The 144,179-nt window shown below is 42.3% G+C and overlaps 1 protein-coding gene across 1 annotated transcript; it reads right to left on the bottom strand.

Moving 5' to 3' along the window:
* Window positions 1-7,651: 7,651 nt before the first annotated feature.
* On the bottom strand, window positions 7,652-116,102 carry SERTAD2 (SERTA domain containing 2). Its single transcript, XM_057309039.1, is given in 3 exon segments — window positions 7,652-12,330; window positions 12,332-12,922; window positions 115,404-116,102. Coding segments are annotated over 2 exon segments (930 nt in total). The 5' UTR covers window positions 12,919-12,922; window positions 115,404-116,102; the 3' UTR covers window positions 7,652-11,987.
* Window positions 116,103-144,179: the final 28,077 nt, after the last annotated feature.

Raw genomic sequence — 144,179 nt, forward strand, 5'->3', positions numbered from 1 at the left:
GCTCAACCCTCCCCAGCCAAAGCCCTTCAGGGGAGGAGGGCTGCAGGAAGAGCCCAAAACTCCCTCAGCTGGGAAAGGGAAGAATCTCCCACCTGGAAGCAAGACCAGCACACACCGCGTTCTCCCAATCAGTTACCTGGCCCAGAATGATGGTCCTTGGGCCTACTCCCTCCAGGCTGGAGCCAGTGGGACCACCCCCCCCCCCAGGCCATCCCTCAGCACTGCGTGTGGTGGGGGGTGAGGACAGGGGGTGGACGGAGGCTGGACACGTGCCCAGGGCCAGGGTGCGGTCCCCCAGCCCGAGAGCACAAGGCCGTGGAGGGGGTGCAGGGCTGGCCTCTTCTGCTCTCTGCAGGTTGCCCCAGCTTTGCCCGTGAGGGACGACAGGGTGAGGAAGTCAGGTCAGTGACCCAGGGAGAGAAAGCGCGTCCCCCAAGGGCGAGCAGAAGGCTGCCCGAACTCGGTGCTGATGAGAGCGCTACCTCACCGCGCTGCAGTGGGGGTTAAACGAGAGACTTCACGGAAAACCTTTCGCCCAGGGCAGGCCCAAGAGGAGACTGACGAGTACCCACTGACCACAAGCACTTGGTTACTCACCCCCGTGCCGTCCTCCTGGGGGGACAAGGCTGTGGATCGCCCCAGGCCAGGCGCCATGTGCTCGGCCGTCCTGGAGGCGGGGGCCTGGCGGGGTCTAGACCGTCCGCTCCACCCGCAAGGAGTTACGGAGAGTCGGTCCCCTCCGCCAGGCGCTGGAGATGCAGCCACAGCGGCACGAACGCCAGCCCCCGGGGCCTCTACAATCCAGCGAGGGAGCCACGGTCATCCAATAAACACTAGAAAGCTATTAGGCAGCTATGTGTGCTGGAAGAATGAGCAGGCGGGATGGTGGGCGTGCTGGAGCAGAGTGAGTGGGGAGAGGGGAGATGCGGGGTCGGAGAAGGAGCCGGAGCCTCAGAGGCCATGAGAACTTCGGCTTTTATTGGAGGAAAGCCCGCGGAGCCCTTGGAGCCCAGGAGTAACATAACCCAACCCTCGGCTCCTCGACGTGTGGTCGATGGAGGTGAACCCCAGAAGCCTGTTAGACATGCAGGTGCCCAGTCCCCGCTCCAGACCTGCTCCCCAGGGGATTCATGGGTACGTCTTGGGGAGCACAGTGACGATGTCTATTTCTAAAGGATCATTGTACTGCTCTGTTGCAGACAGACGATGCAGACAAGGGTGGGAACAGGGAGAGGGCGGGAGGCAGAGCCTGGAGCCCGCTCTATGTGGAAGGCAGAGTACACAGGGTCCGCAATTGATGAATTGATGCGGGGGGGGGGGGGGGGGACAAGGTGGGGGTCAAGAAGGACGCGGAGGATGTGGGGCTCATCAGTTAGGGGGGTGCTGGTACCATCTACTGCACTGGGGACACTGGGGATGAGCCCATAAAGGCGAATTGAATGAAAAAACAAATGAGCCGCGAGGGCTCCCTGACCTGAGCTGCCCCTGAGGTCTTCCTGCTGCCGCCGGCCGTCAGACAAGCTCACAGGTTGTTTCTAGCTGGCAAGGGTTCTGTCCCCTGGTTTGTTAAGACCCACAGGGATCAGTTTCGTGGGGTGGGAGCCCTTCTGGCCTCCGAAGTTTCTCTCTTGCCCATCCTATTCTTCCCTGGAGCCCAGCTGAGGGGGTTGGCAGGCCAGGGAGGCGAACGGCTAGGATTTGGGGATGAGAACCTACTCCTGGCCCCACATTGCCCTGAGCCAGCCCGGAGGCAGCTACAGCACCGCATGGCAGCATCCCCACAAGGACCCACAGTGTGGCCCGGGCCCGCTGGACAGTAGTGGGCTATGTCCCCACTGTGCAGAACAGAGTCCTACAGCCGCACACGGAACCCCACCCTGAAACCCCCGTTACCAGCCATACCATGCCTAACTTTTCAGGACCTCAGTTTCCCCATATGGATTAGTGACAGGGTGACCAGAGAGTCCAGCGTCCAGCAGCGATCCCAAGGGCCTCACTGTGCAGACCACTTGGAACAGAATGACCCGACTCCTCCACTGTCCTTTCCCTGCCAGCGCCACTGGCTCCCGTCCTCTGCCAGGCAGACAGCCTCCTCAGAGCCCACCTCACCCCGCGCTGATGCCCCACCAGCTCAGCCAGCCCTCCCTCTGCTTAGACTCTCTCTCCATGCCCGCAGGCCGACTGTACTTAGTCCCCTCAGAGTCGTTCAGACCAACCTGGAAAACAGTCTTACTCCAACTGGCCCCACAGCCAGCTGGCTGGGTGGCCCCAGGTAGGAAGCTGGGGACTCAGGGGCAGCCCCAAGGCTCTTGATGAGCAGGTGAGGCCCACTCAGGAGACGCCCCCCCCCGCCCCGCAATCCCACCAGGATCACTCAGGGGCTGTACCCAGTTCCCCAGAGCCAAGTCAGAGAGACCTGTACCATCAGCAGACTGTGTGCAGCAAAGCTTGCTCTCAAGGACTAATGTAGGAGACAGACAGACGGAGGCAGACAGGCTGACTGAAACCAAACAGCAAAGAAGGGAGACAGAGGGAGTCAGAGATTGAGGGAGGCAGTGAAACAGAGAGAGAGTGGGAGAGAGAGGTGGAGAGATGGAGAGACAGAGAGACTAAGAGCCAGCCCTTGGGCAGGTGACAGCAGGAGCTCAGTGCTGGTAAGGCTTCCGGTCATCATTTTGGTTGGGGGCGGGGGGATGGGCTTGGGATTTGTCTCCAAACTGGGACAACTCAGCAAGCGCCTCACTTTCTTTTAGGTTCAATGTTTGGGATGGCAGCGTGGGTCCCAATCAGGCCTGGGCCTGATAAGCCCAACTGGGGAAGACCCCCTTCGCTGAGCTGCTTCTGCCCCCCTCAACTCTGGGGAGTGTGTGTGTGAGTTTGGGGAAAGAGGAGGGAGGCTCTCAGAGAGAAAGGACGGTTGGAAGCTCTGAGTGACTTCAGTTACCCCGAGGCTGTTACAAAGCTCCAGCAAACACACTGTGAGACTTCTAGCTCCCTGCCTTACTGTGGATCGTTATTCTTTCCTAACTAAGTTCTGGCCAGTTTCTGTAGGCTCTGAAATGCCAGGAGATAATAAAAGTTGGAGTCCAGAGTTTAAGACGTCCGTTCCCCCCCCCCACCACACACACACTGCAGCTAGCAGCCTGGGGCTCCTCCGTGTACCTCAGTTTCCCTAGGTCTGCTCAGCCCCCCCATTGCCATCCCCTTCAGAATCGTCCTGAGGATCACATAAAGGGACTGCCCGACAGCACCAAGCTGCACACAAATCACCGTCACTGGAACCCGTCCAGACCCCAGGACGCGGTCCCCGCGACGAGCGTGCGGAATGCATTGACTCGAAACAACACCATTTCAAAAGCACTCAGCCACCTGGCACTGTTTTCAGGCATTTGGCTGGGCGAGAAGTGACCCAAACTCCTTTTCTAGAGGCGGCCTGACTCTGCACATTCACCCACAAAACCGGGGACACGCACGTCCAGCGAGGATCACATCCTGAGAAGACGAGCGAGGCAGCAGTGGGCTCGGAGTGTTTGCGCCTGGGCTCCTGCAGGCCGGCCAGCAAGGCGCGGACCGGAGCCATTTCCCCAGCTCGCCCCACCCCTCCCCCTTCCCCTCCAGCCTCGGGGCCTGTGCTCCTGCAGCCATTGCTTGTCACTGCGGAACAATAGGCCCTGCGAGCAGCTGGCAGCGCGGCCGCCCAGCCTGGCTGGGGGGGCGGGGGGAGGCCGCTGCGGGCTGTGGGGCTGGGGCAGCCGGCGGGGGGAGGCCGCTGCGGGCTGTGGGGCTGGGGCAGCCGGCGGGCCGAGGGGCTTCCCGGCTCCAGGGACAATGCCGGCGTGTGCGCCTCCGGGCCGTGCAGGCACTGCGCCATCCCAGAAGCCCCGAAGGCTGGCACGGGTGCCCTCCAAGCTGCGGGCTCCTCCCACCCAGTGTTTCCGTAAAATCCCCGAGGCCTGCCCCCCCCCCCCCGCACCCGGAGATGCCGGTGGAGCCCCCAGGATTCTAAGTTGCAGCGGAGAGCCATGGTCCCCGGGGTGGATGTAGGCCTACCCCCTTCCATTGCCACTGAACCAACTAAGTCTCTGAGACCAGGAGTGGCTGGCCTGAGGTCACAGAGAGCCAGGACCAGAGAACCTAGGGGGTTTTCAGCCCTGCAGAGCAGCCCTAACTCCTGGTTCCCTGCTGCCCTCAAGGGCCGTCTTCCTCTTGTCCCTCTGGGCAATGCCTCAGTGAGCCAGAGAGATCCACACCCCAGTGAAGAAGAGGAGAGGTGAAGGGCTTGTTGGAGGTCAGGCGGGTGAAAGAGATAAAGCTCAGATTGGTACGAGGTCTCCTGCCTCCCTCACCTTGCCCAGCCTCGGGGTCTTGGCCTGACCCCACCTCCCCCAGGACACCAGATGGGCCCTAGGCGAGGGTGCCCAAGCGGTTATGGTTATAAGAGTCACAATCCCAGCTCTGCCACTTTCTAGCTGTGTGAGCTTTGAGAAGTTTCTTAACCTCTCTGAGCCTGGACTCCTTGCTCTGCAAAGCTGAGGTGGTGAGATACACCTGCGAGGACGGGGGCAGAGTCCAGGAGATCCCACACGCCAGAGCTCGCGGGTGTCTGGTACATGTGAGCACTCGGCAAGTGGTAACCCTGGAGACTGGGACTCGCGAGTCAGTCACAGCTTCCTTTCCAAGAGGAGCAAAAGGAAATGAAAAGCAAAGATGAAAGAGGCAACAGGCACTCTGGGTCCCCAGATTGCCACACAGGCTGGGAGCACAGTCCTCAGTAAACAAACAACTGACCACCATGACGACAAGTATGCTGTGAGGAAATGGTGGTGTCCCCACAGAACATGCCTTCAGCATCAAGACGCCTCAGCTTTGCTTTATGGCTCAACTAGCCCACCACACCGAGCGGAGCTGTGGATTTGAGCCTTGCCCACTGTTGTGTTAAAGCTACAGTTAACATTTGTGGACTTCTTTTTTTAATGTCCTAGAACTAAGCGCTTTACACGTATGGACTCATTGAATCCCCACCACTGCGTGAAGTAAGTTCAGTTGCTACCCTCGTCTTACAGATGAGAAAGCGGAGGCACAGAGATTGGAGCGTGCCCAAGGCTAAGGCTACAAACGGTGCAGCTGGAATTCGAACCCCGGCGGTCTGGTTGCAGGGCCAAACTCTGAACCCCGATGCTGTAAACCGTGTCTTGCAATAGACAATAATCCCTTTCCCTCTGTGTCAGTTTTCATTTCTGTAAAATGGGGCCTTTTCACCGCAAGCTTCGTGTCTCAGCCTCTTCCCACATCTTTAGCTCTCAGAAGGCGTCCACTCCTGTGTGACTTTGCTGACTGCTCTGCCTCCTCTGGCCCTTGCAGCCCCACCTCCAGCACCCCGTACCCCAAGACTCCTGCCCCAGAACGTGCGCCCTATTCAGTCTATGTGCGCCTTTGAGCACAGGGGCTGTGGCCTGCCTCACTATGGGGCCCCGGCTAGGATCGGACACCGTCCTAAGCATTACATGGTTTGCAAAGATCAGGGTCTGGCAAACTTCTGCGAAGGGCCAATTATTTTAGATCTTGAGAGACGTATGGTCTCGGCGCCATTGTAGTAGGACAGCAGCTACGGACAGCACACAGATGAACGAATGTGGCTGTATTCCAACAAAACTTTAGACAAACAGGCAGTTGGCAGGATTTGGCCCAAGGGCCGTAGTTTGCCAACCTCTGGCAAAGATGAACACCACGTGGTCACAGAACAGCAGAAGGGAGGGGGGAAACACACGGTGCAGGACTTGCCGAGAGCATTTACAGAGGTTTGCAGAGCCCTCTGGCAGAGGAAGAGGTTCGTTCAGACTCGGGGGGTTGCAGAGAAAGCTCATGGACAGGCACTTGAGCTTGGCCGTGGAAGGGTGGGTAGAATTTCTACAAGCAGTAGGGGCATGAGCAAGGGCACACAGTGTGTTGGGAACGGGGTCTCGAGAGGCTTGGGAGAGGATAGGTCTGGGACCCAGACAAGGAAGGCTGAGCTCTGGGCTTCTCCCATATGGTAGAGAACTATAGCGCTTTTTTCTTCTTTCAATTCAACAGGTATTTTAAGTGCCTACTATGTGCTAGGCACAGCTGTGGGATGAGGATAGACAATATTCGTAACCTGCAATTTCACTGCACTGTGAACACTTTGGAAAAGATTTAGGAGCTCTGACTTTATCTTGCCCTCACAAGCACGGAGAGAGTGACTGATTTGCCAAAGTTATATCTCTAATTAATAGCAGATGCTCATATTCCGGAGACAAACCACTCTGCTGGGCAGCCGATTCTTACTTCTAGCTGCCTAATGAGTATCTTCCACCACGACGTCTGGAAAGAGCTCATCTGCCTGCCCTCCTCCCCTGTAGGAGTTTGCTACGGCAGCTGAACTGAGTGGCTTCAACAACAGAAATGTGCTGTTCTGGAGCCTAGAAGTCAGAGATCCAGGTGTGAGCAGAGTGGGTTCCTGCTGAGGGCTGGGGGGTGGGGGGTGGTGGAGGGGCAGATCTGCTCCACGCCTGTCCCCTCGCCTCTCGTGGTCTGCGGGCGGTCTTCGGTGTTTGTTGGCCTGTAGACACATCGCCCTGTTCTCTGCTTCATCTCACATGGTGTTCTCCCCGTGTGCTTGTCCGTGTCAGCATCTCCGTGTCTTATAAGGCCGTGAGTTGTATTGCATATTGCTCAGCCTAATAACCTCATTTGAACTTGACTATCTCTGTGAAGACCCCATTTCCAGATTAAGGTCACATTCTGAGGTACTGGGGGTTAGGACATCAACAGAAATTTTGGAGCACACAATTCAACCCCTAAAACCTCCCCAACACCAACCCCCAAGTATTCAACTGCTGGCCGAATGGAACCCTCATTATACAGGCCCCTCACATCTAGCTCCCTTCCCTCACCAGCTGGTATGGTGGGCCAGTCATGCCTGGACTGGGCAAGGCTGGACCCCATGACTCCCATCAAAGCTGGCCCAAGAAGGTTGCACGGGATCTCCTCCATGAACCTGTGGAAGACGATGATGAGGGCGGGCCAGACTGTGTAAGGTGGGCAGGGAGGGGAGCTGGTGGAGGACGTGGAACACACCGGTGAGCCACTGGTCCTCTGTAATGAGAGCAGCAAGGATGTTAAAGACACCGCTGCGGCAGTTACAGTAAGATAGGAAGCAGCTGCAGTAGTCGAGGCAAGTAGGGAAGAGGGCCGGGGTTGGGGAGGCTGTGGCAGGATGGAAAGGAGGCAGCCAGGGAGCATGGACATTGGGGAACAGAGTGGCTGGGACCGGAGGGAGGCCCAAGGGAAACACGGTGAGTGTGAGATGGCCAAGCGTGGCAAATACTTAACTCCAGAGCTTGGGAGAGAGGCAGGAGCTGCGAACAAGTTGTCGTCATCCTGAGTGGATTGGATCCCACTGGGAAAGAGAGAGCTGGGGAAGAGAAGTGAGAACCAGGAGGTCAAGAAGGGTCCAGGAGGCAGGGGGAGAAACGGGAGGAAAAGATGCTCCTGAGGCCAAGACAGTGCGAGAAGGTCAACGGCACCAACCCCGATACAGGCCGAGTGTGGGCTGTTCCTTCACACAAGCTAATTGTGACACCCGAGCTGGTTGTGCTCCAGTCAGAAGCAAACTGCAAACACACCTCTCTCATCTTTTAACTGTTTATTGTATAATATAAAACTACAAAAGTAAGACTGCTCATTTCCATGTACATTTCATCTGTCCAATTGTTTAGATTACAGCCCAAACCTACATGTGAGTACAGCTATCTGGGTTCTGATGTAACGTCTGTAATATTGCATAGAAAAGGCACAGCTCTCAGGTCTGTGGGGGAAAGGTTACACCTCCTTTTTGACAAAAGCCTTCCTCAAAAACCATGCACCAAACATGTCACTATGTACATCTTTTCCAAAATCTTGTTTGCGTGTCTGGACTGCACTTTCTTCCAAACTTGTTATCCCTAAAACATGTCCGAAATTTTTATTGGCTTTGTCTGCAATAGCATTTGATCCTGGCTAATTTTCAAGAACCATTTAGACTCATTCTTAGAAGCACTAAGAACAATCGTACACAAGCAGGACGCACACACCTCGCTGCCTTCGGCAATTACAGGAAATTAACCATTCACAACCAGAACAGGTTAAATATGCTCTTTTCAGTATTTTCAGAAAATGTATAAAGGTCCAATTTGTAACAGCAAGGTTTTGAAATTAAGACAATTCATATAGAGGGTAACAATCGCTGCACAAAGTAGAGTCTTTTTTTTTTTTTTACATCTGTCATTTAAGAAGGCTGCCCTGTGGTATTCATAATTCATTGTTTACCACAAAGGTGGTTAATAAATTTAAGCTTTAAAAACGATCTGTAAGATGATACTTTGGCTCTTTGGAGCTTATTTATTTAAGAAATTTTCCTTGATCGACCTCAGGGCAGTTGGGATACTCCACGGGGATACAGCAATAAAAAGCTCAATTGATCAAGACACTCAAGGTGTAGCGGAGGCTCTGCTAGTTCTCACCCTTCGGTGTGAACGAGGGTGTCAGTGTGGCTGCCCCTTCTGTCATCAAGAGAAAGTGTTACTAAAAAAAGTTTAAAAATATCAACCCTTTGATGCTTGATTTTCTTAAAAATTTGGAGGTATTAAAACATTCCTTATCCATACCCTTTGCATATTTCGAATAGACCTACATTAGAGAAGAGGAGAAAACTCAATGTGGACGGTGCATACAGTGAGAAGATCCAGGGGTCTGGCTCGGACCCCCTTGGAACACAGACTGACATTCCTACAAGAGAATACATTCCTACCATACATTCTGCACATGGTACGATCCAGATGTTGTTAGAGCTCCACAGTAAAATAAATATATTTACACAGAAAAAAAAAAGGAATAAATAACTTATGAAAAAAATCACTTCAAATTCAAAGCTCTTATGATTCTGCTCTCATCTTGTCATTTCATTGCACATCACTGTCAATAATTTTCCTCTCCCAGCCCCACCCAGCACGTCTTTCTCATAAAGGCACCTCAAACTGCCTGCCTGACTCCGAATGCCACACCACGTCCTTTAGAAAGGGGGAAGGCACGACAGCCAGGTGGCATCTGGAAGCACATCCCACACTCAGACTGGGGCTTGGAGATCGCACCCAGGCCCGCATTCTTCCCCACTGGGCCGTCGCTTTGTGAAAATAAGACAATGGTAACTTGAACACTTGATGTTTTTGTTCGTTGAAAATGGGCCCCTAATTTCCCACGTCTTCCTCAACAGACCTTGAATATCGAGCATGTACGGCAAGGGTGTCCAGCGTTAAAAAGCATTTACTTAACTGCTGTTGTTGGGGGGTTTTGTTTTGATTTTGAAGCCCAGCCTTACAAATACGAGAGAGTCAGAGAACCATGTTTGGGCAACACTTTGCTGCGCTTATTTGAACTGTTGCCCAACATATGGGATTTGTTTAAACACACGATTTGCTAATCCAACCAAAGTACAGTTGTTCTAAGTTACTGTAAATCAGTTTTTAACAATGGCAAATCAACCGCCTTACCCTGTTATTGTTCAGAATAATCAACACTATTGTGTCTGTATACGTATGAATGTGTGTGCGGCGTGCGGGGGAGTTTGCCGGGGCCTCCGGTTATCAGAAGCACGGTGCCTGGGCTGACTTGTTCTCCACAGGAAAAGGAAGCTCTTAGAATGGACAGGCACAGTGACACCGGAAGCATCTACAACAGGCCTCACCTCGACTAGATAGTCCCTGGTCCTATCGAAGGAAATGCCACATCTGCGGCAGGGAGAGGTGTCCAGGTGGAGGCCGCTTGTAGGAGAACAAGAGCAACTTGATGCATTTCTCACTGCTCTACTGAGTGGACGATTAGCCTTTGAAAACACATTCAAGTGGGGGGGAAAGTAAATTCAAATATACAAAAATTTAATCATATCATACACGAATCTTTTGCTTAAATGAGCAGTTCCTTCATCACAAATGTATTTGCTTTGCCATGTGCACTATAAAAATAAAACTATCTATGGCTTGTTTAAAGTGCCATTTTATAAAGCTGTCTTTTTTTAATTGGCCAGAAAGACTCAATTTTATCCATGGCAAGAAGTGAGCAGAACTGGTGACTGAATATTGACAAATGACCAACAACAAAGACAACAACAATAACACAAATCCCATAATTTAAAAATTCTTAAATAAATATAAAAGTTATTCCTAAAGAAGCCATCTGCATTTCAACAATATAGGTTGTAACCAGCTAAAGTACCATTGGAAGAAAGAAAAAAACTGAAACGAAAAGGCCATCAACAATTTCCGCAACAAGCATGATACATTGCAAATGTTTTAAAATTAAATGTACACCACTAGGAGTAAAAAGCTACTTCTCAAGTGTCCTGGGGGTGGGGATGGGGGTGGGGTGGAGGGGAAGCAGGGGGAAGGAAGAGGAACATGCATAGAAAGTCCTGTCTGTGTATTTGGGTAAAAGAGCCTTGTAAAGTGTAGCTAAAGCAGTTGATTCAAGGAAGCAACCAGATTGGAAGCTGTGACATAATGGTACCAACTCCAGGTTCAAGAGCCAACGGATGTTACACGACAGCATCCCAGGCTGGGCCGAGGTGAGCTGTGCTCACTGCGGTGATCATGAAGATGCCATTTTCAGCACTTAGCAACAGAGGGAACAAAAGCTCTAGGGAAGGGAAGCTGGAAAAGACAATTGAGCAACACAGTGGATGCCTTCTGGGGTAGTTTCTTCCTTGTGAGCCCTAGGCATTGCAAATAGGGTTTAGTTCTACGAAGAGGTCGGTTACTTTTCAGAAAATTTTGTTCTCATGTAAAATTTCAGGTCATCGTAAAAATTATGCCAAAAGGGAAAGATCTGGGTTTCTGTTTAAAAAAATAAGAACAATTAAAAGCACAAACTTGGCATAAATACAGTGAGTATTTGGTAGCCTTCCCCTCAAGAGAGGGAGCTAAAGAGAACCATCACTTCAACCCCTTCTCCCCCAGCTCCACGGCCATCTCCCGCCAACTGCTTAATGCAAGTTTGATGAGCAGACGTGGCTCTGGCTTTGGAAGTCACAGTGCTGGCGGGTGTTCATGCCAGGGGGTCGGTGCCTGTGAAATTTGGGTGTGATATCGCCTGGCCCTTTCTTAAAGCAGTGTGTGTGTGTGTGTGTGTGTGTGTGTGTGTGTGTATGTGTGTGTGTGTGTGTGTTTGCATTTGGGGACATCAACTGCGGATTAATTTGATCCAATTTTCTCTTTGCACCAAACACATATAAAACATTACAACTCTATAAAAGTACAAGTGCAACTTGTACATGTGAAGTTTGCAGGAACTATGTGAGCAAATCCTATCAAAATAGCTATCTCATATGTATAAACAGCATTTGTTTTTAGAAAAACAATATCATAAACTGCAGAATCTGTACAAAAATATAAAATAAATTTGGGCAGCAGTTTCTAAACAGCCACATAAATGCAACACTTAGGAGGAGTAGTTAATGCCTCTAAAAAGGCTGAATTGCCAAGTCAACCTATACAGGGCGAAAATGCCAGAAAAGGTACTGAGATTATCTAAATAATATATATATATATAATTTTCTCTTTTTACCTCTTGCAATAAAACTTATAGAAAAAATAGACAAATATGCACATGCAATTTACAGCTTTTCCAACTTATTCCTTGTGCTTCGCTTGGACTGTTTATTTTTGTCATTCAGCACAGCAACATAGTCTTCCAATGTATTCTTTCCTATTCCAGGGCAGTAGGTCTCTGAGAACCACTCACAAAAGCATATTAAAAGTGGTCATACGTGGATGAAGGCACTCCAACTCTGCTCAAAGCAAAAACTAGTGTGATCCTTGTGTAAAACGATCCTTTTCTCTGAAAAAGGCAAGCAAGGGTGCATGCACAGTGCGGAGAGCTGTGGGGTGCGGGGACACTCGCAGGGTCTGGGCGGCGCGGGCACCGGTCCGGGGCTCTTAGGAGCCGACCAGCACCTCCATGATGTGGTCCAGCTCCGTGAGGTCCATTTTGAAAGGCTGACTCGGGGCCACCGGCTGACTGCTGTAGGGCGCCAGAGTCTTGAGGAGGTCGTCGGCCGACACCGGGGCCATCTTGGAGGCCGTCCCCGCCGCCGACGTGCAGGGGTCGAAGTCATACATGGACGTGTCGATGTCGGCAAACAGGATGTCGTCCAGGGTCAGGTCCGTCAGAAAGCCCGTGGACGTCGTGATTTCAAAGTTCCCGGGCAGAGAGTCCATCAGCTTCGGGTCGTCGGGCCTCGGGCCGCCCGGCGCGCCGGCGCCCCCTCTGGAGCTGTCGGGCCGCGGCCGCGGCGGCCCCTGGGGAGGTAGATGTGGGACAGAGCTCCTCGATCTCGTCCAGGGCGGAGGAGAAGCTGTCCTTCTCCGGCGGCGGCGCTGGCGCCGACAGTCTGGCGGGAGCCGCGGGCGGCGCGGCCGGGGAAGTGCAAAACGTGTCGTCGTCGTCGTCCTCGAGCAGCGAGGCGGGCGTGAGGCAGGCCTCCAGGGGCGTAGTGCTTCCGAGGTCGCCGGCGAGCGCGGGCGGCGGCGGCGCGGGGGCGCTGAGGGCGGGCGGCGCCTCCCGGTAGCTGTCGCTCAGCGAGTCGGGCGGGGGCGAGGCGGCGGCGGCGAACACCGGCCTCAGGCTGCCTTCCTGTTTGAGCTCCTCCTGGATCCGCCGCAACATGTTGTTGATCAGAACGGTCTTTTGCAAGCTGGGCTCGGTGAGGGGCCTGTGGTTGTAGAGTTTCATAAGGGAAATGTTGAAGATAGTCTGGCGCTGTAAGGTGTAAGACACCTTGGATGGACCATCGGAGGGAGACATGATTTTGCCTTCCAGCCCATCTTCATGCTCATCAAACTTCCGTTTTTCTCCTTTACCCAACATATATCTGCACAGGAGGAAGGAAGGAAGTGGAATTAATCACATGAAAACTAATTTCTAGCCTAAACAAGACGCTGATTCGGAGGTCAGGAGTTGGACTGGAGTTCCTAGCCCAAGGTTGGTTAGAAGAGATGCATTAATTGGGGGAAGAGCTTTTAGAATGCGAGAGCAGTGGGAAATCTACCTTTGTATGCTGGTGGAGCAATTTTTATCACTAGGTAGTCTGGTGAATGTATTTCTTGAGAAATGTGTACGACACAGACAAGTTAAACGTTACCATGGAAACCATGATTTTGACTTTCTCCACTCGTGCGCTTGCGTTCGCTTGCCTAACATTACCATGCAGGTTCAATTTCCCTCCCCCAAACAGATTTATTTTTAACGCCCAAGAAAACACTTGCAATGCTATGACCTAACAGATAAAGGTGTCACAGATTACAGCTTGAACACATCCTGAACGATTAAAAGAACCAAGGTGGAGAAGGAGGGAGGAGGGCACGGACAATTTTGGTAGAACCATGTGTGCTTTCAAAATGCCTTTTCCTTCCTCATTATGCACAGAGCTTTTCTGCCTGTTTGGTGACATGTGGTGAAGCACTTGGCCTGTGTTAAATGACCACAGTGAAGGAGCTGCCACTGCTTTTCAGCCTAGAAGAAAGTGGAGGAATGTGGCTTTCCCAGCCCAAGTTCCAATGCCTCAATTTGATTGCATACTGTTACGTCTGAACGCAAGTGGACGAATTTAAAAGTAATTTGTTCTGATTATAAGCATTACTGTTTGAGTAACGTGAGCCATTTCGTAACAAAATACCTACTGTGATTCCAGAGATATATACATATTTCAAAAAAACAACCACCTCATATCTCAGACCTTGAGCATTTGGGAATGGCTCGAATTTTAACTCCTGCCCCACCTCGCCTGCTGCCCCCACCTCCTTGCCTGCTCTGGCCTCAGTGAAGACCCCCTCGGCTGGTTACACCTTCTGGAGAGTGGTCCTTCCTTTCAGAACTTCTACCGTCTAAACAAAACAACTGCAAGCCCACTGGTCTTCGCCCCATAGAGCTCACTTGCTAACCATTTAATCAAGAAAGTTGTTCTTCTGCCGTCCAGACCAGGAGATGTGGTTCTCATTACACCAGGCCTGTGCCTGCTCCCCGCCCCCCCCACCTCTGTAGCACTTCCCCATAGGCAAGAGTTAATCCCCTCCTCAGTGCCACTCACTCACTGATATCTTCATATACACAAGTAGTTTGTACTTATCCAATTTTTCTTCTAAAAGCGACTTGCCTTTTTACTGAATTGCTTCTGCTGATTTTCATGAAGCCTCATTCAGTCCTTTATATTTTACTCATTCTGCATCTATGCTGTCTTGGGCACTCTGCCAGAAAGTGGGAGAAAGTGGGTAGTCCCGCAAATGAATAAAGCCTGGTCTTCAAGGGGCTGAATATCGTCTCCTACACCTCATTATCATTTTGAGTTGAGACTCATCCTAAAGGAATAAGGCTGACCATAATAAAACTTCACAGATCTTCCCTGCCACACTTTGTTAAGGAAGGCCACGCTGCCCGGCCTCCCCCCTCACCCCCACCGCCACCACCAAGCAGACAAACACATGAGTTCCACCTGCAGTGACCGCCTTCACACGCCTCAGTCCCCAGGAGAGAAGGACAGCTGAAACCCAGCAACGTCAGAGTCAGCTTGAGGATTTGTTAATGTTCATAAAGAATGTACAGTTACTTGTATGGAACACTTTCCCTCATGGAAACATTAAGAAAATGGATGTCAATCACAAGAACCAAAGACCAGTCCCACAATGTTCTCTGAGGCAAGGAAGATATGGTGGTAATAACTCTTGTATCTACCACTTCACATGACAAAAACATTTCCTACTGTTTCATGCTAAAAAGTCTCATTTGTAAATATACTTTGCATAGAACATTTCCTATCTAAAGTATCTGTGCTCATTTAAACTTGAGTGTGAATCAGAGAGGAGGTGATTTCATTTCACATTACAAAACACTTTCTCCTTTATGCCTGAGAAGTGTTACAGGACGACTGTGTTTTGAAACAGTTATACTGTTTGTATCTGCCTAAAACTTAAGCATTTAAATATTCATTTCTAGGAAAATTTCACTTTTGCCAAAGAGCTCACCAAGTGCATTTAATTCTTACTATAAAGCTGTTAGATGGTTTATGGTATGGGTTATAATGTAATCGTACCCAATACATGTAAATCTCTGTGAGAGGACACAAATGCAGACAAGCCACCCTAAAACAGCGTTGCTCAAAGTGTGGTCTGTAGAAGGTGCCAGTCTGTGAACTGTTACTGGCCCATGATGAGTTAAACAGAGATACTGTATTATTTAGAAACATTTACAGCAAATTTGCAGAGTAATTGTAAGTCTGTAAATCTAATTTCTAAAACGACGCTTCTATTTTTGTCTTTGCACTTTAATTTCATTTCTCTAGTATTTTTATATTTTACTGAAGTATTTATCTATGAAGAAGGAAAAAACAAACAAGAAGGTTCTTCATCACAAAAAGTTTGAGAAGCACTGTCCCAAAATGTAAACCAAAAACAAATAACAAACAACTAAAAACAAACCAGCAAGCTCACTGCCACTTGGAATTTTTACTGGTTTTCTGGAGGAGAGGGAACAGCTAAGACGGTGTAGACTTTCTTTTTCTTTTAGCCATCAATATAGGGTTGTCTTTTAAAGAGTTGTTGCCAGAATAAACAATAGAACTCTCTCAATAACTTTCTCAATAAGGATTACTTCTCTAGAAATTATCACTGAATCCATAAAACTTGAATATTTACCAAGCATGCAGTACTAGGCATTTAGCAGAACTCCCACAGCTGAAGGAGATCAGTGGCGATGTTTTCGGAGAGATTTCAATGTGAGAAGCACTTAATTTCCAATTAGAATGATCCAGCTGGTCATAGCTGTATGATAATCCTGATGATTTAGGAACAGCCTGATAAGATGTTGTAATGCTGGAAGGGGAAGGAGGAGGACCCTTGTAAGCAAAATTTGTGAGCAGGATAGACAAATCGAAGCTTGGATGCTTTTCAGACGTGTAAATAAGAACCCATGATAGAGTGTCTGAAAGCAGGTTTGCCTTCATTTCTCTATAGCATTTTATGAGGCAAAACTGGCTCCACACACCCAGTGAGATTGCAAAACGCACACAATCCCGATTTGTAATCCTGATTCTATCGAAATTTTTATAGAAAGGAAAAAAATGCAACATAATAAAATCAAGTCCACATTTTCACTTAAAGACTTTAGATTTAAAACATTTTTAAAGGTTCAAGTTTTTCCAGAATTTGCTTAACACATTGTCTGAGTCAAGTCTTCCCACTGACCACGCTGGAAAGGGGCCTCCAGCTCCTGGGGGGGGGGTTTGAGAACTCTCACTCTCCTTGCGGGTGTTAATGACCACCTCCTGGAGCAGGGCACGGTTCAAAGAAGAAAAGACAAGCCACTCAAGAACCCGAGGGCAAAAAGCCAAATGGTGTCTCTGGGCCTGGAGCTTGGCTGGCCGGCTGGCCGAAGCCAGGCTCGGCAGCTCCTCAGAAGCCTCTTTCCTCGGGCAGGCTACGAAAATCACAATAGCTCTTTAAAGCAGGCTATTGGAGAGGCACGTGACCTTTTAAAAGGCCTCACTAGGCTGCAGCTCAAAGCGGTGGCTGGGCCTCATTAAGGGCTTCAAGGTAACACTGGAGAAGAGGGTGTTCGGCTGTTCCTGCCCCGGAGGCCCTGTGGCTGTGGAGCACTGACACCGACACCGGGAATATGCACCTGAAGTTCACCGAAAGGAGGGGCTTGTGACAAGTGTGGCTTCTAGGCCATCTGGAGACCTGACACCCCTCTTTGTCTCCTCTCTTGGCTTGGGAAGACTTCAGCTCAAAACACACGTCTTCTACCCAATTTTTCAAAGATCCAAAACAGACCCTCAACTTCAGAGCTGGTGAGAGACCCCCCCCACACATGGAGGAAGGATGTGGTTGCTTCCTCCATTTTCTGCCTCTCCGGACAGGAGCCTAAAGCCTAAAACCAACCACTTCTCTTGGATATTTGGTGGTTCTTAATATAAGGTTCATGATAAAACACCCTTCTTTCCAATAAACCTGTTAGGAACGAACTCCTAGCATCCTGATTTTCTTAGCATAAATTTTAGCAAGTATTTACTACAGCAAACTGAGCTTTGAAAATAAAGAGCAAAACTCATAAGTAGCAATATGAATGAAAACTTCTCTTCCGGAGTTTTCTAGTAAGTTTAATACCGAATACAACTCTATATACCAAACCTGGCTTTCAATTGCACAACTTTCTTCAGAAAGGACCCTGCCCTCAAAAGCTACAATCTACTTGTGCAAATGATCAAAAGTAACAAAGGGTCACTAGAACACTCCTCAGAAGAAAAAGGACAACACAGGGGCCTATATTACCTCACTATGGGGGGGGTGTTTGCACTTCCAGATTTTTTTTTTAAGATTTATTTATTTATTTAAGAGAAAGGGGGGGTGCGGGCAGGCGGAGGGGGAGGGAGAGAGAATCTTTAAGCAGACTCCCCGCTAAGCCTAGAGCTGGATGTGGTGCTGATCCCAGGACCCTAAGATCGTGAACTGAGCTAAAATCAAGCATTGGCTGCTTACCCGACTGAGCCACCCAGGCGCCCCTACACTTCCAGATTTTGACTGACTCCCCATAGCAAGGCGTCTGAGGTTATTATGAGCTGGGGTGATCAGAAAAGATTTCTGGAGACAGGATTTGAGATTTAAATTTAAGGTGTAATTGTCACTTAATGCCTGTTTCCTAATCCAGACAGTAAGCCCCATGAGGGCATAGACTCAGTCTCATTCATCTCTGTATCCTCAGGACTGGGCAGTCCCGGACACACAGAAGATGCCCCATAAACAGTAGCTGACTAAATGAGTGGAAATGGAAAGAATGAGGAAAGACTCTGAGGGACAGCCAGAGAACTGTAAGACACAGAGATGTGTGTTGTCTTTGTCCCTGAGTGTGAACTGTGCATGGGAGGGAGGGTCTGAGAAAGAGGAGAACTGAACAGACCTCAGAGGTGACAGCTGTACGGGGTGGGACGTGGGTAAGGCAAAGTGGTGGGACTGAGGCACATCCGGTAGGCAGGGAAGCCTTAGCTCAGAAGGCTGTGAATGCCTTTCACACTCCTCAAACTTGGGTGAGTATCCGACTCATCTCAAGGGCTTGTAACAAAGAATGCTGACGCCCTAGCCCCAAGATTCTCATTCAGCAGGTCTAGTGGGGGACCCAAGAATGCCTTTCCAGGTTTCCAGGTAATGCTGGTCTGGGGACCCTATTTCCAGAACCACAACTTCCTCTTTTTCGCATCCAGCCATTTCATGTTTAAGCCTGTGGATATTTTTACCCAATTAATCTGGAGTCCAAAGGTCTTCCCTATTTGTGTCTAAGCAAGTAAGAAAAAAAAAAAAAAAGAAATGAACAGAGTTTTTGCAATGGCAACTGACAACTGACATTTAAAAAAAAAAAAAAAGCTCTATGCAGAATTAAGGTGTCTTCAGCTCAATTTTCATGGTAAAGCCCAGGTTCTCAGCCTGATACATCAGATCCCACTGGCTCAGTGGGACCCAGATTCTTCTTGCTGTGATCTTAGAGTGCAAGGTAGTGACGCCTTAAGCCCAGCGTCCAAAAAGGAACTGAAACAATACCTATGTGTTACCTGTGTGTTAAAAGGCTAACATTTCATAGCTTTTAAGGCATTAAGGACAAAATGCAAACTTAAAAAAAAACCCAAAAAGTTCTCTTTAACTCAATGTTTCAACTTTTTAAAAGCTATGCCTTAAAATTAAAAAAAAAAAAAACCCTCTCCCCTATTTAAACTGTCAAAAATAAGTGTTAAATTTAAATTAAGAATATTAAATCTACTTTTGCAAACTACTACGTCTGTCATCCCCCCACCCCCACAACCCGTTGCTTTAACCTGCAGGCTTTCCACAGCCCTCTGTGGCCTCCCAAAGACAGGCCCACGGAAGGCAGTGCTGCTCCTGTGGGCAGCATCCCTGCTGGGTCCTGTGGGGGCCTGAATGGGAAGCCTCCTCAGCCCACCGTGAGGGCTGACTTTCTGACTATGTGCTGGTCAAAAAAGGGTGTAAATCATTACTTCAAAACACCTCAAGGCCCAATGGGTTCAAACCTGTGCACATTTTCAAGAGCCTGTTCCAATTTCCTTTTGTACCGGTAAATAAAAACTAGAAAGCCACCGTTTTCCCTTCTCGGGAGTGTAGCAGGCTTCACGATTAAGTGACATGTTGTTTTAAAAGTCGGTTAACGAGGCAGAGCTAAGCCATGGTGTCTGCAGTCAGGAAAGGGTAGTTCCAAGGGGGCCGCGGCTTCCGGGGAGCTGGTCACCAGCCTATAGGCTTAGGATCTGTGCATGTTTCTGTATGCATGCTGTACTTTAATAAAAATGTTTTAAAAACACGAGTTAATAGCTCTCAAGAAAAAGGCTCCCAGTTCAAAGGGGAGCTGTGAGAAGCCATATCCTTAATCTCTTCAACTACATCCTCCAATGTGACCAGTGGCTGCTGAAGGGTACAGAAGTACCAATGCTGACACTAAAAATCATAAAAATGAGACATATACAGTGATGCCAACAATTCAGAACAATGGTTTGTCCTCATGGATCAACCTCATTTGAAGAAAAAAGCAGCTAAGAGAAAATGTGTGACAAGTGTCTTCGAAAAGGCTAGCAGGGGCTATTTCCTCATCTGACATCCTGTGCTGCCAAAACCCACAGCCCTTTGAGTGGAAACACACACATTCTTTCAGTTTCTTTTGGGGGTAGTGGTAGAAGGAAGGAGTGCCCCTGGCAAAATTATTGTGTGTGACAGACTTCCAAGACCCAGAGAGAGGCCGGCCAGAGAACTGGCTCTGAAACAACTTCTGAGACACGGAATATTCTCATTTCTCTTCTCACCCCAAATACTTGCCTTAAGATGCATTCTGAATCCTGTGTTTGAGGTGGTCCAAACAGAGAGCTTCTGTGCCTGAGAGAGGACACCTCCCACCAGCCACAGGGCAGAACTCTGAGAAATGGTTCTTCCGCTGTCAGATTGTCACACAGCAACTCCCAGGCAGGAAGGAAAAGCCCGATCCAACTTCAATGGGGGGAAGCCACATTTGCTTAGACAACTTTCTACACTGTTAAAATATTACACCTTAAAAAACACACAGGACTCAGAAATCTGATAATGTCTATGCTTCTAACACCCCCCCCCCCCCCGTAACAACAAAACACACCCGGAGAACAAAAAGGCCACCCTGAAAAGGACGTGGTAGAGGGGGGTGGGGGGTTGGGGGGGGAGGATCACAGAAACAGCGAACAGAAACAGGCCCAGTCGTCCAAGGGCTCACTATCCACGGCTGTGCCATGCACCACGCGGCTCCCCGCAGTGGGGACAGACCCCCCAGTGCGGGCGTGGGTGGGGGCGTGGGTGGGGGAGATCGGGAGGGTGCAGAAAGGGGGGCATGTGTGTGGAATCAGCCCTCCCAAAGGCTGCCTTCAGACCCCAAAGTGACTGCCTCTGGCCTCAGGGAATGGCGGAAACAGGGGCAAAATTCCAATGGGGAGAAAGCCTCTCTGCTTATTTACAGACAGGGTAAGGACTCCCAGAAGCCCGGGGGAGTGTTAGTAACAGAACCCCTAAAGCTGCCTGCTTCGGGAAAGGTTTTTTTTTTTTTTTTTAAACAGACCAAAACAAAACAAAACAAAAAAAAAAACGACCAAAGCTCATCCAGGATGAGGTCCCTGCAGTAACATCCATGCTAATTGGTAAGTAAGACAAAGCCTTCCCTAACAAATCAGCAATGTAATTATGAAGCCAGTCACTAGATGAAGCCAGTTAGGCGCGCTCGGGCGCTATTCTGCAGCTGTAACCCGACACCACTGTTTGCGGCGGCGCCTCCTCCCGGCTCTCCCCGCTGCGCAGGGGGCTCGGGGCCGCGGGGCACCGCACCGGCTGCTCGCCGCTCATCACGCCGCCGCATTTCCACGGAGACCCAGGGAACAATCCGCTCTGCTTTGCTGACAGCGCCTTAAAGCCCAGAGAGAAAACCGAAATTCGGCCAGGAAGTCCACCTCTAACTAAACTAAACTAACTAAATAAATAAAAACAAAAACACTTTTACTGTTTGGGAATGTCTCCTAAAGTCCACGTTTCAAGACACTCTAGCTTTCCCTCTCAGGATTTTTGCTTCCATGCTCCCATTAAACTGAAGACCGTTTCAGACACTGCTGGTTTGTCAAATATCATCTTTTCTCTTGGAAAAGGAAAAGGAAAAATTTAAACGTTAACAACTAACTGCATTTAGTAGGCAAACCAGACTCAAATTCTGGGAGAGAATGTTTCAAGTAACTATTTCTTTGGACTATATTATGGCCTTGTTAATAAACATCTGGAAAGAAAAATGGGCTTTGTCGAATGTAACTGTTAAGTAGGATAAAATGTTTCTAATATCCTGTCTAATTGGTTCCTCTACCAGTTGGGAATTTTAGGTTTTAAAGCTAACTCTTAAGCTGGGACACCAGTCGCCTTCTTCCAAAGACAGTGGAAATGCTAACAATTATTTCATTTTACCTAAGGATTCTGGCTAAAAGCACCATACCCTTAAAGTAAAAGATCAAGCCAAAATATACGGATTCTGAACTTCAGTTTAACAAAAACATAATCAATATATGATGCCTGGATTTGCTTTTAAATCCTCTAGAAAAACAAAACTGGCCACATAGATGAAACAAAACTGACAAAATGTTGACAACTGTTGAAACTGGGTAATAAGTACAAGGGGATGCATTACACTCTTCCTCTACTTTTGAGTGTTTGGAATTTTCCATAATAAAAAGTTAAAAACGCAACACATCAATACATATGTTTAAAATGCTACGAATTCAAAAAATTGAATAAGCACAATAAATTATCTACACCCTCAGCGAGAACTATTCTATAACTTGATAGTTTAGTTTACACAGAAGAAAGCTACTAATGCTCCATGTAAACAAGCAAGCCCAGTACACGCCAACCCCTTTCAAACTCTGAAAGACAGCACATCACATCCAGCCACAAGGGGGCGCAGCAGAGCAATAAGGCGCGCCTGAAGTCTGATTACTACTGCAATTCCACCTATAGATCTCTCAAAGTATACACCCCTCCGAGACTGTTCCCAAATTCCAGTCTCCACAGGACAGTGCTAAGCAAGCCAAGAGCCTTGCTAAGACCAAACTAAATTATGTTATACTATGGTTCAGACTCTGAAAATACCGTACATAGAAAAGGCTGCTGCCTATGTATGTGACAATGATGTTTCAAAAACCATGGTTAAAACCCCTGGAGGATTCCTGAAGGGAGAATACACAACAACAACAACAAATATACAAACCCAAGTCATAAGGTGAGGACTTGGAAAAGCCAACAGTTCAAAATTGCCAGTGGAGGTCCTAAAGTGGACTCCCAACCACACAGTGAGTTCGTCTCAATGTTAGCATTAAGAATTTTACCACTATTGAAAAGCCTTCAATAATCCTATTGCTTCTTAAGAAAAGGAAAGTACTTCCACACTGAACAGATACGGCTTCAGGCAGTTATTTGGGAAAACTTCATAAAGGATATCGGGGAGGAGCCATTTAATTGTAAAATGTAACAAAGTTGACCTTAGAGAGATAATGAAACCAGTTACTGTGTAACTACCTGCTGAAATTTTTTTCTACTGAAATTACAAGTTGAGGTTCTATGTTGTTGTATGTTCCATAATAATGTCCATAAGCAATTAACTATTATCACCGATCTTTCCATTTGAAACTTTGTAAATATAAACATACTATTTATAATAATTTATTATAATCATTTAAATTATGATGCTAATTCATGCTAATTTGGTGTCAGGAACATCTTTAACATGCTGAATCTAAAGACTCATTATCAATTAAGGAAAAAAAACTCTTAGATTTTAATTTCTTTCTTTCTCTTAAGATAATGTGCCTGTAAAGGCTAGCCAGCCTTGCCCCACCCCCATTCCCGTGCATAATGAAAATATTTTTTTCTCCTGTATTTATAATTGCTTGGATGGGATTCTGGTTTCAACCCTTCTGTAGCGTCTTTTCCCCAAAGATACCTTGTTTTTCCCCTCACATTGGAGACCCATAATAAACAATGTCAGGGGGAATAAAAGGCTTAGGGTAGAAACCAAATGCTTTGCCAAAAGTAAGTGACAGTTTTCTGTATTTTTAAAAAAGAGGGCCATCAGATCTATAAAAGTCACACTAACACAGGCTAATGTAATTTGTTAGAATGAATCTGCATAAAATAACACTGTACGTTTAGTTATACAAAAGGTTGCCTTCCAGGTTTTGTTAGCCAACTACTTGCCACTGAATGAAACTAACAGAAACTAAGTATGTATACTACATCAGGAAGCGTTTTTATAGAAGTGTTTCTTACAGACAATGAGTAGTTTTTAATCTTCTTTGTGTTCAAATTCAGAATGCTTTATTACTGTGAAAAATCATTTTAAAGAAGACATGTTATAAAATATAGAACATATTTCATCTTTTAACTTCCACATGCAGTCTAGTTATTTTTTTTATTTCCTTAATGAGTAAAACTGAACATTGTACTGTATGGTCCAAATCTGGATTCTTTAAAAGAAATGTCTACAACATAACATACATGAGAGTATAAAAATTGAAGGTATAGGATAATAGAAGTAGACTTAAGAGACACATAAAAGATAGGATAATAGAAATACACGTAAGACACACAGTATTCAACTGTGTATGTTGCAGTCCCATATAAGGGGAATCCATACTCAGAATCAGCATGTGTATTTTAGTTATTCCTAAGAATTAGGGAGGCTAGTGATAAGGTTTTACAAAGACAATTTAAACTTTATATCATATACTCAAATAATTCACAAAGTAGAGAAAAGAAAATGAGGATACAAACTAAACTTGAGAACAGTGAATGATACTTTGTAAATATGCCAGCCATTCATTTTTAAAAATAATTACTTTGGGTCTACTTTGAGATAAAATATTTCTTTCTGAGGACTTCTGCATATTGATAATTAATGACCCATGGAACACAAAATCACTTAGTCAAAGACAATAAAAATATTCAGAGTACCACACTGAATGTTATAAATATTTATTTTCTAAGGAACCAACCTCTTAACACTTCAAAGCTCTTCAATGATCCCTAAGGAGAGCCGGCCTCCAGCCTACCACACTCGCTACCCCTAACATTCCATTCAGCCTGCCTATCTTCAGGAGTTTCTGAAGAAGGCAGGTGCCACTTGAAGAATCCACACTTTTAATTTGTAAACCAGTGACCATTAGACCGCTAACAATCATCATCAGGTGAAATCTATTTTATTTTACATTTCTGGATGTGGTAAAAAATATTTTTAAAAAAATCAGCCTGTTTTAAAAACTACTCTGAAGAGACCATCACCAAGTTCATGACAAGCAGAGAGGCAGCACAAAAATTTCTTCTTCAGCTGCAGACCACAGAGCTGAAATACCTCTGCTGTATCACTTCTCTGTGACAGCAGGGAACACACCGAACAGCACATGGAGGTTCTCTCCTCAAAAAAGGTCAGAAATCTGAAAAGCAAATCTGTATCACGTACTATTATAAAACGGGATAACCACTCAGGGAGGATCAGTGTAAAACAGTTGCCACGTCATTATCTCGTTCGTGTGGCTAGAATTTTATGCAAACCTGCTCTGGTGTAGAGATGACCTTGGGACTTTGAGATTCACTGAGTTTAACTCCGGCAACACTTCTAAACACCAGGGTGGGGTACTCCGGCAGCCCTGCTCGAAGCCCCAGGAGCTGCGGCGTGGCGTGGAACGATAAGCAGCCAGCCAGGAGAGGAGAGCAAGGAGCTGAAGGTTGATCTGCAGCAAGTGGCATATCCGCGTGTAACTTTCTGACCATGGCACATCCAAGTAGTTCTTTTTACTTCTGTTCAACAGATTCACAGAGCCCACTACAAACATGAGTGTTCATGTTTAAGAGCCAGAATCCCTTCCCCTTCACTACTCTACATGAAACTCCTAGAACCACAAAAAATGCTTGGTTTGGGGGCTTCTTGTCAGTTACCAGCCTATGAAGGTTGTTACAGCAAAAACCTGAGAACCACTTAGTACCTCTGCAAAGTTACAGGTTTTTGCAGAGAGACAAAAAGATAGTAATGCAGACATGAATTAGTTTTAAGAACTTAGGTTTGCAGCTACCTGGAGTCACTAGAGAAACAAAGCTGCCTTTGGGCACCTAAAACTAGTCAGACCTGCTGTAGCAGTTGCACGGTGGCTCCAGCCCTGCCCTCCACTCTCCTCCCTCCAGCCCCCACCCCACGCATCCGCATAGCTCGCTCCACTCAGGGCGGCGCCGGGCCGGGCACACTCACCCCTCGTTCTGCCGTCCCTGCTCAGAGGCAGGGCCAGCACTGCACACGCAGAGTGCAAGTGTAAGGGGAAAGCCAGACAGGCGAGCCGATGCCGACTCCATTCTGAACAGAGAGCGGCCATGGGTAGAGACCACGGCTTATGTGACCCCGGATTTCTAAAATACATAAATCAAAGTGTGATGTCTGTGTCAGTGAATCCTGGCAGGTATTTCCAATTAAGTTCAGATGAGGGACAGAAGACCTTGAGAGGAGACAAATGAGCCTTTCCAGCTTTGGGAGCCCTCAGACCACAAAGAGAGCAGAATTTCCAAAAGGGAGTTTGCATTGTCTATATGAAGTGCTTCGTTTAAATGATAAGCATTTGTTTTGTCCTGTTAAAAGTCATGTTTTTTGAAGATATTGTGATGTTTTTATTTTGAAATTTATTTGTGTTTCAATGAAAATTTTTAGACAGCCAAGCATGTTTTGTTTGTCTCATGATCTTCAAGAAAAAAAAAAAGAAAGAAAAAGAAAAAAAAAAAAAACACAAGGCATCTATTTATTACCCAGAATAGGAATGTCGTCTTATTGGCCTGACATATGCCATTCACAGATTCATACAAAGAATGAACTGCCACACAGTGCTCGTGGAGAAAGACACTGCTCCACACAATGAGTGATGGGCGCTCCAGGGGACAGTTCTGTTCACAGGGTTTCCCAGCATCTGCACGGAGGGTAGAAGTTTGCTTTTCATACCAATTGCACTGGCCATTGGAGACAATTTTTTTTTTAAGACACGCCAACTCTGGTTAGTAGCTGTTTCCTTCGAGAATATTAAAACTAAATTAAATATCCACATACTTTTTAAGCAGGAGTCCTAGGTTATGGGTTTCTATCATTTGTGTAAGTAATGATATTCACAGGAGACAGAAAATTATGGTTTCTGCATGTGCAAGTGGCCGCAGAATTTTGTATGTTCTGTTGGTCAGCGATAATTAATGGAAAGACCTAAGAAGGGAGGTGTTACCCTTCCTGCAAGGCCACTTTTCGCTTAAAACTGAAGCTTGCCCTCTGGTACCTTTGGCATATATGTGATCTTTGGACTCAGTCGTCAAAGAGACCTCTCTCTTTCTCTTTCTGTCCTTGGCCAAGAAACTACTGCAACTAGAGCCATCTCCTACAATAAATACGAACTTTCTGTAGCAACAAAGTTTTCAAACAATTCTACAAGTGAATTAAAGTTCACACTCCTAAATACCATATTTATCTCTACGTGTTTTTAATCTACATATATAGTGACAGTGATCTTGATTTTTCTGATATAAATGAAATATAAAGCTCCATGCTTTTACTAGTGTTCTTTAACAAGAAACCACAGCAAAAACAAACTCAAAAAGTTTCTGTTGTAGCTTTTACCTTTCTGAGTTAATTAAAATGTGAAGTATTTTGACAGACGGTAGCCTTGTAGTATAATTTGATACTGATAATTTGTAGTAAGCTACTTTATTTGACCCCCCCCAAAAAACCTTTATGCATGTGTCTGTATTTTTTACCTCCCCCATACCTTTTTTATGTTTTGTGTATGTGTCTTTCTAAAGTACTGTTGTACTTTTATTCTGCCACTGGAGCATTATTTAAAATAGTGGATGCCAAAAGTACCAGTTGTTACATAAATTTGAGTGAGTTTTAAAATAGCAAAACTTTTACTTTTTTCTATATGCTCATTATTAATAATTCAGTGCATGGCAACTGGGTAAAATTTATATCTCAGTTTCTCACTAAAAAAGTTTCCAAGGGGGACAATTCAGTAAACAGGAGCCTAAAGAATTTCAAAACCTGAATGAATATCCTTCCCTTAGTTCTTAAGGGAAACAAGCCTGAGCAGCTGTTACCTAAGAAGTTGTGACACTTGCCCGACAATAACACTGTTCCTTAGGACACAGCTTTTTGTACACTTGGTTGGTATTCTAAAATGTGAGTCCTCTCTCCTACCTGTTGTTATAAAGCAAGGAACAGACTAAGTGTCAAAAAAGGAAAAAAAAAAAAGGCTGTCTAATCCATTTTATTGGATTTCTCACCTGACAGCAAGCAACACGGCTATGTACATCTTAATGGGGGGGGGGGACTAAAAATTATTTTCAGGGCTTCCAAACTTGATGAACGACATAAACAACTTTACATTAACATATAATTCCTCTAAGTAAATCAGTGAGGCAAGGAAAACTTTCTAACACATGTCTTTTTTTTCTACAAAAAAAACCTGATAAAATTAACATGAAAGCAGAGATCCATGAACAAGCTATTCTTGCTCAGGCCAGAAGCTGGGTCTTCTGATGGGTATTTTCACCCTCACAGCACACCCTCGCTTGCTCAAATCAGAATAGACTGCTATAAAAAGTGGGAGCAATGGGAGGAGCTCCTGGAGTGAGGCATGCCTTCTGGTTAGCTGAGCAACTATCCCCTTCACCCTCCTCAGCAAAACAATGAAGAGGCTCTCAGGTGGACTGTCCTCCAGGGGTTGAGTGGAGCCAAGAGCCCACTTCAATCTTGTCAGAGACTAGTCCCTAATTATAAAATGCTACTTTGAAAACTTAAGGCCTCAGGGATCCTATTGGCTGCTACGACTTCTAGGTTCTTTACACACATTATAGACATTTCTTAACATATATTGGGAAATCAAAAAGCATATTTCAAGAACAAAGCTTGAAAACATTTACTGTCTTCCTTAAGACTAACTGGGGCTACCCAATTCGATTCAGACAAAAACTGCTATAGTCTGAGGCTGTATGTCTCACCCTGCTGACTGCCCTTCCCCATTCAGTGCCTGTAAAAACTTACTTTCTACCACCCAAAACATCCTGAAACTAAACAGTTTGAGAGCAAAAAGTTATTCTAAGACAAACTATACCTAATCTTTTTGTGAAATTTAAGACTAAACCCAAAACACTACTCCCATCTTAATCTATTACCACTACTTCTGCTAAAGGTAAACTAACTGATGGCCGAGAATAAAAATAAGAACTTACGATTTTCTCTAGATGCAATGGCCCTCTGACGGCACCCTCTGTCTTAATGGTACAAAGTCCAGGGCCAGGGACAGCTGGCTCCCCTCAGCCCCCTCCCTTTCAGTCATAGGCGGTTACCACCAAGATGACTTGTAGATTTCTAACTTAAAAGCCAGTGAGACGTTAAGTTTAACACACACATATATTCAAAATCAATTCACTTGTCACGGGCGAAAGGAGGGTACAGAGGGATGTTTTCAAGCTAAAAACACAGGGAAACTCACAGAAACACACTATATCAAGTTGGATGCAAACCCGGTCACGGAACCCAAAAGTGAACCAGCCTTCACTCAAGCAATCCGAGCTTTAAAAAAAAAAAAAAAAAAAAAAAGTCTCCTACGTTCACAACAACACAACGGCCACAACACGCACACACATCCCAGCTGGAAAAGCGACAGCTCCAAGCTCCCTCCGCCCCATTGCTGGGCTCCGGTTAGCTCCCGACCCCCTCCTGACCCGGGTCCGTGACTGCCCGTCCCCTGCCCTTCCCCCAGCAGATCTGTCCGCGTACGCTGGGGGTCCCCGGCCCCCGGCCGGGAGGTCTAAGGGTTGCGGGGCCGGGAAGCAGTGGGAGGGAGCGCTCCTCCGGGTACCTGCACCAGGCCAGGTCCCTCTAGCCGAGGCGCCCGCGACCCTCGCCGCCGCTCGGGCCCCTCCTCCGCCCTCCAGGCTCTCCCGGCCCTGGCCAGGTCCCAACGCCGCCCCCCACCCATCGGGAGCCCGGCGCATCCGAGGATCCCCTCCAGCCTGGCGCCCGGAGAACTTACCACATGCAGCTCCACCTGGGAACTAACGCATCAGGAGGGGTTTCTGCCCACTCCTCAAGCTACTCCCTCTCCATGCGGAGTCCCCGCTCCGGGGGCCCGAGGGTGGCGCCGGGGAGCGGGCAGGAGACGAGTACCCAAGCTAAGACTCCGCAGTCCTCTGCCGGCGCGCTCGGAGCATTATACAATGGTGGAGGCGGCGGCGGCGGCGGCGGCGGCGGCAGGCAGGCAGCGGAGGAGGAAGCGGGAGGCGGGCGGAGGGGGCGCCCTGACCGAGCGAGCGGCAGCTCGTGCTCCAGCACTCGCTGTGCAGGAGTGACGTGCGGCCAGCGAGCCTCCCGCGAGCTCCGGGCCCCGGGCTCAGCAGGCCCCGCCCCTCCCCCGGCCCCGCCCCCTCCCCCGGCGGTCCCGGGAGGCGAGATAAATGCCGAGCCGGGCCCCGGCCGCCGCAGGAGCAGGAAGGGGCAGGCAGAGCACGGGAGACGTCGGGTGGCAGCGCCGCCCACGGCTCCCTCTCCGGCCGGCGCGCCCTTTATTTTCTCTTAAGGAAAGGTTTAAGGAGATGGTGAGAGGAAAAGAGACACTCCGGCCAGGGGACCACAACTAACCATCAATAATCCCCTCACACACCAGAAAATACTCATGCAAATAACCGAGCGGCTAGTGACAAAGGCGGCGGCGAGTGCAGCGCGCGCACAGCCCGCTGAGTCGCGCGACCGCAAATATGACAAGCATCTAAGCTATTCGGCAACTTGGGGCCGGTCAGCAGGGCGGGCAGGGTCCCGCGGGGGAGGGGGGACAGGAGGTGAGGGGCAAAAATTCGACCCCGAGGCACGGCGTCCACGCTGCCTGCGCGGCTTTCGAGACGGGCGTCCCTGGAGAGCGGGGGGGCAGCATCGTCCGCAGCTGGGACACTCCCAGACGCCCCCGTCTCCGGACGCACCAGTGGCCTGCAGAGATGTCCGAACGGCTGGACGGGGGCTCCAGCTGGAGCCGGGGTCAGAAAACGCCCCTTGCGCGCGGCGGCCTCGGCCCAACACTCGAAATGGGTCACCAAGTCAACAGTACTTTCGGAGTAGGACGGAGCCGAGTTACATTCTTCGTGGCCGGCCGCGACACGGTGCAGAGCCGGCAGCCCGCTGTCCGCGCTGGCAGAGCCCACGCAGGTAGGGAAGCCAGGCTTGGAGACGCAGCGGGGTCAGAGGCCCCGTCCTCTGCCCAGAAGCTTCATGTGGATAACCTCTTCCCTCTCTTTAGGAAGGCATGGGCTTTGAACTACTTACATGTAGCAGGGAAATTTATACTAATTGGGAAAGGTGTGTATGCCTAAGTGGTGCGAATTTTAAAACACTAAGAAAAGAGAGAGAGCTCCCCTGGAAAATTAATGATTATTTTAAAAATCACATGCGCGTTCAGTGCAAAGATGCGAGGAAAAGTAATTCAGGCTCCTTAAAATTTTGGCTGCCACCCCAATCAATATCATCTCAGATATTTGGCATTTAATGGTTCACTGTACTAGTTATATTTAAAGATAATAAAGCTTTAAGACCTAACATAAAGGTGATTACAAGTCGTTAACATCAAGACAAGTTTAGACCTATTCAACTCTTCCGTAATGATTTGTTATCAATCAAATTGATGGTCTTACTGAAATTAAGCCTGGGCAAAATGCTGGTGGAGAAGACCGTGTTTCTTGTTTTATCTTGAAGGAAAATAACAAAGGTTTTTACTTGGCCCTCAGTATAATTAAAATCTTATAGATTTTTCTTCAAGTATAACCGATGCCAAAAGCTAATTATTTGTGATATCTCTGGGACGTGTCATTATAGTGGCGCTCCAAATTACATGCTCAGGGCCCTCCGCAGGTCCGGCTCAGTCTGTGCCTGGGTGGCAGAGCTGCGAAGCCAAGATATTTTTCATTTCCATAGTTCTGCCTTTTAGAAACAACACTAACTACTAACAGTTTCCTAACCACCCACTCACTTATACTTTCAGCGCTCACTTTAAGGAAAAACCATTGAAATAGAAGCTGCAATAATCTCTTCCTGTGATATCTTTGCAGCAGAGGCCAGAGGCTCTGTTGAATCTAAAATGAATTTAAACTGTTATGCATGAATTGAAGTTAGCAGTGAGTTAGACTTGCAGAATTTTGTGACACTTCGATATTTTCCTAGCAGATGGATTACCAAGTGCCGTGCTCCTGTACAAAAGAACTAAGATCAAAGTGACAAGTTTTCTGTCTCCAGAGTGGACCTGTGATGCTGCTAAGGGATGTTGTTCAGGAAAGGTCTGACTTCTTAGGAGAGCAACCTGAGTTTTCGAGTGACAAGGTTTTCACCTTTCCATACTTTTGAAGGCAGTAACCTCTTAACAGTGTACACATTACATACGAGTTCCACTTCCCCCACTTTCAGATTCTGGTATCTTTCATCAAAGCATGAAGTGGCAGCGTCCACAGCTGCTAATGTGGTCCCACACAAGCTGGTTAACCACCCCTGCCCCAGGCGGAGCCCCCACAAGCCGGCCCAGCAACCCCTGCCTGGCCCTGGGAACCCAACTCCACAAAGATAAGGAAAAGCCCTCCCTGAGCTTTTGAAGTCAACTCCCTTCAGTATGCAATGGCATGATTTAAAAAAAAAAAAAAATCATTGCTTATTCCTAGCAAATGAACAAGAAATGTTTCGTAAAAATGTAAGTGTGGTTTTCACTCTCACTCTGTGGGACATTTAAAAGCCCATTTAAAATAATCCTACCCTCAGGATTTAGAGTTTAGAGTTTCTCCTTCTCACTTTCACATATAAGAAATTGGGCCAGGCATCCACATTTAACTATCGGGAACATATCTGTTTAGGGAGAAAACAAACATGGCTTTTGTAAGTATAGAACGGTGATGGTAATTTGCAAAAATACTCATTAGTTTAGTTTCAGAGAGGTACTTCTCAACATTGCTTTGTATTCTGGGTACTAGTTTGCACTTCACTGCTTCTCTTTGAAAGTTTCTGGGCCTTCACATGTCTTGCAAACTACTAGAAGACTTCACTAACTGAAGGCCACTTTTAGCACTTAATTAGCATGCACCCAAGAAATGACACCAGGACGAGCTGGCTATATAAACTGAGAAACAAAGACTTTAAAATAGTTTTAAACTTCACTTTTTCTTTCTCTTTTACTATATTTTATCTCTCAGGTTCCACTTGAAATACTAGTAGTAATCATCCACGTCTGTACCTTGGAAATATTGGTCTTATGGCAATAAATAAATAAATAAATATCAGATAAAATAAACATTTCAGTTCTTGAAACACATTGTCTGCAGCCAGCTGGGCTCAATCATCTTTTCATGGAAAATACAGCCATCCTTACTGAACCTGGACTTCCCATTCACTGATAACTTAAAACCGTTAGCTTCAAAATAAAGTTCTGGAAGTCACATCACCTAACTGATTACCAAGGCGTTGATACTGGACGTGGTGATTTGGAAGACTCAACTCTCTCACGAAGATGGCACGGACAGGTTCCGTACTTTGCACCACTGGTCACTGAAAACTCCATTCTAGCAATGGAGTGTGTTAACACATCTCCTTCTGTGGACGCCTTTCCGGCTCTTCCTCCACCTACTTCTGTCAGGTTTTTTCCCCCTCTTTCTCCCTAAGGTCACGGTTCACACAAACAGAACTTTAACTCCAGGGAAGGGCTGCTTTTGCACAGCTTCCCTAATTACTACTGGCCTGCTTTGCATCGACAGCCCCTTATGTTCTTCTGAGAGAGGGCTATTCTTCTGTTAGAGATATGCCGCCTTCTCTTTTAAAAATCTGACAATATTTAAGTCCCAATTTGGGACAAAATCTTGAGGATAGTATTTGAAGAAAATGCTTTTAAAACCATTTTCCCCCCTAACATTGGTGGTTAGTCCCTGGTAACCATGACTAGAAAAGACAGCTTCTGTGGGGCATTAATGTCCTTCCTATTTCAATTGCCACTATTTTCCATTAAAATCTTCAGATAAACTGTGAGGTCCAGTTGGAGCAGCCCTTCCTAGAGACTCCAGCTTTTGCTCTCCCCCTTTTCTCAGCGGCAAAGCGAAGGCCCTTGCTGGTAACAACTCCAGTGTTGCCTTCCTGCTGGACGCTGCTCCACTAAGGACGGGGTGTCCGCCAGCGTCTCTCCTTGTCCCAGGTCCCCTCACAGCACTACCCTCTCAGAGGCCTCTGCATGTCGGCTCTATACGACTCGAGTATAAACCTGCTTCCTTTCTTGAGGAGTTCATACTCTTCTCAAGACACTTGGCACTACCAGTATCCACAGAAAACATCAATACACGTTAGAAATCGTATGGCCTCCAGGCCTTCCTTGTCCTTGGGGACCAGCCTGCTGAGAGGATGAGACCTGGAGTAGGAGTATGAAGATCTTGTACAAATAAATCACTTAACTATGATTGATTGTTGACTTTCTAGTTTCTTAATCTGCTATGTCACAGATTTAGGGTCAGCCCCGGTTCTGGGGGAAAGAGCACAGGTTGTCGGTCAGGAGATTTCGGGTCTGGTTCCTCAGCCACAGCCAGCAGGGAGGCTGAATCAGGCCCTTGGCATCACGGGGCCTGCTGTCACGCCCTTCAGAAGGAGGTGCTCAGGCTCAAAGATGTCTGGAACCCCCTCCCAGAGCTAGGAGTCTATAAAAAAGTGATCACAATGTAGACTACCCCCATGGGGGCTTTTTAGGCTCAAATGAGATAATCTGCTCAAACTGGTAGAATATAAAACCATGTTCACATTCACACATTTCTAAAAGAAAAGAGAAGTACAAATAACAATAATATGCTCTATCCAATAGGCTATGTTCTTGGAATTATTTTCTTATCTAGAAGACAGATTTGAGCAATCTATCCATATTCTCCCGGATCTGTTACCCATTATGGTTCAAGTCACCGAGCTGGGAAATCTGTAGCCCCTTCCCCCTCCCCCAGTGCTTGGCTAGAAGCAGGATGGTTTAGAAGGCATTTTCACGTGGGTTTACATGTTCACTCTTCATAGCACCTTCCCTGTGCCGAGGCACAAGGTACTCCTTCTCACATCTTACAGAGGAGGAAACAGGCTTGGAGATGGACCTGCCAACTGAACGCCTTTATCAAGCTGACTCCCAGGCACAGAGAAGGTCTGGAGGCTGTGAGGTTTCTAACATTCACGGAAATTGTTGTGGAAGCCAGGAAAGACCAAGCTGAGGGTCTTGAGAAGAGTATGAACTCCTCAAGCAGGGAGGATGGTTTGCAGGCAGGATGTCCAAAGTTGACATGCGGAGGCCACCAGGAGGGTAGCAATGTGCCAGGATCTGGACGCCACTTTACTTCAACTTTACCCTAGAGTCATGAAGTAACAACTGTACTCCTCATACAAAGAACTCCAGACCTGCCTGTCCTCGGCTTTGTCAGCATCCTAGTTTAGCCCACAGAATTAATAAACCATAAACACAACGAAAAAGAAATAAAACTCATCACACCCTTCAGACCCCTCACTTATTTCTAATATGGTTCATAAAACTGGCATTCTTGTTTATCACTTTGTCTCTAGCTTCTAGAACAGCAGCTGACACAGTAGGTATTTGTAAGTTTTCACTAAATGAATAATTTCAAGAATGCTGAAGAGTTTATAACCCCTTCATAAACTCAAGGGGTTAATCTTTCCTGCTCATGTTTTCCTCTCACTACCTTTTCACTAAACTCTGTGTGTGTGTGTGTGTGTGTGTGTGTGTGTGTGTGTGTGTACACATATAAATAACCATATACACGTATTTTTAAGTAGTATTTGGGAAACTTCATAATTAGAGGGATCACTGTGAGCAATATAATATTGTCTTTGTAACTGCTTTCCCGCAATTCTAAAATACACCAATTGGGTTTAATATAGTTACAAGGACTAATGGGCACTCACCTAGTACTGTTAATCGATACAGTCTCACTACTGGGGGAATAACCTTACAGATAAATTAGTGCCATAATTCCACCTTTCTGTACTTCTTTATAAAGATTTTCTCGTCCTACTTTAAGAATCAAAAGTCTTGGTCAAATGATATTTAAAACCACAGCAGCATTTGATAATTATGGGGGTGGTGGTGGTGGTGGTGAAGACTTGCCTATCCAAATTTTCAAGTGATTACCTGAATGGTTCAAATGACCACTTATTACTGGCACCTTCATGCCCTCATGGTCATGGAATATAAAAATACGCCAATAATCAAATATGTTACGAATATCATCAACCAATATTAACTCCCAAGAAAACTTGGCAAAATGATGACAGGAAAAATAATTTTTTTGAAAGTATTACCTAATGCCAACTGTCTTTTATGTTCCAAAATCAAGCATTGATATGACTGGTTAGACTAAATTCTACTTTCTGCTATATATAGTCTCATATCTCTTGTAGAAACTACCTAGGATTGTGTGCCTTTAAGTCACCTGTGAGTAAAGAAGTCACTTAAAAGAACTATGGTAATTTGGGAAATGTAAATAATATATTTAAGCCATTTTTGAAGTCCCAGCTGTAAAAATTCTACTCTGAGAAGTTAAAAAAAATGCAAAGCTTTAATGTGTATAGATGCCCAGGAAATGCCTCTAAGTTCAGGCTGAGGTATCATTAGAAAATAAACATGTGGCCAGAGAACCCAGTTTAAATGTAAACATAGTATACAACTAAAAATGAATCAGCTTGTTTGCCACTTTGAATTTTTATGGGTTTTCTGGAAGATAGGTAACACCTAGGTAAAATGGTGTAGACTTTTCTTTTAGTCACCAATGTAGGACTATTTTATTAAAAGACTTGTTGCCAGAATAAACGAGAATAAGCAATTTTTTCAAAATTATCCAACTGTCCAATCACACTGGTCCCTTGCTTTCAATTGAAAAAAGGTTAAATTTTTAAGTTAAAAGTTTTTAATATTTAAGATTTCAGAAATGCACGGCGTGAGGTCAAGTGGGAAGAACTAAAGCAAGCATCCCAGATAAACACTAACACCTTAGATACACTCGTGTAGCCAGTCAATTGTTTTTCTAAACATGCTTTAAATATTGAACGAAAAATTTAATCTTGCTAAGCAACACTTGTTTCAAAACGGTTTTCTTAGAGAAGTCTTGTTTGAGTTATATAAACTCCTTACATGGGCAATTATCAGAGAAACTGGCTTTTAAGGAGAAAATAATAGTGTGAATGAGCTATATGTAACTTCCCTTTTTAAAAACAGAAGTTGAATCTGTGACACCAAATTTAGAAAGGAGAGCACGAGAATATCCTTTATATCATAGACGCCCACTGCTGTGCTGTTCTGTTACAAATCAATGTACACGCTATGAGTTTGAGTTTGCTCACACAATACGTACAGTTAATCATTCCTCAAGATGATTCTTTTAAAAGAAAACATAAATGTGAAAGAGTAGCATCACATAAAAAAAGTCACTGAAAAAGGGCCAGATTCCCTGACTTTGACTGCAGTGATTCATTTAGCCTCATTATGGAGAGTCCACACTGGGGATTCAGATAACCAGCTTTTGTGGGAATCATATAGGTAATTTCAACAGCATTTATACTTCCTTTTAATGTTATTTAAGAAATTAAGGCCCAAATTACAAAATGGTTGACAAAAATTGTAATGAATCAGATGTTCATTTTTAATCCATTCTCATTTGTTACCACTTAGAACTGTTAGACATCATACTTTTAGTTTTAGTGATAATAACAGCTATAAAGATAAAGACTCCAGAATTACTATTTGGCCAAAAATGAAAAGTGAGAAAATAGAAACTTTCCAAAAGTTCATCAGATGAAAAGAACAGAATTAATGGGAACGATACCATTTATGGACAAGAATACTTAATACTTTATAAATAACACTTAATACTATAAAGTATTAAGGATACTTAATACTTTATAAATATCACCTCTCAGGGTGCCTGGGTGGCTCAGGTCGTGATCTCAGAGGCCTGGGATCAAGCCCCACATCAGGTTCCCAGCTCAGTGGGGAGTCCTCTTTTCTCTCCCCTGGCCCCTTCCCCCTGTTTAAGCTCGCTCTCGCTCTCTAATAAATAAATAAAAAATCTTAAAAAAATAAATATCACTTCTCTTACTCCTCAACTCATCAATAAATTAAATACAATTCCAATTTAAATCCCAATTTTTTTTTCATGGAACTTGGTAAGCAAATTCAGAAATCATCTGGAATAGCAAAGGGTGAAATATAGCTGTAATAAGTTTAAAGAACAAAATTTCCTGTCAGGTATCAAGGCTTATTATAAATTTCTAGTAATTAAAAGAGAATGTTGTGTTGTAGGGATAAATAAATCAACAGAACAAAATTGACAGTATAGAAATTGACCCACACATATACGACAGAGGTGGTATTATGGATCAATGGGAAAGAACAGATTATTCAATAAATGGCTAAGGGTCACCTGGTTAACTTCATGAAAAATAAAATAAAATTAGGTACCTAGTATTTCTCCAAAAACTACATTTCAGGTGGACTAAATCTAAATATGTAAAACACAATTTTAAAACTTACAAGGAGAGACTATAGGAAAATATGTTTAGGGCTTCAGGATAGGGAATGTGAAATTATTGTTTGATTCCTAAGATTCACTCCCTACCTGCCTCTGCTGTGCTCTGTGCCTTGAAATGCTGACCCCCTAGGAACTAAGTAAGCTCTTTTGCCAACTAGTTGCCAGGTGGATTCAGTGAATGCAAGGCACCAGAAGGAGACCAGTGGGTCAGAGGGGAAAGAGGCTGGGGTATTTCCTTCCTGATCCTTCCTGCTTTGAGCGACTGTCATGGCAGTATCCATCCCTCCACACCCACAGCTTCTGTGGGTGGCCCCCTCTCCAGGGTGTCAACTCTCACGAATTCAAGCAAGACCATTTCCTCCCCTCTCCCCTTTAGACCTAAGGGTAGGAACAGCTTCCTACTGTTGTTGGTCTTCCACGCCTCAACTTTTGTCACATCTCTGTAAAAAGTCCCTTTATTAAAGTCTCATGAGTTGTATCATTTGAATGGAATTCTGCTTCCTGCTATGACTTCAACTATGCAGAAACCAGACACCCAATGCAGAAACCATAAAGAAAAAGATGGATAATTTGATTACATTAAAATTAAGTATCCATTGGGGTGCCTGGGTGGCACAGTTGTTAAGCGTCTGCCTTCGGCTCAGGGCGTGATCCCGGTGATCTGGGATCGAGCCCCACATCAGGCTCCTCCGCTGGGAGCCTGCTTCTTCCTCTCCCACTCCCCCTGCCTGTGTTCCCTCTCTCTCTGGCTGTCTCTCTCTGTCAAATAAATAAAATCTTTAAAAAATAAAATAAAATGAAATAAAATTAAGTATCTATTAAACAAAATAAAGGCAAGTTAAAGACTGTGGACTGATACATGTGATTCACATAATCAACACAAGATTAGTATTCAGAATAAAGAACTTTCCGAATCAATTTTTTTTAAAGTCATGTAAACCCAATAGAAAAATGGGTTAAAGAGGAAAGTTAAATGTCCAATAAACATATGAAAAGACACTCAACCTCACCAGTAATAAGAAAAATGCAAATTATAAAAAGATAGTTCACAGCTATCCGACTGACCATTCTGGAGGTAATTTGGCATTATCCAGTAACATGGGAGACGCATACACCCTCCCCACAGACGTGCAGTCTTTCTTACTGGGGTTCCACGAAAAAATAAGCCCTACAGGAAATGATTCAAGTGACTATTTCATCAATTCTCCCATGGATGGTATAAAGTTAAAAACCAGTAGTGTGCTGGTCGATAGTTAACAGCTGGCTAGGTGGATGGGGAAAGAAGCCTTTACTTGCAGCATTTGCTGATTTCTGTGGTGTAAATACCCCCAGCACGGCTGATTTCAAGCCTCCCAAACGAACTCAAGAATTACAGAGTCACACAATTGCTCTCAGGAGCAGGTATCGGTCTCTAGCTCCAGCCCAACACTGGAACCATTCTAGACTTACAGGACTCAAGTTAATTCATTACATATAATGGATGCCTTAGGGTACCGGGGCTTAATTCTCTGGAGGAATTCTGGGTGAGAAGAGCTAAATCTAGAATCTAGAGAAACTCTTGCTTTTATCCCCTATGGAGACATAGAAGAATGTTCGTAGCAGCTTTGCTTGTAATAGCTAAACATTGGAAACAACTTTAATGTTCATCAAGATGAGAATAAATTGATATGCTTGAAAACTATAGTGGTTAAGAAGTACTAAAGGTACCATATAGCGACATGGTTAAATCTTGAAAACACAAATGTTGAGTAAAACAAAGCAAGCTGTTAAATATGTACAATATAGTATCATTACACAAAATCTTTTAAAACATGCAAAATACTGCTATACATGGTTTACAAATACATAGGTATGCAATTACAGAATAAAAACATTAGAGATAAAAAATATTTAGGAAAGTGGTTACCCCTGGTAAACGGAGGTAGGTAACAGAATCAGGGAGAGACACATGGGTGGCTTCTCTTTTATCCATAATGTTTAATTTCTTTTTTAAAAACATGAAGAGCAAGTAAGTATGTTGGAACACACAATTTGAATTTATTGATTTAGATTTCATCAGGTTAAAAAAATACCTTCTTTTCTTTCTTCCTTATGGTTCCCATGAAGTATAACTTCCTAAGTTGTTTCCTGCAATTTCCAATATCTATTAAAAAAGCATTGGACAGTATTCATATTTGATGTATTTATTTATCTCCCATCATTTCAGTAATAACTTACTCCTTTCATCATTTTGATATCTTGTCCTTCTTTCTCTCTTAATAACAGACTATAAAATCCAATGATAACACTATAGCAACCTAAAGTTCTTAGCAGGAAGCTCAGCTGACAGGTCAGGTATAAGAGAATAATTGGTATAGAGCCCATGTTTGGGGTGTATTTCTCACCTGCCAGGCTAACTTCTATCATGCTAGAAAGGATAAAAGCTTCCTCACAAAATATGGAAGGCTCATTACTTCCTTAATATGCCAAATAAGCATTTAGTACTAAAAAAATGAAATTGTGTGTGTGTGTGTTTGTGTGTGTGTTTGTGTGTGTTTTAAAACAATGGAAACACATTTACCCATGAAATAAATATCTTTCACTTGGTGTTAAGGTGACCACTGGCTGCTACACCGAATGCATTTTGATTCTTTCTTATTTTATGTCTCTCGATATAGGGATAGAAATAAAGCCCACATGCTCTCTCGACCTCTGGGAACATGATGTTGTCTCAGTGCATGGGTAATGTGACTTTTTTCAGAGATTGTCTTGAAATAAGCCTATGTTTTAAATACACACTTTTCTGCGTGCTAGCAGGCATTCTGAAGCTAGGTGGTTCTAAATAAAGAACTCTAGTCAACAACAGGAAATAACTCCCACAGAAAAAAGGGGCAGAATACAAACTCTCACCAACTCTTGTACACAGTTCACAACGGCCTTTTGTTCCATGCACATTAAGCCTGAAATCTTTACTTTTCAGAGCATGTCTGGGCCTTTGCAGAGCAATTAAACCTTTCTTTTCCTTTTGCTAGTGTCCTTGCCTTCTTCTCTCCGAGGAAGTTAACCTTGCAACTAACTTCTTACCATGAGGTAGCAGATCAGAAAACGGAACAGTTTCTATTCTGAAGCTTAAAGTTTTTTTTTTTCGTTGTTGTTATTTTTAATGGAGCTTCTCATGGAAAAAAAAATCAACTCCCAGTTTAAACTCATTTTTCCTTCTAAGACGTACATAAACACACACGTGCGTTCTAAAGGAATACGTTCGTCTATAGCATATGTTTCTCCATTTCTATGGGCTTATATGATATATCGACAAGGATATATCATATCAACTCAAAAGTCTAGATTGATAGGTTATTAACTCTTTATCAATGACATTTCAGCAAATCAGTGCAACTGGAAGATAAATTTATATTCTTTTAAAAGGTTCCCCTCTTGAGTATTTTATGAAAAATTGGGAGAAAAATCCAGATCCCAGGCTAACCAAATAAAAAGACATCTGAATGATAGTTTTCAAAGTCAAAGTGACTCCTACTGGAACGGGTTGGTGGCATTCAACTGTAGGACGGCACGGGTACTCCTGACAAGAAAGTTGGGCCAAGGCAAACCTTGAATATGACTGCAAACTGCTATTTCTTCCCTCTCCTCTACCCTCAGCCTTGCCCTCTCTACTGGCTCCTTCCTGAAGTCAATAAATTATAGACTTCAACACTTTCTATCTTCAATTTTAAAACAAGAAACAATCTTCCTGAGCTTCAGTGCTTCAGGAACGCTTGTGGCTGCTCCTGTCTCTACCCTTCACAGCTTCAGACCCTCCTCCTTCCTCTTGTTTCTGCAGGAAAACACTATCGGCCACCCCCTTGACTACCCCCTTGCCCTCTAGGCACCAAGGCCAATGGACACTTCCCAGTTCCTCACAGAACTGAGTCTCTCTGTAGCATCTGACATTACTAACCACCTCGTTCAGGATGGTTGTTTAAACTATAGTCTGCTGGTTCTTTTTTCTCTGGACACTTAGAGTTTCCTTTGCTGGCTTCTCTTCCTCTGACCACCCCCCCCCCCACCCGCCCCATAAACCTATAGTTCTTAACTTTTTAAAAAAAGTCACCTCCTCCGGTTGTAGTTTGGGACCAGAGAGGGTTAAGGAGGTGAATGGGGGTTGGGGATGGTTGGTTAGAATCTTCAGGAAAATTTGGAGACATGTGTGTTTTGAAAAAATTTTGCCAGTTGATAATCACCATCTAAACATTTGTATTCCCTATGGTTTTCTTTTTGTTCTTTCTTCTCTTCTCAACCTATAAACTCTCCTCACCCACTCTCAGGGCATCTATATGCTAATGATTCACAAATCATTAACCACATTCTAGATCTTTCTCTTTGGGCTTCATATCTGACCTTTATGTAGAGAGAGACCACATATCCCAGTTGGTCAGGGTCATTCCTAGTTTATGCTTGTCCCGGCATAATTATTAATAGCCCCCTGTTTCAATCTCACAACGGTCCTGGTTTGAACAATAAAAGTATATAATTAGCCTCTTTCTATCCTATTGCCTATTAGACATCTCCACTGGGTATCATAAAGTCACCTCCAACTCACAGCACATCTAAAATTGTCCTAATCGTATCCTCCTTAAATGTGCACCTCCTGAATGCTTAAGGATGGTTAAGTTATCGACAGGGTACCCCTGGTGTCTAGGTTAGAAATTTAAGATTCAAAGTATCTTCCCGCTCCCTTTCCCTCACATTTAACCAGATATACAGTCCTGTCAATTTTCTCTCTTAAATATTTTTCAAATATGCCCCTCCTCTCCATTTTTCCCATCACTGCCCTAGTCAAGACCCTAACCATCTTTCATTTTGATTACTGCAGTCATCCATCTCCCTACTTCCAGTCTTGAATATTCCCCCTCTACGCCATCTACACCACCTACTGTGACTGGTAGCATGCTATGTACTAAAGGTACAAAATGAACAGGAGATGCTCCCACCAAATTCACAGGGCAGACTAACTCATCGATGCAAGGCAATGGGTGATGCGGTGATAGAGACATGCTCGGGTGACAATGGACACTTACGAGTGGCCACAGAGCCTGGCCAGTGTGAAAGACAGTGACGGTTTTAGGGTAAATGGGGACTAGTCAAGGTCACTAAAGGCAGATGGAGCAGCAGAGACGGGGAGGTGAGAAATACCATAGTATACAGGTACAGATCTGAAATGTAAATCGCAAGCAAGGAGTAGCAACATAGAAGACTAAGGAGTTTGGCTGGACATGTCTAGGAAGGCCTTGGATGCCACATCAAAGGGTCTGGACTTCACACTGTGAAGGCAGTGAGGGGTCATTAAAAGATTTTCCATGGGGGAGTGGTGTGATCTGATTTTTATTTTCAGACGTTAATTCTACATCTATACCTGAACTTGACAGAACAATCTTAAAAGAATAACCAACAAATGAAGAAAAAACAAATTTTATTGAAGATGTTAAAAAGCTGTAATAATTAATAGAGTTGGGTTCTGGCAAAAGAAAAATACAAATGGATCCGCACTGAAAAACTTGAAACAGACCTTAGTATAAAGACCTAATACAGTCAAAGACGGCCTTCTTGTTATGGTGAGAGGAAGGTGTGTACGGTAGTTTACTATATATGGGGAAAGAATGGATGTTAAATTTTTGCCTCAAACAATGTGATAAAATACTAGAGATTAACTAAAGAATAAAATATGTTTTAAAAAAACACTTGAGAACTAAACGAAATTACAGATGAATAACTGATCGTAAAGGCAGACAAGACCTTCCCAAACATAAGGCAAAAGAAGAGCCATAAAGTTAAAACAGATTACACTGCAAAACTATATACCAAGAAACATCATAAGCAAAATTAAAAGAAAAAGGACAAACTAGGAAAAATATTTGTAACACAGTTAACAAAGAGTTAGTAACCTTATTACCTAACAAGTTCTCATGAATCAATTAGAAAAACACCAATACTAAATTAGAACAACACTGACACTAAATTGGAAAAATGAGCAAAGGGTACAAACTAATAATCACCAAAAGAAGAAACGCATGAAACGACAAACACAAATACAACCAGTCAAAGCAATACAAATGAAAAAGAAATAGGATTGCCACACACCAAGCTGGCTACAGATGTGTTAGCACTGATAACAATGTGAGGGCACAGGGGGCTGGGCTGTCAGAGCCACTGATGAAAGTGTAACTGGATTCAACCTTGAGAAGACAGGGTTTGGTCAGTGTTTGTATTAAGAACCTTTGAAAATACCCATATCCTGTAATGTGGTCCTTTCACTGCTAGGAATTTACTCCATAGAACGAATCAGAGCTGTGCATAAAAATTATATTCATTCAACAACTACTTATTGAATGCCCACTGTGCCCTCGGTTCTGGGAGTTGGGAATGCGGCAGCAAACAAAACCCACAAGGATCCCTCTTCTCACAGCTCTTACTTACATGCTAGTGAGGGAAAGGAGAAAAAAACAGAATAAATTAGTATATTATATGGCATATTAGACATTAAGTGCTACAGAGAAAAATAAAACAGGAAAGGAGATCGGGGAATGAGTGCTTGGCTGTGTATTGTGTGGGGTGGGGGTGTGATTCTGAAGAGGTGGTTAAGAAAGCCTCACTGAGAAGACGACAGTAAGGAAAGACGTGAGGGAGGTGAGAACTGAAGCCAAGCACAGGAGTTGTCCCAGCAAAAGGAACAGAAAACGCAAGCACGCCTGGCCTGAGGGTTCTATGTCCGGAAAGGAGGGGAGGCGGGGAGGGGGACAGTGGAAAGAGAGGGGAATGAGGAGGGGGCAGGCTGTGGAGGGCAGCCAACGCAATGACTTTGGCTTTTACCTTGAGTCAGAAGGGAAGCGCTGACTGCAATACTCTTGACCCCTAACTATGTATTCTCAAGACAGGGGCCAGTGGTCCTTTTAAAACGAAAGTCAGGTCATGTCACTCCTCTCTCGAAACCCTACAGTGATGGTGACTGTGTTGTAACGACTGATTTGCTTAGTGTTGCTTTGAGGTTTGAATCTCTTCAAGTGTGCCCAAAATTCTAGTATTTGAGAACGTGCCACCGACATTCAACAACTGAGAAGCAGTTGTGTAACCAGTGGGTGTAATGGTTAAGAGCTTGGGCTTTACAATGAAGGCAGATCTGCCACTTAGGAGCTTTCCGCCAATGAACCCTGGGCATGTTTCTCAATCTGCGATTCTTAACTGTAAGAAAAGGGGAAATACCATCGACCCTGGGGTGTTATGAAGATTAAATTAGATAGTGCATTTGTTTTTCAAAGTGAAGTGTGCCACTGGTGGTACATGAGGTGATTTGAAAGGAGCCGGCACCAAAGGAACACTTGGAAGAGAGAGGTAACAGCGAGGCGAGAGGCGAGTGCTGTCTGAGGGGTGCAAAGTTTCCCAGGAGGAGGAGAAGGACTCAAGGTTTCTGGCTGCCTTCCATGCTGCTGGAGGTGGCCGGGCGACAGTTTTGGCTCATGGGATGTAAGGAGAAGTCAGTCTGCTGGGAGCCCCGGGGAAGAATTATACCACCCTGATTAAAAAGTGAGGGACACACAAGCTTGCAGAGAGAGCTCCCTCTCCCTTTCCTGGCTGTCTGAGCATGCGGTGCCTTCCTGCGCTCAGTTTCCTGAGAAACTTCAAACATCTATAAAACGCACGTGTATAGAATGCCTATATGCTATATAAATAAGTCACCATGTAAACTATAGCTATTGTAAATCTATACATAAGTTCTGCTGATGTGAAGAAGTCCTCATGCATCAGAAGAGCTCAATAAACCTATGTTGTTTGAGAGACCAAAACTGACACTGTCACCTTCATGAATGAAGGATGGTATTAGATCAGTCCATCTGCTGGCTGTCGAGTATACGATAATGATACCACACCTTTAGGGGCGCCTGGGTGGCTCAGTCAGTTAAGCGTCTGACTCCTGGTTTCAGGTCAGGTCATGATCTCATGGGTTGTGGGATCCAGCCCCATGTCAGGCTCCGTGCTCAGCAGGGAGTCTGCTTGAAGATTCTCTCTCTCCCACTGCCCTTCCCCACGGGTGTGCATGCACTCTCTCTCTCTCTAAAATAAATTAATTTAAAAAAATGATACCACACCTTTAAATCTGTATAATTACTTATTTACACATTATAAGGCACGTTGACATCATCACCTTCTTTGCTCCGCTCCCCTTAAAGCCTCAAGAGCCAGCTACTACTATACTGTTTTTCATTTGAAGAACTGAGGTTCAGAGAAAACTTTCTCGAGATGCTACAATGACCAAGCAGCAAAGCCCAGACTGGAATCCAGATCTGATTCAAAATCCAGTTTCCATTTTCAAATTTACATTATTGTAAACAGCACTTCACTTAACCATCGAATGAAGACTCTGTCAAAGCACATCTCTAGAAACAAATTGAGATGGGCACTGTAAGTGGGGTGACCTCTCTACCTACCTACCTATTTATAAAGCAGAATGAATCAGAAAAATTTTAAGATATCTTTTTAAAAATACGTATTATCTCTTTCTTTTTAACATGCCCACACTCTGGCTAAGCTTCTATAAACAGCTTTAGCTCCAGCTCCGAGTGAGATTTTATGACTGAATCTCAAACACTTAAATAAATAGAAAATGCTGAGATGGTCTAAGCTAGTAAACAAAATCATTAGCTCTAAAAACAAAAAGCTCAAAATGTACAGGTTTCCCAAGTATTTGGTTGCTATAAGAAATGCAGCCATTATTCCAATGGTGGATTTTACTCTTAATGGTATTTCTAGCGGACTACTATGTTTCCGTGCAATTTCAACCCACATACGTGGATGACACAAGCAGGGCTTAAAATGCCATGATTCATCAAGGCAGCCACAGTCATGCAACTCGGTGATAGGCCCATCGGATGTGAAGCTGCCCTCTGCCTAACGTACATTCATGCTCACCGCGCGGGTGTGACTCCGGCAAAGCGTATTCATCCATCTCTGACCCACCCTCCCCCTTGCAGGAGAGGCAAACCGTGAAACTGAAGTAAATAAGAAGGGCTTCTATAAAGGCACCCTTAGTCAGAAATCATCTTTTCTACATTAACAACAGAAAAGTCTTCACTATGACTTAGGCCACACATACCATTACCTTTTGATTCTTCGCAGGAAAACCAAAGTACAAAATACAGAGTATTTAGAGGCCGTTTAACATATGGTTAAGCTAACTATCGTCGACATCTTGTGACATGCTTAACAACACTAACTTTGGACTCCTTTGGAGTTTCAAGTTCCAGGACCTGAGGCAGGTCTTATTGTGAGGGGTAAGTGAGATTACACACTTAAAGAAGCTAGCACAGCCCCTTGAAAATGCTAAACAAAGGTAGCTATTTTTGTTATTACTAATTACTTAAGTTCAGTACTGCTCCAGTGCTCACTGGTGTTGGAAGGAGAGCTACTTTGCTCATCCCCAGCAGGCCTAGTCATTGTTGCTGACTGTGATGAATCTTACGGATGGGTTTGGGATACGCATTAGATGGAGCTCCATGCACTGAAGGCATTAGGCCAGAGTACAGGAAAAAGACATCTTTATTGAGTAAATCTCATCATCTGACTAGTATTGAAGATGAACCTCTGTACCTGCAATTCAATATAAAACCAACCCTACTTTTTTTTTTCTTTGCCTAACATTTACTGAGTGTCCACTATGCCAGGCCCTAGTCTAAGCTTAAGAAAAGATTCTGTCACAAACAACTGAGCAAATGTCAGCTACCTGGATTAATTATTTATAATTCACTCCTCCTTGGCCCTTTGCTTTAATTATATTCTGATGCAAAATGTGTACATAACAAATCATAATAAAGACTGAGAAATCAGCTACTTTCTACAATGGCTTTAAAATATAAATAGTAGGAGGAACCAGCACTCCTCTTCCTACTTTCATTGCTATAACTGGGCTACCATGCTTTCTTTTTCCACCTAAGAAAGTGCCAGTAATGTTTGGCAAGTGAACGCAAAGAAATGGAGAACATACACCAAAAATGTCAAAAGCTTTAAAGCTTCATTAGAAATAAATGGTACTCCTCTTTCTTTAACATCCATTATACCTCTGAGCAGCTGAATCTCAAATCTCTTGAGTTGCTCTGAAAAATACTGGTGCTCATCTCCATTGGCCCAAACTTCTACTCCCAAGTTGGTGGGTTATGGGCTTGAATGGTATGTTGGGATTTACATTCGGTTGTAAATAAAGAAATACTAACTAACAGTGGTTGAAATAACAAAGAGTTTATTTTTTTCTCACAAAATTAGAAGCGTGGGGTTATGCAGTCCAGGACTGGAAAGATGGTTCAAAAGTAACTGTTCCACCAGCCTCATGATCCTCAGGGTCACAATAAGGCTACTATCTACCAGCTATTTCATTCACATTCCAGGTAAGAATAAAGTCAAAAGTCTTGTCTTCATGAGCATTTGTCTTTTGTCCAAGAAGGGATATCCTCCCCCAGAAACCTCTACCCACATGTTATAGGCCAGAACAGAGCCAGAATATAGCCATCTCAAATACAAGAGTGTCCAGATATCAAGTATTTCAACAGCATAAAGTTACCCCACATAAAATCAGTATTCCCTTAACACCAAATGAATGGGAGAAGATTCTGGGAAGATGGGCAGAGCAGAAAGCACCAGGACTCTGTCACTCCAACTAGGCACCAAGCTGCACTAGAGAATCTGTCTGATGTAACTCTTTTGGAACTCTGGAGTCTACTGAAGGCTCACAACTTTCAGGGGAAGACTTGTATAGTAAATTCTGGTGAATTTTAGTTAATTTCAGTCAAGTTCAACTCTTAGCACATTAGCAGGTGCTCATCCCCCATCTGCAGTTGTGCTTATGCTCCTCGAGCAGCTTGCAAACAGTGTGTGGGAGCCAGGAGAGCAAAACAAGACCCCCTCCAAATACTGGGGATCTACGCCTTGATTGCTTTTTCTTAAAGTAAGCTCTACACCCAACATGGGGCTTGAACTCACAACCCCAGGGTCAAGAGACACATGTTCTACCAACTGAACCACCCAGGTGCCCCATATGCCCTGTTGTTGATTGTTGTTTCCAGTCATAGAGGTGCAAAGAGGTAGGAAGACATTTTTTTTTAAAGATTTTATTTATTTATTTGACAGAGAGAGACAGCCAGCGAGAGAGGGAACACAAGCAGGGGGAGTGGGAGAGGAAGAAGCAGGCTCTTAGTGGAGGAGCCTGATGTGGGGCTCGAACCCAGAACACTGGGATCACACCCTGAGCCAAAGGCAGATGCTTAACCACTGCACTACCCAGGCGCCCCAGGAAGACATTTTTGTTGCACCTCCCCATAGTGCTGCAAGCTCTTCCCCCTCCCCCTGAATTGACTTCCAGGTGAATTAAAGGGCCAGCACCCTTTCCCACCACCTTCATTTTTTGTCTTTTCCCCCTTTGCAGAGCCAGACATTAAAGCTAGGACATTAAAAACAAAACAAAACAAAACAAATCAAAACAAAATGCCTTGCAATATACAGGAAAAATAAGAAAGTGACCCAGCATGTCCAGAGAAAAGCTCAGGAAAAAAAAAAAACCCTGAGAAGACTTTAAGTCTATACCTCAGGCTGATCCTTGGCACAGAGACAGCCTACAGCAATCAAACCACCCCCCCCAAAAAAACAATAAACAAAAACAATACAAAAAACAGCAAACCCTGAGGAAGGGGGAGAGTCTGATTTCCAGAGTTGCCACACTATTAGATTTAAATGTCTAGTGTTCAACAACAAAAAAATCACAAGGCATTACACAAAACAAAACAGGAAAATATGGCCCATTCAAAGGAAAAAAATAAATCAGTAGCAAATGTCCCTGAAAAAGATCTAGTGGAGATATACTAGACAAAGACTTTATTTTTATATATTTATTTATATTTTATTATGTTATGTTAGTCACCATACAGTACATTATTAGTTTTTGATGCAGTGTTCCATAATTCATTGTTTGCGTATAAGACCCAGTGCTCCATGCAATACGTGCCCTTCTTAATACCCATTGCTGGACTAACACATCCCTCTCCCCTCTAAAACTTTCATATTGTTTCCCAGAGTCCATAGTCTCTCATGGTTCATCTCCCCCTCTGATTCCCCCCTTCATTTTTCCCTTCCTTCTCCTAATGTCCTCCATGCTATTCCTTATGTTCCACATGTAAGTGAAACTATATGATAATTGTCTTTCTCTGCTTGACTTATTTCACTTAACACAATTCCCTCCAGTTTCATCCATGTAGATGCAAATGGTGGGTATACATCCTGTTTGATGGTTGAGTAATAGTCCATTGTGTATAGGGACCACATCTTCTTTATCCATTCTAGACAAAGACTTTAAAACAACTGTTTTAAAGACACTCAAAAAACTAAAGGAAAATGTGGAGAAAGTCAAGAAAATGACATGTGAACAAAATAAAAATATCAATAAAGAGACAGAAAACCTTAAAAAAAAAACAACTAAAAAGAAGTTCTGGAGCTGAAAAGCACAATAAATGAAATGAAAAGTTCACCAGAAGTATTCAAAGGTAGATCTGAGCAGACCAAAGAATCGGCTGAAGATAGGACACTGGAAATTATTGAGTCTGAGGAACAGAAAGAACAAAATTGAAGAAAAGCAAGCAGAGCTCAAGGGACTCGTGGCATAAGTGGAGCAATAAACCCATCATGGGAGTCTCAGAAGAAGAGAGAAAGGAAGGGGTAGAGAGAATATTTGAAGACATAATGGCTAAAAACTTCCCAAATTTGATGAAAGACATGAATATAAACATCTAAGAAGCTCACCAAACTCCATGTAAGATGAACTCAAAGAGATCCACACTGAGACATATTACAATAAAACTTTCAAAAGACAAAGACAGAATCTTGAAGGCAGCAAGAGAGAAGTCACTCATCACATACAAGGGATCCTCAGTACATTTCTCATCAGAAACTTTGGAGGCCACGAGATAGCTGATATATTCAAAGTGCTAAAAGAATGAAACTGGCAACCAAGAATCTTACATCTGGCAAAACTGTCCTTCAAAAGTGAGGAGAAATTCAGACATTCCCAAATAAATAAAAGCTGAGGGAGTTCATGACAACTAGACCCATCCTGTAAGAAATGCTCTAGGGAATCCACCAAGGTTAAGTGAAAGGACTCTGGACAGAAACGCAAAGACATATGAGGAAATAAAGATCTCAAAACAGGTAAATACATGGACAATTATAAATGCTGGTATTATTGCAAAACTGGTTTTTAACTGCACTTTTTGTTTTCCACATGATTCAGGACAAAAACAGACTTAAAGAAAAAAAATTATTAGTGGAAAAGTTAGTATTACTGTAACTTTGGTTTGTACTCTAAATCTTGTTTTTTTCTACAATTTAAGAGACTAATGCATATCAGCAACCAAAAGGTGTTGGGATGGAGCTATAAATGAGCAGAGTTTGGGCCGCCTGGGTGGCTCAGTCAGTTAAGTGTCTGCCTTCAGTTCATGTCATGATCCCAGGGTCCTGGGACTGAGCCACACTGGGCTCCCTGCTCAGCAGGAAGCCTGCTTCTCCCTCTCCCTCTGCCTGCCACTCCCCCTACTTGTGCACTCCCTCTCTCTGTCAAATAATGAATAATATCTTTAAAAAAAAAATGAGCAGAATTTTTTGTATGTTATTGAAGTTGGGTTGGTGTAAATTCAAATCAGAATATTACAACTTTAAGATATTAAATGTAATCCCTATGGTAACTACAAAAAAGTAGCTATAGAATATACAAAAAGAAATGAGAAGGAAATTTAAACATTCACAACAAAAATCAGCTCAGCACAAAAAAGAAGACAGTAATAGAGAACATGAGGGACAAAAAAGCTATTAAATCATATAGGAAACGAATACCACAATGGCAGATGTAAGTCCCTCCTTATCAGTAATCACTTTAAATCAGCTGCATTTCTATACATGAACAATGAACAAACTGAAAAAGAAATTACAAAAACAATTTGATTTACAAAATCATCAAAAAAAATAAAACACTTAGGAATTAACCAAGGAAGTGAAAGACTTGTACAAAGGAAACTACAAAACATTGTTAAAGAAATTAAAGAGGACATAAATAAATGGAAATATATCTCATGTTCATAGATTGAAAGATTTAATATTGTGAAGATGGCAATACTATCCAATACTATCCACCACTACAGGTGCAGTGCAATCCCTATCAAAATCCCAGTGCTGTTTTTACAGAAATAGAAAAACCATCCTAAAATTCATATGGAATCTCAATGGACTCTGAATACCCAAAACAATCTAGAAAAAGAAAGACAAAATTAAAGGACTTACACTTCCTGATTTCAAAATTTACTACAAAACGACAGTAATCAAAACTGTGGTATTGGCACAAAGACAGAAATATAGATGAGTGGAAAAGAACAGACAGCCCAGATATAAACCCTCACATATATGGATAAATGGTTTTTGACAAGAGTGCCAAGACCTTTCAATATGGAAAGGACAAGGTTTTCAATAAATGGTGCTGGGAAAACCAGATATCCACACACAAAAGAATGAAGCTGGACCCCTACCTAACACCATATGCAAAAATTAGCTCAAAATGGATTAAGTGCCTAAATGTAAGACCTAAAACAATAACTCTTAAGATGAAAATATAGGACAAAAGCTTCACAACATTGAATTTGGAATTGATTTAATGGATATACCACCAAAGGCACCAGTAACAAAAGAAAACATAGACCAACTGGACTTTATGAAAATTTTGTGCAACTAAAACACTGTTAAAAGGGGCACCCAGGTGGCTCAGTCCCTTAAGCATCTGGCTTCAGTTCAGGTCATGATCTCAGGGTCCTGGATTCGAGCCCCATGTCTGGCCCCCTGCTCAGCAGGGAGTCTGCTTCTCCCTTTCCCTTTGCTCTTCCCCCTGCTTGTGCTCTCTCTCTCAAATAAATAAATAAAATCTTTTAAACAAATTTTAAAAAATAAAAACACTGTCAACAGAGTAAAAAGGCAACCCACAGAATGGGAGAAAATATTTGCAAATCATATACCCGATAAGGGATTAACATCCAGAATATAGAGAGAACTCCTAAAAGTCAACAACTGATTCGAAAATGGGCAAAGGATTTGAAGACATTACTCCAAAGAAGATATACGAATGCCCAACAAGCACATGAAAAGATGCTCAACATCACTAATCATTAGGGTAATCCAAATCAAAAGTACAATGAGATATCATCTCACACCCATTAGGAGGGCTATTAATAACAACAACAACAAAAACCAGAAAACAAGTGCCGACAAGGATGTGGACAAATCGGAACTCTTGTACATCATTGGCGGGAATGTAAAATGGGTGCAGCCATTGGAAAACAGTATGGCAGTTCTTCAAAAAATTAAAAAATAGAATTACCATACGATCCACCAATTTCTTCACTTCTGGGTGAAGAATCAAAAGCAGGGTCTTAGAAAGATATTTGTACACCCATGTTCACAGCAGCATTATTCACAATAGCTAAAACGTGGAAGTAACCCCAGTGCCTATCAATAGACGAACGGATAAGCGAAATGTGGTCTACACATACAATGGATATTATTCAGCCTTAAAAAGGCTGAATTTCCTGAAGGAAATCCTGCAATATGCCACAACATGGAGGAACCTCATGCATGGATGAGGACAGGAGGCTAAGTGAAAAAAGCCCATCACAGAAAGACAAACGCAATATGATTCCACTTTTATGAAGAAGTACTGAGGGTAATCAAAATCAAAGACAGAAAGTACAGTGGTGGCAGCCAGGGGCTGGAGATAGGGGAGAACGGGGAGTTACTGTTTAATAGGCGTAGAGTTTCAGCTTTACAAGATGAAAAGAGTTCCAGGGATGGATGATGGTGATGACTGCACAACAGTGTGAATGTATTTAATACCCCTGAACCGTACACTTAAAAATCGTTGATATGTTGAATGCTATGCTATGTATTTTACCACCCAAACCAAAAACGAAAACAAAAAAACAGAATGAAGTAACTGGGGGAATAGATATAACATAGATAATTAACAAAATTCGCCAAAAATGGTAAAAGACTGGGCTTAAATTTATGATTTCATTGCAACAGAGTAAAAAGGAAAAATGAATTAAAATGTCAAATGACTATTAACAATTGAAATGGCTTTGTATTGGTCAATAATGACCACAAGGGCATCTTGACTTACTCATAAAACCCTTTTCTCTGAGGAACTCCATATGTTTTCTACATATATTAACTTTTCTCACAAGGTTGAATGAGAAATTTTCCAGAGGATATCTGCATAAGTAAAGGAAAGAAATACAGAATATTGTGCCAAGTACTATGCTAAATGTGTTACATATGTGCCTCATTTTCTCCTCCCAGAGCCCCGGTAAGGGATTCGGAAAGGTTAGGTAAGCTTTTAAAGGCTGTTCATGAGAAGTGCAAACGGAGTCTCGTTAGGTTCACTAAAACTGAGTGTGCTCAACCGAACACTCATTAACCCAGTATTCACCCCTTATCAAAGAGGTTTGCAAGGGTAGCCCTTGTGAGAAGTACGTACAGTGAAAACAAACAAAAAGATCTCAGTATTGAGGTCAACATAGTCAAGTCGTCAGAGCTAGACCGGTAGAAGAAGGGAGGAGAAAAGGAGGGAAGGAAGAGGGAGAGGGGCAGAGCTTTGATCACTCCCAAAGACTTGCTTGAACTTAAGCCGTATCACCTCAAGTAATATTCCCTTTAACTCCAGTGTAAGTTCACAGATGGGTAGCTTCGACTCGAGGAAATTGAACTTTAAAGAACATGTATGCAACATATTGAAGTCTAGAATATTTTCAAACGCGGTAGGGTGTCATATAGCCACCAATTAACATTAGAATTTGCTCCTGAACGTACGGAGTTTCCAACTCAATCAGAGCTTATTTCTAAGTCTGTAATCATTCTGTAGACTCACCCCCAAAAAAGTAGTATTACAACATTATTACTAAGCAAAATACTAAAAATACTAAAACACAATGGAAGCTATTCTTTTCTGAGCACATATACGACTCCCATTGTTACTAAGAAAGCTGAGCACACACTCGTTTGGAGAAAAAAAAAAAAACCCATGTAATGCCTCAGAGCTATTATAAGTGATGCATTAGCTTCCTATGACTAAATAGGAAAAGCAGAGGCTGGTTAGATTTACAGTTTTCAAATATGTACATGTCCAATCAATTATTTATTTTGTGTTAATTTTAATTTAAGAAATTACCCTACATGAAAAGGTTGCATCACTGATAGATTAGATCATGACACTCTTTTCAGAAAAGCAAAGATAAGTTTAGTAAGTTTAAATAATACACTAAATAAAGGTTCCCTTCCTCACTGAGAAAACATGTGAGTTGAAGTCAAGTATGGGGACTTCTGGAATCAGTTTCATAATTACTTACGACCCCACAAGTAGTTAGGACAAAAATTCTTTATAGGAAAAAAATTTTTTTAATTCACAATTATGTGGTTGCATACATATTCACCACTAGCTATGCAGATCATAAGGTCTCAAAAACAAGTAAGTACACTCTCTGGGTTGTGAGACCTTAGTCTTTCTTGGAAGAACGGGTGTGCTGGGCGGGGAGGAGGGGGCCCTTAAAGCTGGAAGAGGCCTGGGAAGCTCACCCAACACTTGAATTTGAAAAAAGATAGATAAACCAACATTGGGTCCACTTACTGAGGATTATCTGCCTGGTTGCAATAGAACGGATATATTTCTTTTACCGTGGTCTGTGTGTTGAGGAGGTTGACATGATTTTTAATTGGATATTACCAAACTGAGTTGGGGACACTTTTTCTTTTTAAACTCATAAACATTTTTTTTAAACTACAACATTTTCCCCCCAATGGACAAAAAGACTTGGGCCCCCGAATGGCTTCATACGAGTTGGTTTTTAAAACCTGGAAACTGATTGGGTGATATTTAATCTCCAAGATTAAAATCACTTAGTGAATATTGTATTGTTCCACTGTTCTCGCTGTCATTTTGGCATTTGGGGCCTCGCTCTGCTGCTTCTGCTGGCGCACTTACCAGCTAATGAAACCTAGCCCAGGAGCAGCTGCCTGAATCTATGTCAAACTGCATCTGGCACCCATCTATCTTCCAGCATCTAAATTCACCTCTGAAATCATACAAAAGCAGCGCACAGCTCCCTGCAGCCACACCAACACACCAGTCTTTGTTTCACCGAGACTGTAAAGCAATTTTAGACCCTTTTTTTTTTTTTAATTTGGCACATGTTTTAGAGTGGCAGCTTTTGAAAGAAATGACGGAAAGTTTTTGTTTTTTGTTTTTTTTTTAAATCATGAGACTATCAAGTCTTAAAAATATCCTGTTAAAATTTGGTAGACCATCATTAGCACAGTTTTGGCTGAAATAGTGCATTTAGGGGCTTGCCAGTAGAGACACACTGGTGCCGACAGATCCCAGACAAGGAGGCGAGTCTGCTTAAAATTCTTGAGTTGTCACGGTTATTAAATATGCTGTGCCACAAAACCTTCCAGTACTCAAGGTTTTCTCCGTATCAGCTCTGCTAAATTATCAAAAATGCTGGTTTTAGCAGGAAAATATTTACATGTGAATTCAAGGAACATGACTTTCAAGTACCATTATATGAGAAAGGTTTTCTTGAGTGAGGGAATATATATTTAATACATATACATAATAAATAAATATTTAATACATAATATACCTATTTTAAAGATGAACCCTTTTCCCAAAAATAGTAATTAGTTGGATTGGTCTGTAACAACTGACTCTTCTCCTACCCTCCTGATGCTAATGACTTTAGAAGGGAATACTATTTTCTTTAACCAAGGCCTGAGCCATTAACAAGGAGTGTAACCTAAAAAAAAAAGAAAAAGAAAAAGAGTGGGGGAGGGAGGAAGAAAAGAGTGTAACAAACATGTATGAAAGGATCTATAAGGAATGCCAAATCTTAGATAATGCCTCAAGCAAACTTAGTTCTTAGATCAGAAATAAGCGAAAAGTTTTTCTTTTTTTGCTCATTGATTTTATTCTAATATATATGTTAGAATTATACATATATAATCCATTTCTCTTTAGACAGTATTTACTTGCATCCTATAATTTCTTTTTATTATGCATTTACCATCCAAACTTTTGAGGTGCACAGTTCAGTGACAGTAAGCACATTTGTACTGTTGTACAACCATCGCCACCATCCATTTCCAGAACTTTTTTTATCATCCCAAACACAAAGTCTGTCCTTTTTAAAGAATAAGTCTCCATTCCTTCCTGCCCCCCGCTAGCCTCTGATAACCTCTATTCTGCATTCTGTCTTTATGAATGTGACGTTTTAGGTACCTTACATTAGTGGGGTTGTGCAGTATCTGTTGTTTTTTGTCTGGCTTATTCCACTTAGTATGTTTTCCAGGTTCACCTATCTTATTGCATGTATTAGAATTTCATTTCTTTTTAAGGATGTATAATATTCTGTTCTATGTAGATACCACCTTTTGTTTATCCAATCATCTGTAGATGGACACTTTGGTTGCTTCTACCTTTTGGCTACTCGGAGTAATACTGCTCTGAACATTGGCATACAGGTATTTGTTTGAGTTCCTGCTTTCAATTCTTTTGGGTATGCCCTAGAAATGGAATTACTGGATCATATGGTAATTCTATAGTTTTTGAGAAACCGAAAAGTAGCTTTTTAAGACAAAGCTTCTAAAACTTAAATTTGTCCTCGTAATGAGTCATAGATCAGTTTCATGACTGAAATTGTTCCTCTCTGATATGTGGAGGTTACAGTGTCCTCCACATTGCTAAACCCAAAGGTCATTCTCAGTCCTTGTCTTACTTGACCTGCACAGAGGATTGGCCAATCACTCCCTCCTCCTCCAGGAAACACCTTGTTCACTTGGCTTCCAGGATCCTACACTCACGGTCTTGGTCTTCCTCTCATTGGCCACATCTTCTCAGCCTCTCTCAGCTGGTTTCTCTCCCTCTCCCTGACCTCGATAGGGTCCCTGGGGTTCAATCTTTGGACTTCTTCACTATACTCCTTCCGTGGAGATCTCATCCAGTTTCATATAAATGCTGACAATTTGCAAACCTAAATGTCCAGTCTGTCTATCTCTCCTCTGAGCTCCAGACTGGAATAGCCCATTGCCCATTCAACATCTCCACTTAAATGTCTCAAATTCAACATGTCCTCCTTAACTTTCCCCCAAAGTTGTCCCTACCCCCGCAGTTTTCCCCATCTCAGTTAATGGCAACACCATTTGTCCAAGTCCTCGGCTCTAAAACCTTGGAGTCATCACTGATTCCTCTTTCCTTCATACCCCACATCCAATCTGGCAGGAAATCTGGCTCTGTCTTCAAAATCTAAATACAAATGAATCATTCCTCATACCTCTACTACCACCCCTGTCCAAACCACTATCACTTCTTGCCCAAAGTACTAAAACAGCTTCTGAAGTACTCTGGCTTGCTTTTATCCTGTTCCTCTACTGCCTATTCTCAACATAGAAGCGAGAATGACCCTTTTGACATGTTAAGTCAGGTCATGTCACTGTTCCACTCAAAATCCTCCAATACCTCTTCATTTCACTCAAAGTAGGACCCAAAGACTACAACATCTTAAAGGGCTCCCTATGCTCTACATTTTCATTGTCTCTCTAAATATCACCAAACTACTCTCCTTCACTCATTCTTGTGCCTCCCACCCTAGCTTCACTTCCTTGCTAGTCCTTGAACATGCTAGGACTTTTCTACCTCAGCGCTTCGCACTGGCTAATCCTCTGCCTGGAATTCTCTTTCTCCCCGTACCTGCATGGTTTTTCTCTTACTTCCTTCGAGACTGCTCAAAAGACACTGTCCTTTATTTTTAAATCCTGTTTAAAATGGCAAATTGCAACCCTCTCACTCCTGCAGTCTGCTCTATATCTTCAAATTCCGAACCCTAAACAACCCCTTAAAACTTTTTTTTCCCTAGCACTTCACATCTCCTAACATAATTGTATAACTTAGGTATTATGCTTGTCTTTTGCCCCAGTTAAACTGTAAGCTTCACAAAAGCAGGAGGCCCCCCCACCCCGGATTTTGTTTACTGTTGTATTTCTGGCATTTAGAAGAATGCCTACCTTGAGGAAGATGCGCTATAGTTTTTAAATGAAGGGGTCAGCAGAGAGACACCCTTCATTTTGGGATGGGCTTAGTATGGCTACATTCAAATGTTCAGCCTCTCTGCCTTCAGGGAAACCACAAACATTTTTGAAGCATCTTCTACGAGTCCAGCACGGTCCTAGCTGCTGGGGAAATACAGATATCCCTTCCCTCATGAAGGTCACAGTCTAATGGAGTCCTGAGAAGTTCATAATTTTTAACCTAACTTTTTTGAGATACTTCTATTTTCACATGCAGTTGTAAAAAACAATACCAAGAGATACCATGTACCTTTTACTTAGTTTCCCCCACGGGTAGCATCTTACGAAACCATAGCACAGGGTATGAGCTTTGATAGAGTCAGGATACAGAACTTTTCCATCAGCACACTGATCCCTGCCCTTTTATCGCTGTATCACGTCAACATCATTATACAGATGGACTCCTACAGTACGCAACCTTTTGGGACTATTTTCACTCAGCACAGTTCATCCAAGTTGTGGCATATACCATTAGTTCGTTTCTTTTCATTGCTGAGTAGTGCTGAACATACTAGTTAGTTTAACCACTCACTCACTGAAGAATCTGAGTTGTTTCCAGTTTGGGGCTACTATGATTAAAGCTGCTGTAAAAATTCATGTACAGGTTTGTGCACAAACCTAAGTTTTTGTTTTCCTGAGCTAACTGCACAGGTGTGCAACTGCGGGGTCATGTGGTAGTGGCAAGCTTAGCTTTTGAGGAATCTGCCAAACTGCTTTCCAAAGGGCGTGTGACATTTTACATTCCTACCTGCAATGTGTCTATAACCTACTTTCTCAGCAGCCTCACCAGTATTTAGTGTTGTCACTGTTTTTTATTTTAGCCATTCCAGTAGACCTATATGTATCCCCTTGTGGCATTAATTTGCATTTCCCGTGGATGTCCAGTGCCTTTTTGCCATCTGCATATCCCCTTTGGTAAAATGTCTCTTCATGTCTTTCGCCCATTTCTTAATTGGATTGTTTAGTTTGTTTCCTGTTGAGTTTTGAGAGTTCTTTATATATTCTCGATAGTAGTCCTTTGTCAGACATTTTCTCCAAGTCTACAGCTTGTCTTTTCATCTTTTTAACATAGTCTTTCATAGAGCGAACTTTATCTCTGATGGTCTAACTTGTCAATTCTCCCTTTCACAGATCATGCTTTTCATGTGTAATGCAATTTATTTTGTAATGGATCTGGGTCTTTACTGAGTAAGAGTTTGCCAGATTGAGAAATGAGGAAGAACACCCAGGACTAATGTATCAGAATGGCAACACTAGCTATGATGCCAGTTGGCTTAAAAAATATGAGAACTGCAGAACTCTCTGACAATCCTATACTTACAATAATACTCTATGTGTAACCAGAAAGTTCTATACTCTTTATAAGATGGTGAGGATGGGAAGTAATAGCTCTATGTTTATAATATGAAATATCTGGGACTTGGCTAATACACTTTCTTTAAAAACAAAGAAATTACTAATGCCAACCACTCTGAAACAATCTGTAATTCTAGATACTAGAAATGGAACTCAGAAAGGATTTTTTTATACAAATAATGTGGTGGTAATTAGATAAAGAGTATTGTAAGTAGAGGGGCCTCTCCTTTATTTGACAGGATCGTGTTTATAGAATGCTCTGCATAAATGAATTTTCTAGATAATTAATGAAGCTTACCTCTTTTGGAGTGCCAAAATGTTTTCTCTTTTCACCACAATGGAATACTCTGGAGCACTGTGACTAAATCTAAGTATTTTACTATGTGGTAATGTTGTTAAATGAGCAAAGCTTTGGGGCTACTAGACAATTGGATGCCCCTGTATCAAATTCCTCTGACCTGCCAGCTTAGTTTTAGCCTCCGCCTTCTGTATGTCCGTATTTGTTACTGGACATTCTGCTCTCAATTTTCGCAGCTGTCAAGATGCCTACTTCTCACTATACTTCCTCCTAATCTGCAGTGGTTTGGGAAGCCCTGTAACTACGCTAATAAGAATTCTGTCTAAATTAAAAGTAATAGGCTCTGAATGAGGACACGATTTTACTCACCTCTGAGTAAAATGCATTAGTGCATGGCCATGTGATATCCATTTTAATGCTGTTGAAAGCTTTGGGCAGAGGCTTCTAGCTTCCCCCAATATATTATATATTCTCCCTTTCTTCAATAACAATGTAATTTTTAGTTGAGGCCATGACTGCCCAACCAAGGACTAAATTCCCTAGCCTCTTTTGTAGTGGTGGGGGGCAGGGGGGAAGAGGTGGCCATGTGACTATGTTTTGGCAAATGGGATTTGAGCCGAAATGACAGTTTCTGTGACTTACGTGTTGTGCCCATCTTTCCCCCCAGTCTGTTTTCCCTCCAGTGGCTGTTTTAGTGGGTGTTGCACCATCTTGGACAAAGGTAATGCTCCAGGGTAGTGGAGCAAAAAGATAAAAAGTGATATGATAACAGTTCCAGTGTACTGTTCCCTGGGGCTTTATCTATGACATCTTTGAGTATCAGTAATATTTTCAAGAAATGCCATAACATTCTTGATAAAAAATGAATTCTAAGTTAAAATACATATTACGTAGACCTTTCTGAGAGGAATGTTTTAGTAGGCAGCCTCTTACCTGGTCCCCATTGACTCCTGCCTCCTGATATTCAGGTCTTTGTGAAAATTCCCTTCTCTTGAGTATAGGCTAACCCGGTGACGCACTTCTAACAGACAGGTGCAGCAAATGCGAAGGGAGATGTCGCTTTCAAGATTAGATTTATAAAATGATTGTGGCCTCCATCTTATTCACCCTTTCTTGCTCAACTGCTCTGATGGAAGCCAGATGCCACATTGTGATCTGCTCTAGGCGGAGGCCCACAAATCAAGAAATTCCTTCCAACAGGGACTGGGGCCTTCGTTCCAACTGCCTGTGAGGAACTAAATCCTGTTCTCAACCGTGTGAGTGAACTTAGAAGTAGATCCTCCCTCAATCAAGCCTTCACATGAGACCACAGCCCTGCTTGGCACTGAGAGACCCCGAGGCAGAGGCACTCAACCAGGCTGCACCCAGAGTCTTCATTCACAGAAACTAAAATGATAAATGCTTATTGTCTGAAGGTAAGTTTTGGGGTAATTTGTTATACAGCAATAGATAACTAATACAGCTGTTCCAAAATATAAATATCAATGATAAGAGATTGTAATTTCAAAAAGTCATACATAAATTTCATTTCACGGTTTTGCTGCTTTTTATACATATTAGAAATTTGCAGATAGTGCTTATGTGAAAAAGAAAGTAATACATCATCTAGAGTATGAAAATAACTTCATTTACAGTTATACAATTTGGACACTAGCAAATCAGACTTTGAAAGTCACCCAATAATTAATTCTACTAAATATTTTAGGACTAATGCTTTCACATCAAAGTAATCAAGTAATCTATATTACATAGTCATAAAGATTTCTTATTGTTTTCCACCAAAATAAAATAGTATCTTGATTATAATGTAATTTAGGCTCAAACTCCAATTGTTACATTTATAAAATGTTATAAAATCCACGAGGTACCAATAATAATAAGTAAATTTCAGTATGTTCAGATTTGGAAATGTTTATTAGTAATTTAAATATTTATGTCTTGGTAATCCCAACCCCCTAAGTAGACTCTTGTACAGAAAGCAACCAACGTTTTCCCTCCAGATTCATTTTTTAAAAAAACTCAAATATAGCAGATGTTTTTTGAACAGCTTTATTGAGACAAAATTCACATACCACACGACCCATCCATACAAAGCATCTAATTCAATGGTTTTTAGTGTAGTCATGGTCATACAACCAACCGCTTATTGCACTTGGTGTGTTGGGAGGACAAGATGGAAAGAAAGTAGAAAGAAGGGACTTCGACAGAAACTACCACCCTTTCCAAAGGCTAAAGTCCCATCTCCCAAAGCTAAACCGCAGGAATTTTTTCAAAGTTTATTCTTCAGACAACTGGCTAAAATTCCTAGGTTCCTATTCAGTCTTTAGTTTAATGACACTGTCCTCCATCCCTATAGTCCTATGGTTGCTCCTGGCCACCGCTCTTTCCCCTTCCCTCTAGCTGCAGATCCAAAGGCCTCCCAAAGCACATGGTACTCTCCAGTGCAGAGCTTCTGTACAGTGTGCAAAATGTCCCAAATGGGAGGCAGGTACACTGAGATGCGGATCCCTCCGTCTGCAGGGCAGCTATAGAGGGCCCAAAGCAATGGAAACTCTTTGGCCAGGGCAGAGGCACGGCTCACCCTCCTCAGTATTTTCTATATGTCCCAGCAGGAAAAAGACTGTGAAGCATTATTCTAATTTGACTTATTCGGGGAACAAACATCAACACCAACCACGTTCTATCACGCTGCTAGGTACTGGGGCAACAAATCAAAAGACAGTCCCTTGCAGTCTGGGAAGAGGGACATAGAAGTAATTCCAGTACACCGTGATATGAGCCCCAAAGTAATGGTGTCACAGAATATAACAAAGAAAGCTCCTAGAACTGGTTTGAGAAACAAAAGAGAAGACAGAAGAAAAAACAGACAAGAAATGGCTGCCTCTAGCTAAGGGACTGCTTTCTCAGGGAACCTGGAGGGTAAGTGGCACCTTCTTCACCTTATCACCATATCCCAACACCAGCACAGTTCGTGGTTTAGTCCAGGTAGTAAATAACTTGGCTGAAGGAACAGAGTTCACAGGCCTCTTCTTATGCAATGTGACCCAATAACCAAGGGTTCCCTTTTGACACACTGTGCAGAATTACAAAACCATTGGAATGCGTGATCTTTGTCTTTAGTCTCCTGGGATTAATTGATCCTTTGGGGGGGGGACTCCTATGATCTGGTATTTCTCAATTCCTCACTAAATGTAAGCATAAGAATTCATTTAATTTAATTCAACACATAATTAATGAGTGCCCACTATGATAGAAAGCCTTTCAGTGGAAAATTTACAGATTTCACAATACTCATTTTTAAAAAATACTATCTGCCAAATAAACTTGGTAAGAAAAACTAGGTTCTAAGAAAGTTACGTCCTTTCTTTTCTTTTTCTTTTCTTCTTCTTTTTTTAGTATAAGGGAGAAGTTCTGAGAAGAAATAAACAAGAACCGCCTCCCTGAGAGGAGACACTCAGGAATATTAAGAAAGAGGGAAAGCATAGTAAAGAACTTGAACTCAGAATAGGGAAACACTTAAAACAAACCAGGAAGAAAAGCAAACCAGGCGCAATGGTTACATCCATTTTCTATCTCCCTGGTAATTTACGAAGGCTTTAGACTTCATCCTCTGCAACAACATATCTTAGAATTCAAGTTTGCTTGGTGTTTATTTCCCATTATTTTTTAAATACAGCTGCAGACAAAGAAAAACAAACCCTCCTACTAGAGAGTAAAAAAGAAAATTACAGAAAATACAAAGTGACAGCTATAGCACGTTCTATTTATTTTGAACTATAAAAATATCACTGATGCACAGCTGTCAAATACAGCAAACTCAAGAAAATGTGGAAGGAAGATATTCATATAGGAAACAAGAGTGCAAACAATTCCCAACAATAAGGGGTGTAACTACTACTCTGTCACACTTAATCCCTGGGATCCACAGCACTTAAGGAATTCCTGGTAGCTGAATCTACACAACAGAAAGAATGACACTCCTGTCCTTCAAACCGCCTTTTCTCTGGGCCAGTCAAAAATCTTCTGTGAGCATTGCACCCTATCTAATCAAACCATCACCATTCCCCCAGAAAAGGAATCCCAATCAAGTCTTCCTTGAGTCTGCCCTCGCAGTCGACTACCTCTGCATCTTTTGCCTGGGGTGAAGATTCATACTTCAGAAGGATGATTAGCAAAACCAGAAAGAAACTATTCCGGAGAGGCAGGTGGACAAGCATATTACAGAAACCATGAGATGGATAAAGGGAGTTAAAAATTAGAATTTGAAATTGAATTCTACCTATATTCCTGAAATCCTAATTTTCGTTGCTTTATCATTGTGCATCCTTCCTTTCTCCACCCCCACCCCCTACATGAAGAAACCTTTTAAAAAACACTATTAGAATGTAGCAGAACTGACTGGTTTGGTTTTAAGTACTTCTTCCTGTATCTGGGAGGTTCATAATCAGTGAGGTGTTTCAAAAGATGAAGAGCAAAAGGAAACTGAATGAGGGGCTGGATTATGTAATTTGATTCTAACAGAAACAGAAAACCTGTGTAATCCATGAACGGAATAATCAGAAAATGAATCATCAAGAAAGGATATAAATTTACCAAATATCCTAGTGATTGAGTTTTCCCTGATTGTATTTTTCCCTTGGGCTTGTATTCACTATTTGCTGAACACTACAAGTAAGTAGCTTATTACCCTACAATTCAGATAAAATTGAATATTTAAGATCATTTTCATTAAGGACAACATGATTCCTTACGCATTTTTACCTCACTTCATCTTTTGCTTCAGCAAAATTCTGTCACTGAGTAACGCCTACAAATCATGACACATTATTTACCAATGGATCTGATAACTGAAGAGATCGACTGTTAAAATTGTAGATCATCATGTGGCACATTAATGATTTGGTCTCTGTACAGTTTTTTTCTTTTGGCAGGTATTTGTTTATAATCTATGGTACCGAATAACACCTTGTAGTAAATGTATACTGTGAAAACGTGTTTCTTGCAAATGAAATCTCTGAAAGCTCAATATGTGTTTTTCAACATCTTTAACTAGATTTTCCTGGAACTTATATTATTGCTCTTGATCTCAAACTTTTTATTGACTCTTTTATATACATTTTTTGTTCAAAACTGAAGACAAAATTCAGAACTTAGAAATTGTGAAGGGTGTTTGTTTGCTTTTTGGTGTTATTGTCTTGTTTTTTTACAAACACTGTTTCTCCATAAGTATAACTAATTATCTTTCTAAGGAATCTTTCTGAAATAAATTGATCATAACTTAACTTGTATCTAAGACTTCTTTAAATGTTATTATAGCTCAATAACTAGATTTCAAAATAAGGCCATGTATTTTATTTTATTATTATTATTATTTTTTTACAGTTTTTTTTTTTAAGATTTTATTTATTTATTTGACAGAGAGAGACAGCCAGCGAGAGAGGGAACACAAGCAGGGGGAGTGGGAGAGGAAGAAGCAGGCTCCCAGCGGAGGAGCCTGATGTGGGTCTCAATCCCAGAACGCCAGGATCACGCCCTGAGCTGAAGGCAGACACTTAACGACTGAGCCACCCAGGCACCCCAAGGCCATGTATTTTAAATAAAAGACAATTAAGCAGTCAACTTTTAAGTTTTCAAAATTTCATTTTAAAATTGTACTGGTTTGTATTTTAAGGATGCAAACAGGAATCAGATTCATGATACATTTAATCAATTTTATTATTCTTTGCAAAGAACGAATTTTTGTTTCATAGTTTTTAAAATATTCTTTTGCTCTTTTTTTCTATTTTTTTTATTGATCTCTCTTTCTTATTTTCTTCTTTCTACTTACTTTAGGTTTAATTTACTCTTCTTTTTCTGGATTATCCAGGTAGAAACTTAAGTCATTGATTTTGGATCTTTTTTCTTCTCTAGTATCAGCATTTAATATTATACATTTCCCTCAGGACTGCTTTAACAGCAATCTTACAAATTTTAATACATTGTAATTTCATTTTCTTCCAGTTCAAAATATTTTCTATTTTCCCTTATGATTTCTTTAAACCCTGTGTTATTTTTAAAGTGTAAAGTTTAATTTCCAAATATTTGGTAAATTTCCCACATACATTTCCATTGTCGATTTCTAGTTTGATTCCACTGTGGTCAGAGGACATATTCTCCATGATTTCAATCTTTAAAAATTTACTGAGACTTTTTCTGTAGCCAAAAATATGGTCTATCTTGGTGAATGTTCTAGTACACTTGAAAAGAATGTGCATTATGCTACTGTGCTGAGATCGAGACCTAAGCAGAAATCAAGAGTCAGATGCTCAACTGACTGAGCCACCCAGGCGCTCCCCCAGCAGTATTTTTTTTTTTAAAGATTTTATTTATTTATTTGACAGAGATAGAGACAGCCAGCGAGAGAGGGAACACAAGCAGGGGGAGTGGGAGAGGAAGAAGCAGGCTCATAGCGGAGGAGCCTAATGTGGGGCTCGATCCCATAACGCCAGGATCACACCCTGAGCCGAAGGCAGGCGCTTAACCGCTGTGCCACCCAGGCGCCCCCCCAGCAGTATTTCTTACTCTGAATGAAGTCTACTTTGTCCGATAATGATATAGCCACTACAGCTTTCTTTTGATTAGTGTTTGTACAGCTTATTTTTTCCCTATTCTTTTACTTTTAACCTATTTGTGTCTTTATAGTTAAAGTGTATAAATAATATATAATTATAGATGGCCAATTATAGTTGGGCCCTTCTTACAGATAGCATGTATAGTTAAGTCTTGTTTTTAATCCAGTCTGATTCCTTTTAATTGTATTGTTTCAACCAATTACACTTAATGTAATTATTAAACTAGGCTGGCTCTAAATCTAGCATCTCATCTGTTCTTTGTTCCATTTTCCCTCTTTTCCTCCCTCATTTTGGGCTGAGCATATTTTACTATTTCATTTCGCTTCTTTATTATATTTGCAATATTCATAAACTTAACACAATATACCTTCAAATAATATACAACTTCACATATATTGTAAGAACCATTCATGGTACTACTGATGTCATTCATTTTTCTTCTACATTAAATAATAAGATCCACAATACAATCTATTTGTTTGCTTTTAAATAGTCAATTGTCCAAGAGTTTTGTTTTGTTTTGTTTTATTTTGTTTAATGTTACATGGGGAAAAGTCTTTCCTATGAGTAGTTTGTGATACTTTTCAAAAAAAAGAAAAAAAATCCCTATCTGTAAAATTCTCTTTAAATGTCTTTTTTTCCCCCGGCTTCTTTTAAGATTTTAATCTTCATATTGGTTTTCATCAATTTGGTTATGATGTACCTTGGTGTGGTTTTGTGTTTGTTCTGCTTCAGATTCATTTAGCATCTTGAGTCTGTAGGTTTAGTTTTCAGCAAATTTGGCTATTTTTGTCCTTTATTTTGTCTCACTTTTTTCTCCCTCCATCCTTAGAACTTCAATTACATATATATCAAACCACTTATAATGTCCCACAGGTCACTGAGGCTCTGTTCATTTTTCTTTTCTTTTCTTTCTTTTTTTTTTTTTGGCAGTCATTTTACTCCATGCTTCATATTGAATAGTTTCTGTTGCTATATCTTCCAGTTCACTGACCCTTTTATTCTGAATTTCTAATCTGCTGTGAATCTCATCCAGTAAATTTTTCATTTCAGACATTGTATTTTTTAGTTCTAGAAGTTTCTGTTTTTAAGTCTTTTCCATTTCTGTCCTTTTTTATGATTATGTTTTAAGTCCTCAGTCATACTGATAATAATTGTCTGCTAATTCATTATTTTAGTCATTTCTAGTCCCCCTTATACTATTTTTTGTTTCCTCCTGGTGATGAATCATACTCTCTACTTCACATGTCTAGTAATTTTTTATTGGATGCTGGACATTATAAATGTTGCAATTTTTAGTGTCTGGATTTTATTGTCTTCCTTCAAAAACTGTTATTTTGTTTTGACCAGCATTCAAGTTACTTGCAGATCAACTTGATCCTTTCTAGGCTTGTTTCAAGTTCTGTTAGGATAGCAGGGTTTTTCAATCTTGGTTCTACTGATATCTTGAGCCATATAATTCTTGGTTGTAAGGGGCGTCCTCTGCGGATTACAGGTTGGTTAGCAGCATTCCTGGCCTCTACTCATTAGATATCAGTAGCACCTCCCAGTTGTGATGACACAAAATGTCTCTAGATATTGCCAAATGTCTTCCGAGGGATAAAATTGTCCCTGGGTGAGAACCATTGGTCTAGGGTAGCTTTTATTCTAGGGTGGTTCAGCCCTATTTCCAAAGTGTGACCTTTCTGGTACCTCTACTGAATGACCCCCTGGCTACTCAGAACTCAAACAGCATAATGCCATAGGTAAAGTCTGGGAATCATTAGCTTACAGGTTCTCCCAGTTCTTTGTCTGGTGTACAGAAAACAGTTAACATAGCAGGCCTGATTGCTATCTTTTGAAAGGCCTCCTGGGAACTTGGACTTCAGAAGTGTTCCCAACATACTGATAAGAGTGGCTCACTGGGCCTAAACTGTTTGTACAAACAGTACGGTTTATGCTGAACATCTGCTTTCTTTGTGAAAGCCTGGAATTTTGGTATGTGTCAGGTCGAACATGCCTACGTGACCAGCTCCTAATAAAAACCTTGGTACTAAGCCTCTAATGAGCTTCTCTGGTAGACAACATTCCACATGTGTTGCCACATATGATTTCTGGAGAAACTGTGTCTTGTGTGATTCCACTGGAAGCATACTCTTGGAAGCTCACACCTAGTTTCTTCCAGACTTCACCCCATGCACCTTTTCCCTCCATTGACTTTTGTTTTGTATCTTTTCATTGTAATAGATCTTAGCCAGGAGTATGACTATATGCCAAGTCCTGCGAGTCCTCCTAGAGAGTCATCAAACTGACGCTGATCTTGGGACCACCAACACACCCAGTTTGTGGACTTTAACCACAGACATGCATAGCTGAGTATTCAGCAACAGATTCCAGGGACCCCTATGCAGATGTCTGCATAGTTCTCCCTCTCTGGTACCTGGCCTCACAAATTGTAGTCTCTTCAGCCTCACTGAACTCTAATCTATCTCCCCTCAGCTCAGCTACAAGGTGGACAAACAGTGCTCCAGGCAGAAACCTGAGATGATCTCAGGGCTTACTCCATTTCTCTCTCTCAGAGATCATAGTCCTGCACTGCCCATTGGGCAGTTATGCATCTGCAAAGGGCCAACCATCCATTGTCACTGATACTGATTATACTCCCTATTACCCTGTTTATCAATGTTTTCTTTTATTCATTTAGCATACCTCTTGATAATTTTTTTGCTTCTTATCCACATCTCATTGAATAAGACTATCTCCTACCACTCTGTCTCACGTGCCTATCTATCTGAATCACGTTCATTTATCTGTTCCAACAGATATTTATCATGCACCTAGTATAAGGGAATCTAGTATGGTAGTTAAGAGCATGTAATCTACAGCCAGGATGCCTGGGTTCAAATTCTGTTTCCTCCTCTTAACAGATCTGTAGCCTTGGACAAAGTACTTAACCTCTCTGTTCCTCAGTTTCTCCATCAGTTAAATGGATACAACAGTATCTCCCACACAGGGTTGTCAGGAGGGCATGTGACCCTCTCAACAAACCTATATGGGAGATAATGTCAACGAAGTTCTTAGAATAGTGTCTGGCACACAGGAAGATCTACAGAGAACTTGCTGCTGCTGCTGCTGCTGCTGCTGCTGCTGCTGCTGTTACTACTACTACTACTACTACTACTACTACTACTAAAGCCAAGCATTATCATAGATGTTGGACAAAAGTGAGTAAGACAAAGCCCTCTTTTTAAAAAGGAGTTTCAAACTCATTAGAGGGCACACGACAAGGAACAATGTAATAATATTTCAGTAGTTCAAATAATCATTGTAAGATAACATTTACTGTGCACTAAATAGTTTAATCTGCCATTTAATCTTCATAGCAACTCCACAAATTAGAGACTTGTATGTCCATTTTACAAAGAAGGAAACTGAGTACTTGAAGGTTCACATCCAAGGTCATACAGCCACTATACTGCTGGGATTTGTACAGCATGATACAGTTAATGGATGCACCCACTGGTTGCTAGATGAGCCCACTGGAGACTGGAGTTTCTCAGGGCCACCACTGCTCCTCTTCCCCACTCAAGAGCTGAGAGGACTGGATATGGGGTGTGAAGAAGAGAGCTGGGCTTCCAGTTGAGATGACAAAAGGGTGGAGAGAGATGCCATAACAGGAGATAGAGCATTTAGGAGGGTAAACTAGAGTCTGGGGAGAGATAACAAATTTAACTCTGTATATGCTGAGTCAGGGGCCCACAAGACATTTAGAAGAATACTTTGTAATACCTTACTGGAGACCAGATGCAAGGTCTTACCCATTATCTCTTTTTCTTACCTTAATTAATTATTACCTTTAGTGTTGTTTTCAACCCCCATGTCCAAAGTCTTCTGGATGTATGAAAAAGAACACTACCCAATATGTTTGGAGAAATATGTCTATGAGTTTGGGGGGGAAACTGGAAGGGTTAGAAGGCACTGGACTTAAAATTATTAAATTTTTAGAAAAAGTGACAAATACAGCTTCTGCTGTACCCTTACAACAAGGGCACAGTCAACAAAGCAGTTTTTAAAAGTAAATAGAAGGTAGCCAAACAATTGGGTTTACAAGGTATTTGGGAAGATAGAATGCAATTGTGCAACACTGGAATTCGACCAGACCATTAGGGTCAAGGAGTTAAATGTAAAAGGTGCTTCCAATTGCCATTTAACAAGGAGTTAAAAGTAAAAGGTAAAAATGTCTGCTATCCTATGCATTAAAACAAAACTTCTAATCATACTGACTTGCAGTTCAGTTTTTCCTTAATTCTGAAAGTAATCAAGCACATTAGATAAGTAGTACAACCAAAGGACAGAAAAGATAATACCCAAAAAAGTATACATGAGAAAAAAATCTTTTAATTAGTGATTTGAAATCATTTAATATGTGTATTTACGACAGTAGTTCTGTAAAAAGAAATCATGCGGAGAATATACCAACATTTAGTTTATGTTTTCACAAGTATACGCTGACTTTCTTATAATTAAGTACACAGAGCTCAAAACAGCCAACGCTACAGAAAGCTTACACTGACTGTTAACCATTACAGAAGAGGTTGAGAGATATTTGCTAATGACTACCATAAAAGGAATGGATGACTAAGAACGGAGAGGATGTGTGACTAAAAAGTCCCACTACAGTTCTTTGAAAATTCCCTGAATAACTAGGCATGCCAAATGTGGTCTGTCATAAAATTATTTGATGCTAAACTCTGTAGTTAGACAACAAATACATGCTTTGCCCAAAGGATAAAGCCTTTGTATAAATCATTCAATTGCAGAGTGCCAAAACAACAAGAACATCAGTAAGTGAAAGTGTTTTTCAAATTGAAGTGTGGCCCCAAGTTCAAATGCTGCTAGGCTAGATGAGGCTAACTCCCCAGAGAATTCATTCAGTTCCAAGGGTGCTGGACTACACATTGGGCTACTGCTGCTCTTCCCTATACCTGAAAATGTACAGTAAGTTTCTCACAGATCCTCAAACACGAGAATAACCCAAGGCAGCACATTACAGTCTATCCTTGGTAAATCAGCCTTCTCACCCCAAAGGCTCACCACAGCTATACTCAAACCGCAGACTTCAAAAGGAAATCCCAGTACATTGGGAATGCATCCTGCTTCTTTCAAATACACGCTGTCTCTGCAGACACTGACACAACTGATTTTCCAAAGGAATGCTATTCTCCCCAAATAGTAATTCCAACTTGTAATAATTAATAATAGTTACTATATAAACAATGTCATTCTGTCCTTAAACTTGTGAGGTAGATATGACATCATTTTTCAGTTGGGGATGCATGCTCATGGTCACATCTTTTAAGATCAGATTGAAACTCAAGTTTGACTCCAAAACTCATGTTTGTTTTACTACACTTCACTGTTTCTTGATATTTTTCTGTTACCAGCGCTCATGGTAGAAAATACATTGAGCACGTAATGACTCAAATGGGGAAACAGTTTTGAATAACTACAGAAATACTTTATAACACACAACAGTGACTTTTCGTGCTGTGTAACTGAGAATATAGGTATTTTTCTGTTCAGTTTTATAATTTTGGTTTTCCTAAACATGTTTATAGCACGCTATCATATTTTAACAACACATGGGTTTTTAGTGAAATGTCCATCTCCAGCATGTATGAATCTTGCATCTTTTAGAACCTATGTTTTATGTATACAATGAAAAAGAAAAAGTTCTTTATTCCTCTACACAGCTGTCTTTCATTCAATATAATTGATTCAAAATGAAGGATGAAACTTACTTTCCTTACTGGGATTTTAATATTTCTTCTACCTAGTGACTGATGTACAAGGAAACAGAACTTATTTAATAAAAAGACATTTTAATTTTTTGAAACAATAAATTACAAAGTGGCATTCTGCTCTACTGAAAGAATGCAGAATCCAGTATTATTAAAAATGTCAAGTACCATTATTACAGAGGACATCTGTTGCTTTTGTTGCATCTATCCCTATTCTTCCATAACAGCACCCCACTTTTCTTTGAGAGCCACCCCTCTCTTTTCCCCAGCCCAGTTGATTCTACTCTCAGTACCAGGGATAGGCACATGATCTAGGCCTGGCCAATCAAAGCATTCCATCTCCCTCGCCACGGTGATCGGTTCACAGATGGGTATATGTCCCGAGACAGACCAGTGAGATCCAATGCCAAGACCTCTGCACAAACGACTGGGAAGGAAGTGCTCTCTTTCTGCGAAGGATTCCAAAAAGGTAAGACCATCGCCTTTGGCTGTTGCCACTACCCCATGGGGACAATATACCTAAGAATGAAGACACCACAGGAGAAAACAGTGAAGAAAAGTAAGAAAAGATTACATATTCCTGATGCTATTGAACTGCAGCAGCAGGTTGAGAATGGGAAGGTTGGTGTTAGAAGCCTACCCCCGTCACGTGGCCTTACTCGGCTACAGACCACCCAGCTTCTCTGGACCCTTTGTTTCTAGCCTTCCAGGCAATTCATGCTGATTCAGGAGAGCACCTGGTACCATTTATAGATTAGGTAGAAGAACAAAGTTAGTTTCTGTTTTTGCAACCAAGAACCCTAGCTAGTCCAATGGGCGAACAATTTTATGATCTTAGGCTGGAGAAGACCTGCCAAAAAAAGATAGCTGACTACATAACAATCTAAAAATAGTAATAAAGTAAGAAAAAATAAATTACAGAAAAATAAGTATGTGAATGTGCAATTCACAAAAGAATACTAGTCAATATATACAGTTTAAAATTTTCAAATTAATGAGAAGAAAAGCAATTAAGGTAAAAAAGCAAAACAGAAAGATACTAGTCTCCCAAAACAACAATCCTAGGAAGGCAAAACCACTTCTGTGTCATTTATTATTGAGACCCTAGCATACCCTGGCACATAGTAGGCACTCAGATATTTATTATACGAATGAATCAGTTTAGGAAATAAGCAACTGGATATAATGAGACAGATCTTCTCATGTACTGTTAGTAGGAGCACACAACTGTACAGACAGTGGAAAACAAATCGGCAATATTATAAAATGTTTTAATGTACGTTCTACTAGACTCAGCAAACCTATAACAAATTTATCTTACTGAGAAAAATGGAAAAGTGTGCAAAGATGTAAGTGTAAGTGATATTCCCAGCAGTACATTGCTTCCAGGAGAACAAATGAAAAACAATACAAATGTCTGGCAATAATGGTAATTTAGCGAGGAGATTATTATACATCCATTCACATTGGAATACAATGCTGCTATTTAAAAAGATAATCTATATTGACATGGAAAGGATTCCTTGCCTGAAAACAACAGAAAGCAAAATGGCTTCCAGTGTATGACTTTATTTAATAAAGTTATTAATTTCTATATATCCCCTGGGGGAGGGTCTAGAAGCTTATTCATCAACATGATGTCAATGGATTCTGAGTGGAGGAATTATGGGGATTAATACTTTAATGGTTTGGATTTCTTGAACAAACATATATTATCTTTATAAACACACAAAATAATAATAAAATGACACACGTGCATATACATGGAGAACTAGTACAATTTTCAAAGGAATTAAATTTAGTATGTAGTCAGATAAGATATGAGAGACTCTTAATCATTATGGCAATGTAAGCCTAAAATTGAGCAAACTGGCTTAGCAGGGAATAAAATCCTCCCGCCACCTCACCTTCATCTAGTGGTGTAAGGCCCAAGGGAAAGACGGATGCGAGAGAAGGTACCCAGGTAAAGCCGTCTGAGGAAAGAACTTGTTTTATCTTATAACTGATGCTTTTCCAAATTCACACAAAAAGGAAGTGCACTGAGGAACTATGAGGGAATAAACCAAGGCCATCAGTTGCTCCGATGGTCACTGAATCAGTTCTGACCAGTCAGAAACCCTACACCTGAACACACATCCAGAATGCAACGGAATTCTCTCATCCAACACCATTAGAAGGTCTCTTATTTTGCTGCAAACTAAAGCATATTCACCCACTACTGACCCCCAAATCCCCCAACATATAATCAGTTTAAAAAGTAGTAAGTAGGGTCTCCTGGGTGGCCCAGTCAGTTAAGCGTCAGACTCTTGACTTTGGCTCAGGTCATGATCTCAGGGTTGTGGGATCAAGCCCTGTGTTGGGCTCTGGGCTCGCTGCAGAGTCTACTTGAAATTCTCTCCCTCCCCCTTTGCCTCTCCCCCACTTGCACGCACACTCTCTCTCTAAATAAATATTCAAAAAAAAAAAAAAGAAAAAGTAGTAAGTACATTGTTTGGCATGTAATATAGAAAGTGAGATTGATACAGGAAGAGGTAATATAATACAAGCTGTCAGTCTAATACAGGAAATAGCACAACCAGCACATATGAAAGTCTTGTTTCAGTGGCCTATAATATCCTGAAGTACTTAAAATCTCAAGAATTCTGCCTTTGAAACAGAAAACTCTCTGCAGGGTATCATAACTTGTACAATACATCCAAGTTAATACTGTAAACTCTCTCCATTTCTTTCTTTTTTTCTTTCCTTTCTTTCTTTCTTTTTTTTTTTTTTAAGAGAGCGTGCTGGGGGTAGGGGCCAAGGGAAGGGGGGAGAGATAGGATGAGAGACAGAATTTTAAGCAGGCTCCACATCCAGCACAGAGCCCAACGTGGGGCTTGATCTCAAAACCCTGAGATCATGACCTGGGCCGAAATCAAGAGTCAGACACTTAACCTACTGTGCCACCCCAGCGCCCCGAACTCTCTCCATTTCTTCAAAAAATAAGATACACGGTGAATTCAAGCACGTCGAACTCCATCTCAGAATTTACATATTCAAGTGTAGGCAGTGTAGCATAATGGTTAAGACCTTGGGGGCAGACGGTATGAGTACAAGTCTTGGCTCTGCCATACACTAGCTATGAAATCTTGAGCAAAAATAAGACCTGCTTCCGAGCTTTAATGATTAAGTGAGTGAATACTAACAGCACTTAGAACAGTTCCTTACACAGAGAATGCTCAATAAATGTATTAGCTATTATATGATTACTGGGCATAAAGGATGTGCCAGTACTCCAAATGCTGTGGGATAGCCATGGAACTAACCAAGCTAAATTTAAGTTTCAAGGCATTTATAATTCAATTCATTATAGTTCCGACTTTTTTAAAAAGAGGTGAATAATTAATTCTTTGAGGTGCTTTAAAACTCTGCGTTAACTAAATGTTATTCATAAGGTTACACAGTACAATTGTTTCAAAGAGTTCAGAGGCTTAATCTAATTAAATTTCTGAACCAAAATGTGGTAACTTTTTTTTCAAATAGACAATTTGTAAAAGTGAATATGTTTATCAGTTGCAGGTTTTATACTGGAAAAAAAAAATCTTTGCAAACATGACACACATACTTCAAAGAACTGGTAATGAGTTTACAACAGTAATTACTACAGATTTGAAAGGGACCATCACCAAATTCAGCTATATGAAAAGCCTAGTCCTAAGAAATGCTCTAATCTTAGATGTACCTTTTTCCTCCCTTCATTCTATTAAAATGAAGGTTGTTTCTTTTTTTGTTGTTTTAAGATTTTACTTATCCATTTGTGAGAGAGTGAGAGAGTGCCAGAAAGCACAAGCCAGGGAGAGGAGCAGAAGGAGAGGGAGAAACAGACTCTCTGCTGAGCCAGGAGCCTGACACAGGGCTTGATCCCAGGACCCAGAAATCAGGATCTGAGCTGAAGGCAGACACTTAACTGACTGAGCCACCCAGACGCCCCTAAAGTTTGTTTCTTTTTATTTCTTTATCATTCCATTTTGAGCCATCCCTTAATTTCATTAACACATCATTAGACTTCATTTCACTGACCCTATTTTTAATAGGGATGCTCTTTTAAAATAAAGGTCTCTATTTTTGCAAAAGATCATGAGACCTAAAATCTGGCCAAATCATTTTATCAATTAATCTGCAAGAGTGCTTCAACACATAGTGCAGTTGGTTTTGGTGGAGACGATCTGTAAAACATACATTACTAGAAACCTACTTTACCCCAACATGTTTAACCACTTCTCTTAGTAAAGAGGTCTTTGGTGTGATGACTAGTGATTTGTTTTGTTCTGAGATCTGAGGAAGACCCCTTTGCAGCAGGTTTGATTATTTAAAAGTCATAAATATGGCTCCCTTTTTTTGGTAGTAAAACATCTTAACTACTGTATTCTACTTTCTCAAAGATAACTTTGGGGTAAGCAAGAAAAAACACAGTAGTATGAGGGATGCCTGGGTGGCTCAGTTGGTTAAGCGTCTGCCTTCAGCTCAGGTCATGATCTCAGGGTCCTGGGATCAAGCCCCCGCCCCTTGTCAGGCTCCCTGCTCAGCCAGGAGTCTGCTTCTCCCTCTCCCTCTGCCCCTCTCCTTCATGTGTGCGCGTGCTCTCTCTCTCTCTCCCTCCCTCCTTCAAATAAACAAATAAAATATTTTAAACAGTGTGAGCTGCATTAGCATGAATTTAATTTACTCAAATTCAACTATATGCACTCAGTTAAAAAAAAAAAAAAAGGAAACTGGAAAATAACAATTTAGGTAGTAAAGGCAACTTCCCCTGTTTTACTCATTATATGCTCAGAAGGACAGGAGAGGGAAACGAATTTTGTACCTTTAATCCATTTCAGTATTTAAGTACCCCTCCTTAATGACTCGAGAGAGTATTTAATTAAGCTGAGTGTGGTCTTGGTATTAGAGACATTTTTCATATAACATTAGTTATATGCAAGTCAACTATTTTACCCGTGCTCAATAGAACAAACAGTGATTACTCCACTGCTGCTAGGGAAAACTGGCTCTCTGGGGAGATGGAATGTCAGTCCCCACTGTGCACCTTCCTCGGGGATTTACAAGAGCAATTTTTGCCTTACATGCTATCTCCAAAACTTATCTCCTGCCTTAGACGTAACACCACCGTACGCATGCGCACCATTTGCGCGACTCCAATAACAGTGAGTAACAGAGGCCAGATAATTACAGAATGCAATTCGTGCTCGTCTAGGCCATTACTGCGGCTCTACAGTCTCTCACAATCCCTCACAGCATCTGTGCAGTTTTTTCCCCACTGTCCACAAAGTCTCAAATACATCCGCACCCCACTTATAGTTAGTGGCTGACAACACCTACTTTATAAGAAGATGGGGGCCGTGGAGCATCAGGTCCCTCCATTTACTTTACTTTCGCCACACAACTCTGTGTCCTCAGCCAGCCCCTCCTCCTACAGACTGGAGTCTTGTCTCACCACGTTACTGAAACTACTCTTCGAAAGCCACTGATGACTTGGTTGCCAAGTCCAAGCACGTCTCAGTCTTCATCATTCCCTCTCTCAACCCTGCTACAAATCAGAAGTACAGTACAGAACAAATGCTGATGCCAGGGCCCCCGCTGCAGACTCCAATTTAACTGGTCTTCGGTTGGCAGAGGGCTGGGTCCTCGCTTAAAGCTCCCCAGGTGATTCTAATGTGCAGCCAGGGTCAAGAACCACAGCTTGGGGCGCCTGGGTGGCGCAGTCGGTTAAGCGTCTGACTCTGGATTTTGGCTCAAGTCATGATCTCAGGGTCATGAGATCGAGCTCGCGTAGGGCTCTATACTCATCAGGGAGTCTGCTTGAGATTCTCTCCCTCTCCCTCTCCCTCTGTCCCTCCCCCTACTCATGCTCTATAAATAAATAAATAAATAAATAAATAAATAAATAAATAAATAAATAAAATCTTAAAAAAAAAAAAAAGAACCACAGCTCTACACTGACTCTGTTCATCGACTCACCCCTTCTACTTGAAACTACTGGCCACCATGATATTCTACTCACTGGGTATTTCTATTTCTCCTATTGTTCCTCTTCAATATCCTTGTCTGGAGTCTCTTTCTCCAATCCATTTACTCCACCAATTGTTCATTTTCCTTAAACCCTTAATTTAAGGTCCCTAATGATCTGAAATCTTGTATCTAATCTTGAACTCAAGCCTCGGCTCCAGACCCTGACCTCACATAGACGTTGTCCCTCTGAATTCAAACTCCACATATCTAAAGCATCATACTGTGCTAGTTGCCTCTCTCCGTTCTACACAGTAGCTATTTCAAATTTTCTGCATTTTTTTCTCAAACCCCTCCTTCTACCACATCTCTCCTTGTTCACAGCAGAAAACCTTGCTCCTACTTCACAGACAAAACAGAAGCCTTCACAGTGTCTTAGCTTGACCACAACCTGACCAAGTCATCTACATGTACACTCTGTCTCTGCATCCCAACCCCTCTGGGGCTCTTGTTTACAGCCACCATAGAGACCAGGACCTGTCGATTATTTCCTTTCTGGATCCTTCCCATCAGTATCTAAGTATATTTTCAAAAAAGAAATTCAGAAGACTGTTGAACTCCACATTGTCTCTTAGGTACCACCATCTCTCTTCTCTTTGCAGTCAAAATTCTCAACAAGTGCCTATATCCACTTTTTCCCCTTCCCATTCACTGCTCAACTTACTACAAGTTTCCACACCACCACTCCATCCAACCGGTTCTTGTCATGGTCAGCAGGGCCTCTTTGTTACTAAGTCCATGGAAACCTTTCTAGAGCTTAGTTTTCCTGGTCTCTCTACAAGACTGTACACTACTGTACTATATTCTATTCTTTTTAAATGTCCTCTTCCCCTGGCTTCCAAAACACTTCACCATCATTTCTCCCCCCTTCTCTGGCCACTCAGTCTCAATCTCTTTTGGAGGCTCAAGTATTTCTGAGGATGCCTTCCTCACCTGCTCACATCCTCTCCCTGTACACCCTCCTCTACTCCCAGACACCAACTGTGGGTTATCTGCTGATGCCTCATAAGTATTTCTTCACCCAGATCTTTAATGAGATTTGGATTTACATACTCAAATGCCTAACTCTACTTCTTCTCTGAGAATTCTGTCTTCTTGGTATATCAAATTCAACATGTCCAAGACGAAACTCATTCTCTTCTCAAGCCTCCCCTCAGATCTGCTGCTCTTCCTCTTTCTCAGAGAAAGGCATCATCCTCATCCATCTGTTACCTAAGCCAGAAACCTGGGCACCATTCTCATCCCTTCCTCTTTCTAAATGCACAACATTCCAGCAAGCACCAAGTTCTGCCCATTCCACGTCAACTGCTCCAGTTTAGTTCCAGCTGAGACTGCCCTGCTTTGAATTTTACTGGAACAGAATCCTAACTGGCCAGTGTAATCTCTCTACAGTGCAAATCTCATCATGTCACTCTGCTGCTTAGACTATTCAAGGTGGTGCAGTTTATATAGGAACGGGAATAGACAAACATGTTTATGGGATGGAATAGAGTTCAGAAACAAACCCAGAAAAATAATTTTGTATGTGATAACATTTAAAGCAGCATTTAAAATCAGTGGGAGAAGATTCAATTAATGGGAGTTGGGATGATTGGCTATTTTAGTTAGGAAAAATGAAAGTTGTATCCTTACCTCATGTAATGAATGGGTATAAATTCCAGATAAATTAAAGATCTAAATGTAATAAAAGAAATCATAAAAGAACACAGAAGAAAATATATGAGAATATTTTTACTAATCTGGGGATGAATAAGGCACTTGAATAAAAGGCCCACACTCTTTATAAGGCTGTATAAGGACCCCTGCTCCCCTCCTTAACGTCGGCTCTCTACTGCCCCCACTCCTCCTCTCCAGTCATGGGAATGTCTTGCTCCAAGAGATGCACCACACACACTCTCTCACTTCAGGGGTTCTGCAACATTCTCTTTGTTCTCTCTCTCTAATTTATTGAACAGCACATTCTCTTTCCTCTGATTACAAAAGCTGTATTTATCATATCTTAAATTTGGTTCTGTCTTTTTTTTTTTTCTGGATTCTACTGAGTTCCATCGATCTGTTGATTTCTTCTTATGCCAATGGCATAATTTTTTTTAATGTATTAATTATGTTAGACTTAAGGTAGAACTATACCTGGTAGGATTATTCCTTTCATTCTTTTTTATTCAAATTTTGAGAAACAATAGAATCAGCTTATGAAATTCTATTAAAAATTCCATTAGGACTTTTGGTTATAATTGCATTGAATCTATAGATCACTTTGGGGAGGATTGGCATCTTCTCATCCAGGAATATGTTTCTCTATATATTCAGTTCTTCAGCAGAATTTTGTTATATGTCTTACGAATTATCATTAAATTTTTTTCCTGGGTATTACATAGTTCTAATTGCTATGGTGATTGGGGCTTTATTTCATTACATTTTCAAAGTGATCACTGATGATGTATCGGGAAGCTACTGAATTCTGCATTTTTTTTTTTTTTTTTGCATCTGGCTACCTTACTGGTTTTTTCTTACTAGCTCTAATGGTAGTTACTATTACTAATAGTTATTCCAGAAGAGTGAAAGAGTAGTAGGTTCCACAGGAAAGAAAAAAGACAGGTAATTGAAGCAGGGTTATATGCAAGATAATGAGGTCCATATAAGACAGGTTAAGTTTAGAGTGATAGTGTTATACTTAACTGGAAATGTCCTAAAAGTATACAAAACTGGAACAGAGAAGAGAGGTGAGGGCTGAACAAGATGTAGGAGTCATGTTCATACAGATAGGAGTTGACAACACTCCTTAAAAGCAATGTTGATGCCAGGATTAGTGAAGAAAAATGATTATTCCAAAATCTGCTGCAAAAAAATAAAATGAAAAAAGACATTTTTTTTTTCATTGTGTGGTAGTTTCATATTACATTTACTGAGTAAAGACCTGTAAAATGCACTTTTCCAAAAAGAATTTCAGGAGACCAAGGGTGGGGTCTCCCAACAGTGGGTCTGACTATTACATTACTACTGTGGGATTCATGTGAAAAAAAAAAAACAAAAAAAAACCAAAACCCTGATCATCAAAAGTAAAGGCAGGAAACGGGTAGAGGGAAAGGGAAATGCTGAACTACAAGGTCATGGTCAGGAAACCAATTTGGCGAGGTATGTGGAAAGCCAGCACATATAGAATCAAGTACCACATACAGTAGTGCACCGTCCAAAGGCAGCTTTGTTTTCCTACCAGGACTCAAATGGCAGGGGGAAGGCCAGCGCCTCAGATCCGTACAGGGAACCACCTTGAAATTCCCTGTCAAGCTTGTTTTCTTTGAGTCACTCTTACCACTGAGACAGACGTTCAAATGGAGCTCAGACAAAAGGCTGCCCAGGTCCTAAGAAACGCGTTAGTAATAAATGCCTGATGCCGATTGTCAGCAATGTACACAAAGTCCCCTTTTCATTCATTTCCACTGTTTTTTCAAACAACGCAATGGATGATATTTATAAATCACAATGAAAGAAAACTAAGATCTAGTATGTACAGCCAAATGGCAATTTTATGAAACAAAGGTTCTCGTGTGTGTGTGTATGTGTGTGTATGTACACTATATGTGTATGTTCATATCATGTGTGTGTATTCATTGAAAAAACAGCAGAAGAGCACTTGTCAAATTGTTAAAAGTAAGTATCACTAAATACCACAATGCGGCATAGTTTTTATTTTTTAACTTATTCTTTTCTGCATTTTTACATAGTTTTCTACAATGAATACATGTTGATTTTGTAATTTAAAAATACAATAGCAGGTGTTATTAAAAAACAGAAATCAAAGATCCAGATAAAATGTTAATATCAAAGAAAAATAATCACAACTGTAATACAGAATTTCAGATTATTCAGAAAGATAGGAATTCTGATTAAATCTCTAGATTTTCAGAATATAAGTAATAAAGGAAGATGTATACCTACATTTCTCCTTTGGAGAAAGCTAAAATAAAAGGGTCTTTTACGGAATAAGTGCAAAATCCATAAAGTAAGTGTAGCAGCATGAAAAAGAGAATGTAACTGATACTCTCATTATGCTGTAGATTGGGAAAGAGGTCAGAGAAGATAATCACCTCCAAACCGACGCCTTTAAAACAGCAAGTCAAAACAGGGTCATACTTTTGGGAAATGACTGCAACATCTCTCTGCACCCCATGAGGTGTACAGGGTTAACCGCGGGAGGCAGCTTCTTCTTGGCACAGTCACGGGGCAAGGGCAAAATGGGTGGCAGCTAACCCTGCCTTACCCTGAGACAGCTGTCTCCTAGGCTGGACTCTTACCTTCCAGCACCCCTAACCAGGCTGCCTTCCAGGTGCCTGATCCTTCTGGAGAGTCCCTACCCAATCCTATGACCCAGACTCCCGTTCTCCCTTCCTCGGGACACAGACTTTCAAAGCTCAGAAGGAAGAGGCGGGGAAAGCAGCTAAGTGCACAAATTAGAGTCGTCTGATTTGAAGCTGGAAGACAGTCTGCCAGAAGACAGCTGCCGAAAGCCAAAAGTAGTTTACTTGCGATCAGATGTGAAAAATGGGTACATTTGTCATGCTCAGTTGAACGCACACTGGTTAAGTGTCTTCTACAGATGAGGTACTTGCAAGGGGCTGCAGGGGATATAAAGAAAAATTACTCACCTCCCTAAGGGAGCTAGTGTTGACAGAGGTGGTGGTGGGGGAAATAAAGTCAGTCAATAATAATGCAATACAACAATGAGAAGGAACACTGCAGAGTGGGTGAGAACGGGATCTGGAGTGAGAGGACCGAGTCTAAATCCATGGTTTCCTAGCTGTGTGACCCTAAGCAAGTCACTTAACTTCTCTGTGTCTTAGTTTCTTCATCTGTAGAATAATAATAGTAATGGTATCACCTCACAGGATTCATGGGAAGGGTAGTTAAAACAGAAGAGCTTAGAACAGCGCCTGGCACTGTTCTGCCCCTAATGTAGCAATGTGTTAATATTTTATATCTTGTATCTTCTATTAAAAAAGGGAGGCATTATTAGCCCTGTTTGTAGGTGAGGAGACCAAGGGTCAGAGAATTCGGTTACTCAGATTAAGATCTGGAAAGAAGAACTGAGTTATGATATGAGCCCACATCTGCCAGAATGCAAGCTTATGACTTCTATTACTACTACTATTACTAGGAAACAGAAGGAGTCAATATTTGTTTAGTTCTTACCCTGTACCAATTATTGTATGCAGAACTGTAATCATTCTCACAAGATACTATGGGACCCCATTTTACAGAGAGAAGAAAGCTTAAGTGTAGAGAGCCCTGCACCCATGCTAGAAATCATTAAGCTGGTAAGTGGCAGAGCCAGGATGTAAGTCTCTGCCGTCTTCCAGTGCCAGAGTTCGTCACCCCTGCCCAGCGGTGCTTCAGCTGGGGAGCTTTAAAAGAGAGGGATTTCAGAGGGTCCTACCCCTAGAGGTTTCTAGGGTAGGGAGCCGTGGCAGCACGCCAGTCTCCTCGCCAGTGGTTTTCATGAGCCTGCAAAAGCATGTTTTGTCGTAGGTCTTAAACGCTAAGGTGAAAAGTTTATACTCAATTCATCTAGAAATGGGGAGTCAATTAAGGTTTCTCAGTGAGGTTTTTCAGTAAGCAGTGTTTTAGGAAAATTAATCTGGGAGTAATGAATAGGATGGACTGGAGGGGAAAGAAAAGTGTGGCAGAAACCAACTGGCAAGGAGACTATTCTCAGCCACAGAGCTTATTTTAGTCTTAACATAGCTATGTATCAGACACACAGAAAGTCAGTCCTTGGAAAAAGACCCACCTAAACACGAAAGGACTTGCAACTGCAGAAAAATGTATTTTAATATATCAGATCAATATATAATAGCTTAAATAAGAATGAGGTTTTTCCTTTTTAAAATTAACAGAAGAAAAATATACAAGTGTATGCACAAACACCGACATTTCTAAAGGAGACTCTGAGACACAGTAGGTGTGTAAATATGACTGAACTGACCTAGCATATTAGGAAGAAAGGAAAAAGTAGGATTTTAAAGGGATTTATAATTTAAAAAAAAAAACTAGGGAGTTAAACTTTCTGGAAATATTAAAGAAAAGAATATAATGTGTGGGATTTATTTTAGATAATAAAGGATATAGGTTATTTAGATAATAAATTCATGAACTAAAGTTATTTTTAATATACATTACAGCTGTAAATGTATTTACAAGACCCTAATTTTAAGGAAACAGTGGCTGTTGTCAATTTGAGATTAAAAAACTAAAATTGGGGCGCCTGGGTGGCTCAGTCAGTTAAGCTTCTGACTCTTGGTTTCAGCTCAGGTCATGATCTCAGGGTTGTGGATGGAGCCCCCCCCCCCCCAATCAGGCTCTGCCACTCGTGGGGAGTCTGCTTGAGGATTCTCTCCCTCTGCCCCTCACTCGCATACTCTCTCTCTAATAAATAAGTAAATCCTTAGAAAAACCTAAAATCAAAATTGTAGTAAATTAAGAAAGTTTTATAGTTTTATAGAGCATTGAGCAGATGCAGAACATTTTCAGAAAGAAACTGAGTCAAGCACCATAAAGATATTACATCTTTGACTAAATGAATCTGCTCCCGGGAATCTATTCGAGGGAAATAACTGAATAAAAGCAAGACAGCATACGTAGAGGAAACACAACGCAGTGTTTCTCTAATACCTAAAAACAAGGAACAATCTAATGACCCAGTATTAAAGAACGCTTGATAAATTATGATTTACAAATTTAATAAAACATTTACAATACTAAATAAATTTCTCTCATAAAAATGATATAGAGATAGAAGAAGATGACTGTTATATTTTAAATGCATATTGCAGAACACACCAATTGCATGGATTTGACTTTTCCCTATATATAAACATACATACATGGAATAAAGCAAATGTCAAAAGTAAAAACAGTAGGTCAATGGCTTTGATTAGGTGTCTTTCCTAAAATGAAAACTTTAAATATTGTTCTATTGTCTTTAAACTATACCCATTTTTAAATTTTTTTTTTAAGTATTTATTCATTTGAGAGAGAGAGAGACAGCCAGCGAGAGAGGGAACACAAGCAGGGGGAGTGGGAGAGGAAGAAGCAGGCTCCCAGCAGAGGAGCCTGATGTGAGGCTCGAGCCCGGAAAGCCAGGATCACGCCCTGAGCCGAAGGCAGACGCTTAGCGACTGAGCCACCCAGGCACCCCCATTTTTAAATTTCTTTAAGGTGGAAGAAACTTCCTAAGGCAAGGCCACCTCCCACCCTAATCCCAGATGATAACTTCTCTCATGGATGGTTTTGCTTAATTAGTCTCATTTCTAAGGTAGCAGTAACAGTAGCCTTCCTTAGCATTCTTAATATTTATATTAACTGGAAATAACATAAATCGCTATCCCTTCTTATGATTCTGAGTCCAGGGCAAATCCAGGCAAATCCAGGAGAGGTGCCCCCACACCCACACGCCTTCCTGAATTTTTGGATAGCAGAGCTCAGCAGCCACACGGGTTGGCTTGCAATAAAACCCTTCCTATTTCTAAATAAAGTATTTCTCTGTGCTCATAAGTGGAAATGCACTCAGATTCTCCCAGAGTTCATTTTATCTGGGCCATTAGATAAAGAATGCCTGACAAAGGGAGAATGAGATTCAGGGAAGTGAGAGCTGCAGATGGCTTTCCAGAGAAGTCTTTCTACTGCCAGGTTTTTGGAAATAATTTGGGGGTGGGGGAGAATCAGCAGTTATGAGCAGGTTGCAACAGGAACACCTTATCTTCAACAATTTTTCCAATGTTCTACACTCCATTTCAGGGGAAAAAGTCTCGGGGAAAAAGAGGTAGTTTTCAAAAAAATTTTCCAGCTTTTCTCTGCACCTTTGCATCTTGAGGAATAACCCAAACAGTGGTTTGAAATAGGCCAACACAGATCTTGCAGACATCGGGCAACCACAGGTCCAGTAAAAGAATTTCCTTTCCCCTGATCCAGCCGCCTCCCTCCCATTTCCCATTCTCTCCATGTCACCCCACCACCACTGTCCATACACACTGTTTCTTCACTCCTTTACACAGCCTCTTGTCTTCAGAAAAGACGTGCGTCCATGAAAACGCATCTGCTTCCAGTCGTCTGTCCTAAGTACCACCAGGAAGATTCACCTTCCTTAAGAGTGCTCTCTCCACATTACCCTCTGCTTCAAACCTGCATAAACTTGCCAGATTCCTCGGCATAAACCTCAACTCTCTCCCTAGCTGGTCCGTGTATTGTTCCTATATGTGCCTTGGGCTTTTCCGTCTCTGCGTCTTTGCTCATAACATTCCCTCTCTTCGAAATGCCTTTCCCTCTTCATCCTCACCATCCAAAACCTGACCCATCCTTTAAGATTCAAGTGAAATTGCACTTCCTCTAAAAAGCCTTCCTTGCTAGCACTTACGAATGCTTCGTCCTTCTTCTGAGCTGTCATCCTAATTTATGCCTCTATTATGGCTCCCATGGTATCTTGGAAATTTTATAGTTCTTTGTAAATAAACTTATTTCTCCACCTTAAAAGCAGTGACAATAGCTCTTCTACACCCCTCCCGACTGCAGACTCAGCGAAGGACTAAGGTGTGGTGACGTTCAGGCTGTCTGTGCATATTACCATGTGCATGAGCGCACGCACACACACACGCGTGTGTAAGTAAGAAGTGCCCACTTGCTTACAACTTGAAACGGGCAGGTGTCCAGGCTAACCTTCACAAGTATACTTAACCCACACGTAGCTCAAGTGCTTCCAAACCCGAGCTGCACATCAGTTCCCGGAGCTGCTGCCGGGTCTCCCTGCTGAAGAAATTCAGATCTGAGGGACCGGGACAAGACCCAAACACGGACACTATGCTGTAAGTTCTGTGACCGAATGTGCAGCCGGAGGGCAGATACAGTATTAACAGTCGCAACCTGAGTGTGGGGTCCTGGCAACAAGTGTTGTTGAACGTGGTTCAACAGGGAGGAGGAAAAGGAAGAATTCTTCCCCTTTTCTGGGGGAGGAATCCACTCAATCCCATTTCTTAATCTTCCTCTCCCCATTGCACAGAACCTTCTGATGTCCTAAATCCCCCGCGTTTCCCACCTTGACCTGCCCCTTTCCCTAGCATCTTTATGCTAAAAGCTCCCTCCTGTCCTACCCCTCTTGAAATGTCCGTTCCTCCAGGGAGTAGAGTTCAATTAGATATTTGCAATAAAGCACTGTCATAAAGATAATTTATCCTGTAGGGATCATTAATGAGCCTTTTAATTTTTTGCACTATATAAGAAGAGCTACTGTCTACTGAGAGCTTACTACATCCTAGGCATAGGCCCATCTACAGTGGTGTATGTACACAAGTCTTAATTTAATCCTAGAGTAACCTTGGGAGGCAGTTACAATTATCCCCATTCACAGAGGACAAAACAGACTTGGCAGGTGAGGAAAGCAACCTGTCCAAAGGTTACACAGCTGGGAAGTGATTAACGCCCAGTTTCAAGTCTGAAGTGTCAGACTCCAAACTCATGCTCTTCCCCTCCTTGCTATATGTTAAAGAAGACTCTTGCTCCCCCACACTTGTTACTGTGTTCAGCGGCCCTTGGCGAGGATAAAGAAGAACAACTCTGGTAGCAAGCAAGAAGCAGGAAACTGCCGCCGGCTGACCAGACTGGCTCTGTTCCTGGGGTCCACTCCCCTGGCCGCTGTTTCCATAATTTTCCCTCCTTCCTCCACTCCGACCCTCAGATTCTATGAGCACGGACAATGCCTTCCGTGGCGCCAGCATCTGGGCCTGGTTAGAAGGGGAAAACTGGGGCAAAGCAGCAGCCATTTGCGTGTAGGGTTGCTTATAATTAGACTGCCCTATTTGAAATGCATCAGTAAAAATGCAATTAGTAGATTCATTTCTTAGATTTCTGTTATATCTCACTTGTGAAAGACTTGAATTAAGACCTAAATCTTAGAAATAATACCCCGGTAGGAGTTAATGAGAAAAATATGTACTGAATGTGGGTCCTGGTTGTGAAAACAAGGCCTATAATATCCAAAACTGTTTCTATTTATCCAGGGACACTAACCCTTAACAAAGGTAAATACTACTTCAAAAAAAAAAAAAAAAGATTAGCCTGGACAACCTATAAAAAGAGCCTTAATTTATTTTCTAACTACCTCACTCTTGCTGCTGGAGATTCTTAGCCACTTTTGTGAAGACTTCACATGTCCATTTAAATCAGAGCTCCTTCTGCGGGCACGCCATTGCACATATCCCCCAGAGCCCAGCACTCTTTGCCTCATCTGTGGCAAGCAAGCTGGGATGATTCTGTTCTCTCAGTGCACACACTCTTGCACACACAAACCGTGTGGGAGCCTCTGCCAAGGAACAAGAGGCCAGTCCTGCTGGAAGATCAGGCGCATGTGAAAGTTCACCGGTTTTCTCTGCGGCCCGCTCTGCCGCTCCGCAGTCACCCTGACAGCTAAAACCCGGACAGGAAACACTCCTCTTGCTCGGGGCGCGGGGATTCAGGCTGAAGGCCATGCTTAGCAGCCGAGAGCGCACACCTTAACGGACTCCGTTTCTAACAGACAAAACGGAAATGATTTCGGTCTTTGTGGTTTTCTAAATGTTCTCATTCCAAGTCTCAGAACAGAAGGCAGCACAGTAGACGGTGCTGATGTACATGCAGAACACTGACCAGTGTTGCTGGTCCAGAGCGGGAGAGCCTGAGCTCGGCTTGCAGCCAGGGGGCCAAGACGCAAACATAAAAGAGTCCGCGGTTTGATGCCCCTCTTGAATTCCTTGCAATTCGACTAGCTTCGTGGGAGAAGCAAATTCTAGGAGTCATGAAACCTAGACTAGTCCTGGCTTTGCTACAGAGGTAGTTACTGATCTTTTCTGTGCCTCGGTGTTCTTACCTACGAAATACAAGTCTTAGTACCTCGGTGGGCTGAGTTCCGTGTCACGGAGGTGAAATTTGACCACTAATAATAGCACGACCATAAGTAAGATAATCCAGTAATGCTGAAAGCTCATTACTATTTCTTATTTCATTTACAATCACCAGAGTTTTATGATTTAATAACAGCAGAAGGAGTTAGAAATGGTTTTAGTCTCCACTTACTCAAGTCCTTACTCAAGTCACTTTTCACTTTGTTCCCCTTCCAGAAAATAAAGATATAGGAACAGCTCCTACAGAAAGGTTCCTAAGTCTCAAATAACTAAGCACTATATAAAGTTTTGAATTTAAAAAGTTCCCTTGTCAAAATTTTTACTGCCTTGGCCACGTCAGTAACTATGAGGAGGAAAACACACTTGAAGTATTTGAATCCCTACCTCAACTGTGATAGAACCAAAGGAACCACGGCCCCAAAAGCAGAAAAGGTTGGACAAATACATTCCGCATCCACTACAAAGAGAGGAACACTGCAGGGTGGTTCCTCCCATCTCAACGCCCTATCTTGCTAAATAGAGACTAGCAGTACCAGCAGAAGTCAGAGAACTGGACTTTCGGTAACAAACACGGATAACAGTGCATACATATAAACGGACAGACGGGCATATTATACAGCAACATCCCCGCCCAGGTCAAGAAACAGAACATCATCAGCATGCCAGAGGCACCCTCCCCACCGGGTACCCCTCCTCCATCACATACGTTCCCCCACTCCTACTAACACGCATGTCTCCTGGCGTATCCTGGTGCACAAGAGCCCAAGCCTTCTCTAGGGCAGCAGTTCTCTAGCATGGTCCAAAGAACTCCTGGAGTGTAGAGGGATCCCAGGACCCCTGGGGATCCCAGACCCCCTTCACTACTGAAAAAAATGGAAAACTGGGATGGGTTCAAGATGACATGAGCAAAGGCAGCAGTACCAAGCTGTACAAGCAATCACTGTATTCCTCACCTCCGCGCACTAAAGAAAACATGCCAGGTTCGCATTAAAATGTCCCCGGGGGAGCAGTAAAAATACTAATTTTATTCAATCTCTACCCTTGAGAACATGCTTTTAATATTCTGTGACAAAACGGGTGAGTCCACGTAAAGCACGTCTGCTGCCTACCAAGGTTCGAAGGTCGCCTGGAGAAAGGCACTTGGGCAATTGTTTGCCTTTGTGCTGACAGCGGCTGCTTTTTTCATGGGACACCATTTTTACTGAAGGAATGACAGTCAGACAAACTATAGTTATTCAGACTTGAGTATCTGGCAGACAAGTAAGCCTATCACTTCAGAAAAACAACTGACAGTTTTGGTGCCAGTGATAAAATCCGGGCTTTCAAGTGAAAATTAGAATTTTGGAAAACTTGTATCTGTCACTACGTGCTTGACAGCTTCCCCATACTTAAAACACTTTCCTGATGAGATCAGTAATGAAGTTAAAGAATGTGACATCTTAATGTTGTATAATGAAACCTGTCAACATGAAAAGATTCACGTAATTCAGTAAACCAATATTTTCCAAATAATCCCTGTTTGGTGTTACAAAATCACGCATGAGTAAAAATCCATGCAACATGCAAGATAAACAAGCTCTTTTATTAATAAATAATCACCAGTTTATGGCTATGGTTTCAGGTTTCCCACTGCCACCAACCTTTAAGAAACTACCATTTGTAGTGTTAGTTGGATATCAAAGAAGAATATCTACAACTGTTTGAAAAGGTTATTAAAAATACTCCTCCTTTTTCCAAGTACATATCTGTACAAGGCCACGTTTTCTTCATATACTTCCACCAAAACAACATACCACAACAGATGAGTGCAAAAGTGCAGACAGAGAATCCAGCTGTCTTCTGTTAAGCTAGACATTAAATAGATTTGCAGAACTGTAAAACGATGCCACTCTTCTCACTAATTTTTTTTGTTTTGGTGAAATTTAGTTATTTTTCATTTGAATCTTATGTTAACACATAATGGGCTTTCCAGTGAATAAACAAATACTTTAAAAATTTCTCTCTTTTCTCATGTAGCAGATGATATCAATAGATAAAATCCATATAAACAAAAGTTCTTTGAAGTCCTCCATAATTTGTAAAAGTATAAAGTGAGATCAAAAGGTTTGAGGAACTGCTGCTTCAAGGTATAATCTGGGAGTGAAACTGAGGGATCACAGGATATCTTATCTTCAGCTTCACTAGATACCACCAGACTTTTTCCTAACATGGTTGTACCAATTTACGTTCCCATGACAGCTCTTTGTATTCTGAGTATGAGTCCTTTGTCTGTTGTAGGTGTTCTAAATACTTTTCCCAATCTGTTTGTCCCATCTTTATAGTGAACAGAAGTCGATCAAGCATAGTCGAACTTATCAATCTTTTCCTTTATGGTCAGTACTTTTTGTATCTTATTTATGAAATCTCTCCATATTCCTAACTCTATATTCTCCAATACATTCTTCTAAACGTTCTATTGCTTTGCATTTCACAGTGAGATTCATGGCACTGCATGTTTATCGGTTATTTAGCCCATACACCTGTATGGGCTCAGGACGGTTTGCAGAAAGGAGCTTGACCAGTCCTCTCTGCATTGCCACGTCTCATTCAGGAGTCATTCTGTACATACTACCGCTCTAAGTTCCCATCTGAATTATCTCAATTCAACTTAAGAGATGGAAGCCTGAGGATTCAAATGTTTCAGTAGAAGATAAAAAATAAGAGACCTGCGCTTTTCAACTGGCTCTTGGGTAAGTAAATATGTCATCCATCCCTTCCTAGTGTTCTGGTGGTCAGCAAAGCTGCCCTTCATGCTGCCACCATGACGTTTTCAAGAAAGTGGTTGATGTTTTAAGAGAGAATTGAAATATCTGGAGACATTTTCTAGGTCCACAGACTTCACTATTTCTCAGCAAAAGGCAAATCTAAAACAGAGTGAAGTGCAAGCATAGTGCTTGTTTCATTTACTTTAATTTACAAAGGACTGGGTGGCGGCCTGAGGATTCTTCAGTAGGAAAAGCACCATCATAGCCCCCATGGGGACTGGAAAGGGCATTCATGTCACATATTTGTCACCCTGAGACTCCAGCATCTTTCTAAAATGTAAGTTATTTCTTCAACAAGACTCAAGAAATATTCATGCCCAAGTATCTGTTTGCACATGAACTACCTGCTACTTTTAATGTCCAGCATAGTATTTCTTCAAACAACAGGTCATTATCCACTAATGAGTCATGAAATCAATTAGGTAAATTATAACCAGTATTTTTTTTTTTTTTTTTTTTTTTTAGTGAACTACAATGCAATGTAATAGAAAATATCAGAATGCCTTAAACTGCAGTGAGGGTGAATATTGCTTCATGAATTTTTTTTTCAGTTAAACATGTGTATATGTGTGCCTCAATGTAAAATGTATTTTTTACTGTGAGTTTCTGTCAAAACACGTGAAACGCATTAGCCTGGCATGTCGTAGTGAGTACACGTGCTGGAGAATTTTCTTCCCAACAATCCTCTCTTATCCAGGGAAATACCCATCTACCCACTCACTTCTAGTTGTGTGGGTAAATACCTGTGTCCCCATGTTCCTACATGACCCCCACCTCCCTGATCCCTGCTGAGTGTTCCAGGAATGGACACGTGACTTATATTGATCTGATGAGTTTCCCGACTATGATTTTTTTAAACCTGGCCTCCAGAGAACTTTTCAGTAACAGAAGCTATAAGATAAACTGCTGGTAGCCACATTTTCAACTATGTGGGAAAATGGACTGCCAAGAGAAGGAATGAACAAACATGCAGAAAGAGGGGAAAGAAGGAGAACTCTGGCCACATTCAGGCCAACTGCAAGACTATACTTCCCACAGTTTGGTGACCCAAGCCTTTCTCAGATTCTGTAAATCAAGTCTCTGTTTTCTAAGTTACTTTGATAGGATTCTGACACCTTCAGTCAAACAGGGAGACGTGCAATGCCTGTTCTTCTCCTCAAGTCTTAGGGGCTGAAATGATGAATTGAAAATTTAAATCCCAATGAATGATGAATTAGGTTCTTGCCTTAAAATCTATGGAACTCCCCCCACTCCACCATTTATCATCTAAGAGGGAAAACTGGCACAACTCATAAAAAGCTATAAATATAAAAAGGCTGTTACTGAAATTCAACTTTGGTCTTCACAACCAAAATGAAATAAAAAACACTTTGGGATAAACATGGTAAATGGAGGTAGGACCCTCAAAGCCTCTTAAGCAAAGTTCACATATGCACCATTTATAATATTTTTTCTCTGTCTTTGGCATGATTTGAAGCCGGTAGCATTACAGTAGAAAGGTACTGCACAGACCCCAGTCAATGGGATATCTGTATGTTTTTTAAGAGCTAATCCAAAATCATTCCATCGAGTTCTTCGGCCCTGGAGACTGGAGAGAGGGCAGAATCGTCTGATTATGCCCAAGTACTGCTGAGTGTGATTCAAGGACTTGGAGGCAGAAATGTGAGAGAATGATGAGAGAGACCAGCTGAAGAGCAAAACCTGGAGCTGACAGAGGTGAGTACGATCCAAGCCAAGAGACTCAGAAATTGAACGCAGCTCTTAAATGAAAGAGAAACTTCTCCTCCTCTAAGAATATAACACAGCGTCCTCCTATATCTGCTTTACTGGAGGCTAGTTTGCCCTTGAAATTTATAATCCAGCTGCCTTTGTGTGTACCTGAACATTTCATGCAGAATACTGCACAAACTGACCCATTTACACAATGCAGTTTGTTCGGCTTTGGAAATAGCTACTGAGAAAGACAAGTTTAATTCTGGTGCAAGTAAGGTCTATAAAGGCATTCCATGAGTGTTTCTGTTGGCAAAGTAATCCCTTATATAATGGGACTTGTAATTATTCTGATCATTTTCTGCATTCCCTATCAATTCAGCTTGACTTGGAGATTGCCCAAATTATCAGAGGTTCAAAAAAGGTTCTCCAGGTTCTCTGCTGAACAGCCCTCATGGAGGGCTAGCAAGTGTGTGACATGCTTGCCATCAGCTCTTTGAAAATGTATGCCAAGGAATTAAAAGTTATCAGCAGAGCTTTTATAACAAGGCACAATAATATATGATGTTCTCAGTCAAAACCTGTAGGGATAATACCTACAGAAAAATCTGGTGCTAACAATCTCAATTTCACTTGCTTTCTTTTTTTTAAGATTTTTTATTTACTCATTTGAGAGAGAGAGTGAAAGCATGAGCGGGGGCGGGGGAGGGTCAGCAATAGAGAGAGAAAGAGAAGTAGACGCCTGCTGAGCAGGGAGCCCAATGTGGGGCTCCATCCTAAGCAGACGGCAGATGCTAAACTGACTAGTCAAGCCACCCAGGCGCCCCTCAATTGCTTTTAATTTACTTTTAATCCTTATACTTCAACTTCTCAGGGATGAGGAGCATTTTTCTGAAATGTTCCAAAGTGGTCACAATTGTCATTTTATCATAGAGATAGGTTATATAAGAAAGAGCTTCTTCATAAATGTTTCCAGAAGACTGAGGCCAAATCTGGGTTGTCCATGAATTTATTATCTGTGACAGTCCTCATCTTTTAAATGTTTGAACACTCAGCACGGGATGCCCCTTACCTTGGATGAAGTCTCCCCCGCTAGATCCCACACTGCTGCAGGTCTGCGTCCAGCATAGGGCTCTGCCACAGGGCAGACACTCAGGAATGTCTGAGGGAAGCTCAAGTCCAACTAGCTCCTGGGATGGGAACTGAAGCCTCTGCTTAGGGAGGCGTACATTTATTTATTCATGAAAGATGGAGGGAAGGAGAGGCAGAGGGAGAGGGAGAGAGAGAATCCCAAGCAGACTCCCTGCTGAGCACAGAACCTGCTGTGGGGCTCGATCTCACAACCTTGAGATCCTGACCTGAGCCGAAATCAAGAGTCAGATGCCCAACTGACTGAGCCTCCCAGCGGGCCAGGGAGGTGTACTTTTTTAAAAGTTAAGAGAACACTCATCTGGGTCTGGGGAACGAGCCCTATGTCTTCACCTCTGCAATTAACTGAAGTTTCACTCTCCTTATGGAAGAGCTTTCCTCTAGATTTTTAAAAAAATGTATGTTTTACTGAACGGTCCTAAGGTTCATTCTGCACTACCACTCTGATTCTAAGTAAGACTCCTCCTTTTTTATTGGAGTATTAACTTCAAAGTCGATCGAAAAGCTCCCCGATGATCTATGCGCTCTTACTCTGAGCAACATGAACTTGGTTACTGATCTGGATTTGCTGACTGTGGTTTTCTGTGCAGCTACGAGAGTGAGAGATGGGGAAGACCATGGAGCTGGGGTGCTTGTTTCTGGCTTGGTGAAGGGAATACTGGAGCGGGAGGTCAAAAGACAGAAGCTCCAGTCTCGGTTCTACTGCTCGTGCTCCTAGGTGCCTTGGTCGAGCCATCAACGTTGCGAAGTCCGCTCCTCATTTAGGGGGACAGAGCACGAGCGCACCAGGTGGCTGTGGGTGTGGAACAGGACCATGCCCGAGAGCGCTTCCGAACTGCGACGCACCTTCCACATCTACGGGGTCTCACTGCTTGTAACAAATCTGCCCAAATACTGTTTTTCAACAAACTCTGAAATGTTAAAATAAAAAAGAGAATGCTTTTATGAAGGGTTAAAATCCAACTTCTCCTTCACTTTCTGCTCATACCAGCTCCCCCGTGGAACAGAGAGCAAGATCACGGCTTAGGAGTTACAACCTAAACCCAACCTGGCTCTCCCGGGGCTCCACCGCTGACTTCCCGTATCTGACATCTGTCCCGGGCCCTTCCTACTCCTTGTTTACCATGACAAACAGCTTCTTGCAGTGACGAGAAACTCCACTGCTGTTAAATGATAAACTGAGACACTTGAGGCATGGCTTTTTGAACTGCACGCAGGGCTGGGCAGAACCCCTGCGGCCTTCCTGTAAGCCGTGGGTGCGGGCTTCCCCAGCGCAGTGGTGGGGAAGCCCGGCTGCTGCCACACTGCACGGCGCCGCTCACTGCACGCCGCAGCAGACCCAGGCGTCCAGACGTCACTGCACGGCACAAGAGACAGGCTCGGACTGGAAGCTGCTATGGACTCCTTATTCTTTGTCGGAGAAATGGCAGTCACTCGTTTTCTTTGTAAAAAAAGCAGGTTTTATGCACTTCATCTCGATTCCTTCACCCTGCTGGAATTTTAAAAGCTGGCAGTATCATCTTTTAAAGGCAAGACTATTTTTTTCCCCATTTGATGAGATAAAATGCAAAATCAGCAGCTCTTTTGGTTCATTTTAAGTTATACAACAAAATACATTTCTTTCACCCCACACGCACTTCTTCCCCCCGTGGATGTATGTATTTTAGTCAGCTACTGTACAGACGCTGGCTTGTTGAGGTTGCCAACCCAGTTAACTTCTGATTATCACAGCTTCATTTAAAATTCATGTTTGAGTGCCTACTGTGTTCCAAAGTGCAGTGTTAGATAGCAGCTTTTTAAAAAACTGGTGTTTGCCTTTTTAATACATAGAGTTTTAGCCATTTTTCTCTCAGGGCTAAGCTAAAATCAACATCAATTTGCATTCCCTAAACATTACACCTCAGAATCAAAGGAGCTGGCTCAGGTTGGGGCAGTCCGCAGAGAAGTTGAAGTATAAGTAATTTCTCGTGGATAATCTACACGTAATTAAACACCCTCCCCACCTATTCTTAATGTCACACTGAAAAACCAACTCAGAGTCACAAACAGAAAACCAAGGGTTACCTACGAACCTAAAGGCCATATATGCAACTATAAATCATGGAAGATAAAATTCTTCTTCTTCACTTTTTGCAACTGCCTGAAAATACACCAGAAGTGGGCACGTGAGAAAAACAACTATTTTACGTAACACATAAATTACATTTTTACCAGTGGCTCAACTCTCCTCTCTTTCCCAATAAAAATCTGACTTCTACTAACAGAACAGTTCTTTCATGTTGGTTTTTTCTCTTCCAGTTAACAACACAAAAGAACTGTAATCATTCATTCTCTCAATTTTATGTCGCTTTCAGAGGCCAAATGAAAAACAGGATCATCTTGTTAATAAATCTTTCCAATTACGCTGGGGAGTGTAGACTTACACTAGATTTTTCAAAAGGCTCTCTCTCTGAGGCAAGGGAGTGGGTTACCTTAGTGTCAAAGAGTCCCCAAATGCATCAGGACTATATCTGATTTTAATGCACAGATGTCTTGACTGGAAAAAAAAAAAAACTCATAAATCATCATCTCCACACATTTTAGAAGGGAGAGGAAGTAACAGAATAGAACAGCTAACAATTACTAAAGAAGTTACTTAAAATAGTGGAAAGAGAGACAAAACCATGTTTAGAAGGCCTGAATATCAGTCATTCCACCACTTGCTCACTTTTTAATTCTCTAGACTTTTCAGTTAGCTCATTTCTAAAACAGGAATAAGTCCAGTTCTCCCGCTCATTACACAGGTTTCTTGTTAAGATTCTATGTGCAAATTCAAGGATAAAGACTTTACGGACTGTTTTAAAGGACTATCCAGTATTCCCGACATTAACCAAATTTCCCTGCCTTGCATTTACTCAAGTGTGGCTGAAGGTGACCAAAGCCAGGGACAGGCCTTCAACAGTTGTGCCAACTGAGAATCTCTAAAGTGGGTCCACTATCACCGCTGCATGGGGTGACGTCAGGCTGTTGTTTACAGGAGAAGAAAGGCTGCCAATTTCCACTGAGCAGAAGACCGCAGTGGCCAGCCTCCTTCAGCTGCTTGTGAGCAAGAATGGCCTCTTTATGTGTGGCATGTGTGTACATGCAACAGTTCGCGTGGGGGCGGGGGGGACACACGAAAACTGCTTTGTATGTGTGCACCGGCACACACTCTGGATCTTATGTTTTCACTAAGACAACTAATCAAAATTGATCAAAATGCAACTTTCACTTTTGTCACTCTGAAGAAAAAAAATGCCACTCCCAGAAACTTCATCGTTCGTTTTTTTTAAAGTATTTTTAAAGCAGAACAGTCAATTCTTCTAGTTTTAACAGACTCCTCAAGTACGACAAACATTCACTAACAGAAAAAAATTATGGAAGATATATTTCAAAGCAGAAAATATATCCAGATTGCAGTAACCAAGTTTTATAGGAACGGCCTCCTTTTCAGAGGGGCTGGAGTTGCTTCCTCCTATAAGTTCAGGAAGTACTCACTCAAGGATTAACGTACGCCAACTGAACCCACTTCGGGGAGATATTTTGTTAAGTTTATTACTATAAAGGGGAAAAAAAAGTCTGGCTTATTAACATATGCCCATTCATGAAATTTCCTGGCAGAAAGCAACCTTATATTAAATCAAATTTAGAAAGGCAAAAGAAAATAGGGACTGCATTCATTATATTCTTTCTTCAACTATCCATCACCTTCTGGGATAGCAGTCAAATCAGGAATAATATGGCAACGGATCGTGTTTATAACTGGCACTGAAACTTTACTTCAGACAATAAATCTAGTGTATATCTTAACATTTGAACACTGAAGAAGAGACGTGGGAAATCTTTTTGGTACCTGAAAATGTATTTTCTTTGGTCCTGCTGTAAGTATAGCCGAAAAGAAGAGAAGCTACGGCTCAGTAACAAGTGAAGCTGAGGACGAATTCTGAGCTCTGTTTTTGGCTCTGCTACTGATTATCGTACAAGGCTAGGTCAAATACTTAGCCAAGGCGAGCCTTCGTCTCAGTCTCGGAGAAATGGGGATGATAATAGCAAATATTCGTTTCCAATGTCTAGGAAAACATTAGAGAAAAGAAGTTAACTGGCAAAAGTCTTGTGTAACATTACAATACACTACAGGAACTAGAAAATAATAGAAACACGGTCTGGGAATCCAGCCTGATATTGGCCAACTCCTCTGAGAGCTGGGGAGGAAAACGTGCTAAACAAGTAGGAAGTGTTATTAACACTTCTTTCATTTTATAGTTAGACATAATCAGTAGCGTGAAAAATACGGCACCAGTTCAACTTTTTCGGGGTCAGTTCCAGCAAGTAACATTGGCCACGTATTCTTAAACACACCGAGAAACCTGAAAGGCCATCCCTGGGCTCATCCTTACCATGGAATGATTTGAAAAAAAAAAAAAAAAAAGGATGCCAGAAGACCCTGTAGAAAACTATGGAAGCAGGCTTAGATTATCCTTGAAAACGGCTGTCGTCAGCTTCATTCCCTCATGTGGTGAAGGATACCCAAACACACAAGCCAATGATGATTCAAAACAGTGACAAAATGGTGGCACACGGGAACATTAATAGTCTGACAGTCGCAGATGTTTTACAATTACAAGGATTTTATTGGCTGAACAGAGCAGTGATTACAGCAGAGCCTCACACATCCTGAACCAGTACAAAGTTCATGAGCTTTACTTTTAAACGAAATAAAACTGCATATAAAGTAATGTGGTCCACCGATAAGGCAACCAGCAAGAGGAATACTAAGGGAAACCAAAGTGATAGTCATCCTCATACTTCATGCTTTCCCCCAACCCACTAACTTAAAACTCTAAAATCAACTATTTGAGATTTATTTTTGTTGTCTGGCCGTGTCGGATTGACAGGATCACTATTAAGCATACTGAGAAAATGAGGGCGTATGAAGAGGAGGCAGCTACAACTAGATTGACCAAGTGCCCGAGTTTCTACCTGACACGTCGTGCTGTAACGGCTACAGTCCGGTATACCGAAACACCATCACTGTGTGGTACGCGATTTAGAAAAGTCGTAACACACGTGCTTGTCATACTCTGCTTCATAAACCACCTCGCTGGGAGTACAAAGGGTTCCAAGGACTCAATACACTAACGCTCACAGGTGACTACTGAATCATTTCAACTTCAAAGACACACCTAATAAAAGAAAACGCAGTTCCATCTCAGTAACTGACTGAACAGGACAGAACTTCTCTTTGAATTTCTCGGTAGTCATAAACATGTCTCTTTTCTTCTCGTCACATAATGGTGCACGGAATTTGCACTAATACCTGCATCCGATATTCAAAAGTTAAAGAATAAATACTCCAAAGTGCGTCTCATTTTACGTGCCTCAGGTAAGAAGTCGGGGTACTGCTAGCTGGAATGTCAACCACTTGGACCAAAAACCAAATGGAAAGCTTTCAAAAAGCCTAATTCTCACACCAACTATGCCTACAAGTGTACAAATGGCTAATAGAAGATGAAGCAGAATAAGCAAACAAAAGCTTCCACTTTATTTTAGGAAATGGCAAATCCATTTTTAAAAAAAACACCTTCTAATTCATCAATTATTCAAAAATAAAAGTCACAGTTTCTGCAAAGGAAGTGAAACCTAGGTCGCAGAACAGCTGCCAGAGGCCATATGAGGTGATTAGTAGATCACACAGACCAACGAAAAGTAGTGGCAATGAGCACCCCTCCTCCATCACCCCAACGCTGATTCTTTGCCCACCTCCCCGTCTAGTCATCACATGGGAGCAAAACATAAAGGAAGAAAAAAGAGTGCTCAAATGCCTTTATGTCTCTGTTGGTGATCCTAAATTAGCCCAAACAGAAAATGCTTCAGTTGTCATCATATTGCTCTTATGGTGCATAAGTACTGCAAAGAAAAAACCAAAAACTCATGACCCATGTCCGTTTAGTGCACTCACCACTTGGTAGTCACTGTGTTAGTGAGAACATGTGACAGGAGCCGCAGTGTAACGTGACCATCCCAAGAAGACAGGAGCATCCCTGTACTACCAGGTTTTCATGCTCAGTTGGGACAGAGACAGGCCGCACCACCAGTAGAGTCCATGACTTGGTTCACAATCAATCTAAATGTATGGCTAATTACAGACAAATTTTCTGACAATCAAGTTTTTCAACCATAACACAATTCCAATACTCTCAATGACCCTTCGCTTTTGCTAGCTACAAATTTTTTAAAAATCACTTCTCAAAACTCAAGGTGACGACCAGTAAGTACCCCCAAATACTTCATGACTCGGTCCTATAGCATATAGTTAAAGATGTATGAATTGAACGGCACAATGCTCAATATGGCAAAAGGGTCTCAGAGCCCTAAAATTTTCCACAGCACTAGTCTTCCAGAAATAATAACAAAAATGATTCGCCAAGTATAATCTCTTTTCCAAATAATTTTTACCACTGTGAAGATATCATTCTTAGCTGGTCAAAAATTTTTCATTGATCATGCTGTGATTTTTCAATCAGAACAAGAACTCCACATGAAAAGTGGAAACAATAAATGTCCTGGGACAAAAGCAGTTTGCCCTAAGAATCTGTTCCATACAACTTTAGACCCCGCACATAAGAAGCTCCAAGACAGAATACAGAAATGATAGAATCAAGAAAGAAACAAAGACAAAGCTCTGGCAATTACTCTATTATTAAAGTCCTGGGTAAAAAAAGGCAATTAATGCACTGCTCTCCAACCCACTATCACTTAGATTTTTGTTCCATTCTCTCAAGAAGCACAGTTGAAACATTTCTCAGTAGGGAGTTATAAAAGTTGAGTCAATCCCAACTGCTTAGCCTTGATAGGTTTTTACGTGCCTGATTGAGTGTCTGAAGACAGGAATACATGCCGATCCAACTACTAATCCCGGCAATTAGTATGGCCAACTGTATAGCTATGAACAAATGTTTCCTACGTATGACTCTTCACATCATGGCAAAGCCAGCCTTATTCTAGTTAGGAAATTAAATTTTAGTTTGAGCTTTTGGATCTCGATCTTTGCTTTCTTTTCATTTCTTTTTTTAACACTGGGTAGTGGAAATAAAAATAAAATCTGGTATTAGATGGGAAACAACAGCCATTTCACTTTTCATTTTAGCCTCTGAGCTACTGGTAGCAAACCTTAACTAAACAGTAAAAGCATTTGTTACACAGCAAAGGGAATCCTGTCCACAAAACTTTCCAGCAAGGTACTAAAATTAAAAATCTGCCCAAATAAAAGCAGGTTTCATAAATTATAATCACATGTCACCCTTTTTTAAAGTAACCAATAGCAGTTTGAGGAAATGCAATAGAAATTTCAAACTTTTTTTCCCAAAAATCTAGCACTTTTAACTAAAGTTCTAGCCACAGTGTCCCTTATCTGGCTTCTTCAATATAATTATAATTTATTTCAGAGTTCTGCATTGATTGTGCTGCTTCACAATTAAACATTTATAGAAACTTCATTTGAGATGTATAAAAAACATCAACATACACTTAAATAGTTCCTTTAAAAAATATCCCTCTGGGGTGCCTGGGTGGCATAGTCAGTTGGGCGTCCGACTCTTGGTTTTCACTCAGGTTGTGTTCTAGGGTCGTGGGATTGAGTCCCGCGTTGGGCACACGCTCAGCTCGGAGTCTGCTTAGAGTTCTCTCTCCCTCTCCCTCTGCCCCTCCCGTCCTCACACACCTGCTCTCCTTCCCTCTCTCTCTGAAATAAATAAATATAACAATCAATCAATCAATCAGTCAAAATAGAAAATATCCCTCTGGCTGAAATGATGCATGCCAGCAGGTTTGACTTATGAATGGAACCACTCAAAATCTGACCATTTTCAGTATTCACAGAGCCTACTAGACCGATAGATACCTCATGAACAAAATTAAAGACGAAGTAAAAAAACTGTAACAGAAAAAAGATGAGCCAAGGTTCAGCATCTTCCAGGTCAGGAGATACACTGGGCTTGTCACCATTTTTCTATTTTCTCACCATGGAGATTAGCAGGAATTCAATATTCTACTTGAGGGGTCAAGAAGGAGCAATAGCTTCCCTTTAAGAGTGACCCCATCATTTAGGAAGAAAATTCAAAAACAAGGTAATGATCTTCCCATGTGATTGGGTTGTAATAATTTTGCAGAACTTCACAGGTGTTTCAGAAGTGCTTTAGAAATTCCATAGGGAGAAAAATATGACAATCCTTCTCTACATATTTTGAAAAGGGCATGCCTGAACAAAGACCCTCCAGTGTTCACACATATTGGAAAACACAATTTTGGAAGATGACTTTCTCACAGTGGGTGAAAGAAGGTTCAAGACCAAACAGTCAAAAAAAAAAAAGATTTGCTGATAAATAAGACACAATTCTCTTTAGAAAGTAGGTTCTGAAGAAGTCAGAGTAGCTAAACTACAATAAGCCTAGATTTTCCCAAAGTATCAAAGATCTGGTCTATCCTGGACAAATAAGATACTATATTTCAAATACGGCATTTTATTTTGCTGACTTTTTCACAGGTCATGGTGCATTTATTTTAATAAAAGGGGAAAATCTATCTCAACTGTGCTGTTTTTATGGATAGTGACATTAAAGAGATTTTTGCTCACATTTGATCTGGATCCTGATAAATACATACCCACCACTGACAGCTTCCTTTCCATGGCTCTGCAGTAATATAATGTGAAGTTGAAATATATAAGAAAAAATAAGATGGGCCAAAGTAGGTTAATGGAGGGTATCTGACCAATCCGCAAAGTTCGCATAAAATGTTTTGCCTTACGTACTGAGGTGAGAGGACACACAAGAGACCAGTTAAGGGAGTCACTTATTATGTGCTTACTAGTATGTAGTGTGGCAGTGTGAAAGGAAGACAAAATTTTTTATAAGATGTAAAGGAGAAAAATAAAATAGGAATTAGCATTATTAAACACAGCTTTGTGTTTGTTGCTTTACCTATTTCGTGTCAGTTGATTATCACAGAAATAGACATCATTGTTCCTATTTTACAACAAAGAAAACTGAGGCTTGGAGGAGTAATGAACACTGTTAGTGGTATACCCAACTTCCATTCCTCCCTTCTTCTCCCTATGAAAAGCCCAACCAAAGCCACTGGTCCAGAAGTGGCCAGAGACGTCCAATCACACAGAAGGACAGACGGTCCACACCTGTGGGGAGGTTTCTGACTTCCCCTGAATACCATAATATATGGATGTGAACCAGCTTGAGGAAGGAGCCCGAAACAGAAGTTGGAGCCCGTAAGGAGTCTGGCACAGCAGAAAGATGCTAAGAACCTAAACGACAGAACTGGCCAACCCCGGAGCTTGTCCTACCTCAGGATTTCTTGTGAAATAATAAATATCCTGATCACTCCAGTGAGCATCCTGGATGCTGTTTCTGACAGCATCCTAACTGATATAAGAATTTTATTTCTCCAAGGTCCCCTGCAGTAAGTAGCAGAGCAAGCGTTTGAACCAACATTGTTCTGGCTTGAAACTGGGCTTTTTCCCCTAAACCACACTGTGGCATGAACTTTGATAAGTGTTTTTTCACATGACATGACTGTGCGATGTGAGAGCTAGGAAGGATCTTACCTCACCATACATTAGGAAAATGCATTTACCTCATCAAAGCGTTTTAAGCAAACACAGAGGAGAAACATATCACTAGCAAGAATTCCCAGAACTTCATATTCTGAAGAACTTCTCATTTCATATGCATTTAATTTTTAGTAGAATATGAATTCATATGCCTTTAATAAATGGAACGGAGCTCTTAGAGAGCATTCTAAGTTATTATTAATTTTCTTAGGTGTGATAATGGTGTTGTGGTTATGTAGGAGAATGTCTTTATTCCCAGGAGATGCATACTGAAGCATTTAATGGTAAAGAGTCATGATGGCTGAAACCTATTTTCACATGGTATGATGAAGTATATATGTAGAGAAAAAAAGAGAGAGTGAGCCATAAAGCAAATAGAGCAAAAGGTTAATAATTACTGAGTCTAGGTAGAGCGAATATGGGTGTTTGTTGAATTATTCTTCCAAGTTCTCTACATGTTTGAAAGTTTTACAGTAGGAAGTTTGAGTGTGGGGGAATATGGTGCGGGAAATAGCATGGATGCACACTGGAATAGTCTGGGGACTTAAAAAAATACCTGAATGAGGGCCTCACCCTGGGATTGAGGCCTTGACATGGGTAATCCTAATGTGTATCGTTGGTATGGTAGAAAGAGCCTGAAAAGTCACAACTCTGATAGTCCCAATCTTGTAAAGACAACTCTGAAAATTTTTCTGGACTCTTTTTTATTCATGAAAAATTGCCAGTGTTCTAAATTTAAGCATTAATCCAACAGTAAAGAAATTTCCCTGAAACATACATTGGGTGACATAAGGAATATTCAATTAATAGTAAACCATAACTTTAACAAAACATATATTAACCCTTGGGGCATGAAGAATGAAGCAGACTTAGTTCTTTCTAAACAAATCTACTCATTGAGTCTATGGTTTCACATGCCAAAATTTACTTTATAAAAATGAAAAAAAAAAGGAACAATATTTAAGAGGAAGCATTAAGCCATTTAACCTCTTTTAAGAAAAAGAAGGTCTTACCAAAATCATGTTCTTTACTCCATGCCAAAGATGAGTCATAATCTGTTAAACTATAAAGAAAGGAGGATTTCTTGAAAAATACGCAACTCCAATTCTCTAAATTCGAATGTGTGCAGTTTACTTAAAGATACTCCAGTGAGCCTTACATATGGAAAAAAGCTCTCTAAGGTCCCATATGTAAATTTCAGCTGGCGCATAGGCCTCCTTAGTTCTATTTGTCTTTCTTAAAATATATGTGTCTGGGGTATGGGATAGAGGTGAATAAATGGTAGATAAAATAAAAGAGAGAAATAAAAAACAAATGACAAACTTTTGAAAATATAATTTGTATAATAGGGATTTTATCTTGAAAATATACTTTATGACTTAAGTGGCTTTTTTTAAAGTTTTACTGATACACAATAAATGCAGAGATTTAAAATGTATAATTTGGTAAGTTGTGACATATATATATATATATATTCCTGAAACCATCATAGCAATCAAGATAATGAACATAACTATCCTAGGCAGCCTTTCCATTCAAATAGATGTGCGATGGTTTTTGCCCAGATATAGTTTTCAGGAAAAGAAATTCTTTTTTTTTCTTTAAAGATTTGATTTATTTTTATTTGTCAGAGCGAGCACAAGCAGGGGTAGTGGCAGGCAGAGGTAGAAGTACCTCCCCACTGAGCATGGAGCCCCATGTGGGGCTCAATCCCAGGATACTGGGATCATGACCCGAGCCGAAGGCAGATGCTTAACCGACTGAGACACCCAGGTGTACCCAGGAAAAGAAATTCTTGATGGAAATTGTTATTCAAAATAACAACAACAACAACAATAAAGAAATCGATACACAAGTGTCCAAATACTTTCATCAACAGATAAAATATACATTGATGCTTTGGGTTTTTTTCCCTCTAATTTAAATCTAAGAGACAAGCATATGATGTATTATTCTATCTTAGATTTAGGTCCAAATAAACAAACAAATGTACTCTAAAAACAAAGAGATTCTTAATATTTTCAAATATCCAGGGAAATGAAAACAAAAGCCATAGGCACACAGCATTATGTTTGAGAATTTAAATACACACACATACCAAGAATTTTGGCTAATTCTGAAGCAAAACAACTTAGATTACATCTACATATTACAGCAATACATACAGACTTCCTAAACTTGGCATATTAGGCCCAGAGCATGCCTCTCTCACAGGCAGGGCTGCTCCAGGCAAAACTAAGGAAGAAAGAGTGCATCTCCAGTAACCGCCGAAAGCCTCAGTCTACCATTCTTTCCTCCTCTCTCAAGTGTTTCTTCTGCTTTTCAGGAAACTCCCCTTGTTTACAGGGCCCTCATTAATACGTCGGTCTTTCCAAACCTATGGAAGAATTTTTGGCCTCAAGAACCTAAACTGTATCCATGGTGTCTATATATATTCCGTTCTCAGGCACAGTTTCTGCTTCCCATGGGCACTGCTAGGGAATGAAAGAAATGGCTCGGATGTGGGCTCTGTTCCCTCTCCTTCCCCTTCCTTGCTGAGGAGTTGCAGTAGCTAGAAAGGAGACTGCACTGCCCTTAGGGGCCTAACGCACAAAGAAAGCCTGCTAACCATCTTTCCCCAACCAAACAGGAAAGATAGAGTCCCATGAAGGCCAGCCAGGGCCTTCAGGACGCAAGTCCATTGGACCTAGGACTCAGCTACTATTGTGGCCCACAGGAGGCTTCCCACAACCTAAATCCTATATTGCCTAACACAAGAGAAAATGTTCATGTGGGGATCTTTTGTCTTCCCAAACGGACTGTGAACACCTTTATGAACAGGTGCTATGTCTTATTAGTCTCTGATACCCCCAAGCACTTGGGACATGTATCAAATATTTGTGAATAAAAATTTAAAAATAAAAATCATTCTATTATATCATATCATATTAATGTTATTTGTATTACAAAAACACTTAGATATATCTACTTTAATATCTGAGGTGGAAATGTATACTAAGGGTTTTATTTGTTTAAGAAATTACATGGTTTTGACAATCATGGAAACAAAAAATTAGTTCTTTACGTACACTAGACAGAGCAAACTTAAGATTTTCTTGTTAATTGTGCAATATAGCTGAGATGACTACATTTCCATTGTGCAATTTTCAGTGTTACACATTTTTTTCAGGCTCTGTCACAAAGAAAACAAAGCAAAGGGAGAAAACAACTTTGAAAGTGTAAAGAAGGGGCGCCTGGGCGGCTCAGTCAGTTAACCATCTGCCTTCCGCTCAGGTCATGATCTCGGGGTCCTGGGACTGAGCCTTGCATAGGGCTGCCTGCTCAGCAGGGAGTCCGCTTCTTCCTCTCCCTCTGCCCCTCCCCCCTGCTCATGTGGCCCCTCTTCCTCACCCCAACCCCCTCTCTCAAATAAATAAAAAAATAAATCTTCTAAATAAATAAATAAAAGTGTAAAGAAAACCAAGGAGAAATTTCAAACCCTAACCACTGGCAGGTTTCCCAGGGTTCATAAATGAGGATGATTTCCGGATTTCTAGTGGAAACATCCAGCAACATTATAGGTGTTTAATATTTCAACTCAAAGTTTAATATTTCAACTCAAACTCAAATGATAATTGTTCATTCAAATGGAGTTTTATTTCAGGAGTTAGGATTCCTTTTACACCAAGTCGAAGGACATAAAATCCATACGAAGAAATCTTACTTTCTTTTCAGATTATTACACAATGTTCAGTTATGACTACTCCATATAGTAAGTAACAAGCTCTATACCCACCACAATGGTTTGGAATGTAATTTCTACAAGGACAGGAATAGTTGTCTTTTTTCTCCACTGTTGTAAGATGTGTGCCTAGTAAAAATAGCTGGTACATAGTAAGTGTTCAGCAAATATCTGTTGAATGAACTGAATAAATGAATGAATGGAAGCCAGGAATGGGATAAGGTGTGCCAAAAAAAAAAAAAAAAAAAAAAAGATCATATTTTTCTATGAGGCACAGGTTTCACAAAGTACAATTTCTGAGAAAAAAATCTCTTATTTACTCAACTCTAAAATATCTAATCTTATATTTGAATTGTTTAAATTAAAAACTAACAACGGACTGTTTGTTATCTAAATCAAAAGGAGGAGTCATTTTGTTTAATCAAATGGAAAGGTTTTCTACCACTGATGTCTGAATAATGTCAGATATTTAGGGAAACTATTAAACATTCTCTCCAAATCAATGGATTTGGGTCCTTAGCAAACTTTCTACTCAAAGGATTTTCATGTAAATCTTTTTTGTTTAAAAATCCATGTTCATTTTCATACCCTTTGATTTTCTGGGTGAAAAGAACCCTTAAAATACAAAACAAAAGTTAACTCAAAGGGATACATTTCATTTGAGTTGAAGACAATAAAGCTGATGGTTTCTTCACCAGGAACCATTAATCATTCAACAATGGTGAACCCTGGAAAACCTCACAGTGGACATGGTCTGATGTTCTGTCTGGCTTTAAAGAGTTAACAACAAAACAAAACAAAGGAGCTGCTCTTCCCGTCTAATGATGTGCTCAGGCCAGCCACCCCCAAGGTGGTCAGGTGGTGATGGTCACTGCTGAGACGGCTCAGGAGCTCGCCGGCACACTGGACATGGAGCAAAAGGAGGACAACAAAGCTGGGATGTGTGAGATGTCTCAAGGTAATGTGGACAGAAAAAATGCTGTGAGTATCCCCCAATAAAAGAGATTAACAGAAAAAGCAGTAAATAATAAATGTGTCAGTTTCCCCTTTTCACCACCTCACATAAGCTAAAACGTGGTTGTAGGTTTACAAAAAGGCCCCCGAAGTTGTGTGTAGATAAGATGATCAGAGAGCTCATCTGCTGAGGTAAGACAAAGCAAATTTTCTCTCCAGAAAATTTTATACTTTGCCTCAGTCTCACAAAAGCAGACTGAACTAAATGCAAACCCCTACTCCATAGCTTTTACAGAGGCAAAGGCGAAAGAGAGCTTAAGAAAAAACCTGTTGTGATTGAGGGAAAAGAAACCAATGCAAAAAGAAGACGGGAGCAAATAAGAAAGATGCTGCATTAAAACAAAGACAAACTCACGGAACCACCAAGAAAATTGAAAACAACGGTAGGACAAAGGGAAGAGGGCTGTGACAAACAGATCAAATTTAAAATAAGGATGGACTGGTTTGATCGGTTCATTTAATATGTTAAAAGTAAACATTAAGTACTACAGGGTTATACATACCACCACACAAAATTATAAACATCAATGTAGACTTTGAGTTCCAAAGTGGAGAAGAAATCTGATCATTCCAAGTTTCTATCAGTTGGAAACTGAACAGTAAGGACTAAAGGACAATATAGTTTAAAAGTTGCTTTCTGCTTAGCAACCTTGCATTTGAGGATCATTGTTCCCTATACTTAATATTCAATGGAATAAATAATATTTCTCATATGTCCCACTTGTCTTAATAGGTCTTACTCTGAGTACACCAGAATTTCATTTCCACTTAAAAAAGTGAGTAACATCATGAGGTTGTGACAACTCTTCTCTAGTAACCAGAGAGAGGAAAAGCTACTTACATAATGTGCTAGCTCTGGGCTTTTAATGACGGCTAACTCACTTTTAGGGACAAAAGAAACAAACAAACAAAAAAACCTAGTTGCTTAACCTAGAGCCTTTCCACATGTGTCTTCACTCATCTTCCTAAATAAAAGATTAGCTGGAATAAATGAAATCCTCCAAGCCACTATACATACTCTGAAATGTGCACATTTCACTGCATCTGAGGTACAAAATAAATGAGCATAAGGAGAGGTCCTACAGCCAAGTAATCCTTTTGAAATTTAAAAGTAAATAATGTGATTAATTTTTCTCTTTGAATATACCTCTAATGGAATCGGATATATCTGAGCATTTTCCTGCAATGCCTGAGCAGGTTTTACAAGCTTCAACTTCATAAAATGAGTTATCTCCTCGATACATACTTTGTTCTTCAACAACATCTGCTGTAACTCAGGATACACCACAATTCAGTGTTAACATTAAAATCCCATTCAATTAAACCAAAGTTCCTTGTCTCTTGAAAAGGTACCTCATATATTCTTGTGAACACACCAGTAAGAAGTCTCTTCAAATACAAAGTTAAAAGGAAAAATGCCCTTCAGACAAAAGATCTAAAAGGTTACAATTTTTAAATGATGATAAACAAACATCCATTTCTAAATGCTAATGTTTATTTTGTATTCGCTTGCATTTTGTCCTTCTCCAATGCTTTTAAAAAGCACTTACAACCCCTACAACGTCCTCTCAGAGTGAGGGCAGCACAACTGCCTTCCCTCTTCCTACTGAAAGAGTAAGAACATGGAGAGTAGTGGAAGTGAAGTGTATCGCCCAAGGTCACATGCCAGTCAGTACCACTGCTCAGTCTAGAAGTCCATGGACCTCAGTTCTAAGTTTGTCAATAGATAATGCGTAGCTAACTTTCCTCTCCTTTTGATCACTAGCAGACTACACAGTCATCCGTTTTCTTAATGTTAGGAGACAAGGATAGAAATCACAAGTCCTAAAAGTTATTTCTATCCCTCTCGCCTCTTCTTTCCACAGGGTTCTTCATCAGAAACATTGCTTTTTTAAAAGCTGGAGACATCATACACATCTGTAAAATGCTAATAAATACTCCAATGCCTTCACAAAAGTGTCAAGGAAAAGAGACAGGAGCTACAGAAACAATGTCATGCTAAAATGTGTCAAGCAAAAAATAAGCAACTTTCCATCTCACAGACCAGACACTTAAGTGTAGTTTCTAAGTCCATAAGTTAATGTATTTAAATCTCATTTGAGATTGGCTGCTTTAACAGCACATGGACAAAAAAAGGCAAGTCAACAAAATTGATTGTTTTAGCCAATAAAAATGCAATATATTCAACTAAATTGGGTAACTGATGATTTAGTTAAACAAAGGATTATGTATACACAATTATCCGCAGTGTAGTAGACAGCTCACGTATTTGAAAAGTTTTAACAGTGTTATGAAACACTGTACACTCCTGAGTAGATCAGTATTTAGGTTTCTTTGCTGAGGATATCTCTTTCATGAAAGCGGTTTCTTGCATTTTATAATTTCAGAGGGCACAGTAATTAAACTGCATTTTATTGACAAGTAAAACAGAATGATTCTATAAATGAAGCAGCTGGTAGGCCCCATCAATTTTGCTTATTTAAAAAAATATATTCCCCAATTGTGTAATGCCTATTAAGTGTGTAGTGAAGTTAAAAGTTTAAGTGTTTTACTTACTAATTACATATACCTCCTTTATGATTCCTATTACGCTATTTACTACAGCTATTTCAAAAGTTAATTATTTATTAAGACTGCTCAAGAAAAAGAGTTTCACTCTTGAATGGAAACAGAAATAAAGATTTGGTCCTGAAGGAAATGATGCTGCTTTATTTTCAGTGTGAGTTTCATATATTCTCTTTATTATTATTAATTCTGAAGCCAATAACAACATCATATCATCATTTGGGACATTCAAAATAGAATTTGTATAATTCATATTAATTATGATAACATCCAGATTAGTGACAGAAAGTTTGGGAGACATAAAATCTTACAATAAAAAAATGGACATGTCAGATAACAAAGAAAGATATTCAATAAGCATTTTTGGACTATTTTAAGTTTAATTTTCAAAATGAAAAATATGTTCTTAATAAAACATAAGTTATACTGTAATACCCCTCATTTACTCTCTACTTAACAAAAATAATAATTGAGAATGTAAAAATTCAATTCAGCAATACTAATAATAATATTCTCCAAACCATCACTTATAATGTCATTCGACTACTCATAAACAACTTGAGAATAAAGTACTTAATTTATTATACAGCATTCATTAAGCGTTTTTATGTACCCAACACTCTGCTAGGCACCAGAGATTAAATTACAAATGAAACACTACTCTTACTCTCAAAGAGCTTTCTGTTTAGTAGAGGAGAAAAATCACAGATAACAGCAAAATGTGTGTAGGTACCATTATAATAGAGGTATATACATTCTGTTATGCAAATTTAAATGAAAGAGGGACCTACTCAACTCATCTAGTAACTAACTTTCATAAAGACTCATATAAACTCCAGTTTAAAAGCATAAATCCAACAAAACATCATGCATAATAAGAATTCTGCTTATTTCATTGACAGCAACAAATCTTTATCTTTATCAAAAATTTACTTCTAAAAAATAGAGCCATCCATGTTTCAAGACATACAAGGAACAACAGAGAACTAAATTTGAAAAGACATACCAAACACTAGTCAAGAACTTTGCATATTATATTAACTTATTCTAACCTCACAACAACCCTATGAAGCAAATGCTGCTATTATTCCCATTTTACAGATGAGGAATCTTAAGTTAACTTGACCAAGGTCACAAAGATAACAAGAGGAAATTCTGAGACTTGAACCTAAGGAGCCTGGTTCTGAAGGCCACACTTATAATCACTATACCAGACATCCTCTCTGCAGATGATGATGATGGGATAGCTAATACCCAATGCTCTGTGACATGCACTCTCTTATTTACCTTTATAGCAACTCTGAGGAAAAGTTATCCTTTCCATTTGCAGGAGAAAACCAGCACAGGCCAGGTTTGAAACTTGCCGGAGGTTAGACAGCCATCAAGGGTTGGCGGCAAGATTCAAACTCAGGCAGCGGGGCTCCACTGCGCTATAAGGCCTCTCAATGATTCAGTCTTAGACTCATGAAAAAGGCCGCAAGAAAAAATTTATTAAACAATTCCAGAAGGCTTTGTATAAGTCTTCCTGAAACACTTTGCAAGGTTTTGGGGCTTATGACAAGCATTTCCTTACGACAGCATTTACATTTGAGTCAACATTACTACTTTGGGTTGATCATAAACACATTTCTGCTCTTTAAAAAGAAATCTTTCTGTAGAAACTTGGCAGATTTCAGTACAGGAACAGTCTATTCTTTAAAATTAAATTTAGTAACAACTTATTCTGGTTAGTCTGAAAGAGAAGGAGAGAATGAACTACTGAGAGGCCTTTCCTGTACTTTAATATTTCAAAACATGTTTGGTTTGGCCTAATTTGAATCTTGTGGACAACTAGACCAGAACTTGATTCAAAAAGAGTACTACCATTTTTAAATAGGCTGAATTCTCACAAGTGACCTCAGCAGCCGATTCAGAGTAACTATTTCTCATAATTTTTACTTTTATCTCAAATTAAATATTAAAGATGCATAAGGCAAATATTAAAGATGCATATATTCTCATAAAGCATATACGGGCAGCAGGTACGTGTACCTTTGAGTCACCCACAACCAAGGAGCCAAATTAAATTTTACAAAATTCTGTAGCATGACATTGCTTAAGAGCCATGAAGTATACAAAAAATGGATATCGAAAGAAAAAAAATCCGTATTTATCCTTAACACATCCCACTGTGCACAGGGACTGAGAAATAAAAAATTCTGTGTGGTAATGCCTTGCTTGAATAGAGGCGAGATAAAGATGAAGTGTCAAGCTGGATTTCCATCTTACCTTGCTTTCCTCCAACAGGTTCAAAGACTTCATAGTCCTTAATACTGAATTCATTTTTTTTCCAAAAGGGAACCATAAAACTATTTTAAAATAAAAATACTAAGCCATGCCACTAGGCAACCTGTGTTCCCATGCTCTATCCCAACACATTCAAATTAGAAATATCTTTCGCTTTGCCTTTATTAAATAAAAGTTTAACTTTGGAGTAAAATGAACCCATTAGACGTTCTACACTTTCTGCAGGTCATAGAGTCCATTAGATCCCATCGCTGACTATTACCGCTCACTAAGCATCCTAAAGACAGAAAACATGCCATTTCCGCTCATTTTATAAGCGTTATAATGCCCCGATGGTGGAAGTCTGGCAATACCTAGAAATACAGCAAAGCTGGTGAATAAGGAGTCGAGGGGCGGAGGGAAGAGGGAGCGAGGGAGGGAGGCAGTCGCCACCTCAAATCCACGCCGGACCAGGAACCTCCAGCCCACAACGTGATCGCTGCCCTCCCCAGAGTGGACCGGCTACATTTTTCCAGATCCCCCCAAAACCCAAGACAGTACTCACCCTTCTGCGAAGAAGTCGGCACCGGGTCCAGCTCCAAGACTGGTCGGGGTGGCAGCGAGGGAGGGGACGTCTGGGCTGTGGGCGGGGGGTGTCGGTGCGTCACTCGAGTGCAGGACGGTGAGTTCGAGGGGTGGGAGCGGAGAGGAGCAGGGCAATCAAGTCACCGCCGAAAAAGGAGGAGGGGAAACGGGGGTGGGGGTGGAGAGCCCCTTCCCTAAAATAAACCCGCCGGCCCCTGCGACCCCCTGCCCCAGGGAGGGAAAATAAATCAGGGGGAATAATAGACTGACAAATAAATCTCTAAAACGACGAGGAGCGAGGAACAGACTTTAATTTAAAGGGGGGGAATTGAGCGAGGGCTGGAGGGGAGATAGAGAGAAGTGGCTCTGGATCTATCCCATGCCTTTGCAGTCCCCAAGCAGAGGAGGCTGGCAGAGGGGAAGTTGCAGCGGCTCCTGAGGAGAGGGAGGAGGAGGAGGAGGAGGTTACACCGTAACAAGTACAGACAGACAGCCATGGATCAGAGGGGCGCTGAGAGCAGGGGCGGCCGCGGCAGGGCGAGCGGCGGCGGCAGCAGCACCCCCTGCTCGGCTCGCTCAAGACATTTAATTGGATTGATGGGTTGTGCAGTGACTCACAGACTTTACAGAGTCGTACAGCAGTCCCCGCCCAGCTGGACAGGGGAGATGCAGCGGGGACCGGCGGGGAAAGGGGGCCGAGGAACAGCCGGGAGGGGAGGAGGCGACTGAGAGGGCGAGGCGTTGGGGGGGCGGGGAGCGGAGCGGAGAGAGTGGCGAATGGCGAATCCCGCCGCTCCGACAGGCGTGGGCGTCGGCCAATCACGGCGCGGCTCCATAGGCGGCTGGCTTCGCCCCTGGCCCAATGAGTCTTCTAAGGACACTGCCGCGAACGGGGCGGGGGAAGTAGAGTGGGGGGTGGGGAGTGGTGGGTGGACGTTGAAGTGGGGGGTGGAGGGAAAGATGAGGCGCCGGAGACCGGCGGAGTCACTCTGCCCTCCTAGCGCCAGAAGTGCGCCTTCCGCCAATCCGAAGGCTGCGTGGGGGTGATGGACGCAAGCATGTGACCAATGAGGAGGAGAAGGTGCCGCCCCGAGCCAGAGGGGAAGGAGTGGGCGGGCCAACGCCTTACCCTACCTCCCGCCCGGTCCGGGTCAGTCACGCAAATAACAGTGTGAGGGCTGGGGCCGCGCGGTGGAAGGGGGGGTGGCGGAGGGGCCGCGCTGCTGGCGGCGTGACAGCTATAGGGACTGGCTGTGCTGCCGACTCCGCACCGGAGGAGGAGGCGGCGGCGGAGGCTGGCTCCTTACTCAGCTTGCAGGCTGCTGCTGCTGCTGTCTCTGCCTCGCGCTGCTGGGGAGCCCCTGCGGCCAAACCCCACTCGCGAGGGGCAACCAAATTTGTAGTGAATCGGATCAAAACTTTGCCCCATATCCCTGCAGTGCCCACTCTGAGAGACAACTCCTTGTGAGGTCCTGCGGGGCTGTGCTCTGGGATCTGAGGAAGCTGGAAGCCAGAGACCCGAGGCTTGGCAATGGCATTAGCCTCTTTGCTTGCCTGTTTTCTGGGGAAGTCAGGGTAGGGTGTGGACAGGTTGAAACAGCTCCCGAATACATACCATTTCTTTATTGAGCTTCTGGAAAAGGCACTTCTTAACCTGGCAGGAACGAAGCTGTATAGGCTTAGCTTTTTAAATATGTGTCTATGCCTTACCTTCCCTCCCGCACTACTCTTTCTCCCACTTCTCTGCCCACCGTCCTCGCCTGGTACCCTGATGGCAATGCTAGGGAGCGCTCACTGCTAGATCTTCTCGCTGCTAATTCCCAGGAACTATGGCTTTTTCCCCCATTCCTTGCCTACTGTCCAGTAATCATTTTACAGACCTTAACACTTTCTAAGCACTTTTACTTGGAAGCAACTTTAATTACCAGTAAACCTGAATAGAGATGCTCACAAAAGCAAAGACACTGGCGAAAATCCACTTTCTTTCCCACAAGGTGCATTTCTGCGCGCTATTTGAAATTTACAATTGCTTCCTACCAAAAAACCAAGGAAAGGCAAATTATTGCATGCCTACAAAAAGATTTTCAAATCCACTTAGAATACCAGACATCTGTTTTTCACAGACAAGTCAACCAGAGAGACCTAAGAGTTGATTAAGGGGTCTTGAAGTGAGCAAGATAATTTTTGTTCATAATTATGAGATTAAAACCTACAGTGGTCTGAAATTCAGAGAACAGATAATAAGCAAACACAAAGGCTTACTCTAGCCATATTGAGACTTTCCTTGATTATTGTCGTTTCAGGGTACTGATCCTTCCCCCTGAGCCCTAACTGTGATACTCAGCCTGATACCTCTTACCTCTTTGATTTTAGCCCTACTCCATGACTTCAGCCTATAGTCTGTCTTTTTTTTTTTTTAAGATTTTATTTATTTATTTATTTATTTGTCAGAGAGAGAGAGAGCAAGCAGGGGGAATGGCAGGCAGAGGCAGAGGGAGAAACAGGCTCCCTGCTGAGCAAGGAGCCCCAATGTGGGACTCAAGCCCAGGACCCTGGGATCATGACCTGAGCCAAAGGCACACGCTTATTCTTATTCGACTGAGCCACCCAGGCGTCCCATCAGCCTGTAGTCTTGAGTCCTGGTTAATGTGTTATCTTACGTACTGTATTAATAACACAGAAGATTTTGAGTCTAGACATACACTAGGATCTTTCAGAGGATCTCCAAATACCCAGGTTTAGCATCCTGTGGCGGAAGTTGCCCCCTTACCCCCTTATTGGCATGCCTTCAGTCTCTACCATGTGTCATTTTCTAATTCTGTGCTCTCTCAATTCCAGTATTTCTTAAATGGTTGTCCAAGGCCCACCCAGATTCCTGGGTCTGCATTCAGATCTATTGAATCATCATTTCTGTAGGTGGGACCTGGGCATCTGCTTTTTTAACAAATACCCCAGGTGACTTGAATAAATATTAAAATATCAAAATAAGCATTTGATTTGAGAACCCCTATTTATTCTTTCCTTTTGAAAATTTGAGCACCCGTATTTGTTTCTTTTTTATTTTCCTTTCTCACACATACCTATTTCCTTTCTCCTATATATTTCCAGGCTCTTATTTTTACGATCACTTCCCTTTCTATGTTTCTTGTACACAAGTCTGTATTATACACTGGCAGGGCGATTCCTGAAAAAGAGGGCGAAGCTGGCAAATCGTCTTTCATAAATATCATAGTCATACCTTATAACCATGACACTTAAAAGTATAGAGAAGTCAGATAATTTTATAAGCTTAAAAATATCACCATAGTCGATGTTATATATGAACCTATGATATGTGTGAGACTTACTAGTTTATAGTTTCAAAGTGCACAGAGATAGAATTTTTCATATGTAGGGGTCACATTTCAAAATTCAAATTTCACCATACAAAAAATACATTTATATTGTTACCATAATTTTTCTTCTAACCAGTGGAGTGAAACTAACGATGTACTAAGAAGTGTGATGATTAAAAAAAAAAAAAAAGTACTATATGAGATTTTTGTTGTCTCGGACCTAACTGAGAGTCTGAAAAGTACACACATGCAACATTTAAATAGGAACCTGGGGAAAAGTCTAGGAAGACTTTAAGTGTGTTTGTCATAGATAAGCAGGATTTAGTTCATTTTTATCTAGTTTTCCTTCTGCTTTCTTATTTTACTTTCTAATCTGTTATGATTTAGAGTTACATGGATAATTTTTAAAATCTAAAATAAAAAGTGTATGAGCAATATGTGATTATAAACTATTTCCCTTTTACTGCTATTTAGATATTTATATTATTGTAGCTGATCTCAATTGGATTATAAGCTAGTTATAAATTAGTTTGAATATATACTACCCACACGGATCAGGAAGCTAAAGCACATTCTTTATTGAGAATAGAGAATTCAACCCAGGACTCAGAATCCCCACAGATAGAAACAAGACAAGCATGAGCTCACAATCCAAATTACAAAACAAATGAAAAAAAGGCAGCACGAGCAAAAGGAAGCAGAAACAGAAAAAAAGGAAACTAGCAGAATTAGATTCTAAATCTGAAAAAAGACAGTTTAAGAAAAATATAGGCCCATTTCACCTATGAGTGTAAGTGCAAAAATTCTAAATAGAGTATTAGCTATCCAAATCCAACATGCCTACTCCAAGCGAACTAAAGAAAAACCTTGAGCCTCGTTTTCCTATCTTTAGTTGAGACATCTCTCTAGCTTCTTACCTAGCTATCTATCATGAAAATATAATAAATCAAGTAGGGTTTATTCCAGAAACTCAAGCATGATTTAATAGCAGAAAACTTATCAGTAATTCATCTCAAAAAGACTGAGAGAGAAAAAGCATTTGAGAAAGTGCGTCACTTATTAACAATAAGAACTTCTAGAAAATTAAGAATAAGAAGAAATTTACTTAACTTTATGAAGGACCAAAACATACAACAAACTATTAATTAATAGATTTACTTAAAACACGTTGCGTTTAAGTGTGGGATCAAGCCAAACATGTCCCTACTGTTTAACATGATACTGAAAGTCCTGGCTAACAGGATAAGATTTGTAAAAGGAAGGGGAAATTAAACAGAAGAATCCAAAGGAAAGAGATAAAGCTGGGATTGTTTGTAGTAACCTGATCAACGATATAAAATACCCAATAGAAACAAGCTATTAGAAATAATCAGAGAAATCGGCGAGGGGACAGAGATGCTTTTCTCCCTTTCTTCCATTGTACTACACTTTTTTTTTTAGCATAACACATGGCCAGCCAGAACAAAGACATCATTCGCCACCATCCCTGATAGGTAAGTAGTGCCATGTCCCAGGTAATAGATTAAAAGTGGCATTGGACATAAATCCTAGAAGGGAGAAGGTACGCCTCATCCTTTTTTCTACCACCTGAGATGAAGACATTATGGCTAGAGCTTCAGCTGTTATCTTAGACCATGAGCTGATCTTGGGTATGGAAGCCACACACAGTGGAGCAACAAGACAGAAGTTATCTGGTATACCAGCCCTAGCCTTAAAATATCTACCTCAAGTCTTCTTGAACTTCCTGAGTAAACCTCTAATTCATGCCACTGTTATTTTAGCTTATGTGCGTACACGCATATGTATGTTGTGATGTTACTTATAGCCAAACCCCATCCTAAATGATACAGCAAGATCCCCAAATACAAAATCAATTCATGAAAACCAAAAGTATTCCTACACACTAGTATTAACAAACTAGAAAGGAAGATACTATTTACAATAGCAGCAAAACTATAAAGTCTCTAGCAGTTAACCTAAGAAAGAATGCAAAAACCTTTATGGAAAAAGATGTTAAATTTGTTCATAGACCTCAAAGAAGACCCTAATAGGGTTATGTATAATGTTTGTGGATAGGATAATGACGTTGTTAAGATATCAATAATCTCAGAATTTATTCATAAACTCAGTGCAAACCATTCAAACTTGTAGCAGGATTTGAGGAATTTAAACATTTTAAAACACATATGGAAAACTAAATTCCATATAATCTGGTCATTTTTTAAAAAGAAAATCAGAGGGGAAATTTACCCTCCCATATAGTAAGACATATTCTAAGTGATAGTAACAGACATGTAGAATAGTGGAACAGAATAAAATACTCGGAAACAAACCATTTACCTATAAGAACTTGGTATGTGATAAGGGTGACGTCACAAATCTATAAGGAAATCACGTCGAGATAGTCAACCACTGCTGCAATGATAACACTGCATAACAGACAACCACAGAAAACCAGTGGCTTATAGCAGCTGTTGCTTTTTCTCCTTCTTGGGTCTGTGTGTGAACGGAGATTTGCTGATCTCATCTGGATCCATCAAGCCTTGGTGGCTCCACTGAATTCACTGGGCTTAGCTCCAGGACACAGGTTATGTTCAGGTCTTCAACACATGTCTCATTCTGGCAACTACAGAAGCTCAAGAGGTGAAGCCAAGTCACTCAAACACATAGAATACCTCTGCTCCCATCGCACATTCTAACATTCCATTGGCCAAGTAAGTCACACGGCCAAGTCCAACATCAGTAGTAGAAGGTGCTACAAAATCACATGGCAAAGGGCATACCTGTATAATTCAATAGCAGGGAAGACATGAAGGATCGAGAACAATAATCCAATCTAACACAGAGGTTTTGTTTCATAGATAATTACGGGAAAATTACTTCACCATGGAGAAAAATAAAGTCGCACCCGTATCTCATACTCTATGTAAAGGTGAGCTCTTGATGAATTAACAAAGCCTAAAAAGGAAAGGGAAGCCTGTTAGGCCAATAGAGATTAAAAGCAGAATAGCTTTGGAGCCTAGACTTAAGATAGGAAAAGTCTTCTTAAATAAGACTCTACAGGCATAAACTATAAAACCAAAAGAACGATGAACTTAATTGCATCAAAATTAAAGTTTTCTATTCAACAACAACATCATAGACAATTTAAGAGAGAGTTGATAGATTGAGGGGTATTTCCAAAGGCTAAAACCAACAAAAGATTAATATCTAGAATATACTAGGAATTCTTGCAAATCATGGCGGGGGGGAACCACAGTAGCAAAATAACCAAAGGATATGAAGAGGCAAATTTACAGAAGGGAGCCTTGAGAAAATAAAAAGCAGATGAAGAGACAGACAACCTGGCTGATGATCAGATAGATGCTTAGTAAGACAAGATACTTCTTTACATCCATGAAATAGACAAACGTGTGAAAGTTGGATAACACCAAGTGCTGGCTAGGATGGGAGGGAGCATGAATCCTTGTACACTGCTGTTGGGAGTTAAGCCCCGGTAGGCCGTTTTGGAGTTATCTGGCAATCCGTCATCAAATGTAGCAGATGTTTTCCTGATGGCCCAGCAGTTCCGCTCCTGGGGATACACACCACTAAGAAAGAAACTCTTGTGCGGGTCCGTAAGCGGGCACAACTGGAGATGTTCATCACAGCAGCACTTGAGCTAGTGGTGGATTGTAGGCAAACTTAGGTACAGAACACCTGTCCTAGAGGTAAGTAAAATGGAGCAGATGCTATGGAATAACATGAAGTAATGTCCTAAATGTACATTTTATAGCATGGATAAATCTTTAAAACGTTTTACAAGTGAGAAAGGTAAGAAACAACAAGATCCTGTAAGCCATGGTCCTCTGGATGTTTTTCGTTTCTGCTCTTAGCTGGGGCACTTGGAGGGAAGGATAAGGAAGGTGCTGTGACAGCTCGCTTCTGACTCACATATGCCCTTCCAGTTTTCACGTGAAGCCGTGGCAGGTTTTCATACAGCCCCCCATCTCCACCCCAGGTAGACTCCTGTAGGTTTCCACAGCGTCTCCCGCCATGGCATTCCCTATCACCTCCCCGCTTCCCCACACATATTTAATATACATGCATCTGGTGGTAAGTTTCCTTCTCCAGCCAGATGGGAAGTGAGCAATAGCTCTTGAAGAGTGAGCCCCAGTCAGAGATACAGAACCCTGTACAGCCTTGTTGCCACTCTACCACTCACATCTGCCGACTTCCCCATTTCCAAGTGAGAAACACCCAAACATTTGTGGATTTTTAAAAAGCTTTATTTCAAGACTGACCTAAAAATGTGTTTGCTTGTGTATTTTTATATACCTCCTGGTGTGCCGCAGCACTAATAATAACCGTAAGGATGAAACAATAGTGGTGATTGTAATATTAGCTTTGTGTCAATAAGCCGTAGACACAAAGGCCTTTTAAAGTTGATGGGGAGGGAGGAGATGAAAAAAGATAATGAGCTGTAGAGATCTAGGTTAGAGATCAGAAATAGCGCCCTGAAATCAGGGTGGATAAACAAGGGAAGAAGTTACCAGAAGGTCTGGGGATAGATGGGCGTTTTCTGAAAGATTTGGGGGTTTTCTAACCTAAACACGGGGGAGTGGATGCGACGGCTCTTGAAGTTTCTCCGTGCCCTCTCAGGTCGTGAATCTCCTCGGGCAGGCATGTTGGGAAGCACAATTGTTTCCCGCAAAGGTATACTGAGAATAGCCCCTGCTTGGATTATACTGCCTTAAAAGCCTGTCTCTGCCCAAAGCTTTCCTAATGGCTCATTACTAGCATATGAAATTCTGACCCGTAGTAATGGCTATGAATTCATGGCCCTCAAAACCCCATATGCAGGAGCTTGCCTGATCCCAGGTGGGGAGCTCCGCAGAGCAGCCCTGTGAGGCCCCGCGGACTATACCCCTTCCAGGTGATCTAAGCCGCAGCGGCAGGCTTCTCTCCGGCTAGCTTTGGATCTCTGGTTTTTGCAGAAGCCAGAATGTGATCCTGCAGGGATGACCGTTCTCAGGATCGCGTATCTTACGTTTACCATTTGGGGGCTGTGACACTCAGTATTGGGGCATCAGTGTTAGCTGACTTCTATTACATGAATCTAACCCTAGAAGGTCTAACGATTTATCCATCTGTGGGTTTTCTAACTCCTAGAAGCTGTGTAATCCAATCACTCCATATTTGTTCAACAATTACTTACTGAGTTGTAGGGAGTCTTAGGAGATGTATTTAGAAAAGCAGATGGAGCCCAGATTATAGAACCTTAAATGCCTGGTTAAGAGTGTCAATTTATAGGATAAGGCAATAGGGAGCCTTTGAAGGTGTTTGAGAACTGGCATAGCTTGATGAAAAGAGTGTTTTGAATTTAATTGAGCAAACACTGAGGAAAAGAACAAACAGTTATCAAATACCTATTAGAGGAAAGCACTATGGAAGCTCGGGGGAGAGAGAGAAAGTCCGTGCCTTCAAGAAATTTATAGTTGCTAGGTGTCGTTCGGTTTTTGTTTTTTAGAGAGGGTACTATTCTGAGATTTTAACCAGTGTGCTTTCCCTGCGTTTCCTATACCCCATTCCCTTCCCTCAGGGTACGGATATTGCGCAACAGAGACTCAGAAAGAAAGAAGAGTGAGCTCTTGACTTCCAGGTCTTGAAATGGGCTTTAAGAACTCACAGCAGAGACAATAGTTTTAGAAAAAAACACCTGAGTTTTCATAAGCCTCAAGGCAACATAAACCTTGGGCTTGGAAGTACAATTTGTGGAGCCAAGAAAAAAGTGCTGTTAAAGATACTAGAATAAAAAGGTTTTCTCTTTCTTCCACGGTCTCTCTCTCAACTTGTCACATTTTTTAAAACATGTATTTAATGGTATTCTAAGTAAATGAAAAATTTAAAAACTAAATTATTAGCTGAATTTTACTGTTCATTTTTCTATCGTGAAATACCAATTCTAAATGCAAATATAAGAGCATTTAACTTAGAAGCAGAATCACTGAAATTATCCAGTTCAGGTGTTGCAGCTCGTCCGTGCATATGTACGTTATTCTTGCCAGGACAATGGACACACCTCACAAAACTAATTCAACTATTTTTATTTCACTTGCTGATATGTGCACGTTCTACCAGCACTCTCCTTCAACTTACAGGTGTGTAAAGGAAAGACTGAAAGGAAAAGCAACCACGGGGCGCCCGATATTTCTCTTTCCTTCTCTGCCTTTGTTTTCAGCCTACGTGGTTGCCTACTAGAGACAGTATCAAAAGTAAGAAAGGATATGATAAGGTTCTTTGCTTGTTCATGTTTTTAGAATGCCATTGCCCTTTCTTCTGCCTTCAAAACAAGTCCTGGTTTGACTAGAAAGCCCAACCTCTCTGGGCTGTCAGCGTCCCCACTTACTCAATCAAAGATGAGACACACTTGCATCTTGCTGAACTCCTGAGCATGTGGGACAACCCGAGTTCTGTGCTCATGGGGGGGCAAGAACAGCAGACATCCGTGAGCCCTCTGCTCATGCCCCCTTGTCCCATGGCACTTCAAAACATAGGTTCAGAAATAAAATCTAGATTTTGACACAGCAGAGAGCCCTTCCGAGTGTGGGGCCCCGTGTGGCTGCACCGATGACACATCCATGATACTGGCCCCGTCTGGAAGGATGGATGAAGGGCCAGGCTGTCCTGCCTCAGCTGAGAGAACAATGCTCTGGAGTGTGGGGAGGGGGATGAGACAGAAAGCAGAGCTGTAAATAGGAATATGTCTCTGAGAAAGGGGGTCTGTACTCTGCTCTTGGGCCCCACACTCCTCGCTTTCCACCACTCACACCCCAGAAACCACTGGGAGGTGGAAAACTGAAAGGACCTGAACCTCACTTTCAGTGTTTCATTTTATTCACTGAAAATGTGAAAAATACAGAAAATCACCAAGAGGAAAATTAAACTATCTATAATCCTACTGTCCAGAGAGAACCACCATTAACATATTGGTCCAAATGTGATTTATAATATATATTTGTACAAAATTTGTCAATGTAACAAACATTTCTCACTGAATATGCTGCTAGGAAACAGTTTTACATGTAACTTCGCATTTATAAAAAAATTTTTAAAGATTTATTGATTTATTTTATAGAGAGAGAGGGCAGGGGGAGGGGCAGAGGAAAAGGGCAAGATAGAGAATCCTAACCAGACTCCTCGGTGAGCGCAGAGCCTGATGCAGGGCTTGATCCCTGGACCCATGAGACCGTGACCTGAGCAGAAACCAAGAGTTGGGAGCTCAACTGACTGAGCCACACAGGTGCTCCGGTAACTTAACATTTAAGGGAGAATATTTGGTGGTGGTTTGCCCAGCGAATTCTAGAGGGAAGAATCGGTCAACCGAGAGGCTGGACAGAAGATAAATGGGAACGTCCCAGAGGGGATCTGGGTTGGAGGTCTGCAATGAGGAGAGAGAGGAAAGGGCTAGATGAGATTCACAAATAGAATGCTGAGTGAAAAAAGCAAGTCACCAAAGAGTCCATCTATTTACAGGTCAAAGGCGGATAACTGTAAACGCTGTTTTTCTGGAATACGTACATAACCGTTACAACTAGAAAGCAAAACAAAATTCAGAAAGGTGGTTGCTGAGAGAAGCCAGGGAGATGAATATGTTCAGAAATGGACACACAGGGGCTTCTAAGGGGCTGGCGATATTCTATTTCTTCCGCAGGACATGTGAGTGTCCAATGAATTACTTGTTTTAAAACTGCACTTTTCATATATTCTTTTGTATTCATGGTATCATATAGGCTAATATATCTTAGGCCAGTTCCATAAGATACAATTTGCCACAACCTCACTCTTCTGTGTCCTGCGGCTTTTCCCAGACAGGTCACACATACCAGGACTCTTACCCCAAAATACTCTCACCCTCCCCAACCTCTTCATACCCATACAATTTGATCTTGTTCTGAAGTAGGTGACTGGAGAACATTCATCTGGAAGTGGCATTTCTGAGCAGCAATGTAAGCGTACGCCAGAATACGGACACACAGACGCTTGGCTATATGCAGGTCTAATCACGCACGGCCGGGAACTGGAAAAGCTCTCTTGCTCGGACAGCGTCGGCCCTGCAGCGTGAGCAGCAGGTGATTATCATGTTTTCCAGCGTCCGGGGCAGCCACCCCAAACTCAATGGAGGATGTTGAGGGGGAGCAGTAGCTGCCGAGTGTCTCACAGGGTCTTCTGCGGGGTGGGACAACACTGTCAAACAGTTGCGTGGTGAGCGCTCCTTTTCTGCGTCCCAACAGGGTAGACACGCTGCGTGAGATTCTTTCAGCAGGTTCGCAGATGGTTTTTATTCTAATATTATATAAATAATGTATTTTATCTAATATTGTATATTAGATAATACACACACACACATATATATACCACTGACACCTAAAAGCCATGATTATTGCTTAGAGCAAAGCTAAGGTAGAGAGCAGAGTTAGCTTGAATGAATGTTTTTAAAAACCCTCTAGAAATAATATTACAGCTGGTGCCTAGAGATAGTTCAAATCATGAAAGTGGTTTCTTTGGTGGGACTTGAAAGTGGGAAGCATTGCACGGGGCCCTTGCAGTTCTTAAGAAAGTGACATATGGTCTGTGGGCAGCTTTATCCTATGACCCCAAACAAAACTTGTGACCCAGGAGACTATTGTAAACTTCTCCCCATTCCAATAATAATTCTATTTTGAGCCCTTTGTAAGTGCGTGACTCTGGCAAAGTGCTCTGCGTACATTAGTTTGCATACACAAAAATGTGTGATATTTTTGTTTGTGTGAAGACACATTTCCTCCTCCTCCTGGTAGTCATCGTCATCCTCATCACAGAGCTTTGGTGCTGGGCCCTCTGAAGGAAACCACCCTGGCAACACCAATCCTACCCCATTCCCGTTGTTACACCGAAGAGTAACAACATAAACTTACACGAACTTAAGTAAGAAATACCTACAATATCACTTTACAATATGTAAGGGTATCAAATCAACACATTGTACACCCTAAATGCACTCGATGTTGGATGTCAATTATATCTCACCACAGCTGGAAAGAAAAAAAACGCCTACAATGAAACTGAAAATAGAAATAATTTGGCTGATCTGGTATCACCTCAAAGGCACCTCCCCCCCCCCCACCCCCGGTCTCCCCAAGGCCTCTGTTTCTTCTCTTTTGTAATGAAGGCACATGGACTCCGTGCACATTACCTCACTAGAATATTGTGAAATCTAACCAATTGATCTTTCTTATAGAAAATCATGGGAGGAAGTATGAATTCTGTTAAATAAGACTTTGTTTTAAGTCATAGCCTGGTGCAAAATAAAATGGGTGAATTATAAATCTCTTTAAGTAATTATTTTATAATAGATGCTAAATAGACCTTTAACCCTGCCATTGCTACCATTCATAACACGCCCTAAGAATAGAGGGAAAAAAATCAACAACAGAGCGTTTTCTTTAAAAATGCTGGTAATAGAGTTCTAGCAACCTCTGGGAGAAGCGTTTCAATGATGATTCATAGCTCAGGTAGAGCTAGGTTAAAAGAGTCCTGAGGATAAAAGCTTAGCTTAGCTTTTTTCGGTTTTGCTTCCACACAGTAAACTTCTCTAAAATGACAATAATCTCAAATATAGAACTGCTACAAATTAGAGAGAGATCTATCATATGTGGTTAAATTTATAAAGAAATTTAAAGGTATTTTTAGTTAAAAAAAAAGTAATCAATGGTGCATACTCACCAAACAAAATTCAAAGATGCAAAAGGATAGATAACAGGAAATGTTTCTCTCCCATTTTAGCCTCCCTCTTCCCTCCCGAGAGGCAAACATTGTTACCAGTTTCATTAATATTTCCATATATATTTGAAATGTATATATACACATTTGATACATATAAAAGTTAATAGGTGCATTTATATTTGTTTTTGAACTATAAATGATGGTATTTTATATTGTTTCTGCAACTTTCTTTCTTCCCTAACAGCACCTCTTGGAGGTACTTCCCAATTGGTACAAAAAGGGATTGCTTTAATCTTCTTCAAGGCTCTGTAATAGTTCATTATATAGATATACCATTACTGCAGGACATTTCTATGTTTCTAACCTTTTGTTAGCACAAACGCTGCAACGATCACATGTATGTACTGCCTCTGTAGCATAAACTCCCAAGAGTGAAATTGATGGGTCCAAGGGCATGAGCATTTTAAAATGTGATGGTTACTGCCAAACTGTCTTTCACAAGGGGCGTTTTGCAGTGCACTCTAACAGTTGCTATCGAAATCATTCTTTAACTTCATCAAATACTTACGCAGTATTAGGATACAGTATCCTCCACAGCAAAATCATGCTATAAAACTGTTATTGCAGACACTCCTCACTTTATAGACTAGGTGTTAGCAAGAATGGCATATTGACTATTATTTGGCTTTCCAGTTTGCTGTCTTAGAATTACCTGCATGGTAACCCATCTGTGGTTTAGCTATGCTTTTAAAAACAGGCCTACACAGGGCTCCGAAAATTTGGGGGGGAAGTGAAAATACTTTGTATGATATTATGAAGATGAATATATGTCATTATAAGTTTGTTAAAACCCACAGAATGTACAACACGAGGAGTGAACATGAAGGTAAACTAGGGACTTTCAGAGATTATGATGTGTCAAGGTAGGCTCATTCTTGGTAACAAACTTACCATTCTGGAGAGTGATGTTGATCATGGGGGAGGCTATGCATGTGTGGGGGTTGACGTCATACAGAAAATCTCTGTATATCCCTCTCAATTTGCTGTAAACCTAAAGTTGCTCTAAAAATTTTTCTTTAAAAAGGGCTATATGTACATATGTCTTTTTCCTTAATAAACCTAAAAGGCAGTATTTCGTTGGTCGACCCAGAAGTTTAGAAAGTGAAACTGAACAGAAACTGAGATGAAAGATAATCCTCAGGCTTCCTCTTCAGTTGACTGCAGCACAAACAACCAAATTATGAGAAATAAATTACAGTTTGAAAAAATTCCCTGTTTTAATTACTGCAAATGTGAATGTGACTAGGTAAGAATTATTTTAATCACCCATAATTATATAGATAGCATACATCTAAAAGCATAAAGTCAGTATCCGAAAGCCACAATTTCAAAAAACCCCCAAAAACCCTAAGACAAACTTTGCTTTTGTTTGAAATGTGCAATATTTTCCCTTTATATGTTTCCTCTCCCAAATAAATTCGACAGCTTGAATAGTTGGCATTTAGCAAATACAGAAAGCCAGACAGAAACATCTTTTCCCTGAATTCATTGGGTTTGTGTCTTAACCCGTTTGAGCAAATTTTCGGCGCATATTTCATGAACCCACAAGAGACAAATTTATTTGACATGTTTAGGAGACATGTAAAATGAAGTCGTGTAAGTTTTAAAGCTTCAGAAAATTGGGAATTCCCTATGCCAGTGAGAGTTCACTAGACCTGCAATTAGGACTTGCAGCAATAAAGGAACACGCAAAATAGAATTCTTCCTTATCACTGTGTATTAGGATCTCCTATTCTAGGTAGGATTTTTCGTTCCCTCCTTCACGATAGAGGGAAGGAGAGAGAGGGCGAGCTGGGTCTGCGGTCGGAGGAGAATCTATAAATAGAAGGTGAAGTGTTCTAATACCTGGAGGGTGCGTCATAGCGTCCCTCCCCCGAGCTGAGAGCGCCCGGGCGGCCGCGGGAGCCTCTGCGCTGCACCGGGACGCCCGCCCCGGCTTCCAGCTCCTGGCCCGCGCCCGCGGCCCCCGGGGAGCGGGAGAGCTCCGGGAAGGGCAGGGGAATGGGCCAGGGGAGGCGCCAGGCGGCCTCCGCACTCGCTCAGCCGCAGGTCGCGGAGACCCACTCCCGGGCGCACCGTCCTCAGCGGAGAGCCGGGGCGCCGAGCACCGGGGCGCCCCAGCCCGGGTGCCAGGCGCGCGCCGCCGCCGCCGTTCTCCTCCGGCTGCTCCCCCCACCCCGTCCCGCCCCGTCCCACCCCTCCTCCCTGCGGGCGAAGGCAGAACAATAACCCGAGCGCGCCGGGGAAGCGGAGACTCCCGGGCCGATGGCCAATGCGAGGGGAGTTCCGAGGGGGCAGTCCCCGCTCACGGCGCGCTCCCGTGGGGTCCCGGCCCGGCGGGATCGCGGCCGCTGGCTGGCCCCCGGGCACAGGAGGCCACGTGGACGACGATTTAGGTCTGTTGAAATCTAAACTCTAAAGTGTCTGTTCAAGGCCGCGGAGAATTTCCTCTAGTCTAGATGGAACATCAGCAGTTGGTGAAAACACACCCAGAGCGCGTGTGTGTTTGGGTCCTTTTCTATTTCGGATTTGAATCTCTAAAGTCACTTGTGGAATTTCCATAGGCCTGTCTTTTTGTAAACAGATTGTTCTGGGATTCCCCACCCTGTCTCGCGCCTTACTCTGCCTGTTCGTCCAGCTTGACCCGGTCTAGATCTTGAGATCGCAATCTCTCTCTCTCTCTCTCTCTTTCTCTCTCTGTCTCCATCTCCTTCTCTCCATTCCTCCTTCTCTTCCACTCACACAAGCAACGTGGTCACCTTTACACTAATTTCAGTGTGTGCGTGTGTGTGTGTGTGTGTGTCCATGCCCCACGGTACTTTCTCCCTTCTGGTTGGCGCCTCCGTTGGGTTCCCCTGTCCTTTCCTGTGTTGATTTTATTTCCATCTCTCATAAATTGCTCCCTCCAATTTCTACTTTCTTTTGTTTTTCTTTCACAGGTAATGCATTTGCATGTGTGGGGTTTTTTTTTTTTCTTTCTTCCCATTGCCTTAAGTTCTGTCCCCTTAAGGACTGAAGGGTTCCTGGAAAAAACCAGGAAGGTTTCATGGCATTTTATATCAGGGAAGTGTGTTATACAGTTCCACTTTCAGAAAGTCTGGGCTAGCTGGGATTTTTATACTTATATATAGGTCAAGCCATCTTAGCTGGAGAAATCACAAACTGTAATGTCTTGGGTGCTGGGCTGCTTGCTTATAATAAAAAGGCATGCAGGAAAAGGAGGGAAAAAAGTATGTTCAATTTGTCTCTGAATGTGGATTTTACACTCTCCCCCCAACACATACACACTTAATATAAAGTCTGTTTTTGTTTTCTTCTTTTTAGAAAGAGAGAGAGCAGGGGGAGGGGCAGAGGGAGAGGAAAAAAGAGAATCCCAAGCAGACTCCACACTGAGCAAGGAGCCCAACGCCAGCCTCAGGACCTGAGCAGAAATCAAGAATCCCACGCTCACCTGACTGAGCCACCCAGGCGCCGGCATATACATTCCCTATAAGGCAAAAATTTTGATCATACAGTATTTGAAGGTCAGGACCCTGGCATCTTTCGTTCACCCGTAAAGAACCATCTCCTTGGCCATCCTTTCGTACTTGTTCTCATCTGTGAAATATCTGGCCACCTGGGTCCTTCCTCTGAGTCTTGTGTGGAGTATGAAATACAAGCATTTATCAGCAATGCAAATCAGAAACAGCTCCTGCACAGGGGACCTGAAGAGAAAAGCCAGGCAAAAGAATGGCTGAAGTTTTGACAAAAGGCGTATCTTTTGTGGCTGAAATATTAGGAGGTGAGAATGGATGTCAGTGGGGAGGTGAGGGAGGAGTAGGGGTTGTGCAGTAATGCATTTCCAGGAAGCAGTTGGCTTTGCCAGGGCTGGCCCTTGGGCTGGGCAGGGCCTGGGCACAGCACAAATCACGTTTCTCTGCAGATGGAAGCTAACTGGCAAACTGGGCTTTTTCAGCACCCGCTGTGGGTGAGGGGCTTCTCCTCGGCCCCGCCGCCACTTCCGCCGCCTTTCTCAGTTATCAAACCCATGTTTCTCCAGCCAGGACCTAAACTGAAGGTGGGTCAAGCGCAAACTATGGGTTATGAGCCATCCTAGTCACAGAAGCCACCCTCAAGCCCTTCAAAAAACTATAAGGATTTAGGAGCCCCAAGGTCAGGCCGAGCCACCAGGGTTAAGACTGAAATATTAGGGGTGCCTGGGTGGCTCAGTTGGTTGAGCATCTGTCTTCGACCTTGCCTATCTCAGGGTCCTGGGATCGAGCCCCGTGTCAGGAGCCTCTCCCTCTCCCTCTGCCTGCCGCTCCCCCTGCTTGTGTGCTCTCTCTCTCTCTCTGTCAAATAAATAAATAAATAAAATATTTTTTTTAAAAAGACTCAAAAATGATAATGTCATCATTTATTGAAATTTATTTTATGCTAGGCACTCTCCTGTGAGTTTTAACATTGTATCTCATTTCATTTTCACAATATTGTGAGGTGGATATTACTACCCTCATCTTACATTTAAGAAAACAGCAGGATAGTGGCTAGCTGCCCAATGTCACCAGGCTGGTGAATGGTAGACTAGGACTCAAATCCTAGTCCAGCCCCAAAGCCCAAACTCGAATCTTCTCTCAACCAGGGGAGGAAATTAAAGGCTGTCCCCAACTATGAGGAAATGGGGACTCATCCTGAGGTGGGGGAGGGTTGCAGTATTCCTCCTTGTGTGTCACTAGGGGCCAGGTCGGTGCTTATGGGGGGGTGCCAAAGTCTGCACAGGGTCACCATGACAATCACCTGTGCCCCTTTGGACCTTGATTCTGGTTTTTCTAAGGAAAACCTGTCGACCTAAAAGAGCAAGACTTCCTTGAGCGAAGAAAAGTCCTCCTTCCTAAACCATGCCATGAAGTCTGGGGACCACACTTCCATCCCCTGTGGGCAGAAGAGTCCGTTCTTTGCAGCAGCAGGACGGCAAATCCCTAACCAGGAACGGCCACAGCAGCGGCCTCTGTCAGCTGTGGTGAGGTGGGCCCCGGGCAAGCCACAACAGCTCAGGCAGCAGTGTTTTACCAGACAAAGGTCTGGAGACGCAGGCTGCCAGGGGAAGGGGCCTTGAGCTGAGACGGGTTGGCAGTGGCTCCAGAGGTGAGCCAGCTCTAGGCCAGCAGGCATCCGAAGGGTCCCAGCCACTAATAGGGCTTAGTGGAGGCAGCCCCAGGCTGGAGGTGTTTATCTAGGAGGGAGTAAATTGCAGTGTTTAAGAGCAAGGGCTTTGGAGCCTGATTGCTGGGTTCAAATCCTGCCTCCCTCCCTACCCAACACTGACTTTAGACAAGCCAATTAACCTTCTGTGCCTCGATTTTCTTATCTGAAAAATGGGTATAATAATGCTGCTAATGGCTCTTTCCTAGGGCTGTTAGGAGGGTTAGACGAGAGAATGTATACAAAGCACTTAGAACAGTCCCTGGTACATTGCAAGTCTCTCAGTGTAAGCTTTGTAAGATAATTATCCACTTGACATAGGGTGAGCCATCTAGGACTGACAGGGGCAGAAGACAACAGGGGGTTTCCTGCTTCAGGTGCACATTCCCCCAGTAAGAAAATAAAGCAAAACCAGACAACAGAAAGACTGCTGGAGTTAGAACTCCAGCAAAAAACTGGAAAGAAGTTTCAGCATAGCACAGACCCTTAAACCTGCTCCCCTCCACCCCACCCTCAGGGTTCCTGCTGAAAGAGCTTGAAATAAGGATTCCGCAAAATGAGCAGCAGTGTGGGGGAGTGAGCCAAACATTTGACTAGGTGCCAGATGACTTGAGTACGAGTTGTAACCTTGAGTAAGTCACTGAATTGCTCTGAGCCTAAATTACCACATCTGTAAAATGAGTCAGTGGACTTTTTTTTTTTTGAAGGGGGGCAGTCTGCCCATCATCTTCCTGACTTCTTCTGGGAACTGTTTGTTTCCCACACCCCAACTGTTGTGACCTCCGTTTTCTTACATGACTCCACCTCCCTGGCCATAGTTGATTGGTCCAGAAGGGGGCACCTCACCCAAGATAGGCCAATCAGAGTGCTTCCTTGAGATTTTTGGTTTTGTTGTTGAACTGGAACTGGGAAAAGAGAGTCAGCGCTTCTGGATAGAGTGTATAGAGTGGGGCTCAGGACCACTTGGCAGTTCTGTTTCCACCATGTGAAGTCTAAGAAGCTAAAACATGCAGTGAAAAGAAAAAATCAGAGAGCATTCTGGTGACATTTGGGCAAGGTGTCTCTGGGACCACCCCTGCCTTGCCCACAGTTAAATGAGACACTCAGATTGATTCCAATTAATTCTCCCTTTTGCTTAACCTGCTTCAAGTTTGTTTTCTGTCATTTGCACGCCCCCCCAAATCCCTGATTGATACAGACTAATTTATTTCTAGGATTCCTTCTTTTTTTTTTTTTTTAAGATTTTATTTATTTATTTGAGAGAGTGAACAAGAGAACACAAGCAGGGGGAGAGCAGAGGGAGAAGCAGGCTCTCTGCTGAGCCAGGAGCCCGACACTGGGCTCGATCCCAGGATCCCAGGATCCCAGGATCATGACCTGAGCCAAAGGCAGACACTTAACTGACGGAGCCACCCAGGTGCCCTAGGATCCCTTTAACTCTAAATGTCTATGCTTTTATATAAACAATAGATGAATGGTGTTCAAATAGGGCTATGTGTCTGAACCTTGGATAGCTGTGTGAAATATCAAAGATTAGAAAAGAAGAAAGAAACCTCATTTAACTCACTTAAAAGTGTAGAATAAGTTCAACAGTCTTAATACCCTTTTATTATATCTAAATGAAAGAAATAAATAGGTCAAGAGCTGGTGTTTTGGTGAACTGTGAAGAAATCAGCCATTAAATTATAAAAATTGATTTCAAAACTGTTGACGTAGTGACCTGATTTTGAAATTGAATCCATTTTTCCTATGCCTAGTGTAACACAAGAGGGAGAATAGTAACTTTGGCTTCGTGAAGACCAAGAATTTAGAAAGACTTGATCACAATGTGGCAATTTTGGCCTCAATTCCCTAGTTTGTCTATTGTACCTAGTTAGTAATGAGTGATTGAAATCTTTTCTTTCTTTTGGCTTAAACAGCTAACGTAAATAGCTATGTAAATCTCTCGTTTCTGACTTCAATTCTAATCCATCCACCTGTCTGTGTAACATTAAAAATAACTTATATTTTAGCTTTCAATAAATAAGATTTTTTTTTATTTTGGCTTCTTCAGCATTAATGGATTTCAGTGTATAAAATTTTGCAATTTTTCCCACAGTAAGATAACTCAGGAATATCGGTGACCATAAATCTTTCTAATTCTAATGATCTTTTCTCTGTATTAAACTTGAGATGTACGCATATGTGTCTATTTTTATATCTGTAACTGTTCTTATTCTCCCCCAGTTAATTCTTGGTAATTCATGGTATGAAGGATGGTGTTTTCATATCATGTTGAAATCCACAGAAAATGATGAGATCTCATTTTTTGCTATTATTGTCATTTACATCTCCTCCCCAGAAGAAGATCCTAAATCAGAGCTTACGTGTATAATGCGGTACATGTACAGCAGTAAAACTACTTCGAGTTACAGAGACTCCCTGAACTCACTTTTTTTGGTTGAAGACCTTACAAGACGTAAAATCATAGCTAAGCAAGAGAAGTGAGAAGAGGGTAGGGGAGGCTGGAGCTTGTATAAACCACTACTAAGATGTTAATACATTTGATTAACAAAACCAAGGTGATGGGGGATGGATCTGGAATACCAGTGGTGCCCAATGCCTGGCTCTGACTCCCCAGATCGTCATCCAGAGCCTAGCAGGACCCTAGTTGTCAAGATCACCTCTCCTGAAAGGTAAGAGCCGTGTATCTGGAACGATTTTCACTTTATTCCCACTTGATATCCCCTGTGTACTCCTTCCCGTCAGGGAGTAACCAGCCACAGACGGAACTCTGCGATGTGGTGTGTGGTCTAACCCATAATACACGACAACCCCGTCACCCTCTTCTTTGTCCCTAGCCCTTCCCTACTTTAAACTACTGGCCAGGCCCCTCCTCGCCCTGCCCTCATGGCCACTGTGTCTTGACCACAGCATATCCTGCCTCCATTGACTATTTCTTTCCTTATGTCTTGGTGCCATCTCATTAAAATTAGAGGTTCCACGGAGGATTGGTTTCCTAGGAGACAGCGAGTGGGCGGAGTCTGCTCAGGGAGCGCTCCTGGACACTTGGCCGATCTTGGTCTCTAATCTTCTTCCACTCTGATTACTGTGTATGGCCACCGGTGCCCATCAGTTGTGCCTGATCTTGGTACAGTTCCTGCTCTGGCCCTGGCCAATTCGGCTTATTTTCGGTTCCCCTTTTCCACCCTTTCCTGTTTATACAACTAGAGAAAAATGCCCAGTTCCACCTGAGAGAAATACGTTCAATAGAAGACGTGAAGCCACGGTACATATCTGCAGAGTTCCATACCTTCACTTCTTAGATACATGTGTCCTAGAGGAAACAGAACCCCCACAGGCACCAGTGGTGGGTCTCTTGCATTTGGTTCAAGCCGAGTGTCAGAAGCCCGACAGACAATAGACCAGCACAGGATGGGCAAGTGATGGACTGCAGACTCCGCACAGGGGGATGAGTTCAGACTAATGTGCAAAATGTACTTTTGGTTCAATGTGGCAGACAGTTACCACAACAACGTTAGTCAACAAATATTGCAACTCCGTGTAGAGCTTCATACAACTTGCTGGAAATGTGTTAAATACTAAAGAAGTTACATTCAACGCTAGCATATGGATAGATGTATGGTCACGGAGGTAGACCTCTGTGGGAACTGTAGATCATTTTATAGTTACGGGGAGACACGGCTTTGTCACCACTGTTCACTTCTTTAGTCCCTCTTAGAATCTTTTATTCTCTTCCAGTGCACACTCAAATTTTCAGGAATTTGAGGAGCGCCTGGCTGGCTTGGTCCATAGAGCATGTGACTCTTGATCTTGGTGTTGTAAGTTCGAGCCCCATGTTGGGTGTAGAGAGTTCTTAAAAAGAAATCTTAAATAAATAAATAAATAAATAAATAAATAAGGCTCAAAGCGGTGGTCTTGTCATGTCGAGAGATAATAGGAAGGTCTACTGCTTGGATTCCTACTTTTTCAGGAATTTGAAAACTTCAGGAATTTGAAATTTTCAGGAAATTTCAAATTTTCAGAAATTTGAAAATGTGTCATGAGTATAAAAAAAGACACTGAATGATTAGAACATCCATGATTAATTGTTCCATATGGACTAAGAACCCGTAAAACCAAGAGAACTAGCATTGTTGGGTGAAGAGGAGCAGGAGAAAGAAGAGACTCTAGCATGTGTTTGGTGACACCCCTGCGGATCTATTTTCTGCAATGAGACATGCAGACAAAGCCCCAGACCCCTCAGGAGAGGCCCCCTTACCTATGATGAGAGGAAGGACTGCATCTGAGAAATTACTTGCTCATTCATTCATTTATTCATTCATTAAAAAAATTGAACCAATAAAAGTTTACCGGGAACATAGGGTATGCCACATAATGTGTCCTGGGCCATGGAGACACAATGATAGGAGAAATACTGTCTCTGCCTTCGCCGAGTATGTTATTCAGTCCAGGAGAAGGACAAAAACGAAGTAAACAGAGAAAACAGTGACAGGAGCTGATGTGTTATGAAGGAAACCAACAAGGGGATCAATTAGAATGTTGTGTGTTTGAGAGCCATCTGGGAAGGCCTCGCCAAGGACAGGACAACCTTCTAATTTTTCTTTCTCTCATCAGCTCTTCGCAGCCTGCAAAACAGCCTCTGAAGTTACATGGAGACTTCGGGGAGAGAAGCCCTCCGCGTTGCCCTGTATGAAGTAAGCTCTTTCTATTTTCCAAATGAATAAAGAATGGGATGGAATCGCCACTCATAACTTAATGAGGAGACCTCACGGTGTCTCAGAGATGAGAGAAGGACAGTCTACTGCTTAAGAGAACTGGGAGCAGGCAGTGTCAAAGAGGAAAAGGAGAGGATTTCGAAGACGATCACAAATGAATTGAAAACTTATATCCACACAAAATCTTGCACTGGGATGTTTATAGCAGTTTCATTCATAATTGCCCAAATTGGAGGCAACAAAGATACCCGTCAGTAGACCAATGAATAAAAAATTGTGGTACATCTGGACGGTGGAATATTATCCGGCACTGAAAAGAAATGAACGATAGACAGGGAGGAAACTTAGATGCATATTACTAAGTGAAAGAAACCAACCTGAAAAGGCAGGTATGATAGTGTATGACTCCAGCTCTATGACATTCTGGAAAAGGCAAGACTATGGACACATTAACATGATCAGTGGTTGCCAGGGGTGGTGGGGAGGGAGGGGTGAGTAGGTGGAGCACAGAGGATTTTAGGGCAGTGAAACTACTCTGCGTGATACTGTTACAGTGGATACATGTCAGTATACATTCGTCAAAATCCGTAGAATGTAGAACACCAAGAATAAACCCGAAGGTAAACTATGGACTTCGGGTGATTATTGTGTGTCAATATAGGTTCATAGATTGTGACCAAGTTATCACTCTGGTGCAGGCTTTTGATACAGGGGAGGCAGGATGTATGAGGAGGCAGGGCATACATGGAAAACCTCTGTATTTTCTACTCATTTTGCTGTGAATCTAAAAATGTTTTAAAAAATCGTCTATTTCCTAAAAATTCGAATGGAAACGTTTACATCAGTCATTGTGAGTCCAGCTCATGTGAGTCCACTCCTGAGAGATGGAGCCCCCACAGTGTGCCAGGTCTGTCCATCTCCCTGGACTGAAAGGGATGGACCCAGGTTGTTCTCCCTGCCTCCAGTGTTGTTCTTTTCTTTTCCACTGAAGAGTGGTTTCTCATCAGTTAAGGCCTGGGCATACTGAAACGTCCTTCCCTCTGTCTCCCTCCTTGGCTTGCGAAAGGACTCACTCTGTACTCCTCTAGTGATTGGCAGAGAGACGCCCTCCTCGCTGGTGGCCGCGTCACCTGGCTTGGCAGGTCATGGCTTCAGCGTGTCTCTCACCGGACTGTGGGTTCCTCGAGGGCAGGGATCATGTTTCGATCTCCCCAGCATCTCGCACATCAAAGCTGTCTAGAGAAGGGACAATATCCGACCTGCGTTTTAAAGCAGTTATGCCGGCAGTGATGTGGAGGAAGGCTTGAGGAGTGAGAGGCGAGGGGCACGGAGACCCCCCCAAACTGCTTAGCGGTGCTTCCACTGAACAACAATGAGGTTCATTGAGAAGTCAGCAGAAGGGCAAGGGGGAAGTGTAGGTAAAATCATTACACTTTAGTGGTGGGTTAGATGGTGGGGGAGAGACGAAGGAGGACTGGAAAACTGGGAACTTCTAGAGACTTCTAACTGGTCTTTTGGTATCAGGCCTTGCTCTCCTAAGAGCTATGTAGACTGTTCTCAGCACAGTGGCTGGTGAGTTGATTAAAAATTAGAATCATTTTCCTCTTCCACTCAAAACCTTTCATTCGCCTCGCTGTGGTGTCCCGGAGAAACACCGTTCTTCCAGTGCTCTGTGAGGTCCTGCCTGCTTGGCCTCATCCCCCTTCCTCTCTGGACTCAGTTCCCACTACCCTCTCCTCTGCTTCCTCCTGTTCCAGGCTCTTCGTGCTTGCTGTTCCCTCAGCCTGCAGTCTCTTCCCCTCGTTCATGCCCTCACTCCCTTCAGACCTGTGCTCAGCTGTCACCTCTTCCCTGAGGACTTCCAGGTCCCCCTATTTAAAACTGCAAAGCCTTTCCTCAATTCCCATGCTCCTTCCCCTCACTACACGACTCTTTTCCCTCTTGCTATCTAACATACTATATATTTTCGTTCCTCTTCCATCTGCCCAATTCAACTATAAGCGCCATAAGGACAGGAATTTTTGTCTGTTTTGTTCATAGCCCTAGCCCCGGAGCCTAGAGCAGGCCTTATCCAGCATGTAGTTGAATAAATGCTCAGTAAACACTGGTTGGTTCGTGGAGTGGTTTTTCATGACTGATCTCCTGAACAGGCCGTAAGGACCCCTTCTGTCCCCAGCAGCACCCAGCAGGTGGTGGCTATGTGGCGGAAGACCGAGTGGACCCTGGGGGGTGGGACCTTTCCAGCATTCTGGACCTGACCCCTCCCCCCACTAGGGCTCCTTTGATCTCATTTGCTCACAACTTCCTGACCTGCTTACCCCCGACAGGAACAGGGTCTGCATGGGCAACAAGTTGGTGTCCTGTGAAGAATAAGCCCATAGAACACAGTTCAGCTGCGCAGGCAGCACTGAAGACCAGAGTCACTGATGAGGCCAAGATCAGGTTAGATTTCCCCCTCGGTAAATGAAGCAGATAAAGTCTACCTTGCAAAGTCGTTGTAAGAATCAGGTTTAAGGAATGGCATGGCATCATGGTAGTGCTTGTACATAGCATGAGCCCAACGAATGAGGGCCAACGGGTGGTGGAGTGGGCTCAGCACTCCCACCCACCATCCAGGGCAATGAAGATGGAACCCATGATGAAGCCCAAGGCCACATGACAGCCTTACCTGCTGCAGGTTCTGAGGTCACAGTTATTTCTCCAGGCTGCAAGACCTTGCCAAGACCCACTCAGGCATTTCAAGCAGCTTGTTTCCTTCCTCATCCAGCAGCATCGATGACTTTAGACATCAAACATTAGAAGAATGCATCTGTGTCATACTTTAAAGCTGATTAGGACTGGGTCCAAAAATAATGTCAAAAGAATTCCCCAGTTCCCAGATAATAGCCGCTGTTGTGTGCTGTTGTAATACGACAATTAAAACGAGAGGGGGGCTGCCATCTTGCTGACAGAATGAATTCTCCTCTTGACAGACGGAGGGAAAGTGGGGTCTCCACCACCGGTGAACTTCAAAGCAAGCCAATCATCAATCAACCCCAGGAAAGCCTGTATTTTGACGCTGCCTAACTTTTCCTCTCAAAGTTTTCCTTTTCCTTTCCTCTCTTTTGCGTTTCAAAATTTCCCCTCCAGTGATTACTTCCGTTTGGACTCTCCCTGTTATTCCACTTCCTGTTTGCCTACTTTTTGTTCTGCTGTGTTTGCTTCTCTCCTCGCCTGGTGCACTTGGCCTTCAGTGAGTTCCTCTATTTCATCTCCTGCCCACCCCACAGCCCTTCCGAGGAAGATTTTAAGTTCCTAAGCTCCTCACCCCTCCTGGGTTGTAGCTCTTTGGGCCTTTACAGTACAGTTGATAACACCTTGGCTCAAAAAGTTTCTAGTGACCCTTTCCCACTAAGTCCACTGAGTTTAGAGGAAGCCTTGGTTCCCTCCAGTTAACGGCTAAGGGCTTGGAGAGACTCTGGGACCAGGAAAAGGGCATGCTCAGTGCATCCTTGCTCCCTTACGGCCCTTGAAGAGTTAACTTGCAAACAGCCCTCAGGAATACGAAGGAGAGACTGAAATACCAGGGAAAAGAAAGTGCTCTGTGTGCTGCCTTCTTCTCGAGAAGAGTGATGAGGCCAAGAGAGCTCAGAAGACTTGGCAGCTGTGGATAACCCATCGGCCTCAGGCCACAGGCTTGATACGGGGATCCTGCCACTTCTTCTCCTGTTGTGTACCCCAACCCCAATGACCCCGAGCGTTCAACCGCTCCAACCTCTTGGCAAACACGACACCCTCGACAGAGTTGGACCTTGGCCCACTGCTTCTCAGTTGCCAACCAGCCAAGAGAACACCTGCTTTTCATTCTCTTCGGGGGAAGTGTGAATTTTTCCCGTGGGGCTGTAACCTGCGCTTGTGCCATAACCCTTCTCCCTGTTTGCTTTTCTGACATCTTCTAACCTAACTCCAGAAGGTGTCCAAGGGAGCCCCAGCATCTGCTCCTCACGGCCCAGATCACCCTCGAGATTTTGCAGCCAGTCAGGGAGGGTCTGCGGCAGATGACGTTGCTGCTATGGTTTTGTTTTCCTTTGTCTACGTTGGGCTGGCATAAACACTTCTGAAAAACGGTCTGCAGCTAATGCCTTTTCGTTTGGTTCCCTTTAACGAGGGGTTTATAAAACGACTCTTACTATGCAGAACACATGTTGTAAGTATACAGTTACTTGACGGATTGAAAGAGTGCTGAGGAAAGCAGAACACATGTTTCAAAATATTCCTGAAATGCATAATTACCCCGTGGACCGATCGGGGACATAATATACATTTTAATACACCATTTAATTGCTGTTTACCTAGGAGACAGGAACCTTTCTGGTCTCTTGGGCTAAACTACAGGTTTTTAGAAACTGTCTAAACACATATTTACTTGATTCATGTTGGTCTCTTGGGTGAAGAATCCTTTTCCAAAGAAGTGGTGGTACGTGCAGAACAAGAGAATTAAAGGCTCTGAGGCAGTGGCTACCAATGACAAGACAAAGGCTTTATCGTCCATGATTCAGGGACCACAGTCCTAAAGGAATAGGCTGAACCCAAGAGCCCTAAAAATAATGCACCCCAGTAATTCGACATCATTGAAACTCACCCTCTCCCAACACCTGCATATTTTTTCATCATAACCCTTTCTGATAAAAACGTGTACGTTGCATCACAGGGGCTTCTTCAAGAAAGAACATTGAGATAACAGCTGGAGAACTCCACCTCTAGAACCCAAGTCCAAGGGAGAGCTCCTTATCTCTCTCCTCCCAAAACCTGCTTCTCCTCACATGTCCCTGCTCTCAGCAAATGGCACCAAATATCCCCCCCAGCACTCATGTCAGAAACCAAGTGCCGTCTTTTACTCTTTCCTCCCTCCCTCTTACATCATCCAGTCAGAAACTGTTTGGCCATATTATTTAGCTTCTCTGTGCTGTCCGTAAACCCAGGATCATGGTAGTACAGACCTCATGAGGTGGTCACTGTAAGCTTTAAATGTCAATATTCAGGACAGGTCTTAGCACACAGTAAGTGCTGGGTATGTTCTCCTTTTTCCTTCTCTCTCCATATTTAATATTTCTAGATTCTGCCCACTTCTCTCTATCACCACAGCCAATGCCCTCAGTCAAGCTGCCATTCTCTCTCACCTGCATTCCAAACTGGTTTTTGAGCATTCACTCTTTCTGACCCTACTCAGCCCCATTCCAACCCATTCTTCATGAGGAAGCCGGAGCTCTCTCTCACATTCAATGCTGAGGGTGGCGTGCCTAAGCCTAAAAGTCATCCACAACTCCTCCATCATTCTTAGGATAAAGACCAACTTTTATAAAACGGCTTTCAAGGCCCTTTGTGAACTGGCCCCAGCTCCCACTCCAGGCCTGAGTTCTAGAAGGTTGTGGTTATCAGAAGTCTGACTTCAGCCTAAGTGACACAAAACTGTATGCATGAAGCATGACAAAGTCTGGTCCCCTTCCTGACAACAAGGGGACCCTCTCAACATGATGGTGTTAAGAGAACCAGGAAAACTTTGCTGTCTCCCCTAAATTCTTCTCCTATCCAAAGCTTGAGATTCCACCGTTAGTATTCCTGGCCTCTTAGAGCAACAGTCCCCCTGACAGGGGCAATACTTTAAGCTCCTTTCTTATCTTTGGTAGATACCTGACTTCTCATAACAGAGTACAAAAAAGTTTGGCTCCTGGCCCAAGA

The sequence above is a fragment of the Ursus arctos genome, unplaced genomic scaffold, assembly GCF_023065955.2.
Source record: "Ursus arctos isolate Adak ecotype North America unplaced genomic scaffold, UrsArc2.0 scaffold_8, whole genome shotgun sequence".
Classification (NCBI taxonomy): domain Eukaryota; kingdom Metazoa; phylum Chordata; class Mammalia; order Carnivora; family Ursidae; genus Ursus; species Ursus arctos.